This window comes from Candoia aspera, chromosome 16, assembly GCF_035149785.1.
Source record: "Candoia aspera isolate rCanAsp1 chromosome 16, rCanAsp1.hap2, whole genome shotgun sequence".
NCBI lineage: Eukaryota > Metazoa > Chordata > Lepidosauria > Squamata > Boidae > Candoia > Candoia aspera.
In genome coordinates, this window is record NC_086168.1 from 10314518 (window position 1) to 10426237 (window position 111720).

Sequence of the window (111720 nt, forward strand, 5' to 3'; positions counted from 1 at the left end):
ATACTTTTTTTTCCCCCCAGCTGTCTCAACCATCTGGGGATGGAATTCCAACACTTCCACAGATCGAGAAATGTGAAACCATCTCCTGCAACAGGAGGCCCACCCTGTGGCAAGAAAGAACAGCTTTCTGGGGTCCCGGAAAATAGCAGAATTGCTTCTACTACAAGAAGGCAAAAAAAAACAAAAAACCACCCACATTCCTGTAATACTTAATCTTTCCAGCACTTTCTCCACTCTCAGGGACATTTTTGCTGGTAAGAATAGAAAGACCAGGAAGCAATAACAGAGTCAAGGCCAATTAAGTGTTATTGCATTTCATGGCCACCGGCCAAGCCTACCTTTGTTGGTTAATGGTCCCAAATGTCTAGTTGGCGTCTTATCAGAAGAAAGCTCCCTGGGACAAGATGGTTTCCTGGCAGGCAGAGATTCAGATGCATGAGTCAGACCAACATGCGTGGCCAAGCTTGGAAGAGGTATCACCTCTTAAGCCAAGGTTTATGGTTTAGTGTATTGAATGAACCCTACTGATGATTTGATAAGCTATGAACAAGCTATGCAAACTACTGTTTGTGACTCAGCATAATGTGTAAGTCTCCCAATCGTGGCTAAGCAAGCCATGCCTTAATGTGTGGGAACTTGGTGATGGTTACTTTTCCATGTTAATCTGGGACTCCAAATGAAAACTGGCATTTATTGCCCAACTAGGTTTATATAGCTAGGCTGTTCATAAAAATGGGTAGAACCACTAAAATATCATGAGCTCAGCAGGGAAGCTGCTGCTCCATCGCCATTTTAGCTCCACCTGTATATTAACTAGGTTAATACTTATCCAACCTTTTTTCTAAACATGCCAATTTATCATGTAGACAGATGCATTTGGGATCACAGTTTCTGGGAACTTCAGACATCTCCATTTGATGTGTATCCTGAGAATTCCAAGTTCATTGGGTTCAGCAGATCTCCTGGCTTTTTTACAAGTCTGTTGATTTATAACGTCAGTCCTGTAGCCCAATTAATTATAAAAGAAAGTCTCCGAAGAAAAGAAAGATTTCTGATGAAAGCTGTTGAATAAATATGCATGAGAATAGAAGAATTTATAGTCCCAGTAAACTTTAAGACATGTATAATTGGTTGGTATAAACAGAAGGCAAGTCCAAAGGGGAAGTTAAGAAGACTGAATCACAAGAGATTTTCCATCCTGGTATTAGTTATTAGTTGGAAAAATGTGTTCCTTTTTCCACTGGGGAGAAGACTCTACAAAAGGGGTTTTATTTTATTAGACCCTCCCTAGTTCTCATAATTTTAAGCTTGTGGCAGCCAGAATATGTCCTTGCACTGCACCAAGCCAATGGGCTGGATGGCTTTTGGTTCATTTTGTTGTGTGAGCCCAGCCATCGTAGGTTGCAGGCCATGGTTTATGGCTTCCTGGGCTGTGCAGATGTGGCCAGTTGTGATTTTATTTGATAAACAATGACTAACACCCCATCACCACGGTAGTGCAGCATGATGGAAACGTATCCTGCCATCACATTTCCAATTTCAGAGAAGTGATGGGGAGAGGAAACAGCTGGGTGGGCCTCTGAAGAACAGCTGGTGGGCCACTGGAAAACAGGATGCTGGGCAATTTATTTTATTTTCAGTACCTTTTATCTTGCTGCTGAGACTTGCCCCAAACTCATGAAATGTTGATGAAAACGTGATTTTTCCCAACCTGACAGCCTTCCAGCTGTAAATCGCCCTCATTCTGACTCAGCAGCCTTCCCAACCATGGTGCACAGCAGATAGGTGTCATGCTAAATCCCATCATCCCCTACGCAAAGCCACCCTCCTTTCCTTGTAACCCTCTAGATTTTTTGGACTACAATTCCCATCATCCCAGCCCTCGGCACCTCCCACCCCACGCAGCTAGCCACCTTTGAATCCCCATCCCCGTGCCCTACGGATATGCTAAATCTATTCCCACGACGGCCGGGGACGATTGGCGTGGGAGTCCCAACCTTCCTGAGGGCGCCAGGTTGCAGAACGAGACAAGCCTTCCGCCTCCCCTTGTATAGTTTAAATTCCGTGCAGAGGGCGGGGCTCTTTTTTTCCCCCTTCCTTCGTGAGTGACGTCGCTCCTCCTCCAATGGCCGATCCTCCTTCCGCCGTCGTGGTCACGCAGAGCCAATGGAGACGCGAATGACTTCCCACCCCTTTTTTTTTTCCAATTCGAGGCTGCCCAATCGGTCTCGAGCGTCTGCGGCTTTGGCACCGCCCCTTGGAACCGCCGCGGGCTTTCTCCCCGCCCCCTTCTTCCCCCTTACGCGAGCGGCGTAGCGGGCGCAGTTGGCGTAGCGCTGGCAAGCCCAGCTAAGAGAGGAGGTCTGGAGCAGCCGCGGAGGTAGGAGAGACCCTCCCCAAGGATGGGGGGGGGCACTGCTTGCACCCCCATCATTAGGCGCATTGGAAGGGGGACAGGAGAGGAAGATGCGGTTAGGGGGGAAAATGCACCCTTCCTTTGGGTGGATTTGGGGAGGGGGCGCAATTAGGGCAGCTGAGACCCTAAAACGGGTCTGGGAGGGGGCCAGGGGAGGCTGCAAGGGGGGCAGTCCAGGGAGGGGGTTGGAGAGACTCCTCTGCACGCGCTCCTTGGGGAGGGGGCTGGGGGGGTCGCTTGCTCCCCAGGCCGAGGGGCGCCGAGCGTGCAAAATGCCCACGTGCGTCCCCGGCGGGTGCAAAAAGCGCCCCTCTCGGGGACGGGCGGGCTGGGCGCACCCGTGCAAAGTTTCGGGGCGGTGCGCCCGTGTTGCGTGCCCAGCTGGCGGTGCATGCACACGCACGCCCGGCGAGGACCCTTTCCGGCCCCGCGATCGCGCCGCGTCTCCGCCGTTCTCCTGGGATGGCAGCGGTGGGCGACGCCGTCCAGCGCAGGTATTGCTGAAGGAGGCTCGTGCAGTCACGCCTGGCGTACGCGTGTGTGCGCGCAGGGGCTCGCGGCGAAGCCAGAATTCATCCAAGCCGATTCTGGCTCGCTGCGATGAGTGAGCCCGGCCATTGTGGCTTACTCAACAAACCGCAGTTAAAACAAGCCACGACTTAGGGACCAACAGGCGTATCTTTCTGCTCTGTCTCAGAGCTAGGTTCACCTGCATGCAGGTGTCTCTAAACAAAAAAATTGCTACCTTTTGACATTAAAGGTGCCTCTTCTGCAGGAACCAGAGCGCGGCGTCGGATTGTGTGTTTAGAGTTCGTTGTTGCTAGTTCTGGTGTTTGCTGTTCAAGGTTAGTTGTGCAATGTTGTGTTTGGAAATCCATCCCACCAGCTTCAAGGAAACTTATTTCTTAGCACATTTAAGATTACAGTTTAAGGTTGCAATACGGCACACACTAATCCAGGAATGAGCCCACTGAATGCGGCAGGATTTATTTCTGTTGGGATCACAATGCAACCCAAATTGCTTCTCTGTGGATGCCTGTTTTAATAATTGCATTTCGGCCTGTAGTAAAAGTGGAGCAGAGCCCAGCTGCACGTGGACCTGGTTATAAATCAGAAGTTGTCCCTGGATATTAAGGTTTTTATCCTCTTTCTCAGGGTTTGCAAAAAGATTGAGCTCTCTTGAGTCTTATATGATCCACTTTAAAAAACCCTTAATCCAACCAACTTTAGAAAGCAAGAATAAATAACTAGGATGCCTTTCAGAGCTAAGTCATACTTGATCGGTTTTCACTTATTCTTCCTCTGCACTGATTGGTTACATGCACATCTGAGTTGGGAGACCCCCATGAGACCTCCCGTTATAACTATGGTTGGTGTGTGCATCGAACAGCTGGTCTAAATCCTGTGTGGTTTGAAAATTCTGCTAGAGCCTCTACTTCCCCTTAAAGTCACATTGGGTCAAATATTTAGTGTTTGCAGTGCACCGTAAACAGCATGTCCCTTTGGGAATTGACGAGGCTGAGACTTGTCATGCAATGACTCTCAGAATCCATCCTGTTAAGCCTTGGTCCTCTAAGATGGGATGGGTGGGCCTTGGAGCCTAGAAGGAAGTCACTCATCTTTTCTGTTACAGAATGGAGACCACGATGGGGATGTTGGATGGACTTAGATCCATGGGACTTGTGGATGGATGAGAACTTGGTGTATTTGAGGGTTGAGGGCAAGCTGAAGATGGTTTGGTTGGATGAGCAATGGAGAGACCTCAACCTTCCAGGTGGTGAAGGGCAGAAGAAGGCAGTTGTTGTCCATGGAGTAGAAGCTGGTATAGCACAAGGTTTGTGCTACCTGACCTGGACAGGTGGGGTATCTCAGGTCTGAGCAGCCAAGTCAGGCCACCCAGCGTTCTGCTGAAGATCACCTTGAACTTGAAACGCTGAACTTTAGAAGCATTCCTCAAGGGAGGAAGTGCGGGTAGGCGGAAAACCTCTTAGCAGCTTCTCGAGTTGCAGAATAGGGGAAAGTTCTTGAAATCAATAACTTCTCATCAGAAGGTACTTTGGCAGGGAACTGCTCGTATGCCATCCGCTACTGGCCTTTCATGCGCCACAGAACAACCTGGGTGACTAAATCCAGAAGCTTATGAGTTTTGACGGATAGCTGGTTGAAAAGTCTAAGGGAAGGCTGGAAAGTAAGTGTGTGTGTGTGTGTATCAAATTTATATATATATGCGTGAGTGTGTGTGTAGTTGTTGCTGATGAAGTGTCAGTTAGTGCAAAAGAAATGAGTGGGAGGAGAGAGAGGATTACACACGGTGGCCTGTGTGCATTAACCCCTGTGATTTTCCGGAGCTGTTTGCAAGAAAATGCCTTTGGATCACCCTACGTGGCACAGGAAAAAAATCAAGCAGGTTGCAGATAAAGGCACAGCTAATCATCGTAGAGGCAGCCTGTTTTTTTCCTCAGATGGGAAGGGAAGAAAGTTGGATCTCTCTATCATTAGGTGGGCAGTTGTGGGGGGGGAGAAACCGAGGGAGGAGCTGGGACTCACCACCTCCTCGTTCCTTTCCCTAGGCTGAAAGAAACCTGCAATTGATCGCGACGCACTTGCCCACGTGAAAGTTTTGCCCAAGGGGAGGAGACTTTGGCTGGCACTTGTTGAGGAGGAAGCCGGCCATGCCTTCGAGTGTGGTCTCCAGAGGAACCGGTTCTTGTCACCTCTGATCAGCGAGCTCCCGCAGGTCCGGGGCGTCTGATTCCCCCCCTCCTTCTGCTTTCCCCCCCTTGGAGATGAACCAAAGACTTGACTTCCTCTTTTCCCTACCTGGAATCCGCTTTCTTCCTTACCTGGGCTTGGCGTTGCCTGCTCCGATCGCCAGGTCAGACCACCAAAGAAAGGGGAGAAATTTCCATTTCAAGCCGGGCAGCCGCTCCGTCTGAGTTGAAGCCTCTGCCCTGTTCCTCCTCGTTGGGTCGGCAAAGCTGGGGAGAGATCTCTCTCGGGTGGCATCATCCCCTTTGCCACCCGCTTGGTATTTAGAGTGGGCCACTTTTCCTTTTTTTAAGAAAGAAGACCAGTTTCCAGATTTATTATTTTTTTTTAAAAGAGCGGTTCGTTTCACCTCGCTGCAATCTGCCCATGGCTTTCTTGATGAAGAAGAAGAAATTCAAGTTTCAGATCAATTTCACCTTGGAAGAGCTGACCGCGGTTCCTTTCGTGAACGGTGTGCTGTTCTGCAAAATCCGGCTGTTGGATGGGGGCGACTTCATCACATCATCCTCTAGGTCAGTAAGAACCGGGTTTTGGGGGGGGATACCCTTTTGCCCCTCTCACTTCCTTATTTGACCTCTGGAGGAGAGAACAAGAATGATAGTTGGTTGAAACAGCTCAAGGACTATTATTTTAGATCGATGATTTGTCAAGACTTGTGGGATTGATATCCATCTTCCTCCAGGAGGGGGTTGCAACAAATCACCCACATCCCATCTTAGTTGTGTGAACATAGCCAGTGTGTGCGGTCAGCCTTTCCCTGTCTTTTCTCTTCAAGCCAGCACCATCCCCAGTGACTGAGAATGACATGTGGACATAATGTGGTGTATGCCATCCCTACATGGGGCAGTGTTTGAATGTGCTCTTCCCAGGAATCTATAAATGAACACTAATAGACCTGGATACCTTTCCCTTCCTTTCCCCTGTTGTTCATTGATCCGCTGAGCCTGTATTTTGATATATAGTGGGGTGTTCAAGGCTTGGACGTTATTCTGCATTGTCTGTCCCTCCCTCCTTGGAGTTTTCTCCTTCCCGAGCTTTGCAGCGGGAAATCTTAAGTGGAATGATGTTTCTGTGCTGTGTGTTTTTCTCTCTGTCTGTCTTTCTCCCTGATGCCTTTAAATGCATTAATAGGCCCAAGGGCATCAGCCATGGATTGCACTGATATAATTCCAGAGGGTGTTCTGCTGGGGTGGGCTGTTCTTTGCCATAATTTGCAGGGTAGCTTGCCCTTCACAAACAGGGAACTGTCCTCTCTCGGTAACTGCTAATCAAATGTTGCTTTTGTTGTCGACTGTGTGCATGTTGATTATTGCCTAGCGCTGGGCACACACACAAATTCCAAAACAGCCCCAGACTTGCCTTTGCCATTCTTTTGGCAGAGAGGTTCCTATTTGTTTTTTAAATACCAAAGAAAGGTGGCTGTTGGGCAGGAACCGAAACTTTTTCCCTCGTTCTGTGCTCTTTTGCTCTTTGTATTCTCATACAGGCACCGGAGCAAATGCATTTTGCAAGGCCAAAGGTTCAGCGTGGACTGATACTTCTTGGCACGAACAAAAGACTTCTAGGCAGCCCAGGATCCTGTATTTTTTCTGCATCCTACGGCACCCTTTTAGTGCTTGACTACCTTGGTGCTTCTCAACTACCCTGACTTCCTTTTTCACTTGCCTCAGTTTGGATAAAGGCAATTTATCTAAGGAATGGGAACCCAGGAAGGACGGGATCCGCTGTGTACCCCAATTAACCAACCATTTGTTTGCAGTGCATTGATTTAGGGTACGGGATTGCCTAGATCACCAGCTATAGGCGACAGAAATCCAGGCAGCCATTAGGTGGTGGTCAAAGGTTGGTGCGTTCCGTATCTCTCGGCCACTGAGTTTTGCATGCCAGGTTTGGTCGCTCTAGCGCTTTGCTCCTGGGGCTGCTGACATCTGTAGCTGCTGCCTCTCGTCCCTCCTCCCCCGACGGAGGCTCAGCCATGCTTAACAGCAGTTTATTATTGCAGATTACAGATGTGCTCCAGCGAGGAAGCGGCCTCTAATTCAAGCCAAATGCATGCATGCGTTTTTCTCTCTTGGTTTTCTGTAAACAGGCAAACTGGCTGCTCACCCACCCATGGGTAGCCTGCTCCGAGTGAAAACATCTGGGGACATGCTCTCTCTCAGCTGAACTCTGCAGCGTGTGGTGGGTGGGATGTTCCCCTTTCCGTGGCCGAGGGACATCACGTTGGCTTCAGACATCATGTTGGGACCACTGGTGGGCCACCAGTCCCACTCTCTTTTTGTTGTCCTCTTGGGCCTGGAGTGGGCATAAATAGGAGCCGTGTTAAGGATTGAGGGGAGGCAATGAGACGGTGCATTCCTCCTCTGGCTGTCGCCTCTGGGGTGCAGATTTTTAAAAATGGAGCTGCTCGCCCCAACACCGTGAAGGGTTGGAAACTGTCAGGATTTTGCAACATCCTGGAAAAGGTTTTGGCCCCTCCGAGGACTTCCAGCAGTTTACGAATTCTCAAAAATGTGCTGCTTCGCATCCTGCTGGAAGTGTTGTCATCTGGATTTTTTCTCCGTTGTCAGATGTTTTCCTTCCCCTGCAGTCAGAGATGTTTCCTGCTTCCAGGAGGTGAGATCTGTGAGAGGTTTAACATTGTCCTGGGTTTGTTGCAGCCTGTTTTCTACGTGGGCTGCTTACAAGCAGTCCTCGCTTAACGACCCAGCATTTTGGTTGCTAAGCGAAACAGTCATTAAACAAATCCTACCTGATTTTATGACCTTTTTTGTGTTGGCTCTTAAGTGAACCAAGTGGTTGTTAAGCAAATCACACGGTTCTCCATTGATTTTGCTTGCCAGAAACCAGCTGGGAAGGTTGAAAATGGTGAGCATGTGACCATGGAATGCTGCATTGTTCATAAATGTGAACCAGTTGCCATGCACCCAACTCATAATCCCATGACTGTGGGGATGCTGCAACAGTTGTAAGTGTGAGGACTGGTCATAAGTCGGTTTTTCAACACCATTGTAAGTCCAAACCATCACTAAATGAATGGTTGTTAAGCGAGGGCTACCTTTATTGCTCTGTATCTGGTCTGAAAGGCTTTGTATTCAGGAAAGCAGCCCTTTTCACATGCTGACCAGTGGGTGATACCTTCATGGATACATTTGCTTCCATGTTTGCCCCCAGGATCTGCAGAATGTTGAAGCCGGAGCGCCATTGTGTTGTGCTCACAGCAAGCTTGGCTGTAATAAAATTATCCAAGAACATTACCTGGTTGTCATTCCAATAGCTCAGTGATCATTACCAAGCTTGGCCCAGTTGTGTTGATGGCTTCAGGGTTCCTTTCATTGAGAAATTTGCAGTCAATTTATGAGATTAAAATAAATATTACATTGGTTTAATTTAAATTTTAAGTTTTTGATTTGGACTGGTGGGGAAAAAAAATCTGGCTATTTTAGAAGAATGGAGGGTGTATTTTGATGTGTGTGTGTGTGTGTCACACACATACTCTGCCAGGTTAGGAGAACAATAAAGGCATCTGAGGAAGTCGGTTGTAGTCCGTTTATTAATTTCATTCGGCTAATAAAATGTGCTCAAACTGTTAGCTCTTGTTTATGAAGTTTGATAAGCTGCCTAACCTGCAGGTCAAGGTCAAACAATCCACAGTTCTGTGCGGTGTGTTAGCCAAAGCTAAGGCTATGCTGCTTAAACTGGAGGAAATTTGGGCATATCCCGGGGACAATGGAGCAATTTGTAACTGCTCGTTTGTGAGCTGAGGATCCAATTTGGGGCTGCTGCTGTCGAGATGCTTGTGTAAAACAACAGTTTGGTTTTTTTGTTGTTGTTGTTGGGGTCAAGACCTTTGAGACGGAAAAAGAGGTAATTGGGTCAAACGGCTTAAGAGTCACTGGTCTAAAGGCTCCTGCAGCTGTTTGTGCAGCGATTTCTTGCACCATTCTCCTGCAAGTCCTTCTGGTAGGACATGTCAATGTGCAAAAATCAGACAGGAAAGAAATGTCACAAGGGAAGTGAATAAGCTAAGTTAACCCCCTTTGATATAGAGAAGCATGAATTCGTGTGAAGGCCTTGGCCTGCTTAGGAAGGCAGAAAATACAGGCGAGTGCAGCGTCTCGGCCATCCTTATTTAGATACCAGGACTTCTCTTTTGGGGAGTGAGCAAGATATTTTTTCTCCGAAGGAAACCCCCTCTAGGCAGGACAATCCTGACCGTGCAAAGATAGCAGGCTGTTCCCCCTTGGTGTCTCTGGACGACTGGGGAAATAGAACGGTTTTAGTTCAGGAGAACAGAATAAAGCAGTTGATCACTAGGAATTTGTGTCACTTGACCCAGTATGATAAAGGCAACTGGCTGTATCCTTAATTACCTGTGTTCCAGTTGTGGCATGAATGAGTAGCCAAGTAGGCTGGAGTTAGCTTTCCCATAGTGGGTCGGGCCATACGATTCTCCTGCTCTGCCCTGGCTTTGTCTCCTGCCCCCTGATTCTCTTTGTCATCCCTGGGAATGCGTCCAGCTGGAGAAACATGGAGGAGGCCCACGCAGGCTGGGCCAAGCACCCTGTTTACAAGGACACCCTGGCATGTTCCCTGCCTAAAAACATTGTCGGATGGGCTTCTTCCCAATCCTCTGAAACCTAGAGTCTCTTCACACCAGAACATGATCTTTTTGGAAGACCCTGTGCCTAGGTTCACACAGGGAACTAATTCACATCTTGTAAACCGCAAGAGCTTGCTTCACCCAGTATGATAGGTAATCCCACAAGCCAAATGACATTGGGTTAGTGGTATGCGTGAATCCAGCTGAGAAACTGAAAAGTATTGCTATCTTTCTTCTTCCACTCTCCTTTCTTTCCTGTTTCTCACCACTATGGTGAAAAATACCCTCGTGCGCTGCTGAGGATAGAGGTGATTGTTGGGCATCTGCTTGTGGAATTGAGATCATGGCGCACTTCCGTTTTGGAAGCCTGCTGTTGGACGCGCAGCGTAGAACAAGCTTCGGCTGTTTCATAAAGGAACCACCATGTCCTGCTGAGATCATTCTGCAAAGTCTTTCTGAAGCTTTCTAAATACCTGAAGCCATAAACGCAGTTGGTAGAAGCTAGTTGGACCTTTTGTGGTCCATCACAAAGGAACCTGACCATAGAAGCATGATGGGAGCTGTGGATTTTATTTTTCTCCCAGTAACTCAGTTGATCCAAACGCCACCAGCTTCTGAGTGGGTCCAGCTCAACTGAAAGCTGGGTGTGGGGAAGGCACATGGCAATGTTCCACTTGAAGCTATGTGTGAATGGCTCCCACCGGTTCTTCGTTGCCATTTCATTCTGCTGCATCTTGAACTACGTTTCTATGGTCAGTGGAAACCCATGCCAGCTCTTCTGTTGCCTAGCTGCACGCTCCCAGGTATAGGAAGACGTGTTATTCCTCTTGTGAAAGGAAGGATAAATGCTTCCATCCAACGGAAGTCTGCATCCTGTTTTGTAAAGACAGCTTCGTTTAATCTTATTCCCCCCTTCTGTGTACAGTAGTTTTTTCAGGGGAAGACCAGCATAGTACGAAAGCGTGGTGGAAGGCCGTTTGCGTTACGGGCTGTAACTCAGAGCTGGATTTTGGATGCGGTTCTTTTTCAAGTAAACATCTTGGGTGACACATCAGTTCTGGCTGCTCCTGGGGTTGCAGGCTGGAAGCTGTGAGTCGTGCTTAGAGAAGGTTCACTGAAATCAGGGGCTTGGTTGGCCATGACTGAAGCCCCATTGGGTTCAGGAGGTCCCCTCCGAGCAGACGCGAGATAAAACAACGAATTTAACTACCTGTCCGTTCGAAGGACAAATACATTTTTCACAAAGCCCTTCTTGGCCGAAAGAAGATCCTCCTGTTTGAGCTTCCGAGCAATGAACTTCAGCCATCCTTGTCAGGAACCTGATCTCTATCCAGAGGGTGCATGGCTCAAACACTATTCCCACACGTATATTTGAGGCACGCCACGGACCCCATTCACACCACCTGCTCTTCGAAGCAGCCTTAGACACAGTGAGTGGTGTTCTCCCCTCGCCCCTTGGACTGCACTTAAGGCCACCAGCTTCTTTCCCCTGGTTGCACAACTGGCAGTTTTCAAAGTTTGGTTCCAGCTGTTAATCCCCAAATCAGGGAAGCTGGTTCTGCTTTCTGGAAGCGCCGCCTGCTCCTTATAACTCAGAGGAGCGAGCAAAAGTGTAAGCATTGTGGGCTAATATTTTAGCCCAGTGGGTGACTCCAATGTGTCTTGGTTCACCCAGGCTGCTGGGCCATTACACAGTTTTGGCTTAAAATGTGCAGCCCAGCACGGCGGGTTTCCAGACCATGGTTTAAGGTGATATGAAGCCTTCCACATGGTGGCATACGGGTAGTCCTTGCTTAACGACCACACTTGGGACCAGAATTTCGGTTGCTAAATGAAGTAGTCATTAAGCGAGCCCAACCCAACTTTATGACCTTTTTTGCAGTGTCATTAAGCAAATCACCACAAGCATTAGGCGAACCACGTGGTCGTTAAGCAAACCACAGAGTTCCCCATTGATTTTGCTTGCTGGAAGCCGGCCAGGAAGGTTGAAAATGGCAATCAGGTGCCCATGGGATGCTGTGATGGTCATAAATGCGAAATGGTTGCCAAGCGCCCCAATCATGATCATGTGGTGCGGGGGAGGACCGGTTGGAAGTCCGAACCGTCACGAAACAAATGGACTACCTGCTTTCAGCCAACTGAGCGTAAATGTATAAATGTAAGTGAAGATAATACCATCAGCCCTAGTCCTGATCTTAATTTTAGCCTTGAAGGCCTCCAAGATTGAAGCTGAGCCTTCTTTGCCCATGAACTCTCAAGAGGTGTGGCATAGATCACAGTGACTTCATCCTGAGCTAATCACGAGGCGGTACCATTCAGCAGCAGGCTGAAATTCATCCATGACTTGAAGAACAAGTCCCATCGGTCAGAAACAGTTACACTTATGTTTCCAGAATGAATAGTTGACAGTCTGTGCAAGCGAAGGGATGGAGCTGTTGTGAAGTTGTAGGGGGGGAAAAGCAATCTGTTGTGCCAATGCTGCTTTGCCCTTGGTTCCTCTGAGCTCTGCTTACGTCCCACCCATGCGGCTGTATTAAACACTGATGGATCATCACGCTTGGCAGAGGTTAACTGGAGTTCATTAAACTCTTAGAACGGCAAAGTTGAGAACGGAAACTCAGATAGGTTGCTGCGGAGAGATTTGAGACTTCATGTCCTTCTTCAAAAGGCGTCTTCGACTGTAGTTCCAATAATTCCCAGCCAGCATAGCCGAAAGTCTACAGGATTGGCTGGTGGATTATGGAAGCTGAAGTGAGATGTATCTAAAGGAGGTCAGTTGTCTGGAGGCTAAGACAAAATCAGTCTAGATCAAATATATTTTTATATATATGGAATTTGTTCTTTCAATCTCAGCTAGCAAGACTGCATTGTTGTCTTCTCTTTTACAAGAACTGAAGAAATAGTCTTTTCCCAAATCAAGGCTCTGGTTTCAGTTATATAGCCATTTATTGATTGTTTGCTGTGTTTGGGCTAATGGCCATCCTCAAGGACAGGTCTGCAAATCAGAGTCAGTAGTGGTTGCGATGGGATATAAGCCGATTCCATCATTATGAAATTAAGCACTGTCTGAGCTGTGTGGATCTCCATAGGCGAGGTGTAAATGCCTGCTTAATTCTTCCTCTTGAAGAATGCCCTTGTCACTTAGGATTCGTTCTTGAGTAAGTTGTGTGTGCAGAGCTTACCTAAACGGACAACCTAATTGCAGCCTTGAATGTGCCATTTCATAATCTATACAGAGGCAATAAAGTCGACTTAAGATCGGTGGACTTAAGGTTACTTAAGTAAAAGTGATTGTAAGAAAGCATAAGACTTGCACACACAAAAAATCAAATTTGTGGCTCAGAGCATATTCTATTGGCAAAAACATCGCTGCAAACAAAATAGTCCCAATTTTTAAAAGGGGGGGAAAGGAAATCCATGTCACTAGAACATAAAACAGCAGTTTCCCCTTGTTTATTTAAAGAAATAAGTTACTTTTGGCAAATGTCGGTTTGAGGATAAGCATGCTGCAAACAAAACAAGACTTATGTTTGTTTTCTCTGCTTAGTTTCTCTTTAAAGTATCCCAGAGTGATTTGGGTGAAAATGTATCTTATTTCAAGGATGCCTGTTTTTTCCTGAGGGCCAAATTTGGCTTCTGAGTGCTGTGCTAGCACCCTTCTGCAAAAAATAGCTGAGAAAAGAAGGTCAAAAACTGAATTTGGTTTAATTTGATTTACATTTCAGTTGAAATGTATATATTTCACCCGAATTAAATGTAGTTAGTATGATTCTTCTGCAATCTGGTATTTCATGTTTTCCTTTGGGCACATAAAAAAAAAATCACAAGTTGCTAACGATTTCTGGGTATGTTTCTAAGACCTTGGCTTTATCTCCCTCTGTGCTGCTGCGTATAAAGCTTGGGGTTCGGAATTATCACGGCGCTGTGCAGCGTCATCCCTCTTCAAAATTAGGAATGGAGGCAAATAATAACTCCTTCTACCCCAAAAGGAAATCAGTCAGATAGGAAAGACCAGAATTCCTTGCTAATACCTTGCATTTAGAGCTGGGCACTTTGAACTCCCAGAAGTCCCCAGCTGGCATGGCCATTGCTGAGAATTCTGGGAATTGAAGTCCACGCATCTGGTTCCGATTCGTGTTCTATGGCCTGTCCTGGCATCTTATGCTGTTGAAGAAGGTTGGAAATGCTGTTAAGACGCATGAGCAAGAACTGAGTCCTATGCAAGACACTTGTTTCCTTTCATGGTGCCAGTGTGATGGCTTGGCGGCGACCTGGTCTAGATCATCAGATGGCACAGGGCCAGAAGGGACATGCCCAAGCATGTTGGGGTGTCATCCTTGTCTTTATTTAGGTCTCTTAAGTGTTATGTAATTCAGGTTAGGCTGGCACTTCCTTCCTTGAGATGGTGATGACATGACAGCTGGAAAGTTCATTATAAGTATGAACGTCGCCGCCTTTTCACGCTGGGTTCTAATTCCTCTCCTTGTCCGCAGGGTGGATTTGGAACCATGAGAAATCAGCTCTTCTTTCAGCTTCCAAAAGCAGGTTCTTGCACCGTTTTAAAAAAGCCTCTTTGTTCCTCAGGATGACTCAGGACTTGCCGTAAGCAAGAACGACTAGATAAAAAATGGAGACCCGACCAATACGTTTACCCAAATCCGAATCATTTTAAGGGAGGGAAAGAAGTGGGTGGACAGCCTAGAAGAAGCTATCCTTGGCAGTAGCATTCTTTGAAAGGTAGACTCTCTTAAAAAAAAAAATGTTGGGGGTGGGGAGAACTTCTGCTTTCTTGGATCTGCAGCATTTGAGTAGGACAGCCAGTCATGCAAGTGAGTCACGGCTGAGTTGATGCAAATGGGGAAGCAGGCATTCTGAAGGCTGAAGGTTTCTAAGCCAAGGCTCCAGAAAAGTGACTTTGTGGTGAAAGAGCCAATTGGTGTAGTAATAGTTAAGGAGCTGGACCAGAATCTGGGAGACCAGATGTTCTAGTCCTCCCTTAGGCACGGAGGCTGCCTGGATGATTTTGGACCAGTCCCTCACGCTGTCTCAGCCCATACCGCCATCTCATTGTGGGGACGATAGGGGCATTATCTACGCCGCCGTGAATTGTACAAAATGAAGGTGGGATGGAAATCAAATAAATAAATTGAGCCTGTTGGGTTGGATAAGGAGTTTATTCTGCTTCGGTGCCCCTTCAGACACTCCTGGGAAGATGCAATTGGGAAATTAATTCCCAGATAATAAACTTTTGCAAGTCTTCCTTCCATTTAAGGCAGAATTAGATGTAATCCAAAGTTCTCTGTAATAACCAATAAATGAATGGATACGTGCATGCATGTAGACATTCATGCCTTCACATATATATTAATGCGCATATTTATATGTAGCCAATATATCAATGAACTGATATATCAATAATCAATCCGTTTTCCTTCTGTACTTTTAGTTCTCTTCACTCATGGGGTAAACTGTAGCTGTTACTTTGTATTTTTCAAGAATGCCCCTTAATACCAAACCCCAGTTTTAGAGGGGGAAATCTAACCAAGGAACTGCAGAGCTTTCACCGAAAGGTATTGAAACATCTGATCTTTCTCCTTATGCCATTATTGCAGATCCCCATGATCAGGACTGGCCTAATTTTGTTTGCATTCTGAAATGGGGTAGAAATTCCTTACTGCTTGTGGGTGTGATTAAGACAGAAGACATGAGGATATAGGACTTCACCTGTGTTTGCAATAGTATGGGAGGGTCCCAGGGGACAGTCCAGAATAGTAAAATGAGGTCTTGCATCAACACACTTACTCTTTGGTCTTTTTGTTGTGACAACCCTTACAAAAAAAGGCAGTTTCTTATCTTCTAGGCTGCCTAATCAATTCTCCTTAACTAATCTTGTGCTAGCCGCTTTTAAGTACTTATGACCTTATTTTAAGAAAAGAATTTGAAATCAGTCCATCAGTCACCTATTACAATCCAATTAAAAGCACAGTAGCTTTTACTGGGGTAAGAACCTTACCTTTGTCTTCGGTTACCCAAAGTCAAAACAAATTATATTTTAAAGAGCAGTTATCAAGATGTCTGGTGTCTGGGCCTTGATGTCTGGGAGGGGGCTGCTAACGACATGGGACAGCTTCCAGAGCTACCTTTTTGGGTATCCAACTCCTTTGTAAATTGCTAGTTAGCTTGCCAAGTCAAGAAGGCATTGCATAGAATTCACGGTCGTCTAGATAATACTAGGTTTGGATTTTAAAGCATGAGAATCTGAGTTTTTATGCCCAGAAAAACTTTTTGTAGCCACAGCAAAGAGAACATCCTGGTGTTCCATATTCTGTTCTCACTGAACTTTGCTCTGTAATACTCAGTACTCCACAGATGAAGAAAGAAATGTGCTTCAGGGTCCCAGTTTCTTGTGCCTTCTTTGTACGCACACATTTTCATGGCTGTGCACTTGAAACCAACCACTCCTTTCTCCACAGGACTGAATTGCAGCAAGAGCGCTGATTCCCGGCGGATCACGGTTTTCGCGTAAATGCCATTCGAATGTGACATCCCCAAAAAACAAAATGGGAAGGGAACATTCATAACTAGGTGGTTACCCATAAAATTCAACTACGGCTAGTAAGGAGTGGAGAAGGTAGATCTAGAGTTGAGGAACAAGCTTTGGAAGGCCCCATTCTGCTCCTCTCGGTTAGGCGAGGACCACTTACCAGGGACCAAGCATGTTGGGTTTTTTTCCATAAGCCAGAAATAGTTCAAAATCTTTTGTGAGATCAGCGGACTAGAAGCTTGGATTTATTTGTGGAGCTGCAGCGAGCATAGCCATGAGCCACAGAATTCCAAAGGCTTGTAGTTAACTTCTGCTGAAGCTCCTCTACCCTGGTTGCAGCATGAGCTCCCTTAATGACCCTTGAGATACTTCTCTGGCAGACAGCCTTGGCTCCCAACCAAAAGTGATCCATGTTCTTCTCTGTTTATGCGGCAGCAAAAGCTTAGGTTGAACTGCCCTGTCATCTTGCACCCTAGTTCTCTGGTCAGAAGTTCTTCAGAGTCCTAATCTCTTAATACTGCTACGGTCTTACCCCAGCCCTATGATCTTCTCCGACTATTTTTCTCCTTTGGCTGCATGACTCCAACTGTCATTAACCTCTTTTCCAGTAATAATTGCAGAGTTGAAGCCATGAACCTTACGTATGGCAGGGACTTGGAGTTCAGCAGCGGACTGTAATCCTGCCAAGGCGGTCTAAAAACACTGCAAAGACCACTTCCCATTGTGCTTTATCTGTGTGACCTGCCAAAGAGTCATCCAAGCCTTAACATTCAGTGCTGCTTCATAATAGAGTACAGGAACGATGGATATTTGCTGCATTTCAAACATAACCCATAACGTTTCCCTTACCTACCTGCCAAGTATCTGGTAGGCCTAGCTAATAATGTTATCTTCTCAACAGCGATAGCCTGGTCATAAATATTACATCAAGCTTCCGAATAAAATTGGGCTCATAAACTGGTTTGCCCATGGCAGTGTTGGGCTTCATCATAGTTTAGTCCTGTGTCTGAATGCTGGCTTTGTGACAAACTGCAAGTACCCAAGTTCAGGTGGGTTCTTACTAATACGAGTCACAACCCTGCTTAAGTCTCACAGCCGCTTCATGCATCGTGCTTAGCGTGTGCTGTGAATTCACACACCGCTTTATGACTTGATCTACTCAACCAACTGTGATTTAGTATGACACGTGAACCCAGCCTTGGTTTCTTCATAGATGTCCCATTTGTCCCCATGTGCATTATATGCAGTTTTTCCAACTTTTCTGCCCCAATCCAGTAGAAAGTATTCTGAAAACTCTCTGAATTTGCCCCAAGGTGGAAGCGTTTGCTGATATTACTGTAGGCTTATAATAAACTTCTAGCTGTACTGCAAGAAGCTAAGTGGGCCTTTTAGACCATTGTCACCCAGGGACTGGGTTGTCAGAAACATAGAGGGAAGGGGGGCAGAGGCCATTCAGACCCTGGGGTGTTTTGGAAAGGATGAGTGTAGTTTTGTGGGCAGAAGGAGGAGGTTGGTCATCTAAATGACCTTCAGTGCTGAGACACCATTGGGCTCAAACAGAGCCTGGTAATAAAGTTTATATCATTTCAGCCCATTATAGTGATGACTTGGCTTAGTGAATTACTGCCCTGTTTTGGGAAAGAAATGGTGTGTGGAGGACAAAGCAGTTGGACACTCATCTGTGGAGTTTGGCTGTTTTGTCTTGGATGACGTGAGCAAAGTCACGAAGGAATGACTTCTCGCCATGACTGGTTGTGTTGTGAGGGCGTTTTACAGGAAGACAAACTGCGTTTGATCCCAAGCCTTCCTACTAGGTTTGAGGAATTTGCTGGCTCATAAGGGTCTGTGCCCAACGCTTTAGGGCCTCCAGAATCTCAGCTCTGAAAGTGTGCTGGAACCAGCTACATAACTTCACCCTAACACGGAATTAGCAGCTGGTTTCTGCAAAACAAGGGAAGTGTGTTAAAATACATAGGATACTACCTTAGAACAGATAATTTCTTTCTTTAACCAGTCTCTTGTACCCTAAGAATGGTTGTGGAAGGCATAGACAGGAGTAGCTTGTTCCCTTCATCCGATCCTTTTATTTCATCTTCGGTGGTTTAAAACTTCTTCCCATCTCTAGGATCTGATATCACATTTCCTTAGAAGGCTGGTTGCTCACACCTAAGAGTAAAATCCTGCATAAAGAATATGCCATTCTAGATTTGGGGTGTATATCATGAGCTTTTAAAAGCTTTTTCCTACAGACACACCACTCCTTTGCAGATCTTACAGCCACGGGTCAAGACACAGCGGAGTCGAATGGCATTGCAAGGGCTGGCAAATAAAAGGGGATGTTCTGAAATGTTTGTGTCTCTCTGACACAATTATTCTGGAATTAACAATTGGCTAAGAGTGACCTCTACGAAGCGAGAGCAAAAATGAAAAACAGCTGGTTTGACTCCCATTAAGCCATTTTGTTTTATAGCTTGGAGAGAAACTACATTCCAGAATGGTTATGTCAAAGATGTAGAGTTGGCAGTCAAGGTGAGAGCCCCTAACATCATAGTCCAATGAAGTGCTGTGGTTTGAACAAGGGACAGGCTGCGCTCTGGATCAAAAGCAGAAAAAGTGCTTCAGCGTGAGCATGAACACATTCTGTGTGAGAGAGCCCCTCCTAATGAGGTCCATCTTTAGCATGGTCTGGTGTTATCAACATGGTGTTATCAACATGGTCTGAAGAAAATACATGTCTGAGTTACAGAGACACCAACAGGTTCTACCAAGGTGTTTGAAGCAGGCATGGGCTCACTTTCACCACCTACCTAACCGAAATGTCTATTTTTCCAGGATCATGTGGGACAGCATTGGGTTCTTTATGGAGGTCTGTGAGCCTCACCCACTCCAAAACACCTTTTTCAGCTTTGGGTCCAAGCACAGCACTATCCTGGTCTGACCTATCCTTGGAAAATTCCTTCTCAGTGGCGGTGATGAAACCTGCCTCTTAGTCAGCATGTATGTCATGCCACCTTGACCAACTGGTTGGGAAAGCTGCAGTAGATAAACTGGAAAAGTCCTCCTCCTTGGCTTTTCAACTCTTCCTCTTTGGATTTCAAGAAAGGAGTTCCTCTTCCTCAATTTTTTGAGGTGGTGGCCCAGATTTAAAAAGGGAGGTGGGCTCTCTGTACCCTCGGGGACATTTGCATGTTGCCTAAAACGGCACCTCCATTTGAGAACTTCTTTAAGGTACGGGTCCATGTGTAAAACAAAAGTTGGCTAGACTGAGCTTTGAGTTTCAGCGTTGTTGCAGGAGAATTCTGATCAATCACGTGTCGCCAGATGCATCTGAGACCTTATCTCCCATCCCCAACTTTCCATGTGAGAGGAATGGTCCTCGGTGTGCATCTGGCTAGCGTGTGGTGGAGCAAGCGAGAAACCACACAAATTGCTGATCTTCTAGTTTTGTTGCTCACCTCTGCTCGCTGGTTATCTCTTCCGCCCCTCCCTCCTCCATTTCCTTCCTCTGCATCCGGATTCTTCTGTAACAGCCAAATCTGCCTTCTTTCCGCTCATGGCTGGGTTTCAAACCATTGCCTTGTACCTCCTGAGATCTCCGTCCTGTGAACAACTCTCCTTTATTTTTGATGGTGCAGCACTTCCAACAGTGTGTTGGGAAGTCAAATCAAACGGGACTCTTGATGATTTGAGGGGGACACGTCCATGGTTTCATGAAACCATATCAAAATGGCTTTCGTTGCCTGCTTCCCAGATGTTTCCTCATAGACGTATCCACGGCACTTGCTTGGCATGGTATAGAAATGGCTTGGCATTAAGAATTACCTGCTAGGATGTTTTTCTGACTTCCTGGTCAGTCCTGCAGCCGAGGCTTTTCATCCAGATACTAACTAGGTTTTAACTATCTTGTTTTGAGATAGCCAAGTTCGTTTAGGTGCCGAACTGCATGTTCTTAAAAGGACTCCGTCAGGAAGATGGTCAGGAAGGGTTTTCGTTGTTGCAGAACAAGTTCAGAAATAATGGATGTAAGTTGCCGCTTCCTTGAGTTCTCCAAAATATAAGGAAAACTTCCTGATCTGTCCAACAGTGGAGCTGTTTACCCCGGAGGTTGTGATTCTCCATCTCTGGAGGCTTTAAGGAGAGGCTAGACAGTCACCTCCCGAGGATGGCCTAATTGGTATTCCTCTAGGGTTGGCCTAGGTGATCCTTGTGGTTCCTTCCAACTCCACAGTTTTATGATGCTGGGATTCTCTGGGGTTCCATTTGTTCGCAGCAAGACCTGAATTCCAGGTAACAGCACCTTTCTCAAGCTCCTCTTGCCCCAGTCGAGGGTGACATAGCAAATTCTGGCCCTGGCAGAGGGCACCGAGGGCAGAAGGACCTTTCCCACCCTCCAGAAATGTGAACTGCAGTTCCCAGAACTTGCCAGCCAGGTAAGCCGCTGCTGGAAATTCTGGCAGTTGGAGTACCGCTTGGCATGAGAGCTGCAATACACAGGATAGCCACTAGGTGGCTGCAGATGACTCTTGTGGCCTTCTAGTGGACATCTGTATATTTGCACCCTTTAAATCTCCTCCTCTGGAGATTAGGATGGGCTTCTCTGCAATGAAAACCTGGGCTGGTATCAGCACCCAGGGCCATTGTGAAAACATCCGCCATTGAGTAAGACGCTAGAAACCCTGCCTTTGAGACAACAGCTTTCCTGCAAAGCAGGAAGGTTGTGCAAAGCCACTGGCACTGGTTCGTTGTTTTCTTCCCTGACAAATAGGTTTCCTTGGCTTCTAATGGGTCCCTTTAAAAGGAATCAGGTAGAATCAGGGATTGGTGAAGTCACAGTAGCCAAGAAGCATGAGAGAAAGTGACTGTAGGATTCACATTAAGTAAGCCATGGCCTGCATAACCATAGTTTGTCCATTAAACCACAATTAATGTGTGGTGTGAAGCTAGGCCTTGTGGCTCCTAAGCTGATATTAACCTCTTAGTGCGTTGCACGGGCCTAGACCTCATGGACTGGTTGAATCCGTGAATCCTGGCTTACAAACAGCAGTGACTAGATTCATATGTTGCTTAGCTCTGGATTGTCACACACCACATGGTGATTTAGGGCAATGTAGGAAACCAACTGTAGTCTTCAGTGCAACCAACTGTAGTCTTCAGCTTCTCTACTCCAAGCTGGGCCATTTTCTCCTAGCCAGCGGCATCTTTTCCTTGGTGTGGGTGGTTGTCTTTTTCCACTTCTGTTCTTCAGCAATACTGAAATACTTTCAGTATTGCTGAAAGAAATACTTTCAGCAATACTCAAGGAAGGCCTTGTGCAAAATTAGCTGTTCCAGAGCGTGGATCAGCCTGAGCCTTCCAGGAAGAAAAATAGCCTTTAGTTTGAAGGACGTGCTCTCCCCTGGTAGCAGTAGATGAAAAAGAATGACTGTATTGGAGTTTATGGGGTAACTTGGGGTATTGCGTGAATCCAACTGACTGTGGGTTATTGTTGTTAAACCATGGTTCCCCATAAATAAGAGAACCCACATCTGCTCCAGAGCAAACCCCCTTTCGTATCCAGTCTGCCTTCTTTTGGGAATTTTCCATCCTTTTGGCACAGCTCTGAAGCTTGCTTATTCTTGGATTAGCCAAAGGTGGTACTTTGAAAAGCAAATTACCTTGCTGGGTTTCTGTCTTCCACCTTGGGAAGAAGACACGTGACTCCCTGTTTCTGTTTCTAGGGAGCGTAAAATCTGCACTGCAAAGCACTACCTCTTTCAGGCCCTCAACCAGTACAGAATTGGCATTCATTCCAAGTGGACCCTTGTATTTCTTCCCAAGGCCAAAAGGTTTGGTGGCGGGCTTTTGGAAGGAGCTGGATCCGATGTTGTATCTGTTGGTTTTTTTTCTCTGTAGGGAAGAAGTTCAAGAGAACTGTGTTCGTTGGAAAAAGAAATTTACCTTCATCTGTAAGATGAGTGCCAGTCCCACCACAGGGCTCCTGGACCCTTGCATCTGCCGAGTGTCAGTCCGCAAAGTGAGTCTCTTGGTTCACTTTTGGTTTCTGGCTTAGGGTGGGACCCTCGTTGATGGAACATCTGGGCTCCTCATAGCTGAAGTGAAAGCTGTATTGTTGTGTGTGGGATGCTTCTGAGTTAGAACCCTGAATCTAGCAGACAGCCCTCTTTTTGGAGCCTTATTCTGACCATCTGGATTAAATGTATCTCTCCATGTCCATTAGAGAGCCTTCTTCCAGCCGTCCAGATCAGCACGCTCTGCCACCTGGAAGCCCTTATTACTTAGAAGACCCTCCAAACCACCATTCTGTTTTCAGACTCCTCTCAGGCCAACTGAGGTCCCTATCCTAGAAAAAGCACATACGAACAGGGGTCCCAGCATGAACGCACACAACCATGTGCTTGCTTTCCAATTTGGCTAGCCTGGGGTCAGCAAGGTCTCATTTTCTTTCTGGAAAGATTGACCATCCTGTCTAAACTTCCAGCTAAGGCCATGATGGTTTCCATCCATGCACAGGAAGCAAAACAAATATCAAATAGCATCCACCTTGGGGTGGGACACTGAGATGGAGGAGAACGTCGTTTCTCTTAAGTCCTTCCTGGTAACCAACTTCCTCTTTTCTTTCCTTGTGGCAGGAACTGAAGGGGGGAAAAACCTATTCCAAGGTAAGAGGGCAACAAGCTACCCAAAGCAAAGCTATGGTAGATGATGATCATGTCTGAGTCTGCAAAGCACCTCGCATGCATTCTCTCAGCGATCTCTGAAACTTGGGGTGGATCTGTGTTACTCTTCCTAAGTCCAGGACGCTGGTTGTAAGAATGCAGAGCTGTTCTGTTTACAGCAGGGTTAAGCAAACCAGTTTTCCACAATGTCTCCTGCATTCTCTTTGGCCACCATTGCCAAAAACAGGAAGAAGGATTTTAACCGTTTTAAGTTGGGAATAATACCTGTAAATTGTGGTGTGAGTCTTAAATTACAGGCCTCGACTTACAACCATTTGTTTAGCAGCAGTTCGAAGTTACGACAGCACTGGGAAAACTGACTTGCGACCGGTCCTCTCACTTACAACCATTGCCGCATCCCTGCAGTCGTGTGAACAAAATTCAGGTGCTTGGCAACTGGCACGTATTTATGACGGTTGCAGCATCCTGGGATCACGTGACCGCCATTTGCGACCTTCCTAGCCGGTTTCCAACAAGCAAAGTCAATTGGGGAAGCCGATTCAGTTAATGACCACAATAATTCACTTTAAAGACCACAGCAGAAAAGGTTGTAAAATCGGGTGTGACTCACTTAACAACTGCCTTGCTTAGCGACAGAAGTTCCAGTCCCAATTGTGGTCGTAAATCGAGGACTACCTATAGTCTTAAGGTTTAGAGTTTAAAAAAAAAAAGAACTCTGTAAAGATGCACAAACTGTAAAACCCAGGAAAAAATAGCCAAGGTTCCTGAGCACCAGGGTGAGCTGTCCCCTTCCTGCTCAAGGCTGACCCCACCACCAACCAAAGGTTACCCAAGTATGTTATAGGGAGTCAGCCTCTTTCTTAACCAGAATTTAGGCACCCAGTGGTAGAAATCTCCTCAATTTGGCCTAGGCAGGCCGTGAAGAGACAAAGATGCTAATTTATGTGTAGAGCCATCCTTGTTTGATTAAATCAGTCACTTCCGAGGTGCAGATTTTGCTTTCCCGCGGTACCAAATGTCTCCAAGAAGTCTAGAACAGGGATGGGCTTTGCGACAGGACCAAAACTGGGTCTCTGCTGTGCAGCAAACCTGGCCTTCCTCTTTTGCCTAAGGCTATTTATAGCCTGCCCCTAAAAATAAGATAAAATGTAAAACCTGAGACGGCTCGACCCACGGTCCAAATCACCGCGTTATTCATTGCTCAGGACAAGTTTATTCAAAAGAGGGATGGACGTCGGTGGTTTGTCATGCGAGAACAACCTGTCCTTTGCACGTCGAAGCGTTCAGGTTGTTCTAACGTTACACACCAGTAGTTTATCTAGCTGTAAAATACTGTATATAGAGAAAGAGAGAGAGAGAATGTGCTTGAAACGTCAGTCACACTTCCCTGGGTGCTATTAACCGGCCTGTTGGATGCGAAGGAACGACTCACATCAGCGTCTCTGCCAGCTCTGTGGTGTATTTGTCAGCCCACCGCAGCGGGAGCATTTTCTGGAAAACGTGCAAAACCAGGTCTCCGTGCAACCCCTGGCTCTTTTCCGCTTGCACGAAGACGGCTGCCTTTGCTGGCTTCTGTGTCATGTCAGAGTCCGAACCCTCCTCTTTTGGGGCAAAGGAGCAAAACGAAGCAGAATCGAGGCGGTTGGCCCGTGGATGGAGGGAGAGGAACACGTTGACCTGGGTCAGAGCAACTCAGAGTTGTTGGGGTTTTTTTTCTTTTTTCTTTCTTAACTGTCCCATGTAAAACATCCCAATGGATAATTTGGCACATCTGGTAGAGCTCTGCGCTGAGAAACAGGAAGTGGGCTCTGCCGATCTTGCAGGAATTTTGTGTGTCATTCTGGGATGCCATTGCCAAATAGCTGTTGTGCTTCAGAGGACTGCATAAAGATCGGGTTAAGTGTCTGGGTTTTCAGAGCTGTGGGAAGAGAGGAAATTCCCCCCACCCCGGCTGCTTTCGTGGACCTCCCGCAAGACAACATCCTCCTGTAGAAAAATCTTCCTTCTTGCTAACTGGGTTCATCCCTCAAGCTAAGCCATATGGGGTTGGCTTATTTGGGGCTTAGCGCTGGGCACCGTCCCAGTTGATTGTAATTTGTAAACCATGGCTTAGTGCATTTTTGAACCTGGCTTGAGTCCCACGAGGGGATGTTCTTTTCATGGCTAGCTCAGCTTCCCTGAAACTCTGATGTTAAGCATTCACATCTCCTGGAGGAAAGAGCAGGGTGGGAGCTCACCACTGGGCAGTAGAAGTAGTCCTTGCTTAACAACCACAATTGGGACCGGAATTTTGGTTGCTAAGTGTAGTGGTCATTAAGTGAGTCTGCCCAGAATTTATGACCTTTTTTGCGGCAGTCAATAAGTAAATCACCATGGGCATTAAAGCAAACCATGCCGCCGTTAAACGAATCACGTGGTTCCCCATTGATTTTGCTTGTCAGAAGCCACTCGGGAAGGTAGAAAATGGCGATCACGTGACTGCAGGATGCTGGATGGTCATAAACGTTAACTGGTTGCCAAGCACCCAAATCGTGATCACATGGCCGTAGGGAAGCTGCGACGGTTGTGTGAGGACCAGTCGTAAGTCGGTTTTTCCAGCACCGTCGTAAGTCCAAACCATCACTAAACAAATGGTTGTTAAGCGAGGACTGCCTGTATTGCTGAGGAAGTTGTACCAAAAATTATATCTAAACCTCCTTTGTCAGAAGAATTAATCATCTTCTTGCAACTTTGGGATGTCTTGCTCTTGGGAATCCAGAAGAGTCCACCATCATGTCTTAGCCAAGAAGAGGTCACCCCTGGTGGTCAGACCAGCCTAGAAAACCCTTCTTGAAAAGCCACAAGTTGGGGTGGCTGGCTTTCATACCACGTTTCTTCATTGATCTGATGTTCAAGTGATGGACCAGGAGCTCCACGGCCAGAAGGAATGGCTGTGTCTAGGATAAAAGCTAAATTTGATTTTATTTCATTTGCATTGGAAATGAATCAAAAGCATTTAACGTAATCCCTTTCCAGTTGCACATTTCCTCATTTTCATTGTCTGTCACCTTCCAGAGGACAATTTGACAACTTAAGGAGATCCTGGGGGACATTTCAGACAGTCTTGGACTGTCGAGTTGTCCTCCTGTAGCCTAGGAGCATTGGTATATGAAGATACCATACATTTTAGCTTTCCTTGTAGCACAGCCGGAAGGCAGCTGCTGACTTAAATCCCCCCCCCCTTTTTTTAAATGTGCCTGAAGGTGCCACCCCTTCAACCTTGTCCCATAAGAAGAGCAGACTGCCTTCGTCTCCAACCCTAACCCTTCATCTCTCGCTGTGCCGGCTGTGTGCATTCTGGGACGAGCTGAGGACAAAGAGCGCCTTATTATATTTGTGTATGCGTGCATGGGAGTGAGCGTTTTCCACATCACTGACCTGGCATGTTCTGTGTCCTTGGTTATGCAATCTCTCTGGGCGGGTTAACGCTCTCCTTGCCAGAACGATAATCCCGTTCCTTCCCCCGTTTGGTAAGGTTTTCCCCAAAAGGTCAAGGTTAGGCAGGTGAAATTGTCCGTCCTGGAGCAGAAAAGAGATTGCCAGCTTTGGCTTCCCGACTCGCTTGGGGCTCGCTCATCCTGCTAATAAATCTCTTGGTTTCGCAGCTGGGCTTCACCGACCTGAATTTGGCCGAATTTGCAGGCTCCGGCCTCGCAATCCGATGCTGTTTGTTGGAAGGATATGACACCAAGAACACCAGGCAGGACAATTCCATCTTGAAAGTAAGTCGGGGGGGGGCAGTCCTGTGGACCTCAGGATGGACAAAAACATGGGGGCTGATGGTCAGTGTGGAAGTTGGGAGACGTGCTAGAGATGCCTTCACAACATGGCCGGGATGGGATGGGATGGGATGGGATGGAATGGGTGGTGGGCTAATAACGAAGGATAAGATGCCAACTTGCTTGTCCCAGCCAAGGGGGCATGTTTCTAAGGTAAGCTGCAGGTTGGCCCCGCCAGGCTGCGTGGCTGACATCGTGCCCAGGTGTCTGAGATGCGAGAGGCTTTGCTGCGTGCCAGCTTCTGGTTTAATTCGCAATGGACTGGTTGGCTGCAGAAATTGGCTGTCATCTTAATCAAGGGGACTGGTAGAATTTCAAGTTAAATGTGTGAATTGGAAAGATTCTTTGCTCCCCCGCTCAAGGGGACGTCTTGCCACGTTATACATCCTCGGCTGTCACTCTGCTGACAGTGAGGAGCTTTGGGGCAGAAAGCCAGACATCGGGAAGAAGGGTGTGGTAAAATTGCACGCACACACACACACACACACACACACACACACACACACAGGTAATTGCTTGGTCAGAGACTGTCCAACCCGTAAAATGTCTCAAGCTAGGAGAGGAGATCTGCTGGCAACTGATCTTTCTACACAGCCCCCCGTGTTTTTATTTATTTATTTTGTGTGCTTTTTTGCCTCTTGATTTCCATGAATTTTCTTTTTCCCCTCTGTGCTCATTTCCTGCAGGTGATGATTGGCATGTCCCTCTTATCCGGAGACCCTTGTTTCAAAACGTGAGTCATCTGGGAAGCTTAGAGGAGGGGTGGGGAGGTTTGAAGACCAGGATATCTCAGTAGCTGTTGATGCCCCTCCTGAAATGTCTAGCTGCTGGCACCTGCCAGCCCCTGGACTGCGGTCATTGGCGAGGAGAAAAACAGTAGAGCCTTTTTTTTAATGGTTGAGCAGGTGCCTGGTTGCTGACTGTACAAGGATGTGTTTGCTGATTAGTGAGCAGCAGCTCAGACATGCTTAGCAAGGGTGGGGCGTGCTGTGGGCAAAGGGCGGTGGCAGTACCCTGCTGGTAATTAAGCAGCAGTTGAGGAAGGAACCTGTTGCGTGCGTGTTTTCTGATTTGCAAGACCAAAGTGGGGAGAAGAAAAGGGGAAACGCCAGCACCTTTCAAGGTTGACAAATCAGTTCAGGATTCTGGGTCCCGCAGCGTGCGTGTTCCCTCCTTTTCCCAAGATTTCTGATTTTTGACGCATTTTCCACCCTCTGCCCAAGATTGCTGCTATGGTTGGTTATATTGCCCGCTCCCCTTACTTGGTATTGCAGGAGTTCTGCCCTCGTGGTTCAAATTTGGAGCTTCCCCAAAGGGCCATCCTTTTCCACCTTCTGTTGTTTACCCAGCCTTTTTACTTGACTCGTTCTTTTGTTGTCGAGGAAGACGGCAACGTCGATCGCCCCAGCTTTGTTCTTTCATATAAAGGCACGTTCTGGCTTTTTGCAGCCCGCCCTCCACAGCCAAATCCATCGCCATCCCAGGGCAAGACTCCACCCTTCAGCTCACCTGCAAAGGGGAGGGCACCAGCAAGACGGTGCCCCCCAGCGCCAACGCGGCGTCTTCGGTCGGTTCCGTCCGTCAGAACAAGCCCAGGGCCACCATCCTTGGATCAGGTACGGGCAACGCACTTTCCCTGCCGTGCGTCCATTTGGGGGAAAAGGTTCAGTTGTGAACGGGATTGAGGCACTCACATTGCCTCCCCCCCATGCAAAAACAGGGCCTACGTTTTGAGCCCCCCCCCCCAAAAAAAAACAACAGATCATTTTTGGCATCCCTCCTCATGAGAATCCTCTTCTGAGGCAGTGGCTGAGTTCATACCAAGCACCGAGCCCTCGTGGTTTTTCGCTACGGTCTGTCTGTCAAATAAGCCACAGTTTGCCCAACATGGTAAGCCAACAGCAGACTAGATGGCTGATGACTCAGGAGGACATGAGAACCTAGACAGTGTACTGAGGTCAATTATTTCAGAATTGGCCCTTTCGGGAACTGGCAGCCTTTTCCTGCAAGCCACGGGGATTTTTCTCGTGGTGAAAATGCGCTTGGCTCTCCGGCAACAGCAGAAACCACATTTTGATGGCATGACTTCCTTGTTTCACTCGATGGGATGAGATGCTAAACGGGTCAGTTGAGCTGGGTTCTGACCAACACGTTCAGTATTAATTTCCCATATTTCTTTTCTAAGTCCTCATCCCTAAAACCCAGTAGGAATCATTCTGGTTGCGTCATCGTATTACTCTGCAGCACCTTCTGCACCATTGTGTGGATTCGGACCCCAATTTTTCTTTTCTTTTTTGCTTTTTCACAAGTCCACCAGACATGGTTAAAAAGCCCCCTCTTCCTTTTCACGCTTCAACACTGGTTTGGTTGTTCCTGTATACCTGTCAGACAATTTAGCCTCCTTGTTTCACTTGGTGGGAAAAGATGGTAAACGGGGCAGCTGAATTCTGGCTTTTTTTTCCCCCCAGGCGTTCTGGAAGAGCCGGACCAGAACTTGTCGAGCCCGGAAGAAGTATTCCATTCGGGACATTCACGGAATTCGAGTTATGCCAGCCAGCAGTCTAAAATCTCTGGTCAGTGCTCATCCCAGGACAGACCTGGGCTTTCCTTCAGCTGCAGCGTGAGCAGGTCTTGCTCCCCCGTCCAGCAAGGATCAAACAAGGCAGTGCGTGGGATTCACGTTGGATATTCATGAGTATTGATACTCCTGTTGGATATTGATCCCTTCCGACTTAAAAAGCCACATGGGGGTCCGGGTGGGACTTTTCACTTGCCTGCCACACCAACACACACACACACACGCTGGCTAGGCTGCTGCACAACTCCACTTCTCCCTGGCTTGAGGTGACATTCTTGATGCCAACATTGTTTTATCTAACCGTGTCACTCTTCGACCCAGTGGAGTTATGTATAATCTCTCCTGCTTCGAGGCTGTGCAGGCCGTGAGAAGTACGCGAGAGATACGGGTTAATATTAACCATACCGTATTATGCAAGTCAGGGGAGGCAGAGGCTGGGTGTAGGAGTGTTTGCACTCTACATGTAACACTATGCACCCTACTCTTACAATTCCAGTTAGAAGCTCTTTTACTGCAAGTAGTCCTCGCTTAACAACCATTCGTGACGGTTCGGACTTATGACAGTACTGGAAAAAACCAACTTACAGGTGGTCCTCATGCTTATGACCATCTCAGCTTCCCGGGGTCAGGTGATCATGATTTGGGCACTTGGCAACCGGTTCACATTTATGATTGTCGCAGCCTCCTGTGGTCATGTGATCGCCATTTTCAACCTTCCTGGCTGGCTTCTTGCAAGCAAAATCAACAGGGAACCACGTGATTTGCTTAACGACCACGTGGTTCGTTTAATGCCCCGGTGATTCGCTTAACGACCATCTCAAAAAAGGTTGCAAAATCGGGTTGGATTTGCTTAATGACTGCTTAGCAACCGAAATTCTGGTTCCAATTGTGGTCATTAAGGGAGGATTACCTGTACACCCTAGTAGGAATGAAAGAATCTGTTTCTCTTAGCCCTGCTTCAGATTGTCTTTCCAGCACCATCGTGCACCGTTTGCAGCCTATTAAGTAAACGTTCAGGCCGAAGTGTCAGGATAAAATCTCTTCTCTGTGGCCTGCCAAGAACGTGCTAGAAAAGGGATTTAAAAGGTTTCAGAGAAGTGGGCCGTTGGCAGTACCCGGTACTTTGGAAGACTGAGGTGTTTTGGAGAACTCTTCCTGATTTTATGATGCAATCTTTATTTTTTATGGTTTTTACCTTGCTCTGCTATGCAGTTAGGTGGGGGGCATATGTCTCTCTTCCATGGATGTTGAAAAGGCAAGCTTTTATTCCTAGTTTTTGTTTCAGATTGTATTTTTTTAACGTTTCTACTTGGGAGTCGTTGGGCGGCATACAAGTTTAATAACAATTTTTTAAAATGATATTTTTCTATCCTAGCTAAGCTAGGGAGAAGCGTGGGGTTTTTTGTTTCTGATTGTACTTCTTTTTTTTTTTAACATTCGTACTTGGGGGTCGTCGGGCGTCAGGCGGCGTGCAAGTTTAATAGGATAAAAAAATGTTATATTTTTATAGCTAAGCCAGTGTTTTTTGTTTTTTTTTTTAAAAACAGGGTGGCAAGGTTTAATAAATAAATACGCAATACTTCTGTAAATTTGGGAAAGTCACAGCCCAAGGCATCGTGATGGGGTTGCCGTTAAAGGTGGGGGTGGCTAAATTCATGCAGGACGGGTGTATCAGACCCTGTCAGTCCTGAAGACCAGGGGCCAGCTCTCGGCTGGACGTAGCGGGTTTTCGAGTCCCAGGTACAGGGGAAGAGCGTAGAAGGGGTAGGTCTCAGGTGCCTCTGGTGGGCTGCTGGCAGGAACAGGATGCTGGATTCGGGGGGTCCCTGGCCTGACCAGCAAGGTCGTTCCGTGTGCAGGATACAGCATGGAGCATTCCAGATCCTCCAGCCTGTCGGACTTGACCCACCGCCGGAACACCTCCACCAGCAGCAGCGCCTCGGGGGGTCTCAGCATGACGGTGGAATACCCGGAGGGCGAACGGGAGCACCGGTCGGAGAAGCCCCCACGCCCCCCCAGGCCAAACCTGTTGCCGGACAGATCTTCCCGGTAGGTGTCCGTCCAAACCTACTGGGCTGGAGCCCGAGGTAGAAAGCATGGTCTGGGGAAAGTGGGTGTCAGTTCCACCCGATAAATGCAGCATGCAGTATTTTCCCCCCAGGGCGTTTCTATTTTCACGTCTTTCCCTGCAGAAGGAAAAAGGATTCCGTGGAAAGCCACCCCACCTGGGTGGACGACACCCGGATCGACGCAGTTGACATCGTGGAGAAGATCATGCAGAGCCAGGACTTCACGGACGTCAGCAACACTGAAGGTGGGGCGTCCTGCCTCCCAGAGAGACTTGTGCGGCCTTCCAGCATCATGGCTGGCTTTGCGGGTCTGCCGTTCGCAACCTGGTGCCTGCGCTGAACTTCACCTCCCAGAGTTCCTAGGCCCTGGCTGGGGGATTCTGGGAATGAGAGTCCAAGACCTCTGGCAGGCATCCATTTGCGAAGGGCTGAAAAAAGTGCCTCCTGTAGATCTCGGTGTCTCAGTCCTGTTCGTTTTTGTCTTCCAGATAGCAATCTCAGGCTGTTTGTGAGCAGAGATGGCACGACAACGCTAAGTGGGATTCAGCTAGCAAACAGGTACAAACAGGAGCAGGTGCTTTTGAAAGACTGGGCTTCAGCCTCGTTCCCAGGAGGAATGCAGGATTTTCTAAGCGTGCCTTTGTACCCTTGGAGCCCCAAACCACGTAGTGGAAAGCTTTTTCTCTTGTTTTTTAAAACAGCACATTCTACCGACACTTCTGGGCCTGTGCCTAATGCCTTTCTTCTCCCTTTCTCTCACACAGAGTCTCCTCTGGAGTTTACGAGCCAGTGGTAATCGAAACCCATTAAATGTGAACAAGATGGGGTACACCTGCTGGAAACCCGTCTCTGCAGTTTGGGTGTGGCTTTTCCTCCACACCCCTCCTTCCTTCCTTCCTTCCTCCCTCCCTCCCTTCCTCCCTTCCTCCCTCCCTCCCTCACTGCACATAACATTCCGGGCAGGACTCCCAAATTCCCCGACTTAAGCACTCCTCATCTGCCCAGAGGTACTCTGAAACAGGCACTTTATGTGGGATCTGGGAAGATGCGCGGATCCTATTTGGAAGGATGCGACCCACCATCCTGCCACTCGCAAGGGCCCCCTTGGAGGGAGAGCAACTCAGGACTCTCGTTCAGAGCATCGTGGCTCGGTAAGCGTGGTTCGACCAGGCCTTCCTCCTTCCACCGCCGAGTTGCACCGCTGTGAATGCTCCTTTCTCGCTCTCCTGCCCAGGAAAGGCTCAATGTGGGAAGGGAAGAACCGCTGCAAATCGTACGCAGAAGCGCGACGGCCACAGGGACTCGGTTGCCAAAGCGCCTGGCTCATCCGCAGCTCCTCTCTTGCAGGCCACAAGAAATTATCGCTCTCTGATAACCAAGGAACGAAGGCCCCTCGCTATGTCACTAGCTTCCCTTTGAACTGAAAGTCCCCCCAAGCTCTGTCTTTCATAGGAAACGGCTTGTCTCTTTTCGGTCCCCTCGGAAAGTCTGTTTCAAGCATCCGTAAGCCACAGACACAGGCGGTTTTGCAGACGCTGAGCGCCAGTCAAGGTTCCGGTTCAACGTCCCCCTTCTCCTGCAGGACAAGGAAGGGGGCTGACCTCGGCCAGCTGCCATTCAAGGGGACGCTTGAAGAACCCCAAACAAGCCCAGGAAGAAGCGTTGGAATGCCGGTTTTCAGTGGTGGGAACTGCGGCTGACTTTTTCATATTTTTAAAAAAACGGTTATTTCGGGCAACACACGGTCCCTGCTGCCAGGTGATGGGGGGAGAGCCCCAAGCTATTTGGGGCTCTGCCTTTGCGTGGAGATGCAGTAGAAAAATACTCCACGTTAGCCCCGGCATCATGGCCTTCTCGATGCAAAACACACTGGGTGAGAATTCTGTTGCTTTGGGACAGGAGCACTCCTGCATTGAGAAGGTGCCAGGGCCTCCTGTCCCGCTGTCCAAGCCACGGTGGAGAGGTCTGGATTCCAGCCCACCCAAGATGTCTCCAGTCACTTGCTTTCCCACGGAGCACATGGCGTCCGAGCTGAATCGAGGTCCATAAGCAGTGAAACGAGGAGGGTGGAATTCTGAGGTCATCGGTCAACTGTATGTCTTCAGCTAGGTTCTACCCGCTTTGCAGGGTGCGGGTGGGGGGAAATTCCTGGGATTGTCCTTCAGTTGGATCGATGCTTCCTTGCCCTCTCCACCCAAATACTGAGATTTGGGTAGGAAGAAAGGTAGTTGTACAGGAACAGTGAAGCTGTGAGCTGGATTTCCCCATCTTGCATCCTAATTTATTTCTTCTGGCAGCTAGATCTGGAAGCCTGGAGCAAAGGGCCGTTCCTGTGCAGTTTCATCCTACGCATTGGCTCCTCCCGCCCTTCACTTGTTGCTTTTTTGGGTGCGGCAGGGAGGACTCAGCTTTTCCCCATTGCAAGGCAGTAGCTAAGAGCCCTGCTGTCCTTAAACAGTGTTTGGCCTTGGTGCATGCATCAGTACGAGCCCGCGCGCACACGCATTTGACATGGTTCTGCAAAGTGAGAGGGGCTGGCCTGGGGCTGCCACCTCCCCCAGACTCCCTTTAGATAGCAACTGTGCTCCGAAGCGAGAGAGCACAAATGGAATTTAAGAGCAGGATCAGGCATTGGGGAGTGGGGCACCTGAGCATCTCTTCCAGGCCAGGCCTGTGGTTCCTTGAGTGGTAGCAAGGCGGTCAGCGGGTGAGGGCTTGCCAAAAGTTGGGTCCCCCCCCACCATTCGCCAGAACATTCCCATCTCAGCTGAGCTAGCCAAAGGTTGTGTGAGCTGAACTCCAACCCAGCTGGAAGGCACCGTGTTGGGCAGGCCAGAGAGCTGCAGTCTCTCCCTGAACACCAGAGATCCTCACCCTGATCTTCATGGCATGTATGGAATAAGGAGAAACTGGGGATGGTTAGAATCTCCAGGACAGACCTGGAGAAATCCATTGGGAAGTTAGTGGCCATCTGAAACCCTTGCACCACCATGACAGAAGATGCCCTCTAGCAAGCAGGGCCCTTTCAAGTGTGGCAACCACGGTCCTCATGCCTGTTTGCTAAGAAGGGCCTGGTGAATTGGAAAAAACTAACTCTTCCTAACCCTAACTGGAGATATGTTGGTTGGTCTCAGTGGCTGGTCCCACCTTGATCGGGTGAGGCGATAAAGCTTGATTTTTTTTTTCCTCATTGGCTAATTCTGCTGTTTAAGACATTGGTCACACGTGGCAAAGCACTATCTGGGATAATTAACTTAAGAGATGCCATTTGGAGAATGGTTGGTTTTAAAATTGACATTCTTACACCACCACTGTTTCCCTCCCCCCTGCCCTTTTGATTTTGAAATGTATTGATTTTTTGTTTATCGACCCAGCAGGCTGGTGTGTGTGTGTGTGCTGCGAATTTTGGAGGGGGGGTTGAAATCACTGTTTCATTGCTATGTTATCTGTTGGGCTGTGGTGGTTGGGTGCTTCTTGTTTTAATGATTATGTCTAACTTGAGCAGGGAGGGCGAGAGGAACCCAGGTCTTGATTTCTCTCATTGCTTGCACGCTGCATTCCTTCACCCACCCAGCGTGGATCAGATAGCCTTTGATTCGGTGAAATGTCAGATGGTGCTGATGCCCGAGCTGTGATCGTGGCCGGGAGGGAGCAGAACTGGATTCTGCTCTCCTTCCACACACGGTGCCAAATTCGGAGGCTTGATGGTTCTGCAGCAGAAAACTTTTTGGCGTTTCGATAAAAGGTTTCTGGAGATGGGGTTGAACTGTTCCTGGAGCGTGGGCACCCTTCAGCTGTAAGAGCCCTCCCCATTTTGCCAAGGTGGTGATGAGACCACGATGGTGGTGATCATTTCGGGTCAGCGACCGGATGAAAAACTTTGCAAAGCTGGCGTGGACAAGAAGTCCTTCCGGTGTGGTGCAGAATGGCACGCTTTTCAGTTCCCCCAATGCCCCCCTCCAGTCTCTCCAGAGAATTTATTTCCTATTCCTTTGGTTAACACGAAGTTTCTTTTCTTTTTTAAAGTAGCTTGTCTGCAGTGACACGCTCCCAAATGGCTTCCTTTTTTTCCCCCTTCCTTTTAATTATGCTTCATTCTGCAGTTAATCTTCCCCTTTGGAAAAAAATTTAAAAAGAAAAAAAAACTTGATGGATGCAGCTGGACTGCACCCGTGTTGTGAACCTCTGGAAGGTTGCTCACCCCCCACCATCCCGACCCACCAGGTACAGATCAAGATGCCCCTCCTGGAGAGGGGACGCAATGGGGAGCAGATCTCTCCTTTGCACGATCTCAGGAGCTGCTAGAAGAACATTTCATCTTCCTGCTCTATCTGCCACCCTCAAGGTTGGCTATTATTGTTTCTTAAGCCCTGTAGACGGGGCTGGTCTCTTAGAGGCACAATCCCCAACCTCTAGAACTGGTAGCAAAATTTTGTGGCTGTCCAGTTCTTCCCTATCCAAATACCTTATTCCCCCCTCTAGCCAACTTCAAAGCTGTAACCCAGTTTCTCAGCCTTGGCCACTTTAAGATGTGTGGACTTCAGCTCCCAGAATTCCCCAGCCAGCCATGTGATGTTAGCCAGCCCATGCTGGCTGGGGAATGCTGGGAGTTGAAGTCCACACATCTTTAAAGTGGTCAAGGCTGAGGAACTCAGCTCTAACCTTACGTCTTCCCTGCCCTACTTCCGAGGACAAAGATCCTTCCCCTTCACTCCTCCCAAAATAAACTTGGAATGTAAAAGAATAAGCTCTGATTCTTGACCTTACTTTAAGAAGTAACGTTTCCTAGTTTTTCGTTGCTTTTTAAGCCCATATTTTTCAGGGGGTTGAAAAAAGAAATTGCATTTATTTTCTTGGAAAGTGAATGAAAAGAGATTCAAAAGGCACGCTCGATTTATATTCAGATATTTCTATAGCAGGAAAGATATTTTTGGAAGGGAGAAAGCAGAAGAAAAAAATAAACAGGACTATGCAAAATTTAAGATAAAGAATTGCCAGAAGAGATAGTTTTAATGTGTTCTGAACTTTGAAATCTAAAAGCGGATTAAAGCTGAAATGTGCTGCCATCCATAAAAGCATTTATAGAAAAGATAACTAGGGTTTATTTTTCCCCATCCCACCCCTGCTGCTCCATTTTCAGATATATTTTTTGAAAAGTTTTGGGCCTGGAGAAGAATCAGTTTTAGGTCTGCATATTCCCCCACCCAGTTTTAACTTGATCTTCTAGTATTTATCATTTTTGTATTGAATGCTGTGCTGTCTCAACCAGTCTTGTTTGTATTTTCTGTTAGCTGGTTCCTGATGTAGAGAAGCCACAGTTATTAAAGAAAAAAAAAAATCACTATAAAATCAAATGTCATAATGGTTTGGGGGCAAAAAAATAAAGGTTGGGTTTCCTTTGGTACATCATGTTGAGCGTCTGTGCTGTTTTTTTCAGTGGGGGCCATTTCTCACTGCCAAAATCTTTACATGCACAAAGTTGCTCTTGACTCCTGGAGATTATGCGAATGCAACCTACAACCAGGTTTTCTTGAAGATAAAGTGGTCTGCCATTGCTGTCTTCCAGTATGTTTTGTTTCCATCCTATCGTGGCCTCTCCTGGTGGTGTCCCATCCAAGAATTGATCACATCTACCTCCACAGTACATTCAGACATTTCTTCATTTGTTTTGGCTAATTGACTTGGATAATACCTCCGTTCTTAGCCAAAAAGTTTCACAGGCCCATTTACTCAAACAACAGTCAGGTTCTGACTTTACACTTACAAAGGTGTAGCAGGTGAGGAAGTGGGGTGGGGAGGGAAGAGGAAACTTCAGTTGCAGATCTGCCCACTACTAGGTTAGGAAAGGCTGTCCACACCTCTTCTGAGAATTGCAGGCAAATAACCCAATCACCAGGATGTTTTTAGTCTTTCTCAAGGGGAGACTCTCAGTGTGTTGCTAGAAATCCTGGCCAGAGCTGTGATGTATCTTTTCTGAACTTTCAAATATTACTACTGTAGGGGTTTCAGCTGGTAAATGATAACATATTTTGCATTCGGTGGTTTAAACGCCCAGTCTCCAATTTTTTGAGACAGCAATGTTATCTGTAATGCGCTAATTAGGAGAAACGGGTTTCTCGTCAAAATTCTGCAAAATGTAAGTTAGGAAAGGTGGACTTTTCCTGAATTCAGGTTCAATTATGTATTCCATTATTATTTTTTCTTTTTATCTGAGATACATGCACTGTATACATTCATGCATGCTTTTTTATTATTAAATGTGGAGAAGATACATAAGCAATACAGATTTTAAAAACAGTATAAAAATAAAGTGCAAAAAGAAAGCAAGGGATTAAAAAAATAAACATTTTTTAATTCCCTGGTTACTTTTTGTGCCTATTTATAATTTTCCAGTAACAATTAAAACACAGTTACAATTTTCCAATATGCTGCTGATGAATTGTGAACAGTTGAATATATTGCTTTAAAAAACTAAGAATCTGCACCAAGCAGGGATAAATATTGAGATATGCAGTCAACACACTGAATTACCAGGTCAAAATTGAAAACTTTACTTAAATATCCCATGAATATAGACTACAATGAAAAACCCAAATTTTGGGCATGCCAGAAGTCCATACATTGATACTTATATGCTGGCTGGGGAATTCTGGGAGTTAAAAGTCCACACATCTTCAAATTGCCAAGGTTGAGAAACAGTAGTGTAGACACTTGCAGAGGGCAAAGGAAATCAGATTTTTATGAGTATTACACAAAACTGAACTTCACCACAGAAAAGGAAAAGTGACTGCCACTGTTAAAAATTGCAATCGTTGGAAGTTTCCCAAAATGTGCTACCTTTGCACTTTACAATGAAAGGGAAGGGTGCAGCGAATTTGACACACAAATGCACTCCTGTGCACACCTACAGCCCCCATAGAATAAAGCCAGATAGGAAATTGTCTAGTGCTTTTAAAAAAAATGAAATCTTTAGGTTGGAAAGTGTGGGTGGCAAGAGGAAGAGCGAACCTCTGCATCCTGGATTTTAAAAAATGCCATGTGCGAGATGAGAAAATGGTGCCATGCAAGAATATCTGAACGCACTCCCAAAATTTCAGTACAGCCTCCACCGGGCCAAGGGAGGGAAAAAAGCAAAGGCAGGAAAAAAAGGGCAAATCTAGAATCCATACTAAAACAGCAATTGACCCACTCCGAAGGTTTTCACCACACCTTTTCATTAAGAGCGCGTGCACATAACTTCTATAAACAACAACCCTGTGAGGTAGACGGCGCAAAGAAATTGTGTCCTGCCCCAAGTAACCTCTGAATATCCAGACGGTTGGAAAAGCTGTAGTGCATTCCCTCGTGGCTTTCCTTGAGCAGCTCTATCCCCCAAATAAAGCAGTTTTTATGAACACCCGGAACCATGCCCTGTAGGTTCAGTCTTCACTATTGAATAAGTCTATGATTCCCCGGGGAGTTCTCAACGTTTGCGGAAGTCCATGGGTGCCCCTCTAGGAGTTTTCTCCGGCCTGAACTCCACTAGCCGTGGGACTTTCGCTCGCCCCCTTTCGGTCTCTCCGGTTCTGATTGGCCAGCGTGGCCGGAAGTAGGTCGTTCCTGGGAGGATTGCAGAGCAAACGCTCAGAAGGGTCGGATTGGCAGATTGCAATGGTGAGGCTTGATTTTTTTTGCAAGGGCGGGGAGTTTTCTTTAGGGTCCGATTTCGCAAGAGGCGGGGTGGGGGTCACTTGTTTTGCTTGCACTGGGCCCGGGAAAGGAGGAGAAAGTGAAAAAGCGCAGTGTAGTGTGCTTGTGTGTGTTTTTGTGTTTGTGTGTTTTTAATTGAGTCTCCTGGTTCGCTTTTGCTACACTGTCTCCAATGGTGTTTGCTTGAGCAACTTCAAAGCGCCAAAGGTTTACAAAACCCCAGCAGGATCGAGGGGGACGGAGAATTGCAAGGTTTATTTTGTGCATTTATTTATGTAGCGGGGGGGGGGGTGTTTAACACTGACCTGTTAAACACTGTTTAACACCTTCTGTTTCAGCAGGGTTTTTTTTTCCATTTACCAAAAATGGCACAGGACAATAATTTGGAGGAAGTGGTGGGGAATTCAGTCCAGTGTGCAAAATTCGGGCTGAAGTCAGTTGCCCGCCTCCTCCTCCTCCCCAAAAAAGTCCCTGGTTTTCCAGATGTTTTGAGCCACAGTTCCTATGATGCTCAACCGTCATGTATTCTTATTAATTCAATATGCATGGTCACCCATCTTAACTAAGCCACTCTGGGCGGAAGAGGGGTAGGAAATGAAGCCCAAGAGAGAGGGGAAAGGCAGGTATTCTTTGAGGGCTCCGGACCACGGGCTCAGACCTAGCAAAGGTCACACAACCTGTGACCCATTGGGTCATCGTTTCAGAGATATTTCCTTGCCAGATTCCTCGATGCCTTCAACAACGGCAGAGCTTTTAATGTCCTGCCTTCCCTGGAAAAGTTCTTAAAAATTCAGGGAGATATTCAGAGATGCATCTGCCTTGAAAATAGCCACGTCGTATAGCCCCGGCAAACTTCAGGAGCTGGCCGCAGGGAATGTTTGATGACATTTTGCATTAATGTTGTGCAATATTTTATGATAACTTTTATGCCATAAAATGCTTTGTAACATTTGCCAAATTTCTATTCCATGGGAGTCATGGGTCCCGGATTTTGGACGCATTCTGTAGGCAAGCCCATTTAAGGTACCTTGGTCCAAAAATTGTTGGCCTCTGACGCACTGTTTCTCCCAGTTAAAGGTCGCAGACCGCGAGACGAGGGGTTTAGTAATACACAGATTTCTGAAATGCCGAAACGAGTGTGATGCCCATTCCCTTCCAAGGACCCAGCGGTTCTGCATCTCTTTTCCCCTTAAAAGGCAAATAGTTTCCAATTCTCGCCTCCAGTTTAAGCATCTCAAGATTCTTATGGTAGAACAAGCTGGTAGTTTAAGGCAATGGCTGTAACTGTATGCCACTGTTTGCTTACCCCTTTTTAAAATGAGTCATGCTTATTTAAGAGGGATAGCCAAGATCTGGGTATACTCTCAGCTTTCCTTTCTAGTTTGGCAGTGGTGGGAGTGAAACATACATTTCTTCTGCTTTTTTCGGTTTTCAGGCCACGGTGGGTGACCAACTCGTTGGGTATGGCTTGGTAAGCTTCAGTCTTGTTCTCTTCTCCTATTATACCGTCTGGATTATCATACTGGTACGTCCTGAGTTTTTTTGAGCTCTTGATGGATTGGTTATGTGCCCACAAGTCGCTTTTTACTCCTAGTGACCACATAGATAGATTTTCTCTGTGACCATCAACCCTAACCTGGTCTTTCAGGTCGCCCAGCGGTGGCGCCCATCACTGCTGTAACTCGCTGCTGGTTGTGCCCTTCTTCTCTTTCCTTCCACCTTTCCCAGCATTAGACCCTTTCCCAGAGAACTTGAACATGGACTGCATGTATATTTTTCCTTTCCGCTTAAACACCGATGAACAATCTGATTCCCCTTCACACGTTTGGGACGAGAACACCCAGCAGTTCCACAACTCAGCCTGACCAGGGGTTGAAGTTTATGGGATTGGTAGTCCAAAAAGTCTGGAGGTCAGCCAGTTAAGGAGGGATTTGACCCGGACTCCTAATCTGTTGCTCTTAATCCCCATTAAACAGGTGTCTTTTGAATGCATGGTGTTTGCAAGCAAAGGGTGCAGTCTTAGAAAGAATTTGGGTGCCTGAATATCCTGGAAGTTGGAAGCCCCCAGCAAATATCTTGAGATGTGACTCTATCTAGCCTTTCTCATGCAGCAATATCTTCTCAACCATCTTACCTCTGTTTTCAGGTGCAAGAATCAACTACAGGTAGTCCTCATTTAATGACCACAGTTGGGGCCAGAATTTTGGTTGCTAAGTGAAGCAGTCATTAAGCAAATCTAACCTGATTTTAGGGCCTTTTTTGTGGCGATTGTTAAGCGAATCACCACAGGTATTAAGCAAACCATGTGGATCACACGGTTCCCCATTGATTCTGCTTGCCAGAAGCCGGCCAGGAAGGTCACAAATGGCAATCGCATGACGCTGCGACGGTCATAAATGTGAACTGGTTGCCAAGTGCCCAAATTGTGGTCACATGACCACAGAGACACTGCGACAGCCGTAAGTGTGAGGACCAGTCATCAGTCGGCTTTTTCAGCACCGTCGTATGTCTGAACCATCACTAAACAAATGGTTGTTAAGTGAGGACTACCTGTAGGTAGCTAAGCACAAACTAATTTAAGTAGGGCAGTGTGTGGTTTTAAAGTATGATAAACAGCTTTGTATCCTGTGTAAATCCACCCAACGGGGGTCTTTTCAAGAAGGCACAAGTGTGCAAACCCTGTTATCTGCAGAAGGCACTTTAAGGAAAGTCACTGTCCTTCGGGGACCCGCAGAAGGGGTCTCCTCTGCTCCCCGCTGACGCTTTGTCTCTTCCTCCGCAGCCCTTCATTGAGAGTGACCACCTGATTCACAGGTACTTCCTGCCACGAGAATATTCGGTGATCATTCCCGTGGTGGCCGGGCTGGTGCTGCTGTTCTTCATTGGTGAGTTTCATCACAGCGTAGGGGCCGCTGACAAACCCGGGGCTTGGAAGAGGGCAGGAAGCCCCTGGAAATGCTCCACGGCCTGGCTGGACCCTCTCCCTGGCTGGCTTCAGTCGCATTTCCCTGACTGAAGCATCAACTTCCAATATGTCATTTATTCGTTTATTTTTGTTTACTAATTCTATTAAAGGTTACATTATACAAACAGAACTAATCCTTTTGGTTACTCCTCCTTTTTGGGGGAGACGGGCGGCGATAGAAGTTTGAAAAATAAATAAATGCAATCTGCATAGTATAAACATATATAAAAAGGGGGGGGATTAAAAAGTGCAGAGAAAGGGGAAAAAAGGAGAAACCTCCCCCCGCAGTCATGTGATCAAAATTTGGGCATTTGGCTCCCGGCATGTATTTACAATGGTTGCAGTGTCCCAGGATCACGTGATCACCATTTGTGACCTTCCTAGCCAGCTTCCAACAAGCAAAATCAATGGGAAACGGTGTGATGCGCTTAACAACCTTGCGAGTCATTTAACAACCACAGTGATTTGCTTAATGGCCGTGGCCAAAAAAGGTGGTAAAATCGGGCGCAACTCACTTAACAGCCGCCTCATTTAGTGACAGAAGTTCCGGTCCCAATTGTGGTCATAAGTCGAGGACTGTCGGGTGACGTTTTGCTCAGTAAAGTGGGCAAGATGATAGTAACTAGGATGGAAAAATGTGTTTCTTCTCCTTCAGCATGGAGGCTGTGGGTCCCCATCTCTAGAGATTTTCTCTTGGGGATAGTTGCGTTCGTTTTCCTGCACTTTCCAGAGGGTTGGGCTAGATGATCTTCAAGTCCTGGAAAAACCAGAGTTGCGTGATTCAGTATCCAGACTGGAAATGCTGCTGCAGATTACAGCTTTCTTGCAACCCCCTCTGTTCTCCCTTGCCTTGGCCAGGCTGTTAAATATTTGCCCTTTTCTCTTTGTGTATCTGTAGGAACTTTTATAGCCGTGGTGATGTGGAAGAATCAGAAATCGGCAAAAAAGTCTGCCTGAAAAGAGGAGAAGGGGAAGAGGATGGATGAGAAGCGCACAGGCCCAGTTTGGGGGAACCGTTCAGCCATTAGCAGACCCTGGAAAGAGGTTTCGGAAGCTAAGCATCCCATCAACCCACCCCAGATCTTGGACCACGTTTCCAGATTGTGAACCAAAAAGATCAATGCTGTTTCTCCTGGAGGGATCTCAAATACATGCGCTCCCGAATCTGAAACCACAGGACTACGGTTTCCCCTGATCTCCTTTTTGGGTCCAAATTTAGCCTGGAAATTCTGCGAGGACTGGATTTTACCAGCCCAGTTGTACCTGTCTGTTGAATCCCACTTTTCTGCTGCATATCTCTTCTGGCTTTGTGCTTTGAGTTTCTGGACTTCCTATGAGTACCGGTCAAACTTGTAATTCGCCCGCGAGGGAGGGTAGAGATGGCTGTCATCTTTGCAGGATTGCCCTGCTATTTTCCAGCTTGGGGGGAGACAAATACTCTTGTCTCAGCTTAATATTCATTTATTTGATTTAGACCCTGCCTCTTGACCCAGGTGACAATGGAGATGATTTGTGCCCAGATTTTTAAAAAAATCTACACTGCAAGTGAAGACTGGAAACTTCAAATGACAACGTGAAAATGTGATTAAAAATACGGTCCAACTCCTTTCCCCTAAAACGATTTTTTAAAAAAAGTTCAAAAGACTTGTTCAAAAGTTTCTTTTTGGCTCACAAGCATCCCCTGCTGGTGTCCTGGATAAATCTCAGCTCAGGGAAGAAAATTGTCTTCTTTCTGGAGGAATGCGGTGCAATGTTGCATTATGGTCCCTCTCTCCCATAATTTTTTTAGTTCGCTGCCCCAAAAAGAAAAGTAAGGTGGATTAACATTTGTGTACTTGTGTTAATAGTTCAGGCAGATTCTGAAATGCAGAAGTGTGCATAGGGCCACAAAAGGGGGGCCTCTGTTCAAATGTTCTCCAATTCCTTGAACTTGCATTCTGCAATATGGATACAGATTTCATTCCTCAGTATTCAAACCTCAGCTTTCTCCCTTCTGGGCCTGGTTAGACTAAGAAGTCTGATAATAAAATGTCTACTTGTGTTGATTTGTTTTTCTGCTTGTTGTGCTTCTATGTGCCTCTTTTTTTTGAGAATGGAAGGGGTAAGGGGGGGGTATAGGTTTGGGTGCGATGCTTCAGGTCTCCTTCAATTGCCCATTTTTATTTTACCAAATAAGTTTCTGGTCCTCATTAAGGAGAACACCAAGCAGCCAGAATTCTGCCCTATGCTTAATTAAGAATGAAAGTGACTCCTAAAGAAACAGAACCTGATTCTGCAAAGCAAAGCAGGAAGGAAACAATGAAAAACAAAAAACTGGGTTATAAAAATGATCTTAAAGGTGGTTCAGGAGAATGCAGTTACAGTTTTGCTAGTAAAGCCCTGCTATGCTACACAATTAAATGGATTTCAACCAAGCATCCTCTCTACAGAGAAGCGCTTGAATTTTCTCGCTGGAATTTATCCAAACCGTCGCTAAACTAATGGTTGTCAAGCGAGGACTACCTGTAATAACAGAATCATGAAAGGCTGCAGAGTTTCTGCTCCCTTTTACACCAAACGGGATCACGGTGGGGTTATTTCAAGTCTCTTTCTCACGCTCCCTCTCTTCCCAGGACCGAGCTGTTACTTGCTTTCTCCTTCACTACCCCTTAACACTTCTGCTGACGGCTCTTGCATTCGTCACCAACATCTGCTTCACCGCCCTCTACGGCTGTCCATGTTTCCCTGCAACTGATATTTGCTGCCGTCTCCCATCCGGAAGTAGTTTGGGGTCTTCAAAACCGAGTGCCCTTAATGGGCCTGTCCTCCACGAGTGCCCTTTGAGGCTAAGGGCCACCATCTCCTCCTGCAGCGATGTGTTCCCCAGGTTAACTCCTCCTTTAGAGGGGAGCTGAAAGCTTGAAACCAGGCTACCGTGTTGGATCTGCAAACCATTCCTGGAGTTCTGGTGATGGAATCCCAGCAGGATCATTGACTGACAGTTAAACACCCACTGAGCTGTCCCACTAGGAATCCCCAAAGGGTTCCATAGTTTCCAGGGAGACGAGAACCATCAAGAGATCACTGGCTGATTTCTCCCCTGGCCCGCTGGCGTCATGACTTCAACACTGCAAGTGAAGGTATCTCTAAGAATCTTCCTTTTCAATCCTCTTCCCCTGCACCGTTGCCTGTCCAAAGGGTGAGCGCGCCTTCCCCTTGAGCCCCAGCCTCTCTGCCCGGCTAACCTTTCCTTCCTTCCGCCCTGCAGCCTAATGTCTCCTACCAAAGGAGAACTCGCTGGAGGGCTCGGCCAGCCATCCAGCGGATGCTCTTGCGAATCCGCCAGCAATGGACGATGCTGGGCTTCTTTGAAATCAATGAGCAACATGAGTTTTTTGCACTGACCTGTATGCTCAAACAAGGGCTGAGGGCCTCCATTCAGATCACAATTGACAACCCTGTAAGCATGGTGAGTTCCAGGAGGGACGTGGGGTTTATTTTCCCACCCTTCCGTATAAGAGACTTTCCCAGGAAGCCCATAGCAGGGGATCCCTAAAAACATTGGGTTTCGTGATTGTTCAGATAGAAATGGATGCTCTTCCAAGCCCGTGGCTTCCTCTCTTTTCTCTAGGAGTGCCATAATCAGTCCGATTTTACCAGTGTGCTTAAGCAGAGCCACGAGGTAGGCGCAGCCAAATTTCCATCCCTTCTTCTCCTATGAATGCCAGAAGCCGAATGAGGCGGGCACCTACCCAAGCGATGCTTGAAACCAAGCGTCTAGATGACTTGGCAAGGTTCGCGTTGGGAACTGGTTCTCCAACCTGGGGAGGGAACCGAAGCCCAGGCCTCTCCTGGTGATCTTCTCCCACACTTCTCTGTCTGTCTCTTGACGTGATCCCCAGCTCCGTTCTTCTGCAGGGTTACGAGATGCGCACCTACGCGGCTCCGGTCTTCGCCCGTTTCCGGCATTACCTTGGCATGTCGGACACCGACTTCCAAAGGTCCTTGTCGTGCGAGAGCGCCTACCTGCAATTCATTAGTAACTCAAAAAGCAGCGCTGACTTCTTCCTCACGTAAGGCATTTGCCGGGGGTGAGGGGCGGGAGCGGGGAGGAAGTCACAAGCAGGGATGGGATGCCCTTTCCAAATCTCGTGAACCGGAGGGAGCCGGCGATCAAGCGCGCTGGCAATTCTTTCCGTTAATTTTCTTTCATTCTTTTCAAAGGCTAATCATTTTGAAACTTCAATTCGTTTCCTGCTTTATTTTGGTTAGCAATCTGCATCACCGTAGAAGCCGAGAAGGGATTCTTAAGCGCATCCTTCCCAAACAAGGGGATTCTACTTCCTAGCTTATTTTTATTATTTTGTCTGATTTGGGGGTGGGGGGAGGAGGGTGGTGGTTTTAATGGGGGGTGTCCCCCTGAGAGCTTTTGCTATAGGATGCACAAATTCTGTTGATTCCAGGACTCCGGTGTGTCAAAGGCTGAACGCTGAAAATGGCCAGGCCCGAGACCCACCCTAGGAAGCAAATTTAAAGCTTTAACAGGGTGCTTTAAGCATCTGTACAGCTTAAGGCATCCATATTACTTCTTAAACCTCCCCATTTCCCTCTAAAAAATGAAAAAGGAGGACCCAGAATTTTACAGTCATCCCCAAAAGGATGCTGGGGGTTTACACATTGCTTTTGACTGCACTTCCTTGCACCCCCTAAAAAGCCATTGGAAATCCTTTTAAAATGCAGACATTCATATCTAAGAGCTGGGTTTTAGGTCTGCTGAACAACCAGCTGGTTCAATGATTAATTTATTCCTTTATTGTTTTATCTCTAACCCACCCAGGAACCACTGTTCTCTGGGCAACTGCGAACGTACTAAGACACCAATGCAGGAAAAGTAATAAACCAATATGTTATTGAATTGCCCAGGAAGAATGTTATTAATTACTTGAATAAATAAATAAAAGCAGAGTACTCTGAGCCTTAACGTAAATGCAAAGATAAGAACAGCAGATAAGAAGTTTCTCGGGCACAGCTCAACTCCGAGGGACTCTGCAGATTTATGGAACTTCCTTGGCAGCCATACAGCAGAGGTTTTCCACAGCCACCTTCCAGGGTGGATTTTTTTTCCCCCCCATTTCCCAATCTGATCCGAGTGCTAACTACCGACCGGGCGTAGCTGCCAAATCCAGACAGGATTGCCCAGGTGCCTCGCCTTCCCAAGACCGCCAGTGTAAATGTTAGAAAGTTGTTTAAAAAACAAACGCTTTAGTTTTTTCCCCCTTTTCTTCCCTTTGTTTATTTATTTAAAACAAAGTTATCATTCTAGGAGAGAGAATATCGATAGATCAAGAAAGAAAATAAGAAATTTTCCTTCTCCACCTATTGATATTATCTCTTCTAGAACTATATCCAGTTATGGATATAGTTTTTCTATATCTAGTTATAGATATCTACATTATTCAATTAATGCTCAATATATCATTAATAAAAGGTAACCCTACCAAAGTACATTGAGTTATTTTTGTTCTATCATCTATCTATCTATCTATCTATCTATCTATCTATCTAATCTATTTATTTAAAAAATCATCTCTATCATCTCTATCTTTCTATCATCTATGTCTCCATCATCTATTATTTCTATTATTTTTTCTGTTGTTTTTGTTCTATCATCTATCTATCTAATCTATCTATTTATTTAAAATATCATCTCTATCATCTCTATCTTTCTATCATCTGTCTCCATCATCTATTATTTCTATTATTATTTCTATTGTTTTTGTTCTATCATCTATCTATCTATCTAATCCATCATCTTTCTATCATCTCTATCTCTATCTCTATCTATCTATTATTTCTATTATCTCTACCATCTCTTCTACCATCATTGTCATCATCATCTTAGCGTCAACTCCCCACTGTACTATTGTTTATAAATACTAAAAAAAAGAGGAAAAAGAAAAGAAAGGGGAAAAAGCTACTAACAATAATGTAGATACGTATTTAATTTTTGACTCCCCCTTCCTTCTCTGTGCTCCAGCCAACATACAGTATTGATTAACATCAACTTTAGAAACCACCCGCTAAATGAGAGTGTCCCTTGTTGTTTTTGAAAAGAAAAGCAGGGGTCCTTCTGGGAAAGAGGGGGAAATGGGAACCCCTTGCTGGCCTCCCACCCCGATCTACCTTGCCGTAGCCATCTCTTCTCTCCTTGACAGGTTTGATAAGCGGTATTTCCTGAAGTCGCAACGGAAGCGCGAGATCCGGTTCCTTCTCGCTAAATTGCCCAAGTACCTTGACCACATGGAGAGATACCCACACTCCATCCTTGTGAAGTTCCTGGGTAAGGCTGTGCCACCCACTGACCAACTCACCGGGGAGTGGAAGAGAAACAAAAATAGCGGGTTTCAGAGGAAACGGCTAAACCCTCTTCTTCAACAGAGTTTTCCCCCTTTTGCTCTGCCCCACAGGTGTGTACAGCATCATTGCACCCCAGGAGAAGAAGGTAGGCATTATTGAAACCCCAGCCCAAATTGGCAGCATATTATCAGACTCTGTGAACGCATAATGCGGCTCAGCCGTGCCCAGCCCACTCTCAAAACCTCATCCCCCACTTTCACCTCCTGTTTTTTTCCATTTAAAAAAAAGAGAATTTTCACTGGGGGCTGACTTTCCTCTTTTGTCTCCCCCCCCCCCCCACCCACCCAATCAACATTGGCTTTGGACCCTCCAATTTTCCTCTTGAGATGATGGCGATTGGGACGAGCCGATCAGAAAAACCTACCCAAGCCTTTTTTTTTTTTACCTTCTCTTGCCCTCCAAACATCTTGGAGTTCCCATCTGGGAGGCCTTGCTGAGGATGATGGGGCTTGTAGTGCAACTCCAGAAAGCACCCAGTAAGGAAGAGGCTAGTTTAAGTAATCAGGCGGTCACTCAACAGATCACTAACACGGGTCATAAAACCCCCACTAGGACTGAATGAGAATCTAGACAGCCTGTTTAATTAAGAATTTTTAAAATGTTCTTTAAATGTTTCATGCTTCTTTGAAGTAATGTAATTTAATTGATTAGATTTGTTATGGCTGCCCGTCCAGAAGAGTCTGGTGGTGGTGAATTCATGATTCCTTGGTCATTAGCCATTTTTAGTGAGCTGAATAACAACAACAACTTTTATCTTGTCTTTAGGAAACTTTATAAACAATTACATCAAATGAAAACTTTTATGAATAGGGGAGAACTTTTAAAAGTGGCTTCAGGCGATTGTTTTTTTTGTCAAGGAAACAAGGGTTGTTGTTTTTGTCAAGGAAAAGGGTTGTTGTTTTTTGCCATTCTATATGAAGAAATAGGAAATCTGGTGTTTTAGTAATGAGATGTGTTTAATTGCATTGGTGCCATTTACATACTGTTAACTGTATGGCTCAGGTGACTCCATCTTACACTTCTCAAGGAAAACGGCCGTATGTGCATTGACCATTCTTGAACAATTAATCCCTTAATTGTTCTCCTAGATAAAGGTATAGAAATGTACCAGAGGGTGAATACAGACAACCTAAACACAGCCATTTTTTTTTCTGGGGGGATATTTCTGGATTTATTCCATCTCCCCCATTCTGCAGTCTTCATCAGATATCCCTGCTTTGGTTTAAATGAAGAGGTAAAGCTGGGATGAGGGGAAGTCACATTTCAGAGCTTTGGGCTGGAGTCTAGAGGAAAAAAAAGTCCACCGTACCTGCTCCATCCCGTTCAACCTGCTCACCTGTTCATCCTTTCTGTTTCTCCACGTAGAAATATTTTATCATCATGCAAAGTATCTTCTACCCTCACGAGAAGATCACCGAACGGTGAGTTCTCTGCACGGGTTCTGAGGGATAGAAGATGGCTGGGCTGGGCTGAAGATGAGCGAGAGAGGTCCATGGGCCTGTCCTTGGACACCTATCCACACTCACCTAAGAAGACACCAGCATTACATTATTTAGGATTGGATTCCTAGCAGAGATATTCCATATGAAGGTTCTGCTTTTGGATCTCTTTGGGATAAGATGTAGAACCTCTTTACCCTCAGGTAGCATTGCTCAACCTGAGCAACTTGCAGAGGGGTGGACTTCAACTCCCAGAATTCCCCTGCCGCCATAGCCACTGCTGAGAATTCTGGGAATTGGGATCCACCCATCCAGAAGTTGCCTGGGCTGAGGAACACCCCCCTAAGAAGTGAGATTTCTTCCTTAAAAGCTATCCTTACTACAAAATGGATGGACGGGGATTTATGCAGCCAATTGTTTTTGCTTTCTGCAGCTACGACATCAAAGGGTGCCAAGTCGGACGCTGGACAGACCCCGCCCCAGAGGGCAGTGAGATCATTGTGGTTTTTAAGGACTGCAACTTTGATAACAAGCTGATCTGCCTTGGTAAGGTTCTGTACGCCTACGCCACTATCCGTGTTACCTGAAGCCTTGGATCAGCCGGGGTGGTCAAAATAAAACCATAAAACTGAAATCACACGAGGTATTTTGATCTGGCTAAGAACGCTCGGTGCTGAAATTAAGAAGTTTGGGTATCCTGCCAAGACAAACACCAAATGTGGTTTTATTTTGACTTAATTCAAGGTAAATAAAGCAGCACGCAGAGTTCAGACGGGGACTTTCCAGATGTGGCATGTAGTGTGCTCAGAACTGGAAACATTTCAAGTTTGAAACAGCTGTTTTGAGCATGTTGAGTTTGGCACTAAAACTGGTCCCTGTTAGACCTCAGAGCATTTCCAATATGACTAGAAAAGCTTGAGAGTACTTCTGGAAAGGTCAGAGCAACCTGATTTGGACATTTCAAGCTGAGAATGTTCAGTATCCCTCGGTTTAAAGAGGACCAGTGGTGCCAACATTTATTTTATTTATTTTATTTATTTATCTAATTTATCCCCGCCCATCTCCTCCCGTCGGAGGGATGCAAGGGCACCTGAGCTTCCCGGGGGAGTGTGGGGGGGGTGATCCAGCTCAGGAACCGTGAGGAGGGGATATCCATGCTTTCTGGTCCTCCACTCCAGACAGCGTCCAACCTCTCCCCTTCTCTCCTCCACCCAGATCAAGGCCAGACTTGGTTGGTGCAACAAGTGAAGTTAGACACCCAGTTCCTCAAAGCTTTGGATGTGATTGACTACAGTCTCCTGGTGGGGCTGCAACCCCTGCATGATGATGAACGGTTCCTGAACAAGACGCTGGCAGATATCATAGCCAGGACGAGACTGTGAGAGTTTTGGTCAGGAGGAGGGGGGGGGGGTGGAGGAGCCCCACACGCTAAACTCTGAACCTTGGCTTGCAAACCGTAATCAAAACCAAGTCAATCCCTTTAGCCTCCACATCATCAGAAGTTTGCAAGATCAGATGGCATGAATATAAGTGCTGAAGTTTGTTTGTTGATTCATTGGTTCATTGGTTCATTGGTTCATTGATTCATTGGTTCATTGATTCTCTATCCTCCAACAGCTCCTCAGAATTACTTAATGCCTTAACACAGTGTTTCTTAACCTTGACAACTTTAAGATGGGTGGATGGGGAATTCTGGGAGTTGAAGCCCACCCATCTTAAAGTTGACAAGGTTGAGAACCACTGCCTTAACTTCCCCTGGTTCTAAATCTCGTAGGCCTTCACAATAGAGCAATTCAAATCCAATGCTACAAGCGGTAAGTTGGAACAAGACATATATATAAAAAGAGAGATCCTTTAAAATGAAGTGGGAGGGAAAGTGAATCAGAAGCATTCATCCAAACTTTAGGGGCTCCCTAGGCCAAACACCTAGGGGGCACCCTACTAATTTCTGGCAGTGAAAGAGGCACACGCACACCAATGGGCAAAATCAGTGGCACGTGTCTGACCTTCCTTTTCCCTGCTACCAGGTCAGTCAGCTGTGACTACCCCCGCCGGAGCATCGTCTCGGCGACGTTTGACTATGGAGGGCCTTCCAACTCATCTATCATCACCATGTCCAGCTTGGAGCAGATGTACAAACTGTCTCCAGATTTTCTGTCTCCCTACCGGAAACCCAGCACTGACCCCTCCCCAGAGCAGTTGATCAGAAGCGAGGGCTTCATGTGGGACGTGCTAAGGCCGTACTTGTTGCAAAACAGCTGGGATGACACAGGCTGCATGTTGGGTGCCCCCTTGCTCTCTTCGAGCCTCTCGAATTCTTCCTCTGATTCGTTCATCACGCAGCATCGCCGGATCCTGCCCGCTTCCAAAAACCCTTTACACACGATCGACGGTCCGGAGTACCGCTATTTTGTGGGTATCATCGACTTCTTCACAGTCTATGGCTTCCGCAAGAAGCTGGAGTACCTGTGGAAGAGCATCCGGTACCGGGGCCAGCAATTCTCCACGGTTGAACCTTCCTGTTATGCCCAGAGATTTTGTCAGTGGGTGGAAGACCACACGGTGTGAACTGGAGAGGAGGGGCTGAGGCAGTTCCAGCTGGAATTGGAAAACTTCCTCCACCCTTTCTCCAAAGTTTCCCCGGTCCCTGCAGAAATATGGAATGAGGACTCAAGTTCCAACACAACAAGTAACCTCTTGAGCTTGTGCTGGTGACCTCTTGGCTACCAGGAGATGGCCTCCGCCCGTGAATTTCCCTGCCATATGCCACTTGGCAGAAAGGGTGGGGGACACATTTCCACTAAGCATGGAAGTTCCTTGGGGACAATCTAGGCTGCAAAGCCACGACTTTGCAGACATTGGGTTGACACCTCAACCCCCTGGACGTTGCAATCGGTGGCATTCTATCTCTCAGACGCAGGGAGACTTACCCAGGGAGCCAGCATCCGTCCTCTCCGCAACCACCAGTGTCCTCCTGCAACCGTGACTTTCCAGATCAGTCGATGGAAGTCATTGTCCCAGCATTTCCGAAAGGCAGCCGTGGGCAGCATCCATCTTGATGCTCGGAAGGCCAGCCCAATCCAGACACTGAGAAGCAGCAATGTGGGGCAATCAAGGCTCCCTCCTCAAACGATTAGGCCGCCAGCCCATTAATGGCAAACAAGGGAGGAGACATGCTTGGATTTGGAAGAATAAAGCCTCTCCAGAGACAGGACTGGACTTGTTCTTTAACACCCAGAAAAGGCCACCTTGGAAGTTCTTCAGAGATGGGTCCGGCCCTTCGGAGACTGCTTCCCCAATGAACTCACTGCCCCAGGGTATCCATCTGTCTCAGAAGGGGCCCATGAGTGGTCTTGATGCTGAATGATGGGGTGTCTTTGCCGAGGTGACTTTGGGGGAGGTCCTTGGCCATTCCCCCAATTTTACATCATGTCTTGATTCTTCTCCAAGGGTCACTCTGCTCTCTTAGCCCCCCAAAAGGTGATGGGCAGTTGTCTCGCCTTTCCGTTCCTCTCCAGTCCCAGAGGGCCCAAGTGAACAGGTAGCACAGCCCCTTGGCCAGCTCCTGTATCTTGGCAGTTGCCCAGGGAGCCTGATGCCAGCCAGCATCAGCCCGGCTCATAGCTTGGAATCCGGCCCGAAGCTTGGAGCAGGGCCCACACAGTTGCGTCAGGAAAAGGAGGAGATCGGAACATCAAGAGAGATTGGCTCGGAGAACCAAGCCGGGAAGAAGCGAGCCTATTAGCACAGGCAGGGAACCTTCTTCTGCAGGTCTCCCATGTGGCAGCGACCGGAAACACATCATACCTGGGCTGTGCCGCTGTCCCTTCCTGTTTAGAAAGCCCAGGGCTAGATTGGCCTACAAAGAGGAAGCAGAAGAGTTGACGGAGTGCTGTCCCTTCTGAAAAGCAGCCACTTTCTTTATTTTTGTTTATTTATTAAAGGGGTGGAAGCACCCCAGACCCAAAGCTTTCTGGACAGTTTGCAATAAAACATTGCGGGATGTGCATGGCGGGGAAAGGGCATTTTCAGACAGGCACGCAGGTGAAGAGTTACCCACACCAACCTGGGGATTAAGTGTCCAGAGAATCAGCCCGCAGCTGCCCTTTTAGAAGCGAAGGGGACTGACCCACGTTCGCTTTAACAGGGCGGAGGGGAAGGAAGGGAGACCGGTAGGAAATTGCGCTGCGCTGACGCAAAGCCGGGCGCTTCTGTTTTTGCCCTATGGAGAGCAGCTGCTCCGTTTCCAAAAGTATAATGAATTAGATAGGGGGTAACAACTAGTTCTGTAACCTTATCCGTACACGCGGGACTGATTCATCTGGGACCTGTGACAAATAGGGCAATCTACCCAGCTCCTGATCAAGGCTACCTATCTATCGGTAGTCCTCATTTAACGACCACAATCGGGACCGGAATTTTGGCTGCTAAGCAAAGTGGTCATTAAGTGAATCCGGCCCGATTTTACAACCTTTTTTGCGGCAGTTATTAAGCAAACCATTGCAGGCATGAAGCAAATCATGTGGGTCCCCATTGAGTTTGCTTGCCAGAAGCTGGCTGGGAAGGTCGAAAGTGGCAATCATGTGACCAGGACGCTGCGACAGTCATCCGTGTGAACCGGATGCCAAGCGCCCAAATCGTGATCGTGTGACCACAGGAACGCTGTGACAGTTCTAAGTGTGAGGACCAGTCATAAGCTTTTTCAGCTCTGTCGTAAGTCCGAACCATCACTAAATGAATGGTTGTTAAGCGAGGACTACCTATACCTGCCTGGCTGCCTGCCAGCCAGCCAGGCAAACCTGCCCCTTTCCCAGTTACTCTGTTCCCTTCTGCATTTCTTTCACCACGTTTTGCCCTCTGCCACCGGGGATGCTCAGCATTTCTCTCTGCCTCCCTGGGAGCTGCAGATCTCATCAAAGGCTTTATTGGCTGCCTTGAAGCTGCCAACTTTTTTTCCTGATTTTTGTCCTTTTTGAGAGTTCCAGCATCCTCGCTTCCCTGGGACAGGCATGGAGACAGGTTGCTTGGCTCTCTCCCGAGGCCTGATTAAGTGTGGAAGAGTATACTAGGGAAAGGTGGCAGCTGAAACCACCTGCTTTCTCAGGTTGTGAGAGAAGGAATCAAATGCGTGAAGGATTCTTGGGTGTTGTGGCTGATGGGTGGCCCGTGGAGGTAGGGGATAAATGCACTGCCCCTGAAAAGATATTTTACATAGAATGAAGGTGTCAATGTGCACAAAGCCCAAGCATGAAAGGAAGAGAAGTTTGAAGAAATCTCCAAGAGAAAACAAGTCACTAGGGTCCTGTTTTCACAGTAGCTGCTCTCTGGAATGACAGCTAGGGATCCTTTTAGGTTCAGCCTAACCAAGGCCTGCTTGTGGGGTAAACACAGCCCATGTGGCACCTAAACCGGGCAACCAATATGGTGCCCACCAATGCCTTGGACTTTGATGGCCATCGCTGCCAAATGACCCACCTAGGACACAGGATTTGGGGAGCCATAGTCCAAGGCCCCTGAAAGTCTAGGGCCAGTTTTAGGTGCAAACCCCCAGAGGCCACTGGAGGGCAGCAAAGCAACATGGGAAACCATCTCTTTGGTGCCCTCCCCTGGTCGTCTCCAGTTTTGCTGCCCTTGGAAAGATAGGCTTTCCTTGGTGGGCATAAGCAGAAAACTTAGGAGCTCCACTGCACGGGGTGAAAGAAAGCATGCAATCTGGACTTGCACCACACCCTGAACCACGAGCGAGCCAACCCCGCCCCAGCTTAGCGCCTCGTGTGAACTGGGCCCACCGATTCAGCAGCAGGAAGCGCGCCGAGCGAACTTTCCTCCTTTCTCTGCTTCAATGCGCGGAATGCTGGTGGTTGCCCAAATTACGGTGCTGCCCCCTGCCCCCTTGCCACTCTACCCTGGCACCCCACCCCCGTCGTAAAAGGGGGGGAAAGGGCCTGCGGGACGCGGCGTGGAGAGGGCGCATCGCGGAGCCAGCAGGCGATTGCCCGCGGCGCCCTCCTGCCGCGGCGCTCTGCGGCGCTCCGTGCCACCTTGCCTGCGGAGGCCGAAGTTTGGAGCCGCTGCCCGACAGGCAGGGGCGCGCCAGCGGCGGGAGGCGGGGCTGGGCGGAGCCTCCGCTGCTTTGCAGTGCTCTTAAAGGGCTCGTGGCTCCGCCAGCCCGGGACTAGCGGGCCGCCGCCGCTGGGCGCGCGTGCAGAGGCGGACGGGCGATGCTGCGGGTCCCCTTGGCCGAGGCTGGTAGGTGCCTGCTGGCGAGCGCTCCCCGGGGGCCCTCCGGGAGGGCGGAGAGGCGGCCTCTGCCTCCCTCTTGCGCGTCTTGGCGCTTCCCAGGGCGCGCCCTTGGCACGTTCGGGTCCCGCTGGGGCGCGCATGGCAGGCAAGAGGCTGCCCGCCGCCGCTGCAGCCGCCGCCTCCCTCTCCTCCCCGGAGCTCCTTTGCGCGTCCCCCTGGCGCCCCCCTTCCCTTGGCACAGCCTGCCCAGCCCGGCGTGCGCCAACAGCAGCTTGCTAGGAAGCAGTGGAGCAGATTTGGGGGTGGGGGGTGTCTCCCTTTCCTCCTCCCATCCTGCGAGAGTCTCAGGGTGGTCTTATTCGGAGGGGAGTCTCTCCCCCTCCCCCCGGCGTAGATCGGAGGAGGCTCCGAGGTATGTGCAGAGCGTCCTTCCTCGCCCATCTTCCCGCCCGCCCCTGAGCCATCCGCATGTCGGCGTGGATCCCAAGTGGTTAAGTGGTGGGCCGTTCCTGGCTAGGTCGATTCCTTGCGGAGTTTTGACGGGGGTGGGGTGGGGGAGCAATTATTCCCATCGACTTGAATGGAGGTGCAAATCGATGGCCGGTTTCTTAAGGCAGCGTTGTTATCCCGCACGTTGACTCCAGATGTCGATGAATTAACAATTCTCAGCTTCCTCTGCTGGGAGTTATGGTTTAACCACAGCACAGAACCATGGCTGGTTCCCTAGCCCCGAATGGGCCAAATTCGGGTGCAGAGTTGAAGTGAAATTAGGAACCCCCGTCTTTATTTGGCAACTGAATTCCACTGAATTCATTAATCACCAGTTACGTTCACCTAACGTGGGTTGCCAGGGGCTGAAAAATAGCGATGGAAGTTAGCTTCCTATTTCTCTCGTGGTGACTTAGTTGCAACAGAGCTAATGAGGTTGTGACGACATCGACAAGTTTCGGAATGAGGCGCAACGGCTGCAAAAGCAAAACCAAGCCTTTTTCTGTCTTGCTAATTGCTGAACTGTGTTTACGTTATGACTTCACTGCAGATGGTAGATTCCCAGGCTAAAATCAGTCCGTTCTTCTATTGCCTAAAAGCTCATGGAAAACTAGCCTCTGGAATGACCCCTTGGTCTGTCTCTTGCCGGGCGGTGGTCCCAGAAGTCCAAGACAAATACATGGCTGAAAACTTAAACGATGCAGGTGCTTGTAAGTATCCAATGACTCTGCAATCACCAGAGATCCCCAGAAGTTGTGCCCCTCTTATAATTTTGAATGTGACCAAAGGGATTAAGGACCAAGTGGGGCAGTTACCCACGACAGCGTGTGATTCCTCCCACCGTCTTCAGTCCCTCTGAGTTTCTTGGCCATCTGGGGCAGGTCAAGCCAAGGGGATATAAACCAGTTAGGGCATTGTAGACATACTCAGTAACTTGGGATGGGAATCAAGCAGATGGCATGAACGCTTCGCATTTTGGGCCAAGAGATCCCTTACACTAATGTAAAGTTGGCACATTGGGTAACATGTATGCATGCACATGTATGTCTTTCTGCTTTTCCACTTGCAAAGTGGGCAAAATTCAACTCTTTTGCTAAAAGTTAGGTCAGATATTCTCCAAATTCTCCATTGGATCTAGGTTTGTTTGGACTAGCTAGGATTTATTTATTTTTGTCCTAACAGTCAGGAATCACGCTGAGACGAGGAGTAGGTCTCTAGTGTTTATTACTGCTACATAAGACAGAAAATCCTAACAAACTGAAGAAGCGTGGGAAAACCCAGACAGATAAACCCCAAAAGTCAAGGCGGGTCTGATCTGTGTCTCTTTGAATGGCTGCTTAATTCCTCACTACTACGCATGCGTTTTCCCCCCTGGATAAAGGCCCCCTCCTGCTCGCCATCAGTACTCATGACAATTTTATTTGTTTATATTTCAAATTTAGTCACCGCCCATCTCCCTCAAAGAGCGACTCTGGGCGGTGTGGTTGGGTTAAAATTGGACCTGAAAAACGGTGGACCCTTTGCAGCATCAGAAAAAGGAGTTGCATTTTTTTTGCTTCCTGGAACATACTAAGTGTAGAATTCCCTTCTTTGGGAAACTGGTCACACCTCACACTGGGGAATTTGGGGGAAATGATGTAAGACGGTTTCCAGTAAAAGCTTTATCTTAAAAAAAACACCCTTCTCCGTAATTTCTAATACATATGCTTGGCCACGTCTCAAAGTGGCATATTGGCTGTGAGAGGCTGTGGAAGGGATGTTAGATAATGGATCCAGAGATAGGAAGGGAATCTGCTGGTGGCTTAGCTCGAGAACAGCAACTCAACTCCCGTGGCTAGAAAGCTAGGAAGAAAGGGCTCCAAACATTCCAAGTTTTCTCCATAAACGAGGCTTAGAAATTCCTGTTGCAGTTTCCAAGATTTTGGACTTACCGCTAACATTAGTATTAAGATCTCCTTACTGAATTCTGGCTGCCATGATCTTTCCCAGCTAGGTGGGGCTTGATGCTCCAACAAATCTGAGTTTTTTCTCATGTAACGACAGGCTGCCTTCCTGGAATAGGGTGGAAAGTTAGGAAGATGACCTTGATGGAGATACGCTGGCACCCTTCTCTTGGCAAAAGGGGTAAAATGTTTTTTAAGCCAAGAACAGTGAGATAATGCTTGGAAGCAGCTCAGGCAGATACCTTCCTATTTCACATGAGTATAAGAAGGGGGACGAAGACCAGCACTATCCGATTCTGTTACTAGAGCAAATCTCAGTATAGTTTTGGCTTCCCTGTGGAGCTGATTTCCTGGCCTGGCCTACCTAGTGGGGACTGAAAAACCTAGACCTTCTCTTATTCAGTTGAGTCATGCCTGCCTCTGAGAATCTGTCTGGTTATCCACACGTTTTTCTCTGTTTTCCAGTCCCGCCTGTTCTTCACTCTAATTCTGCTGTGTGCCTGCTGCATCCTTTACTTCCTGCTATGTCCACAACTTTGTGTTTCCCTGTGTTGGCTCAGCTGCCAGCCTCAAGAAGAAAAGGAGGGCAAGCTGGCACAGAGCTTTGGAGCTGCCCAGTTTGAGGGTTACATCAGCGTTCCTGATGGAAAGGTGAGTCCGACCTCAAGATTAGGAAGGGTGGCAGTTGGGATGTGATGGTGGCCAGGGAGCCCCTGCACCTAATCTTGGACTGGTACCCCAAAGAAATAAATTCTGAATGGTCCCTGCAATGCTAATTTTCTACCTGCAAGGTAGGAGAGGTATATAAGAGTGCTTAAAATGTAAGAATGGCAGATATATGCATAACAAAAGCTTTTTAATAATACAGGTAGCTCTTATCTAGGTAATAATGCAACTGAATAGCTCAGAAGAAAGGGATGGCAAAAAGGGCTGCGTTAAAAGGGTCAGCCAGTCCCGATAGAGCCTCTTTTGGCAAGACCCAGCCAGAGCGCATTTGAAGATCGATGGTTATAGCGGTGTTTCTCAACCTTGGCAACTTTAAGATGTCTGGACTACAGCTCCCAGAATTCCCCAGCCAGAGTTGAAGTCCCGACATCTTAAAGTTGCCATGGCTGAGAAACACTGGGTTATAGCATTAGTTCGCCATTCAGAGTTGACTATGTCTTAAAGCCAGTTCAGAGTGAAGGCAAGAAACATTTCTCCAAGCTGAATGGATGGATGAGTTTCCCTCTCGGTGCTACATTCTCCCTTTGGGATATGCATAAAATGAAACGTCCTGGGGGAAACCTCATTGCAGAAAAATCCCCCTCCCCAATTTTAGCCTGGAGGGCAATGCAGTGGGCTGTTCTCCGAGCTGCTTCTACTTTTTCCCCTTCTGGTTAGCCACTGGTTCGAGTGCCATGCCGCCAATGTGCCGTGGTGTCCAGTTCCGGACAGATGCTGGGCTCCCGTTCGGGGAAAGCAATCGACGCAAAGGAGTGCGTCCTGCGCATGAACCAGGCCCCGACCCAGGGATTCGAGGAAGATGTGGGCAGCAGAAGCACCCTTCGCGTGGTCTCCCACACCAGCATCCCCTTGCTCCTACGCAACCAGAGCTATTTCTTCAAGCAATCCTGCAACACCACCTACATCATTTGGGGACCTCCCCGGCTGATGAGCCGGGAGAAGGTCGGCTTAGTCTATCGGACACTTCTGAAAGTCAAGGAGATGTACCCGGCCTTGTATCTCTACACCCTCACCGAGCAAATGATGGCCCACTGTGACGAACTCTTCCAACTGGAGACGGGAAAGAATAGGTGAGAAGGAGCTGCTCGCACCAGGCGCAGCAGTAAAACTTGTGTTCCCTATGTTGACGTTCCCAGGTTCCATTCCTGGTGGCCCTGGTTGAAAGCTCGGAGTAAGTCGAGTGGCTGGTGAAGGCCAGATAACAAGCGAGGGCAAAGGCACTCGTATAGTTGCGCTACGGAGACAGCTGGAGGTCGGCTGTTGCAAAACGATACAGGTAGTCCTCGCTTAACGGCCATTCGTATAGCCACCATTTGAAGTTACAGCGGCACTGAACGAATAGTGATTACGACCAGTCCTCGCTTTTATGACTGTTGCAGCTTCCCCGTGGTCACGTGGTCCAAATTCAGGCGCTTGGCAACCGGCATATATTTATGACGGTTGCAGTGTCCTGGGGTCACGTGATCACCATTTGCAACCTTCCCAGCCAGCTCCCGGCAAGGAAAATCAATGGGGAACCACGTGATTCACTTAACGACCATGTGGTTCATTTAACAACCTTGGTGAGTCACTTAATGACCGCCACAAAAAATGTCGTAAAATTGGGTTCGGTCATGTGATCCCTCGCTTAACGATGAATTTTCTGGTCCCTATTGTGGGCGTTAATGGAGGACTACCTATAAGTCTTTCTGAGCAAAAGATGCACTTCTTGGTCATTTCATAGTTGTTGGATCCTGCCCCAATTTCTCCAGTCAAATGCCCAGTGAGACCACCAGCAGTCCGAGTATCCCCACAGCGCTGAGTTCACGCCCTGCCCTGCACCGTGCATGGCTAGCTTGCGTAAACCCGCTTGTCACGCTTTGCAAACCCCATGCCATGTCTCCACAGTCACATCTTCATTTGCCCAGGCAACAGCAGACCATGATTAAACAAACCAGGGCTTAGCCCCATGAGCCAAGCCAGCCAAGGGCAGGCAAGGCCTTTCTTCGTTCCTCCTGGATCGAATCACAGCACCTTCTCTCTCCAACCCGCAGGATGAAATCCGGGTCCTTTCTCAGCACCGGCTGGTTCACCATGGTGTTGGCGATGGAGCTGTGCGAGCAGATTTTTGTCTTTGGCATGGTTAGCAAGAACTACTGCAAGTACGTAACTTGGAGGCACTCTTCTGGGGCCGGAAAGCGAGTGGCGCTTTGGGGGGTACTCTTAATTTGGGGGGCGTTCTCCAGAAACAAGGCCACGGCTGAGCCCCAAAACACCCATTCCCCAGAAGGCAAACAGATGGGGCTAACATATCGAAAGGGTGCCCACTTCCCCAGATCCAGATAAGAAAGGAAACCCTTTCTTCCTGTGGCCTGGATCGCTCTTTTTAGTTTTATAAAGGCCAGCTATTTCAGGCCGCCTTTTCTACTGCTGCACGCCGGCTCTTAACAGGCCGGGTTATATATAGTTGTTTAAACGTGGCTCCTTCGATTGGCAGAGACAAGAACCAGCCTCCTGTTCCTTACCACTATTTTGAGAAGGGGCGACTGGACGAATGCAGGATGTACCTGGTGCATGAACGAGCTGCCCGGGGCGGGCACCGCTTTATCACCGAGAAGTCCGTCTTTTCGCACTGGGCAAAGAAAAGGAACATTATCTTCACCCACCCGTCGTGGGCCGATGGGTAGAAGGGGCTGGCCGCGGCTGGCCTGTTGAACCTTTGCCACTTGGTGGGAGCTGCAGAAATCCAGCTGCTGCAGAAGGTTGGGAAATTTGCCCTAAGAGATGCCTCTGTGAGCAGATACGTCTGTCCGTCCCCTTCTGTTGGCCACCTATTTTTAACTTCTGCTGAGAGACCACAACTTCTCTCTCTTTTAATTTCCTGTGTGTCTGGTGGTGTATTATTATCCTTGCACAGGAAAAGGAATGTTTTCTGCCAAAGCTGAGGCCCAGGGGTTTGTGCTGTGAAGCCAGTTTCCCCTATTGTGCATATTCTGGATTGTTGAATTCAGAAGAGAGTGAAGCAAAGCCTTCTGATATTTCACGTGGCCAACATTTGCTGAAACTTCCAGGCACAGGTATGGGTTGGAAGGAACCTTGAAGGTCATCTAGTCCAAACTTCTGCCAGGACAGAAATCTGGTACCTCAAAGTTGTAAATGGACTTTGATGGTGCAGCGCTTTAACTAAACAGCTTACAATGGCGTGTTTACACCTTAGGCGGACCTGATGTGTTTATATCTGTTTATATCCATGTGTAGATGTCTCCTTACCCCTCTCCTGAGCCCAGAGGGTGAGCACCTGGATGGAATCCCTCTTAATCACCTGAACTGGGAACGCTCATTTTAATTCCTGGCTTGGGTGAAATGGGAATGCTTTTCAAATCTGCAGATGACCCTGAACTGGGTAGCTAAAACTCAGAAATGATATGGACAAAGGCTCTTGACCTGTTGAAGACCTGGGCAGAAAAATAACTCCATGAAACTTTGCAGAGGTGACTGCAAAAAATCCTTCCTTAGGAAAACAAATAAAAAGCTGGGGAAAAGGGGGATATAACTACCTTGGTTCCAGTCGTATCCCAAAGGCACCACATTCCCCTTCCTGCTTTCAAAGTTGTCATTAGCACCAGAGAGATGTCCCTCTGAAGGGTCATTCCTGAGATTCAGCTCCCCCCCAAAATGGATGATAGCCTGTGCAGCGATTTGGATTGGGGCAGGGGCGGGGTGCACCACCTTCCGTGAAATCAGACATGTCTTTTCCTGCAACTGCACAACGGCAGTCGCAGGATCTCGGGGCCAGACCTGGGGGGTCTCTTTAAGGAACGGGGACATGGATCCACATTGCTGCCTGTCCCTGTTTGATCCCCTCTTGGCAAACAGCCTGACAGCAACAGCAAAAACTGAGTGGGGTAAGAAGAGCAGGAGAGTCTGGGGGGTCAGGGCAGAATCCTAGAGTAAGAACATTCCAGGAGGGGTTCAACTGTGGCTTAGAAATAGATTTTTGATCAATTTGGTTTATTCTTCTGCCCTTCACCTGCTTCCCTCCCTCCCTCCCTTTCTTTCTTTCTTTCTTTCTTTCTCTTTCCCTCCTTCCTCCTTCCCTCCCCTTCCCTTCCCCTCTCCCCTACCCCTCCAATTCTTTTTCCTTCATTCCTTCATGTTCCCTTCCCTCCCCACAAAATGGATTTCTCAATGTGTGTAGGGGGGGGGGTTCCTCACTGTATGCATGTGTATATTTACACACACCCCATGTGCCTTGTCCACTCGCTGTTCTCTCAGTATCCCTCCTACCATTCTTGGCTGGAATCAGTCGTTAATACCGTTGGATCAGTGCCAAACCAATAAACTCTTTCACCAAAGTTTTGCAGGGGTGTTTGTGCAATTCTGGAAAATCCGTTTGTACCCAGTTGTTTTGGACAGTTCCTGGGGCAGCGGTAAACATGGCTTTCCAGCTTATTTGTTTGTTGAACTGTAGCTGGTTTGTTTGCAGCGATTTCAGATTGGAAATGCTTTTTTAACTAGGAACAGAAAGGGGGGCAAGATATTCCTTAGAAACTGGCGCTGATAGGCATGAACCTCTTGTGAATAATTAGCTCTCTGGAGATGAAAACTAAATAAAAAGCAGAGCTCCAACTCAGCTCACATGATCTGGATAAGTCGGGCAAGGGAATTAAAGAGAGATTTGAGGGGGCCAAGACCGCCAAGTCTTTTGCTTGGACACCCCCATCTCAGCTTGATGGCAATTTTTTCTGCCTGTCTAGTCAGTGGAGGCAAATCTGATCTGATTAGCCTTTAATATGCAGGATTGTTGGCTTTAGACAATTCCCATTTCCTGTCAAGCAGAGAGAAAAGTACAAATAGCTGTCAATAAAAACAGAGTGTCAGAATTTAAAATTCAGGAAGCTCCAAGTCCAGTTAAGCATATAAATGTTACGATGGAGGACTGGGGTGGAAATGTTATAATTCCTTCTGAAAAAGGAAAAGCCTTGGGCTTTCAAGGGTTGTGGGAAGAGGTGATGCTGGTCAGATATTTGATGGGGTAAGGGACCTATAGCCCTCTGGATTACACCTCCCGTTATCCTTGACTACAGGCTGTACTTTTGGGAATTATAGTCCCCACCATGGGCTCTCCAAACTTCTTTGTAGCTATTTTCAGGGGTGTGATGGTGAGGAGGTTAAAGGGTTTTTTTTCTCCCCAAGCAGGAAATTATGAAACTGGTTCACTCACTCACTCACTTCTGGTTAAAGAAAGAATGAAATCAAAATGCTGGGCCCTGCTTTGGGTTCTGCTAAGTCAGTGGGATAGGAATAAACCACCTTTTGTCGGAGGTTAAGGATGGGCAGCGCCAGGGCCGCGACTAGGGTCTGTGTCACCCAGGGCAAACATGGATTCCGCGCCCATTTGGCGCCCCCCAGCACTCGTTTTGGCGCACATGCCCCAGTTGCAGCCCTGGGCAACACAATGCATTTCTTTCACATCTGAAATGTGGAATTTGCAGGGAATTTGGATCGTGCCGTTTGGTCAACCCAAGTAAGGAAAAATTTGCTATTCTGTGCCTTCCCAACAACGGCCCCCGGATCTCTCCAGCTTTGGCTTTCTGGACCAAGACAATTTTCTAAACAATACTGTTTGTGCGTGCATGTTTCAAAGTGTGGGCTACAAATGCCGTTGCTTTTTTTTTTTTTTAAATCCCAGTGTTATCCCTTTGTAAGCCTATTTTAACCGGTGCAGAGATCTACAAGAAGTGATGTAGGGTTGCTGTGGCAACTGAATTTGGAGAGCAAGGGGGGTGGGTATACCAAATACTCTTCCAACAGAACTTGAGCCTTCCAGCTCCAGCATCATCTAGCAATTTTAGTAGCCCAGAATAGTCACATTTTGCTGTTTCTGGAGATTAGGCACCCACCCACACACCGGTCTCTCAAAATCCAGTTCTCCTGCTTGGGGGCGTTAATCCAACACTTTTCCTGGACGTTCTGGAGATCTTCGTCACCTGCAGGCTGCTTTCCATTTTTGTGGAAGGAGAGGAACAGCTGCAAATCCCTCGTGCTGCCCTAGAGACTTACATGTGAGAATTGGCAAGAAGACCAAGAAGAGATTTTCCTTCACCCATTGAACCATCATCCTGCACTTCCTTCTGTTTGGGCTTTGTGAGTTCTCCAAGCCTTGCCTTTAGTTTATAAACCATGGCTTTTTGGCTCAGAGTGTGATGTGAAGCTAGCTTCCTGTCTTTTATTCGGCCAACCATGGTTAAAACATAGCTTGGCACAAGATGCAAGTTCTGCCAAGGGATTTCAGCATCGTAGCCAACAGCTTCCAGCAAGCAGGGGAAGTCCGCCATGCATGCAGTCGGCATGCTTGATAGTCCAGCTCGAATTAGCCCTTTTTTATGAGCCATGAGGACTAGAGTATTACTTAATCAGTTTGGGGTGAAAGATAATAGTTCAGTTATTGCATGCAGAAAGTCCTTGGGTGGGTGGTTATCTCTCTACAGGGAGATTTGACCATTCAGGGCAAATGGACCCAGAATCTTGACTCAGTCCAAGGCTCTGGAGCTTTGTTCACACAACACATTAGCCAGATTAGTTCAGTAAGTGGGAGCTGCGTTGCACAGGATGCTAAGTTTGTTTAGTGTTAGCAAAGTGGGGTATGTGCTGTTTTTTTCCGCCCTCCCTCGCGTTTCGCATGCTGAGCAACCCATCCCGTTTGCACGATGTACGGCTGAACCCAGAAAAAGGGTGAATTCAGGAGCTGGCTCTGGCATGCTGGGTGAAGCCCACGCGGTGTATTGTGACTTCAGAGATCAGCGCTGGATCTGCCTGCTTGGAGTGGCTCAGTATTAATTCACCCCCTGCTGCATCAGCCGCCGGGAGGATCCTTTGCTCGAGGCTGGGAAGACACGGCCCCCTCTTCCTGGCACGTCTCCGTCGGCTGGCCTCCCTCCGAAGGCCTGTCTTTTGCCTTTCCCTTTTTAAAGCAGCTAAAATTGGATCAGGCCCCAGCAGGAGGGAGAGGAGGGAAGCAGGAGGGGGGAGGCGGAGGGAAAAAGACACACACTAGGACCCAGGACCTTCTGCTTTCCAGATTTTCTCGCGCCTGCTGGATTCCAGCGGTTCTACAGCCTCTGAGATGCACTGCCCTTAAAGCGGGGACCAGCCTTTGGAGGAATATCCCGGAGGACCCAGCCACCCCTCGCAGCCGGCTTGGAGACTTGGCGTCTCTCCCGGAGAACCCGCGCAGCCCGACAACCCCAAAATGCAGTCTTATTAGCCTTCGCCCTTTCGTTCCTCCGCTCCCTGGAACCGGGCTGTCGGACAAGCGGGTGAGTTGACCGGACACAGGCCTGGCGAAGAAAGCTGGATTTTGGTGGGGCAGGAAGGGGGGAGGGACACCTCTGGGGGAGGTCTGCTCCCCAACAGATCCCCGATCTCATTCTCCTAGTTTCTGGAAGCGTCCGAACAATTTATCCCTCAGTTTTCTAAGCAGGAGAGTGGGGAAAGGCCAAGTGGTGGAAAGGAGTAGGGGGGGGGGGGGGCTGCCTGGAGTAAGGGGCGACCTTTCCGGCTGAAGAAGCCTTTAAAAAAAGAAAAGAAAATCCTCCAATGCATAGCGATTCAGAGGTAAAAAAGGGGGCACAGATTTGCCAACGCAAGAGAGGGAGGCTGGGTTGGATGGGATGCCTGAAACAGTTTGGGAGGGGGTCTTAACTACTCCAATTTATAGGGATGTAAACGGGGGGGGAGGCATGTCTGAATTATTGGGGGTCTCTTTCTGCAGGCGGAAGCCCCCCCCCCCTTGCCCAAATCTGTCTCTTTCAGTTTGGATATAACCCTTTTGGGTATGCCTGGCATTTCGATGGCATCTCTGAAAACAGAGCTGCCTTGGCATTGATTGACAGGCTTAAGTAAGGGCCAGCTGCCCTCCCCACCAGAGAAAAGTAGCTGCTTTGTCCGAGCAAGGGAGGAGGGGGGATATTTTAAAGCTCGGCCTTGGGCTTCCTCGGGTGTTTCGCTCCCCTTGAGCCAAATTCAGCATTACCCTCTTCAAGTGGTCAACTGACCCCCCCCCAGACAATGAGGGTCTTGTCCAGTTAGTCCAGCACACCGGGGAGAAGAGTCTGCCCGTGAATATATTGCTGTTTTTATGATCCCACTGATGGGCATGATGGTTATTCAACAGTCCGACTGCAGCTGGCAAATTCCCTCTCTCGACCCCAGCAGGAATGTGAGGACAGAAAAACCCGCACACATGGAAGACCGGTCCGGAAGTCAGAAATGGCACCGTCTGATGACTCACCAGGAAGGAAAAGGCCCTCCCCACTCTGCCCCCACTTTCATTCAAAAGAGACATCCTACCATGGTAAAAGGGCTTCCTCCAGATCCTTTGCTTTTCCTTTCCACTGTTGCAATCGGGCAAGGGGGGAGGGGGGCTTATACAGATGTTCCAGTGGTTCCTTCTAAGAGCAAACTGTCTGGGGTCTCCGTGGGGTGGGGCCCCAAAAGTCGAGATGGCACCCCAACAGTGCGATGAATGCGCTGCCGGTCTAAGCGATGTGTGTAAACAAGGTCAGGGTTTTGATCTCATGGTTGAGCCCCCCATCTTGACAAAAAGTTGGGGTCAACCCCTCCCTGCAGATTCCCCTGCCCTCATCCCAACATTTGGGGGGTCATTCTAGATGACCTCCAATTCTCCTTTGGCTTCCATCCCGTTGCAAGGAAACAGAACAATACCGAGTTCCAGGACGCGACTAAAATATTAAATCTTAACCCAGATGCCTTCTGGAGACATACATCCGCCAGAACTGAGATTTTCCCACACCCGCTTATCAAAACGTGTTTTTTTAGAGAGTGGGAGTCAAACACACTGCGGTTGTGGTGAAGCGCTTCAACCCTGGCACTTGAAGTCACACCGGAAAGACTCAATAGATGTGATGGTTTCTTTCAAAGAATGAAAAATATTCCAAGCCCCTGCAATTAATACCCAGTTTGGCCTTTGTAGAAAAATGGGTAAATACGCCTGCTTGTCCCCTTTGTGGCTTAAATCTAGGGCGAAGGGCTTATCTCTTTTATTTTATTTTTACTTATTTATAAAATGGCATTTTTCTTTTTTGTTCAACACAAATCGCTTAAAGAAACTGAGTCAACCTACGTAGCTCATTCTGTCCGTTGGACCTTCCCCTCCCTATCAGCCCTGTGTTTCTTGCCACACTTCCTTCTTTCAGGGCAAATTAGTGTATTTTTCCAATTGCTGCTGGGGAGAGGTTCTCCTACAGGCTTGGAATGAAAACTCGGGTCTGGAATGCCAAAATCCAGAAGGATCCCAGCCTCTGCTTGGGTCTCAGGAAGTGAGGAGGAAGACGCTGTTTCTGAGCAGAACTGCAAATCTTCTAGGTACTTTTTGATAAGGTATTTGGGATTTTCCTGAGATTAAAACCATAACTCGGTATCCTGCTCTGAAACAATGCTTCGTGATGTTAGTCCTGGCTGACCGAAGAGTCGCTAATTCTTGTTCTGTCATTTTCAAGCTGAGGGTCACAATGTCCAAGAAATAATCCTCATTAGAGTGGGGCGCTCTACCAATAGGCTAGGATTACATAATCTGGGGCTGAAAAACAAAGGGTTAGCTTGTTTGCTCGTTTCTTTGACTTTTATACAGGTGCTCAGATTACAGTGACTGAGTTTCCCACCTGAACCTTGGATACCACAATGAAAAATCACAAGGTAGGACCTGGGGACCAGGGCACTCCCTGGCTTGCACGCTTTTGTGAGAACATACGCAGATCCTCCACCACACCCAAAGGCTCGCGTTCCTGGGTGTGTGGCTCAAATGGGAAAGGTGGTGTGAACTGGGGTAAACCTTTCCCTCGCCAGGTTCTGCAAAAGGCATCTGAATGAAGGATTTTCAGAATGGGTGGAAGGGAAAGGACGCTGTGCACGTGAATAAGTGGAGAAGCAATAGGCAAGGCCACGCGGCCACCCCAGCCACTCCCACGGGGCGTTAAATCATTGCTGCACATGATCCACGGGAGCACCAAGGTTATTCAAACCTAGTTTATATGCAAAATGGTTGCCTGATTGATTACCCTGGGTTACGCACGCAGTCTAGCTATTGTGCAAGTTCCTTTGCTCAATTATCTGGAGGCGCATTGTTCTAAATAATTAACTTGATGTGCGGGCAGCATTGAAAATGAAACATATGAACCGTTTTCTCTAGGTCAGCCGTTCTTTGGATTGCTAGCATAATGGCAGGAGGACTGAGAGGACATTTTTGAGAAGTAAGGGAAGATTTGGCACAGCTTTCTCCAGCCCGTTTAGTTTTGTGCCGTGGAATCAGACTGGCGTTTGAAAAGAGTTGGCGTAGCTTTTTTTGAAAAAGTCGAGACATGTGACTAACCCCCAAAGAGGCAGAGAAAGAATCCAATGGGGGGGACAGTTTTCAGCAGGGACCACAGCCTGTTTTCTTACCACATCTTAACCTCAGAGTTTTGTGACACCACGACACACAACATTTACAAAAAACCCCTTATAAACCAATATTTGTCTTAGCCTTGGGAACAAGAACAGAAAAGTTTCCAGGCCAAGCGGGAATGATTTCTGCATGTATTTTAGATTTTTAGGCTTTATTTAGAAAAGGGGGACTGGGGAATTCTTGCTATTGGGCAGATTAGAAATGGAATGAAGGGAGTAAAAACTTCCAGCCAACAAGGTCTGTTGATCCCTAAAACAAAAGCCCAGCGTTTATGATTCTTCACCATCGTTTGGGCTAAGTCCTGGGTCTCCAAGGACCATTTTTCAGAGAAGCAAGTGGTCGCCTCAAAGCAGGAGAAGAAGAAAAGAAATTCCCCAGGCATGTTTTATCCATCTTATTTTGCAGCCACGAGCTTGAAAGCTCCCCGGCAGGGAATGCAGAAATGGTGGAAGGAGAAGAAAAGAAGAATTCCCTTTTTGTTTGTTTGTTTGTTTGTTTTTGCCCTGAATCAGGCCAAGAAGTTTCGTGATAAGCAAACCAGCCCCCCAGCCCTGCTGGCTGGGGATGATGGGGCTTGGAGTCCAGCTCCTTCTGGAGAAGGAAAGGAGGACAGGGGAGGGACAGAGAAGGGGGAGGAGAGGGCAGGAGCCGCAGCAAAGGAGGAAATGCAGATGAATGAAAAAGGGAGAATAGCCATGAACTGGAAGTGCCTCGGTGGGGTCAGAAGGGTGCAAAGACCCCTAGCTCCCATCAGCTTTTCTTGGAAGGTGAGATTTTTAAAGTGGCCCAAGAAGGGGGAATTTCCACCTGCCCAGGGCAAAATGGGTCCATTTCCTTGCAAAATTTAAACCACCCACTGCATGCATTTTCTTTTTCTTTTTTTCCTTTCGCGCCATTGCAAAGGTTCCAGGCCTGATCCGGCCTGTAGGGCAGGGAAGGGGGGGCGTTCTGGCATGTATGGGCCTTGGAGTCCAGCAAGGCGGAGGGGGTTGGCGGGGGTGGGGGCGGGGGAAGGCCCCTTCTTGTAGTTTTTGCAATGCTACCAAGCTTTTGGTGAAAGGCCCAGTCCGTTATTGGTGAATTTCGGCCTGCTCCGTTACCCCCTTTGCAAGAAAAACAGGGCGAAGGTGGAGCCTTGGTCCTGCTTTTAAAATGGCAAATAAACTGATTTATAAATAGAGGGAGGCTCGGCTGCAGCCTCGACCGCCTTTACTTATAAGCCAGAAGGGAGTTTGCAAACTTAAACCAAGAGGAAGTGGAAAGGCCAGGGAGGTTCGGCCGGTTTGCCCCAAGCGGGGCGCTTTGCGGCCCTTGCTGAGCTCTCGGGCAGCTGGTTCCCGTCTTTTTGCTGCGTGTCTGCCCCAGCAGAGCCCACACGCCGTGGTCCTGGTGGTCCTCTTTGCCGTGGTCACGGTGCTCATCATCTACAGCTCCAACAGCCGGTACGAAGCCTTCCACTACGCCGCGTCCCACACCAAGCCTCAACTGCCATCCAACCTCAGGAAGTGGGGAGTGAAGAACGAATACCTCCCCGTCTCCGGAAGGAAGGTAGGGGTAGGGGCAGCAGCCGGGCGGGCGGGCGGGCAGGGGGCTGTCCTCTCGGGGCCAGGGAGTTCCACCGTTGACCCTGGGCCCCGGGAGAGGGACCTTCTGCTCCTCCTCCGGGCCGAATCTTCTCCTCCTGGTCAACTTTAGGGAACCCGACTCCTGGGTTCTGGCAAGATCAGAGAGATGCTCTCCACAGGGTATCTAAACGTGAGCACCTGAATTAATTCGCGGATGTTCTGGGTTTCGACAGGCAAGGGTTGTGGCTTTCTAACACAGGGTAGCATTGAGAAATGCGCTTCCAAAATCTGTGTTTTGAAGCGGTTGAAGTGGCAAAAGGGCCAAATCACTTTCTCCTTCTTCTTCTCCTTCTCCTTCTCCTTCTCCTTCTCCTTCTTCTTCTTCTTCTCCTTCTCCTTCTCCTTCTCTTCCTCCTCCTCCTCCTTCTCCTCCTCCTTCTCCCTCTTCACCTTCACCTTCTTCTTTTTCTCCTTCTCTTTCTCCTCCTCCTCCTCCTCCTCCTCCTTCTCCTGGATTGTCTAAGCCAAAGTCCAGCCGCAGTCAGACAGAACTTAATTCAAGAAGTTAAGAACGATGGTCGTTCTTTGCAGCTTTTCTGCTTACCACCCTTCAGCCGAAATAGTTCCCAGGACAGTGAGTGAGCTAAAAGTTGGTAAGAATTCCCACAAAACCAAACAGCCGAATTAGAGCCTTATTTAATTCATATATTTCTGAGCCTGAGTATTGTACATGTGGTTCCCTTGGTGTTCTAACCCGGTTCCTTTCTCCCCCAGACACTGGATCATCACTGCAACCAGTGCGTGCTTATCAGCAGCTCAAGCCACCTTCTCGGGAGCAAACTGGGCCAAACCATTGACCAGTCAGAATGCACCATTCGCATGAACGACGCTCCCACCACGGGGTACTCTGAGGATGTGGGGAACAAGACCACCTTCCGCGTCGTGGCTCATTCCAGCGCCTTTCGAGTCCTGAGGAGGCCTCAGGAATACGTCAACAAGACCCCGGAGACCATCCTCATTTTCTGGGGTCCACCCGCCAAGATGCAGAAGAGTGTGATCAAAATCATAGAGCGGGTCAGCATGGGCTTCCCCAGCATGACAGCCTTCGTGGCTTCTCCTAAGCGCATGAAACAGTTTGACGACCTGTTCCGAAAAGAGACGGGGATGGACAGGTGAGCCTGCAGGCCGGAGGGAAGGCAGATCTGTTGCTTTCTTAACCGAGAACTTACAGAATTCACTGTCCTAGAGAGCTAAGCTTTGGCAGGGTTCAAAAACTCCAGCCGCAATCAGACAAAACTTAATTCGAGAAGTTAAGAACAGTGTTCGTTCTTTGCAACGCTTCTGTCCACCACCCTTCAGCCGAAATAGTTCCTAGGACAGTGAGCGAGAGAAAAGTTGGCAAGAATTCCTACAAAATCAAATAGCCGAATTAGAGCCACCTTTAATTCATATGTTTCTGAGCCTGGGTATTGTGAATTTGGTCTGAGTGCCTTGGATACACTTTTGTGTTGGGGCTGTGACCCAGAGAGAGGGTCTTTACCAATCGAAGCGAATATTAAATATTAAATCTTTTCAGAATTAAAGAGGGTCTTTAATTCTGAAAAGATGGGATGCCACTGCCTGCGTCGAGTAAAATTCTTTGGGGGCAGAAATTTGCTGACAGCAGAAAAGGAGTAAACTGTGATTAAGAAGAGGATGCAGGAATCCAGGAAGTCTTCTCTCAATCATAAAAGCTCCCCAGGTGACTTTGGACCAATCACTCGATCCCAGCCCAACCTACCTCACAGGGCTGTTGTGGGGGGAGAGAATGCAGCCAGCAGCCTTGATCTCCAAAGGGAAAGACTGGCTCTGCATTGCATAGATACTTTGAAGTGAAGACAGACGGAGAAATACTCAAAAATATGTAGACACTGTAGGAAGGAAACTGCGTTAGTCCAGGGCAGTGTTTTTCAGCCGTGGCAACGTCAAGATGGGTGAACTTCAAGTTGAAGTCCACCCATCTTAGAGCGGCCAAGGTTGAAAAACAGCAGCCTAGAGAAGCAGAGGGGGAAAAAAACCAGCAGGATCTGATTTTTTAAATCTTATCGAAAGGCATATTCCCTTTTGTGGGCTGCAGTTCACTTCATCCAATGCCAAAGTAGCTGGACAAATGCATTTAAGTCCCCCGTCGGTCCGGCCACTGCAGGCATCGGACGACGTGAGCCGGCTTATGACAGCATCCACCTCTTCCTACACCCGCATTTCACGATCAAAACGGGAACTTCAAAACCTCTTCCCGTTTTCTCCCCTTTGCCCTCCCAAGGCTGACCTCCCGGTCGTGGCTGAGCACCGGATGGTTTACCATGGTCATCGCCGTTGAGCTGTGCGACAGGCTTCACGTTTATGGGATGGTGCCTCCCAGCTACTGCACGTGAGTCCCAGCAGCTTCACCCTGGTTGGCGTCCGAGGGTGCGGGTCCCGCGTCCTCAGTCTCACCCGGCGTCTCTGCCCCCCACAGCAGGAAGCCTCCCCCCCGAAGGCTGCCCTATCACTACTACGAGCCGAAGGGGCCGGACGAGTGCACCACCTACGTACACAACGAGCGCAGCCACAAAGGGAACCACCACCGCTTCATCACTGAGAAACGGGTCTTTGCCCGGTGGGCCAACCTCTACAACATCACTTTCTCCCACCCGGAGTGGGATTAATGGGGGGGGCTGAGAGCCCGTAGAAGTGCCAAACTGGGAGGGAGCCTGCTGCCACCCAGCCCTGATCAGATCCAGAGCCCGTCTCCAGCAAGACTTCACACGCCGCCGTGTGAAATTTCCCATAATGCTCCGGGGCGGCGCCTTGGGGCATTGTGGGGAATCCAAAGCCCGATAAAGCTGCCGCTGATGGGTCTGAAGCGCCTCTTGAGCCCCCGCAAGGTTGCTTCTACTTGGATGCGCCAAGGGTTGGGTCAGCCCACCGGTAAGTTCTTTAAGATAGATTTTCCCTTCCCTCTGGTTCTTCTTCACTGCCTTGTTCCACTTTTGAAGCAGCCTGAGACTCTATCCTGGAAGGGTGGCCCTCCCGAGAGCTACGAACTACAACTCCCATTTGCCCTAGCCAGCTCGCTTATGACCAGGGAAGTTGGGAGCTGTGGTCCCTCATTGCCTGGTTCGCCACTCCTGTTCAACCTCCTTGTTAAGCGTTGAGCCCTTCCAAAGGCGTTTATTTTATCTTTCGTGGGGGGCGGCTGGGCAAAACCTGCCTCAGGGCTTGCCCCATGGCTGGGGATGATGGGAGCTGTAATCCGGGGGCATCAGGGAGAGGAAGGCTGGCATTGGGGGGGTGGGGGTGCTATCTTTCCTTCCTCCACAAAAGACTCAGGGAAGAAAGGAGACAGCTCTCTTGAGTTCATCCAGTCTATCTGTGCTCAGGAATTGAACTTCACGGAGTTTCTGAAGAATTTTGTAGCCGCTGAAAATCGTGCAGCTGAATTAGCCTGGTAGCCCAGTCCTGGTCTCAGAGTTGCCAGCTCCCCAAATTTCACCATGGTTCCCACCATCGGCATTTGCAAAATTCAACAAAAAAAACCATTCCTTCCACATCAAGCCCTGTCTGCTTCTCCTGTGCAAAACCTGGCCCTTGGTTCATCTTTCCCCACCCTGTGCCTTCCGCTTACCAGTTGGATTACAATGCCTACCATCCCCAGCCACACGGCCGGGTTAAAAGAACCCCCTCCTCCCTTTCTTGAGCCCCTTCCTCAAAATTTGGTACCAAAGCGATGGCGATGAGGATGTCTTCGTTCAATTCTGCACTGTTGCCTTTTCTTTCATTCCGAAACGGTTGATCCAACCCGTTTACCGGCCTGTGATGTTATTACTGTTAAGGTTGCATTTATTGTGTCTGATGAATCAACTTTAAAAACAAAAACAAAACTTTTAATAAACATTGACTTGACTAAGAAGGTCTCCTTTTTTTAATATCATTTTTTATTAAGAATGTTGAATACAGTAGTAAGAACTAATACAGACTAAACTTAGAGAAAGAGAAAGAGAATAGAAAAAAGAATTAAAAGTGCAGGAAAAAAGAAAAAGAAAATATATAATATAATATGTAATATATAATATATAATATAATAATAAAAGAAAAAGAAAAATATATGAAGAAATTACTTCCAACCTTCATCACAACAAGTATTAATGAATTTAGTAACTCTTCGCTACCTAGAAGGTTCCAAACAGATATCTCTTCATCACATATCCCGTCCCTTATCTTATAAGCAAATCCACAGAACATCAACTTTTCAATCCTGGTGTCAGCAAAAAATCCATAAAGCGTTGCCAGAACTTTGGGGTAAAAAAATCTCTTATTTTAACCTTGATCAAATAAACCAACTTTATATTCCCTCCTTTTATTTCTAATAATCTAAAACTTTAATTTGATTAAATATTGTCATAGGATTTGATTTCAATTCTTCTTTATCCCATCACACAGGAAGGAAGGAAGGAAGGAAGGCAGGCAGGCAGGCAGGCAGGCAGGCAGGCAGGCAGGCGTTGGAGAAGGAAGGATTATTTTCAGTACAGAAGAAGATATAAAGACCATTTTTGGTCCTTAAGTGAACTACCTAAGCATCCACCACCTGTCTTTGGGATCGAGATGATTTCTCCTCTTGTGATCCAAGAACGATTGAAGTCCTACCAAAGCCTGGGACGAAAATCCCACCTTTTCTTGCACCTGTTTTTAAGGGGCATCATTTGGGCATTAAATCACCAGGGAGCAAGCAGGACCCCCTGAAATATTTGCAGCCTTTTCCTGTCAGGTTCAGAATATTAACTTGACCCCTTTTTCCTTGTTGCACCTTTTTTTTCTCTTGTTTTTTTCTTCCAGACCGCTTGGAAGAGAGCAGAACCCCCCAACCGCTTTGGCCTCAGTATTGACCATCATTGATCCATGCCCCCAGTTGCACCCTACTTGGGCATGGGCTGGGCCATTGCCTCCATAGCTCTCCCCCCTCCCGGCCCATTAGTCTCTGTTAGGACTACAACTCCCACCATCCTTGCCAGGCTGGCTGGGGAGGATAGGAATGGGAGTGCAAGCGGAGCTGACGGGTGAGCCGAAGGCTCGGTTAATGTCTAATCCATCAGCGTTATAAACCATCCCAAGCACGGCCTTGCCACCTTGGGTCTGCTCAGGTCCACTTACCCTGCAATAAAGCCAGTGTGTAAAGTCCCAGTTGCCATGGTAGCATTTCTCTATGCCCGGCTATGCTTTCCTGGCCCTTATGGTGGGTGGTTGAGCCATGAAGTTGATTCCCTAGCTTGCACGCAAAGCCCTTATGGGGCAGGTGGGGGGAAGAGAACCAAGGTGGGGGAATCTCTGAATTCAAATTCTGGAGAAGAAAATAAGGGGGCTGGATGGCAGCTCGCCAGCCACCAACTTTGGGTTTGCCCAAATGATGCCCCTTAAGGGTCTTCTAAAAACAGGTGCAAGAAAAGGTGGGATTTTCATCCCAGGCTTTGGTAGGACTTCAATCGTTCTTAGATCACAAGAGGAGAAATCATCTCGATCCCTAAGACGGGGTGGGTGCTTATTTGCAGCACATTCCACATCTCATCCACCACCCTGGTTAACCAGTTACAGGGTTGAATGTTGTTTCTAAAACTTGCACGGGTTAATCATTTCTCCCCCAGCAGGCAACACCTCTCAAGATGCCCGCAAGGGTACTTGCATATGTAACTTGGGGGGGCGGGGAATAAAGCATACTTGTTGCATAGAAAAATCATTAAGCAAAACTTGCTGGCAAATCTTTGCAAAGAAACTAATCAGTTCGTTCTGCAGCCATGCGGTGGCCCACAAGCCACTGGATTTATAGCTCACCTTTTCTCTCAGCGAAATGTATAATGCTCCTTCCTTCCATGTTTTCCCACAACAACCCTGTGAGGTGGCTTGGGCACAGGGGGCACAGATAGCCCAGAGCCATCCAGTGAGTTGAGGGTAGACTTGAAGCTGGGTTTCCCCAGGGCCCATTTTAACTGCTGGCTCTCCCTGGGTGGCTGAAAAGGACAATTTTCTAGGGCAGCAGATTCATTATAAATCAAGGAGACTCACAATTCTTGGAGCACACACAGCTGCAGAGAGAGATTTTCCTTCCGGTCTTCTTACTTAGCTGGTCCCCTTTGCTATGGTCTCTTGGCCAGCAAACCAGGGCCCAGCTTGGAGACCTCCCTTAAGGGCCTCCATTGAGGCCCAGATAATCCAAGCCTGGGCTCTTGGGCCATCAATTCCCACAGGGCATAAAGCTGTAGGTGTTTCTGGTTTCCTCTGCTTAACCAAACAACAGCTATACAAAAGCAGGGGAAAGCCCACAGCAGATACTTTGAATGGAACACATTGCCACACCAGGTACCCTGTGATGCTTAGTAACACATTGCCAGGCACGTGATTGAGCTGGCCATGATTGAGCTGGCAGATGTGACCTCCTGCTTCTGCCTTCCCCTTGGATTCACACATTCATGCCCCAGGAGAAAAGCATCACCACCACCCCACCTCAACGCAGCAGCCATTACCTTCTAGATAGGACCGATTTGCACATTTTAAAAAAAGGATCAAATTGTTGCCCACTTGGGGGCAGATCAGGGTGGAGAAAATCTATCTGTGTGGTTGCTAAGAGTGAGTAACACTCGATGGATCATCACCATCATCACACTTCTGTCTTGACCTGTTAAATGCCATGTGTGAACAGAGGGATAGCTATCTTATCCTTTGGATTTACTTCATTACATTCCATTTTTTCCATCCACTGCCAATAAAACAATGCACGGCATTGAATCTCCCGATTTCTTTCATCCGACCTTCAATATTTTTTCAGAGAAATAGCTTGCTTGGCCTGGCCAATGCTCTTCAGCCATAAAGGAACTAACTGAGATTAAAACTAATTGCATTTCGTTTCCTGTGCTGTGTGAATGCAACTGTAGAGATGCTGGGGGTGTGGGGGAGAGAATTGTCCATTTGACCCCTTTCTTTAAGGCTTATATGACTGTCTTTTCCTCTAGGACCCACCAGAACAAGTGAATTTCTGAACCATTCTGGGTAGAGGCCGGCCATGCACCCAGGCTGCACGTTTCCCATAGATGCAGTGGGAAGCTGCAGTCCTTGCTTCACTGGCCCTTCTTGCTTTCCACAACATGACTCTGTTTCCACCAACAGAACCTGGAAAAAATTCAAAATTAAGGAAAAGAGGAAGAGGCGAGAGAGCAGGGAGCTGGCCAGGAGTCAGGTTTCCACAGCAAGCTTTTCAGCAGCACCAACGAGGACCCATCCGCATCCTAGTTCAGTCGTGGCTAAATCCCACAGGAGGAAGCAGGGGTGGGGGGGTTGTTCTGGGGGTCTGTCCAGGCTTCGTGTGGGCAAAAGAGCCTTAAAAAAAGAGCTAGTTTGATGTAGTGGTGAAAACACCATTTATGCATAAAGCCAGCTGGGGGACCCTGGGCCAGTCGCGCTCTCTCGGCCCCGGGAAGGAGGCAATGGCAAACCACGTCCCAAAAATCTGGCCAAGAAAACGGCAGGGACCCGCGCAGGCCGCCTCCGAGAATCGGACACGATTGAACGGATAAAAAAATGAGAGGACGGATCCTGCAGGAGAGCCTTTCGAGGTGTAGGTTGGGAGGAAGAGCCTCTGGCTGGGGATGATGGGAGCTATTATCAGACAAGACAGAGGTGGAGACTGGCGGGCAGGCTGTAGCTCGCACACGCACTCACACACGCAGCTGAAAGGAGGCAGCTTTAAAGAGCCTTAAAAACAACCCCGCCTCTTGCCTGCGAGCCCGGTTGCCGCCAGCCTTGGGCGCCCCTCTCTGCACAGGCTCAGAGACGCTCTTTCCACCCAGCCACCCACCCGCGCGCGCCACGGGCAGTCCTCTGCTCGACCTCCCGCCTCCGCTCCCCGCCCCGAGCCGAGGAACGGCCGCCAGAGCCGGACTGGGCGAGGAAGGGAAGGGAAGGGAAGGGCCGAGCGTCCCGACAGGGCCATGAGCGACCCAGCCGACACCGGCGACTACGCTTCCCGCCGGGAGATCCCGCGGCTCTTCGAGGTAGGTCCTGGGGCGGTTTCTCCGCCGGATCAAGCCCAGTCCCGGGTGCCAGGCTCTCCTCCGAGCATGCACAAAGCGCGCCGGGCGCCGCGTCCATCGGCCCAGAGCGCAAAGGTGCTCGGGGTGGGTGCCCAAAGTTTGCCCAGGACGCCAAGCGGGTCGCGAGGGGCTCGCCCGGGGGCTGCTGTCTCGCCGGGGGAGCGGGGAGGGGCCGTCCCGGAAAAGAGTCCCCAGGAAAGGAGGGAGAGGGTTTCTGAGCATAAGCAGAGCGCGCTCTGGGGATGGGAAGGCTGCAACTAAATTCGTGGGCGTCTGATACGAACCCCTGATCCGTGAACTGGCGGCGGGTAGCCTGCTGGAAAGGGAGGGGGGAATGAGCATCATTACCCCCCCACCCCACCCCACCCCACCCCACCCCAACGCTTAGAGGCTGTGGAAAGTTGTTTTCCCACAGTTGGAGGGCGCGACGCGGCGCTTCCTCCGGACCGACCCCAGCCTTGGGGAGAAAATCTGGAGTTCCCCCCTTGCGTTAAGGCATCCCTGGTCCTGTTTGGGGTGGGGTTGCCCCCACGATGAATGGCTTGGTGCCATGCAAGAGATGAGTGCGCAGTGGGAGTCAAACCACCAGGAGGCATCTGAATAATTTGCACCCGGACATGTTGGAATGTGGGAGATGTGGGTGCCTGTTCATCCTGTGCCACTTCGTCCTGCCCACTCCCTTTCCATCTTTTTCTGGAGAAGCCCCAGCAGCTTCAAGTTGATATCTAAGGTTTCCTTGAGCCTTACACTCTTATTTCCTTGCTGAGTGGTGCCCAGGAATGGGGCAAGTGGTGGTGAGTTTGGGTGGATGGTGGAATGCATGGCTGGATCCTCATCCCCAAATCCCAAAATTCAGGATAGAATTCCTGCAGTAGCTCTTTGGCTTTAGGATAAGAGCCCTGCTGAATCAGGAATCCATCTGCTTGCTCCCCATCATAACTATATGGAAAGGTAGACTGCCTCTTCATCGGGATGTTCTATTTTTAAGAGGGATGGCTCTTTGCCTGGAGAAAAGAAAAGCCACTTTGTATCAGGCAAAAGGGGATGTTTTGTTTATTGCCGTGATTTTGTTTCCTTGTAGTATTTACCATCCCATCTTTCAACAGAGTCTCAGGATAGTTTATAAACAGTTCCAAAACAAAACACGAAAAAGTTACATTGCAGAAAAATGCAGTGAAAAAGGCCCACAGCAATTTATAATCCGGGCTTGAAAGCAGAATGGAATGGCCCTTCCCTTCTGATGCGTTAACAGTACCTTCTGCAGCGAACACTTACAGATATACTACTCCTACGTATGCAGGCTCTCTATTCAGCCACCCCAGCTTACAGCTTTTAATGGGTCCATCAGGTGCATCAACTCAGACCAATCTCAGAAGCCGTCAAAATTTGTACGCAATAATAGTGGGGCTATGGATTCCCCATAGCCAGACGTCATGAGAACCAGTGTGACGTTGTGTTAAAGTTGCCAGTGTAAGGCGAGGTTCAAGCCCACCTGACCACAGGAAGACTTTGGGACCTTTTGCATCCCAGCCTACCTCCCAGGATTGTTGTAGAGATAAAATGAGGGCAAACGCTGCCTTGAACTCCTGGGGCAGGGGGCGGGAAGCTGGAATCAAATGCAATAAATAGCAGTGGCAACCCATGAAGGGCGTAGGATGGCCAGAGACCCCCGACGGATTTTCCCATAATGCATCAGAGCGATGCTAACACCGCAGCATTCTGGGACATCAGAAAGGGACGCTAAATTCAGCTGCTAATGGCCTTGCACAGATCAGCAAAGTCTCTTTCTCCTCCAGTGATTTTGTGGAGAACTCTAAATAGTGAGGGTGTGATTGTACATAGCAGCATCACAACACAGCAGACATCTCCATGGCTAATTCCTGAGAGCTTTTTTACAAGCATGTCTCTCCAGCAGTTTAAAAAAAAAGGAGCTAGAGTAATGTTTCTCAGTTTGAGTGACATTAAGACCGGTGGATTTCAACTCCCAGCATGCTGGCTGGGGAATTCTGGGAGTTGAAGTCCACCGGTCTTAAAGTCACTCAAACTGAGAAGCACTGTGCTAGAACGTGCAAGTTAAACCCCAGTTAACCCATCCTTCCTTTCAGACATTAAGATATTCCCCAAATGCACAAGATCAGCATAGGCTCCCCTGAATGCAGCTGACACACTTCAAAATAAAACAGGCAGGAGCACCAAATTAAGCACCTTCAGAGGAAAGGAGTGCCTCTGAGAACGCACAGAGGGCTTGTTGGGTTTTGAGAGGGACGGGTGGAAAACGCACTTTCTAAGCAGGTTGGCGTAAAATGTCTCCTTGCCAGCAAACCCCAAAGTTTCTTCTGGCCCCACCATGCGGAAGTTTCCATCCAGTGAGAAACAAAATCATTGGGAAATTTACCAGCGCTTGATTTGGTTGGCGAGTTAAACTGTTACTCTTGGGAAAAGTCCAGGAGTTTAGCCTCAGGCTGGCAGTGAACGCTCCTCCCGCTGAGCTGCAGGTCTGTTTCCCAAGTCTTTCCTCCTGGAACAATATATATATTTTCCAGAGAAAGAGAGAGGAGAAAAATAACAAATACGTGGAATTTGTGTACCGAGCCCATCACTAATTTGATATCCCATTTAATCAGCAAAAGCTCCCTGAGCCCCTGAAAGGGCAAATGTTGGTTCACTTAACTTATTCTTCCCCAACCAGCTCTCCAAGGGGATAGGGCTAGGCTAGCTGGAGGGTGATGGGAGTTGTAGTCCATGACGTGTAGAAGGCACCAAGGCCAGAAAGAGAAGCGGTGGGCGGAATGAACACAGATAGAAATGTCATCCCTTAGCAACCCAATCAGTAGCTCTTCCTCACAGTGTTTTCAGATTCACTGAGGACTAGAATGCTGCTCAGGAAGAACCTCTTGGAGAATTGGGGAATAGTCAAAGCAGGTAGATTTTACTGATCTGTTACACACACACATGTGTGCACACCCTGGCTTAACCTCTGAAATCTTGACACCTCCTGGATTTTGTTTACTGCTTCTGCTTTACATAAATGGGACAATTGGCAGCTGATGGAAGGAGGCAGGAATAAATAGTAACTTGAACCGTGACTTTGATTTCCCTTGCTGGGTTCAGAACCAGAGCTGATGGAAAGAGGTGGGGAGAAGAGAGGGGCCCCTTTTGGATCTTAAAAGTTGTGTTTTGCATTTTGAAAAGAACTGTGAACAAATAAAAGTACAGGACCAAGTTGGATTCCCCCTCCTGCTTCTGAAGAAACGATCCTTTCCTTTGCGACTGATCCTTTGCCAGTATTTACACCTTTTGCTGCTACTGCAAACACGGAAGTTTGCACTCAGTTAGTGCTAGAAAGAAAGAATAGCTTGGAAGAGTCCCTGGTTGTTCCCCCTGGCTGGTCCAGGAAGGACAGAGTGGAGAAAACTGCCATTCAAATTGCACATAAATGTGCTGTGGATTTCCCCACCCTTAAAATTTGCTGCAGGGTCACAGTGCTCCTCCTTTGTTAGTTAATAGCCGTAGTATTATTTTCCTTCCATTTTTTTCTTTTCTTGATAGTATAGTTTTAGTAAATAACATTTTGTTGTTTATTCGTTCCGTTGCTTCCGACTCTTCGTGACTTCATGGACCAGCCCACGCCAGAGCTTCCTGTCGGTCGTCAACACCCCCAGCTCCCCCAGGGACGAGTCCATCACCTCTAGAATGTCATCCATCCATCTTGCCCTTGGTCAGCCCCTCTTCCTTTTGCCCTCCACTCTCCCCAGCATCAGCATCTTCTCCAGGGTGTCCTGTCTTCTCATTATGTGGCCAAAGTATTTCAGTTTTGCCTTTAATATCACTCCCTCAAGTGAGCAGTCTGGCTTTATTTCCTGGAGGATGAACTGGTTTGATCTTCTTGCAGTCCAAGGCACTCTCAGAATTTTCCTCCAACATCACAGTTCAAAAGCATCGATCTTCCTTCGCTCAGCCTTCCTTATGGTCCAGCTCTCACAGCCATATGTTACTACGGGGAACACCGTTGCTTTAACTATGTGGACCTTTGTTGTCAGTGTGATGTCTCTGCTCTTGACTATTTTATCGAGATTGGTCATTGCTCTTCTCCCAAGGATTAAGCGTCTTCTGATTTCCTGACTGCAGTCAGCATCTGCAGTAATCTTTGCACCTAGAAATACAAAGTCTTTCACTGCTTCTACATTTTCTCCCTCTATTTGCCAGTTATCAATCAAGCTGGTTGCCATAATCTTGGTTTTTTTGAGGTTTAGCTGCAAGCCAGCTTTTGCATTTTCTTCTTTCACCTTCATCATAAGGCTCCTCAGTTCCTCTTCGCTTTCAGCCATCAAAGTGGTATCATCTGCATATCTGAGATTGTTAATGTTTCTTCCAGAGATTTTAACTCCAGCCTTGGAGTCATCAAGCCCAGCCTGTCGCATGATGTGTTCTGCATACAAGTTGAATAGGCAGGGTGAGAGTATACAGCCCTGCCGTACTCCTTTCCCAATCTTAAACCAGTCTGTTGTTCCGTGGTCTGTTCTTACTGTTGCTACTTGGTCGTTATACAGATTCTTCAGGAGGCAGACAAGATGACTTGGTATCCCCATACCACTAAGAACTTGCCACAATTTGTTATGGTCCACACAGTCAAAGGCTTTAGAATAGTCAATAAAACAGAAATAGATGTTTTTCTGAAACTCCCTGGCCTTTTCCATTATCCATTGGATATTGGCAATTTGGTCCCTAGTTCCTCTGCCTTTTCTAAACCCAGCTTGTAAATCTGGCAATTCTCGCTCCATGAACTGCTGAAGTGTACCTTGCAGGATCTTGAGCATTACCTTACTGGCATGTGAAATGAGTGCCACTGTTCGATAGTTTGAACATTCTTTAGTGTTTCCCTTTTTTGGTATGGGGATATAAGTTGATTTTTTCCAGTCTGATGGCCATTCTTGCGTTTTCCAAATTTGCTGGCATGTAGTATGCATTACCTTGACAGCATCATCTCACAAGACTTTGAACAGTTCAGCTGGGATGCCGTCGTCTCCTGCTGCCTTGTTATTGGCAATGCTTCTTAAAGCCCATTCAACCTCACTCTTCAGGATGTCTGGCTCTAGCTCACTGACCACACCGTCAAAGCTATCCCCGATATTGTTATCCTTCCTATAAAGGTCTTCCGTATATTCTTGCCGCCTTTTCTTGATCTCTTCTTCTTCTGTTAGGTCCTTGCCATGTTTGTTTTTGATCATACCCATTTTTGCCTGGAATTTACCTCCGATGTTTCTAATTTTCTGGAAGAGTTCTCTTGTCCTTCCTATTCTCTTGTCTTCTTCCACTTCTGCGCATTGCTTGTTAAAAATAATTCCTTATCTCTTCTGGCTAACCTCTGGAATTTTGCATTGAATTGGGCATATCTCCCCCTATCACTGTTGCCTTTTGCTTTCCTTCTTTCTTGGGCTACTTCTAGTGTCTCAGCAGACAGCCATTTTGCCTTCTTGGTTTTCTCTTTCTTTGGGATGTATTTTGTTGCCGCCTCCTGAACAATGTGGCGAACTTCTGTCCATAGATCTTCTGGGACCCTATCTACTAAGTCCAGTCCCTTAAATCTATTCTTCACCTCCACTGCATATTTCTTAGGAATATTAGTGAGCTCATATCTAGCTGATCTGTGGGTCTTCCCTAATCTCTTGAGTCTGATCCTAAATTGTGCAAGAAGAAGTTCGTGATCTGAACTACAGTCAGCTCCAGGTCTTGTTTTTACCAACTGTATAGATGTCTGCCACCTTTGGCTGCAAAGGATGTAGTCAATCTGATTTCGGTGCTGTCCATCTGGGGAAGTCCATATATAAAGCCGTCTCTTAGGTTGCTGGAAGAGAGTGTTTGTTATGCAGAGTGAGTTGTCTTGGCAAAATTCTATCAGCCTATGTCCTGCTTCGTTTTGTTCTCCCAGGCCATGCTTACCTCTAATTCCAGGTGTCATTTGACTGCCCACCTTAGCATTCCAGTCTCCCGTGATGAAAATAACATCTCTTTTAGGCGTGTTGTCCAGTAGGTGCTGCAGATCCTCATAGAACTGCTGTACTTCAGCTTCTTCAGCATCTGTGGTTGGGGCATATATTTGGATCACTGTGATGTTAGATGGCTTGCCCTGAATTCGAATTGAGATCATTCTATCGTTTTTTGGATTGTATCCAAGCACTGCTTTAGCCACTTTACTATTAATTATGAAGGCTACTCCATTCCTTCTGTGGTCCTCTTATCCACAGTAGTAGATCTGGTGGTCATTTGATGTGAAGTGGCCCATTCCAGACCATTTCAGTTCACTGACGCCCAAAATGTCTATCTTTAAACTTGACATCTCACCAATAACCACATCCAATTTGCCCTGGCTCATAGATCTTACATTCCAGGTTCCAATGGTGTGTTGATCCTTAGAACATCGGATTCGCCATTCACCACCAGCACCATCGGCCGCTAGCCGTCCTTTCGGCTTTGAGCTAGCTGCGTCATCACGTCTGGGGCTAGTTGAGCTCATCCTGTGTTCCTGCCCAGTAGCATTTTGACCATCTTCCGACCTGGGGGTCTCACCTTCCGATGGTATACCGACATATCTCTGGTTGTACTGATCCATTTAGTTTTCACGGCAAGAATACTGGGGTGGGTTGCCATTACCTTCCCCAGGGATCGCCTTTAGTCTGACCTCTCTGTCATGACCTTCCCGTCTTGGGTGGCCCTTCACGGTTTAGCTCATGGCATCATTGAGGTGCTCAAGCTCCAGCACCACGACAAGGTAACAATCCTTTGCTGAAGAGTAAATAACGTTACTACTTTATTATTGTTTATTTTCTGATGGTATGTAGATATATTGCGAGCTCTTGCACCGAAGTCAAATTCCTTGTATGTCTAATCCATACTTGGCCAATGAAGTATTCTATTCTATTCTATTCTATTCTATTCTATTCTATTCTATTCTATTCTATTCTATTCTATTCTATTCTATTCTATTCTATTCTATTCTACTCTACTCTACTCTACTCTACTCTACTCTACTCTACTCTACTCTACTCTACTCTATGAGCCCAGCAGCATGTAAGGGCCTCTGCTTGCTCCCCAAAGCAAGATCACTGCCCTCCTTTCCCATGTGGACCCCTGACATCCTCTTGTGGCTTCCCCCCACCTCTTCCCATCCAGGTGGGTGGAAGCAAATTTGCTCCTAAAATTTCTTTTAAAGGAGAAAATGCCTTTGCAGACGTTGTCTTAAGAGGAGGGTGGCGTTCTTAAGTTATTTAGGAACAAGATCCTTAAAAAAAAAATCAGCTGTCTCTTTCTGCCTCTCCTCCTCCAGAGCATGTTGACAGGTCTGATGTATTACCGGCCTGAAGATCCCATCAGTTACCTTGAAGGCTGTTTGAAGAAAGTCCGGGAAATGGGCGGCCCAGAGATGTTGCAATGGGACACTTTCATCAGCCGGGAAGAGCTGGCTGTGCAACCTGCTGCTGGTGGGCTGAACAAGAAGCCCATCTTCCCCACAGGTGGATGTCCATTCTACAGGTGGTATGTTTTGGAGTTTGCCACTGGGTTCTGGCAGTCGTGGCAAAGTCTGTGCATTAACTCCACTGTGGTCCGAACCATGTCCCCCAAGCGCCCTTCCCTCTGAGAACCATGGGGGTCTCCAACTCAGAGATTAAATGTGGAAAGAGAAGACCACTTTTGGGCCCTGGGGACAGATGCTCCATTTTTATCAGAGAGTCTCACTTGCACAGCCCTTAACCTCCCATTATTTTATTCATTTATTTTATTTATTTCATATCCCGCCTTTACTAATTTTATAAAGTTATACAATTTTATAAAATTATCCCTGTGTCTCACACGTCCCCTCTCTGATGAGTTTCCACTCCTCAGCAAGGCTGTGACCACTTTTTTCTCTACTGCAGGGCCCATCACAGCCCCGTCTGGCGCATACCAGGACGTACCCCCCGTCAAGAGCCAGTTCTCCATTGAGAGTGACTCCGAACTGACTGAATCCACTGGGTTAATCCAAGAATACAATGTATTTGACCCCGAACATCCCCATCCAAAGATCATTTTTGTGATAGGTGAGAGTTTAAGTCGGAAGAAAGATTGGGGTGGGCGAGAATTGCAGTTCCTTGGAGGTGGGGAAGGCCCAATTCCCTACAATATTATCTGTGTTTCTCTCAGGACCATCAGAGCTTCACTGGGGGGTGGAGGGATGAAACCAACATCAGAGGAAGAAAATAGCATGTGGAGAAGGATCATTTACCTGTCCCTTCTCTCCACAGCCCCAGAAAGAATCTCCTTCTCAATCTAGTTTTCTTTGGGGCAAAAAGTTCCCACTGGTGCGAAAAGAGAGAAGTGCCCATGGATCTTCTTTCCCTGGTCTTTTTTGCAGTTAAAAATGAGATGTTGCAGGACTTTAGTACAAGAGAGAAGGATTAAATCTCCCCTTCCTGTCTTCCGGGTACCTTGTCTAGACCTAACTCCCCCATGGTTGACTAATTCTTCTCCCAAAGCTTTGATGCCACTTCAACCCTGCTTCACATCACACTGATCAGCACCTTTTTCCCTCACAGGGGGTCCCGGGAGCGGGAAGGGGACTCAGAGCCAGAGAATGGCCTCTCACTTTGGTTTCGTCTGCATTTCCATCGGGGAAATCCTGCGCAGTCAGATGATCCACCGTGCCACCAGCGACAAGAAATGGGAGTTGATTGCTGAGATCATTGCCAATGGCGAGTTGGCCCCACCAGTAAGCAAGCGGGCCTTAAAGCTGCTGTCGGCCCCCCTGGCTCATATGGTTTGGGCTTGTTCTTGGGCATTAAGAGATGTTGGGAAAAGAAATGAGGGCTAAACATGCAGGTCAAGAATATTCTGAAAATTGGGCACCAGTAGATGAATGAAGAACTGTTTGATCATGTATTGCCGCAACTGAAAGATAGTTTTATTTCAGCTGGTGTGCCGTGGGCTTGCTTCTAGTCTGCCATGAGATTTTGGCCTTATTTCCTAAATCCTTAGTGTGTAACTTAATAAAAACGCTACAACTTCCCCTCAAACCGTTTTTAAAAATACATCTATGAGATTAATGATTTTCTGTTGTGCCACAGAACGACTGCTGTGTTCAATATTGTGCCATGGATCCAAAAAGGTTGGCAACCATGGCTCTAGTTGAAAGAATATAGCGTAGACCGGGGTTATTCGGAGTTGTCGTTCTTCCAAAAAAGTTAGTGGAGAGAAAAAGGAAGATGAGTTGATGGAGGCAAAAGAGAGAGAAATCAAAGAGAAATAGGATTTGCATTCTTTTCTGCTTCAGATGCTAATCTGAGTCAGAGACATTTTGGGATTGCTCCAGCATTATCAGCCAGTGAGATCTGGTTATTTCCAAACCAGGATTATATCAAACTTGGCACCTTTCCCCCCCTTTTTTTAAAGGGCTCCTCCATCCTTCTTCTCATGGCCTTACTATGCAGGCCATAAACTGGGACTGATTAGGGGAGAATGCTCCTGCTCTGTTTGGGTCTACAAAACACCCCATGGCAACAGGTCCAAAGTTGGCTCCCTCTTGGGATGTCTGTGCTTTTCAGGAAACGACCATTGAGGAGTTGAAGCATCAGTTCATCAAGCAGCCAGACGCCAAAGGATTTGTGGTGGATGGATTTCCCCGAGACATCGGCCAGGCCTTCATGTTTGAGGAGCAGGTATGATGACGTGTCCCGTAGGGTCCCAACATTCAGCACCGAAAGATGGTAGGTCGGTGTCCTTCTTTGAGGCCTCAATTCATTTCTCCACCTGATTTTCCAGAATGTTTTCCCTGCGTCTTTCAGCTGAGGTAGAGAGACCAACCTGTGAGGCCATCCTGGATTGTGGAAGTGAATCAAAGAGGGGAAGATGTAGAGGGAAAGAGAAGGAAGTCCTTGGAATGGAAAGCAGGCAAAGCAGGATCAGACCAGTCCAGGATTCTCTTCCCATGAGTCTATCATCTATCCTTGTCTTTGTTAGGTTGGTTCTCCAGACGTCATTGTGTTCCTGGCTTGTTCAAGCCAACAGCTCCAGCAACGGTTAGAAGAACGGGCTCAGGAACAGGGCCGCTTGGATGATAACCCCCAGGCCATTAAGCGCAGGCTGGAGACCTTCAAGCAGAATGCTCAGCTGATCGTGAAGTACTACCAGGAGAAGGGAGCCGTGGTCCAGGTGAGGACAGTGAGGGTGGGAACCCAAGAAGATGTTTTGGGTTTGTTTTTCAATGCATCTCCCAGTGACACATCTCTTGGGAATTTCATTTGCATGGAAGATGGACCGGAAACAGCATCATGCAGCTGGTTTCCTGGGTGACCTCAGTTAGAGAAGTCACACTGCTGAGGTTACTAGAGAAGAATTGTCCTTCATCAGGGCAAAAAAGACACTTAGCTTGGCTCTAGAGCAGTGTTTCTCAACCTTAGCAACTTTAAGATATCTGGATTTCAACTCCCAGAATTCCCCAGCCAGCCATGCTGGCTGGGGAATTCTGGGAGTTGAAGTCCAGATATCTTAAAGTTGTTAAGGTTGAGAAACACCGCCTTAGAGTCATACATCACACTGAAGATGGTGGTCAATATCTTGCCACTGTTTTCCATTGTCACACACATCTCTTTGGATGTCAACCTTACGAACTAAAAGCACTTTTGGTATCTCAAGGAATTTGGTTGCTGTGTTATCAAATCAGTTTGGTCCAATTCAAGGTGACATCTGCTTTTAAATCTGCTTTTTTGATATTACTGGAGAACTGCTGTATATGATGTTTGAGTTTTGTATTTCTTTGGGCTTATAGGCATGCAAGAGCATGCACCTTTGCAAAATCAATAAATAGATATGGATACAAACGCCCACCATGACGTCTTCTCCGTCCCTTCTCTGAAGGGATGTTAGAAGGTGCCAAAGACACTTGCAAGGGAAATCCAAAAAGTATGAATATTTTTTCATACATAGTTGGGGGTGTAACAGAGCAGGGACTTGCCCCAGCCCAACATGGAGAAAAGATTGATAACGTATTTCTTCTCCTTTTCAGTTCGATGCAGACAGAGAAGAAGATGAAACATTTGCTGCCATCAGCTCCTGTGTTCAGCAACGGTTGCATCTAGATGGAAAAAGAACTCTAGGTGAGGGATGCATCCACCCACATCAAGGGACAAAAGGGATGAAAATAACAATGCCTCCCCTAGGAAAAAAACAGGGACCATTGTCCTCTGTTGAGGCTGGAGACCATCTTCTAGAGAACTTAGAGAAGGATGAGCCTCATTTATGATGGAGTTTTAAGGGTTAATAAAAGAATTCCAAGCAGCTAACAACAATCTTGCAGAGTAGAAGCGTGAACCAAAACTTGCACATTTAAGCTTAATTGCGTTCAGAAATAAATTCAGTCTTCGCACAGTAGTTAGATGAAGAAAAAAATAGAGATAGCTTACATTTATTCAGTAGATCTGGATACAAGTAGCTTCATAGTAGAAAGCACTTATTTATCACTGATTCTTTGTAGACATTTTCTATGGAAATAGAAATGTCTGCGTGCAAGTGAGAAGAAAGGACGAGAGCTGCATTCTGCAGCACCTCCCACTTGCAGGTGTGCCAAAAGGGTAATGGAGAGTGTTAATCCCCAAACCCAAGAAGAAGGAGGAAGTGGAAATCAGGTGACCCCCGCGACATCCCACAAGCACAAAAGAGATGTGTTTACTAGAGAAGTGCCCTTTTGTGCTTATGAGACAATGCTGAGTTGACCCCTGATGATTCCAACACTTTGCTCCTCAAGAATGGGTTGATAGCTCATGTCCAACCAGATGAAATATTTGCAGTGGTGGTTTCAGCCCTTTGAGGTTGTCCAGACAGGAAGCAAAAAACCATGAGGATTAACACTACTTTCCAGAGAACTTGAGAGGGTCCCATCTGAGACACCTTCTCTACCCCCATTCCTTCTGTGGGCTAAGATATCTCTTGTCCAATCTTTGCCCTGGCTGAGGCTCTTCCTCCTGTCTCCCAAGGTTATTCTGACAGCCCATTATAGGTTCACAGCTCAGCAAGTGTCCTCCATCACCAACTTCTGCCCAACTTCCTCTAGCTGCAAAATCCCTCCTTTCATGATGCACATCTGGGGGCAGAATAAGAGGGTTGTTGGTTATTTGCCCAAACATTTAGATTCAGTTTGTGGGGTTCTTTCATCTCCAGAAATCCCAAATAAGCGAACTTGTGCCTTTGGACTCTCCTTGGAATGCTGGCTGTGATTTTCCGACCAGCAGTGTGTTGTTTTCTCCTAAATCTCATCTAATTGTCCTGTTTTCTGGCTCTGGGGTCCAGATTTGGCACTGCCATCTCCACTGCACAGCTCCTTCAGCCCGAGCCAAGACTCTCCAAAGGAAGAGAAGAAAGAAGAGCAGGTGAGGTCAACACCATGATACAGACCAGACCTGGATCTTGGCACGGCTTCCAAATTGTTGTTTTCCTGAGCTTGGGTTGAATCAGAAGCCTGCTTCCTTTTCATCAGGCCAGAAGCCGAAATTGACTGGGTGGGAGTTCCTGGTGAGAAAGTGTCAGAGACAGTGCCAGGGGTCAAGGACTGACATTGATGGAGCACAGGCAATTAACTTGCCTGTTAAGGAAACAGGAATAGAAGGAAAATACTGGAGAACGCCAAGAGGCAGAAGAAACATGCTGCTGGTGGACAAGGTCAGAGCTACCAGTGAGTTCAGCCAGGGCCCAAAGTGGAGAGGACATCTCCTTGGTCGGCCCGCCTCCTTTTTCTCCCTCCCTCTTTTCATTCTTTCTTTCTCATACTCCTTTTCCACTTCGCTCTTCTCTTTCTGTTTCCCTTTTTCATCCCCAGCAAGTCAGTCCCACCAGAGGTCAAAAGGAAAGCCTTCACGTGGGTTCTGGAATTCAGCTGAGGACCACCTAAGACTCATCTCAGAGCCTTGGATTGCCCATCCTTGCAAGATGCTCAGATGGAATCTTCTGGATCCAAATCCCATGCAATCCAAAAATTCTGGTCTGTGGGGCAAAAACAGCCTTTCTCAACTGGGGTTCCATGAGAGATCATGACTGAAAAAAACACACGCTGTTTTTCATATATATAACGTCCTCTATCTATGTGGTCACTCGGAGTCCAAAATGACTTGATAGCACATAATCATTGTTCCATGCTCCGTAAGCTGTAGCTACCCTAATTTTTATCCTTGAGCCCTGAAAATTAATTCAAGGGTTCCTCTAGGATGTAAAGGTTGAGAAAGGCTGGGCTAAGAGTGGAAATTTGCTACTTGAAACTACTTTTAGAGGACACAGCAGGAACTGAAGTGGCACCTTCTACAAGAGGAATCCGTTTGGGGGCAGAGTCCCCAGGCGATTCTATCTGGGTTCATTTTCTTCTAACACTTATCTTGCTGGGACACCTGTCTGGGCTGAGCATTTATGCCTGCATATTTCCACTTACATCCATGCCCATCTTTACCGTAGGCAGTTTTGAAGTTCGCAAGTGATGTGTCCCCTGGAAGAAGATGCTTTCTGCCCACTTTCTTGCAGGTGCTTTGCCTTAGTGGACACATTTATGCATTTCTGTTGAGCTTCTTCATACCCTTCCCAAATGTGACTCTTTTGGCCTGCAGTCCTGGTTTCTTCAAAATCTTTGGCCCTTCCAAAATCGGTGTATTTGTCTGAACGTGCCGATGGTGGAATCCCTCATCTCTTGGCTCTGCTTCTGAGCAACAGCCAACTTGGACCTTGCCAATCCAGGGGGTCGCTGATCCGGGCGTCATAAGACACAAGAGGTCACCACCCTGATCCTGCTGCCCCACCAATCACAGGATCTGCTACTGGTAGGAACACTGGCTGGTGACAACAAAAAGTCTGTCGGTTTGTCACTTTGCAAAAAGACATGCTAAGAGATCCGTGTTCAGGCTTTTATCTGTTTACCTCTGAATGCCCTGAAGTCCATCCTGGAAAGATTTTAGCCTTTCTATGGATTTTCTCTTTTTCCTATCCTTCTGGCTTCTAGACTTCTCTCTTCTCTCCCATCCTCCTCATCATTGCTATTCAGCTCCCGTCTCTGGGCATCTGTGGCCTCCCCTGCCCCTCCTTTTTCCCGTCATGCCTTGAAGAGTCTCTATATAGGGTGGTAAAAATAACCATGCAGGGTGACCAGGGGTTGAGAAAACAGCCTGCTCCCTTTGTCTTCTTCCATTCCAGCACGGAGAGGTAAGGCTGAGCTGTTTTGCAGGATTTTTATTTTCCTAAATGCAGGACGTCCTTCAGGGCAGACGCGGGGAGATAACAGCTCGGTTGGCCGGTGGATGCATTCGTTTGCTACTTTTTCTCATTCAGCCCAAATCATCCGGAAAGAAGAGAACATTTCTCTGGCGGTTAGAGAACCAGCCCAAGGCTGGGCTTGTGGCCATTTCTTAAAGTTTTTACTGACATGCAGTATATTCTACCCCTGGCCAAATGTTGTGCTTTGACCCACAAACTATTTGCGTGTGGGTCTGGGTGTGTGTTCATCGGCTTGATCCTGCACCCACTTTGGGAAGGCACATAGTTGCAATAACCTTGGCTGACCTCTTGAATTTCTCTTTCTCTCTCTCCCCGTTGCTCCAAATCTGCTGGAGAGGGGTCTTTTAAGTCACTTTCTCAAGGGGGGCTGTCCCGGTCTTCCTCCTGCCCCAAGAAATGCAACGTTGGACTGCTCAGCAGCTGGAATTTTGCATGACTTTACTCTGCTTGGCTCCAGAGAGGCTGATTTTCCCTGCCACAGATTTGAAATCCTAATAGAACATGTCCTATTGGCTAACCATGAGAATAAATTGAAAAGTCCCCAGCAAGATTTGGAGGCAATAGAAAGGATAGTTGCTGTGCAGGGGGTGGAGAATTATAATAGATGGAGGACTTCTGGATGCTGATTTAACCAAGACAGAGAATGGTCCTGAGAATATACAGTTTTATTTTCTTTCAGCTTGTTTCTTTGTTTCTTGAAGTATATTCTCTCTTTCCAGCTGCAAAAGACAGCATGCATAGCAGTCTCTCCTGTCATTTTTCCCCACTCCACAACCCCGCTGTAGGGTAGGCTGGGTTGAGAGAGAATGAATGGCCGTCTGGAGACCCTTTGCAGCTAAGGGTAAACTTGAACCTGGGATGCGCACAAGGAAGCTAAGCTAAAATGCAGGGCGTCCACAATGGTTTTAACTGCGCTGCATGGGGGGAAATCTAAGCACCTTCCCCCCTTGTTCTTTGCAGTTAGAAAACTAGCACAGAGGTTCCCTCAGATGTCACATGCTAGATTTCTCTAGGGAGGAAGTCCTGGGTTTTTCTGTTGCCTTTAACAGCCAGTGTGTTTGCACACCCAGCCCACACACACCTGCTGTACACCTCTCATTAAGTGCTGCGTCATCTCATTATGATGATGGGGTAGCTCATCATAATGGTAATATAGCCTGGATGTTAGTGTTGAAGATGTAGTTCAAGAGCCAGGCCTGATGAACCATCACAATCCATTCTTCTTTTGGACCCTGGACGGCCTGTTCCGGAGGATGTCCGACATATTTTTCAACTGACTGGAGAGAACCTGGTATTTTGTAACCTCCTATTTATTTTTGGCATTTAGAGAACAACAGGCAGGCCCTCTGAACCATCTGGGGCGGGGGGGCTGCCCCATTTAAAAGGCAGGGGACGGAGGAAGAAGCAAAGTTGGCTGCTTCCTTACCCGGCTGGTTCCTTGCCTGCAGAAAGCTAGCTTCTCAGGGCAGTCTCCCCCACGCTGACTTAAACCAGCCTTCCCCGCAATCCCGTGATCTAGACAGCAATTCTAGGCAAACCTGTTGCCTTTTAGATGGGTTTTTTTCCCGTAAGCAGGGAATTCAAACTCCAGACATGCCTCAATCCAAGAAGGTCAGTACCATTTGCTTTCCTAGGCCCCCTGCTTTAAACTTTGGAAGAAGTTTAACGTTTTGCCCCGCCGCCCACCTCCCCTTCCCCCAGCAAAGGTGTGGATAGGCTCTCCAGCAGAGATTTACAGCCGCCGAGCCGCGCTTTGCAAAACCTGCAGGGAGTTCACCTTATTAGGTGCAAAGAAAACGATGTGTAACTGGACCTGGATCCTTCTCTTTCTCCAGTCAAATGGTGCCAGCAGTCTATTCCTGGAGTCCCTCCTCTGGACTTCTTCCTGAAATTACCTTCTCAATTTTATTTTTTGGGATGGAGCAACATTTGGAAGAACCCAAATTAAATGCCATCTGAAGGTGCTTCAGAAGTGCAACCCTGATTCAGTTGACACTTTGGAGAATGCCCCCAGGAGGTGGGCTTCAGTGGCTGACATTTTGCAGCTGAGAAACTGAGGCCCAAAGGGAGGGTTCCAGAATCAGAGGCAAGTTAGGAGTTGAAGCGGAAATGCCAGAATTTGTGGACGGCTCAGACCGGAGCAGAGACTTGGTCTGAATGAAAGAAAGCCATCTAGTCTGGTCAGTAGAGCAGCTGATCCCAAATCTGGCCCCTCTAAGAGAAATGGGGTGGATCTTGTGGCATTTGTTGGTGTTCTTTTCCCTGCCAACGGTGGAGATATGGCTCCTTTTCGCAGAATTGAAGTGAAATTGAATCACCTAAACAATCATAAACCGAATGGTTTGGGAAAACTTAGCAGGGTTTTTCTTGAGGCTGGCAACTGTACGTCCCGGTCTTCATTCTGGGTTGATGGATGGATTATATGCTATCAAGTCAACGTTGATTCTTAGATAGGTCCAGCCGACTGGTCCTTCAGCTCTTCCTGTGCTGTGTTCGTCCACCTTGCAGTGCTCATCTGCACTCCTGCAACCTCCCAAAGGGGAAAAAATTAGAAAGTGGGGTCCCCATCTTTTGTGACGTTCAATAATACAGAACAAGGGACAGGTTTGGCTGTTTGGATCATTTTTCAAGCGGGAGGGAGACGGATTCGAGGAGTGGTCCAGGTTTCCCCAGCCAGATGTTTGCAGCTTGTCCGCTCACGACACCCACCCTGCCTGGGGATGATGGGCATTTTAGTCCACCCTATCCACCCGAGGCCGACCTAGGCTGGAGAAGCAGCTGAGAAAAACAACTGCTTGATCCTAGAAATCAAATCCAGCAGAGGGCAGGGAGCAAAAGATGGATATGGAGAACTGAAGCATCCTTGCGTGGTCCTCCCATCTTCTGCTTTATCACCCAAAACTGCCCTGTCTGAGACACAGCAGGTGCCTGAGGACTTGTGGGGACTTTCAAAGCAGAAGTTGCTCTGATTTTCCCACGGGGACATCCTTCCTTGCCTCTGCCTAATTGGCGCGCAGGCTCACTCGCTGAGGGCTGCCTGTACATCCGCCGGAGGAAGCCAAAACAGGAAGCAGTCGCCATGGGAACGTCTTCCCAGGTGATGCATCAGAGGTATTTTTCTCTTCCTTCCACCATTCACGCAGCTGAGTCAGAAGCTGCTGCCTGTTTTGCAAACTAACAGCCATCCATGGGCTTTGCTTCCTCCCTTTCGCAGTTCGCAGGGTGAATCTACCGGGGAGGGTTGGAGAAACAGCTCAGTAGGATCTCCTCTGCATTCAAGGCTTAACCTTCTCCACCTCAGATCTCCCAGCTGGAAAAAAAAATCTAGCAGAGTTATTGTCTCCACTCCAGGATTGGCTGTGGGGTTCCAGAATAGATTGAGGTAATGCTATTTTATTTTATTTTTTTAACGTCATCCAATAACTGTAGGGATAATAGAAGCTTTTATTTGCCTCTGAATGGAGTTGGCAGTTAGGAACATCTGGAAATGGGAAGGATTTCAAGAACAGGCAATGTTGGGAGAAGGTGCAAGGACTTATTTTTGCCCACGGCCCTGAATTATTATTCTTTCTGAGTTTGGAAGAGGAGATTGGAGCAATCAAGGAGGTTCCTGAGCCTTTGGGGTGGCTCCCTTTACCAGTCTAATCAAATCTTCCATTTTCTTTCAGGTAGAGGCCTTTGTCACCCCAGAACCTCTCAGAATGGCGGCAGGTCAGTGAATTTCCCTCCCTCCCTCCCTCCCTTCCTTCCTCAATTTTGGTGGGTCTTGATTTGCCCTTCAGTTCATTCAAGGCAACTTGTCATCTGAGAAATCTCGGTTGAACCTCACCTGCCAACACCTCTTCCAACTTCTGGGTGCCCCATGATGCTCTATTCTTCTAGAGAACAACACCAAGCCACCTCAAATATGTTTGCTGCTGTTGGTCAGATGGTTTCTGAGTTGAGGCATTACACTGTGGTCCCCCTCAGCTCTGAACTGTGTGGCTGGAAACCCTTTGACCCAACATCACAAGTACATTTTTTTTTTGGCATATCAATCCAGAGCACTGAATATGTGGGTGAATTTTAGCCTGTGGTGGAACTTCTGAAGTCAGTTTACGAAGTTGACTTGCGAAGTTTGTAACACACCAGATTCTGTTTCATACCAAGCTATGTCCTCTGTCTGCAGAATTCGGTTTGGCCTGTTCTGGGTGGTGGCATCTCTCCATCATTGGTATCCAACTTATGATTGGGGCTCATATGTTGGCATTCAGAAGTTCAGCTCTACAGCTGAGTTACAGCTCCTACCGTCTACATCTCCCCAAAACTCCTTTAATTGGGTGCTAAAAGGAAGAAAACGATACAAAAACTCTAATTCAGGCATTTTGACTTGGCTCTCAAGATCTCACAACTTCCTTACTGGTCGTTTCCCCAGCTCTGCAAAGATGTAATTCTAGAAAGCTGTAATCAAAGGAGAATTCTCATTACATGAAACCTTAAACTGGTGGCCTTATTTTTAGCTCTCCAGCTTGGCAGTCCTTAGATTTCCACCCATCCCAGCCAGGTCTGGAAAAGTTTCCACGCTCTTGAGAAGCATCATTCAAAGAAACCGTAGCAGAATGCACCCCTCTATTTTGTGTTCCAACATTTGCAGCGCACAGAAATCAGGAAATGAAACTCACAGGGAGTAACTCCTGCAGTGCCTGAGACATTTATTGTGAAATAACTTTGTTAAGGAGTGTTGTATCAATTTATAGGGGGGGGGGGGAGGATTTGGCATTGCAAAACAAAAAAGGAATTTTAGCCCTTCTCTTACACTTAATTTGCTTTCTCGCTGTCCATCTTTTTTTTATTTTGAGAAGCAGTTACAAGAAGGAACGTGTGTGCTTTTAAAATTCCGCTTAGAGCATCAATTCCCTCCATACATTTATTTCTTGATCTGCTGTGTTTTATCTCATAAATGCATAAAAGTCCCATATAAAGCCATATGGCATCTGATTGTGGATCCGTGGACTCGGTAGGCTGAAGTCTGCTTGGGAGAGAAGCCCACCCTTTTGGGCTAATGGTCCTGAAACCATAACTGAAAACCCACCCCCCTGAAGATATGCCCCCTTTTCTTAAGGCAGCTAGAAATCCATCAGATGAAGTAGCACTTTCCTAAAGGTGTTGGCCTCTTGTACAATGTTCTGAATTTCTCAGGAAAAATGCCCTGTTGGGTTTGTAGTGCAGAAGAAAGTGGAAAGGGCAAGTCATGTGGTCCCAGAAAGGTGACCTCTCCCATCTCTTGAAGCTTGAGATGGTTCCCCGTTCCTCCAACAAAGCTTAGTCCCTCCAGATGTTTGGCATCTGCACCATAGCAACCATCTCCCCGGTAACCTATGTTGGCCACACGGCCCATAGCATAGCCAAGCCCTGCCCAGCCATGGAGGGCAGGTGGACAGAGGTTCATGGAGCAAAACAGTGCTGAAAAAGAAAGATAATCAGAGGCGTATTTTTTTAAAGGGGGGTGGAGTAGAGGACAGAAGAAGCTGGAGGGTGGGGCAAGATGGGCATCCAGTGTTCATATGTAGAAGTTGGTTCTGCAAGAGCTGGAAAAGGTAATGATCAAATGAACCTTTCCATCCTCAGATTTTTTTTTTTATTTTGGTGGGGAGAGATCCTTTTTAAAAATGGGTTTACAAACTGAGATGGGGGCCTTGGCTGAGCAACCAAGAAATGGCTTGTCCGCCAGAACGTCACAGATTTCTCTCCCTTTTTTCTCGCAGAAAAATTGAAAAACCACAAAATCATCTTTGTCGTGGGTAAGTCTTAAGCCATCTCAAAATTATTTCCTTCGGATCCCACGGGGCTTTTAAGGACTTTTCAGCAAAGATAAGGCGGGACTAAATTTCTCTCAAAAATTTTTGGTGAGAGTAGAACTCAACAGGGTCCTTGTTAGGCTGGGAAGAACATGCATAAAACATATTTTGGGTGCACAGAAAGGAAAGGAACTCTACAGATTTGGCTCTCCGTGCAAAGGTCTTTTAAGAATGTATGGCTTTGCTTTTCCATTTCAGAAAAAAATGTCCCAAGCAGAGTTCTGAGTTTGTATTTAGATGTTCCATAATTTTGTAGATTATGCTGAGAAAATGTCTCAACGGTCATCCAGCGGGGCATTCTCCAAATGCAGTGAGCACAGTGCCCGTCACTTACACCACCAGATGTGGCTTTGGGCAGTTGAAGACCCCAAAAAGGTTGGGTGGGCCTGCACTAAAAAGGGTCTCAGCTGCAGCTGTCTGGAAAGCCACCATCCAAGCCACATTTTTTTCTTCCCCCGTTCTGCGTCTGAATGCGCTGTGTCCTCTGCAGGGGGACCAGGTTCTGGGAAGGGGACTCAGTGTGAGAAGATTGTCCAAAAATATGGCTACACCCACTTGTCCACCGGTGACTTGCTGCGGGCGGAGGTCAGTTCTGGCTCCGAGAGGGGGAAGAAACTTTCGGCCATCATGGAAAAAGGAGAGTTAGTTCCACTGGTGAGTGCAGAGGAACCAGCTGATGTTTCTTGGCCTTGAAATCGTCAATGCCGCTCCATCTCCCAGCTCTTAAATCCCAACGCAATTGGCTCCATAAGTAAAACATACACCCTGCACCAAAGGGAATGTACCTGCACACCACACCACAGCAGCCAACACAGATTCCCAGGACCTGGAACTGTCTTGCATATTGCTCGGCCTTCCTTCTATTCCTTCCCCAAATCTCTGCTTTTCCCCAGAAGCCAAAAGATGGGCAACGTGCCTGAAGGCCAGGTTTGGCAGGGGAACTGAAGGTCCTCCCCTGTTCTTCCCTGTTCCTGGTCCTTCCCTTTCCCTGTTCTGTGAATCCACAGCTTTGGAATTCTCCTCAAAGTTGCAAAATGCCCCCTTTCTCCTCTCTTTGTCTGCAGGATACTGTCCTTGAGATGCTGAGGGACGCCATGGTGTCCAAAGCAGATAAATCCAAGGGCTACTTGATTGATGGTTATCCCCGGGAGGTGAATCAGGGCGTGGAATTTGAGAAGAAGGTAAGAATGAGGTGGAAGGGTGGACCATCTTGGGAGGTGCTTGGCTGGTTGATGAGGCTGGAAATGAAGAGCGGGAACCAATATTCAGGAATGTCTCTTTCCTCCTTTGCAAAATATTAATGTTTCCCTCCAAGCTTTCTCTTTTCTTCCTGGGGAAAACTATTACCTGGGTGTGGAGATGGATTTGCAAGGCATGTTCGAGCAGAGTGCCAAAGCATGTGGTTTGCATGATCAAAGTCCTGCGCTTGATTTCCAGCAATTCTGGCATGTTTCTCCATCTTTGCTTGAGATAATTAAGTCAGAAGTGGTCAGAGAAAACCAGGATGCTTGGCCAGCTGTGCAGAAGGCAGTTCTGGGGCTCACGGGCAAATGAGGGTGGGTGCAACCGTTCTTTTTTTTCTTTGCAAGGAAGTGCATTTGAACAGAAAAACGAAAAGTGGAGTTACAGGGTGTGTGCTGAAGGACTAAAAAGTGAATGGGGGAGGATACAATATTTGCATCTGGGTTTTTTCCCTTATCTCTCTCAGCATGCATTAATTAGTTCGCTTGCTTTGCTGTCGTGCACCATGTTTTGCTCAGTCTTAGGGAATGTGTGCAGTTGTGTGCTTTGTCTCATTGTAGGCTGCAATTGCAAACTTGTGGTCTACTTTTGGGGGCCCAGACCCCTGCTTTAAGAAATGTTTTATATTTCACACTTACACACCCAATTGCATAACCTGAAATATGTCCAGAAAGTTTTCAAACGGCTTTAAAATGAAAGGTTTGGGTGGACTTTTCACTTGAATTGTCCAAGATGCTGGAAGACGCTGCTGAAAATCCAGTGGAATGTAAATGTATCTGAATGCAGGGGAGCTTTTGACTTTGAACATGATAGGCGTAGTTATTATTGAATTATTATTAATATTATTGGAGGACCATTCTTCAATGTATGCTCCCCCCTGTAAGACCTTGATAAGCCACAAGATGGCAGTGCAACCTTTTCTTCCAATGCTCTGCTTGACCAAGAACATTGATTTATTTTAGCATCGAATTATGGTTGGCTGTTGTTTTAGCTAAATCTAGTAACCATTGATTGATTGATTGATTGATTGATTGATTGATTGATTGATTGATTGATTGATTGATTTTGCCATCCCGTCATTGTTGGTCCTTTAATAGGAGGTGCCAGGTGAAATTTGCAACATGGCAAGATGAGCTTAGAGGACTTGTGTAGATGACCAAGTCATTGCAAAACATTTGCCTGGTCTCCTCCTCCTCCTTCTCCTTTTTCTCCTTCTTTCTTCCTCCCCCTCCGTTCATCCCTTTCCCTGGGTGTCTTCTCGTCCCCACCCTGATCTCACTTTGACCCTCCCTGGACAGATCACTGCCCCCAGCCTGCTGCTGTACGTGGATGCCGGGAAGGACACCATGGTGAAACGGCTGCTGAAGCGGGGAGAAACCAGCGGGCGCGTGGACGACAACGAGGAGACCATCAAGAAGCGTTTGGAGACCTATTACAAGGCCACCGAGCCTGTCATCGCCTATTACGAGAAAAAGGGGATCGTGCGCAAGGTGGGTCAGGTCGGCAGCTTGAAGTCTCTCACAAACTCGCCCTTCCTCTGGTCTGGCGGTGCCATTTCGGGGAGCTGTATGTGGGGCTGGGGAGCGGGTTCATTTCAGCCACATTTTCTGGCATGAGAATTATTGGCTGAGCCCTCTGCTTTTCTCAGTGCTCTGGCTGTTGCTTCGTTGCTTTGAGAATGCCTGGGTTAGCGCATTGCTGAGGGCCACTGGGGGAGGTCCCCAGAATACCCCTGAAAATGGCCACTGCAGGTAACACTGGCCGAATGTCTGGCTAGTCTTCAGACGGGGAGGCTTGGATGAGGGAGGGAGGGAGGGAGGGAGGGGACAGGGATGGAAAATGAGAAATAACAGCTGTTCCCTATGGAAGTTTCTTTCTTTCTCTTCATCCTTTTTTCTTTCTTTCTTTCTTTCTCTTCATCCTTTCTTTCTTTCTCTTCATCCTTTTCTTTCTTTCTCTTCATTCTTTCTTCTCTTCATCCTTTGCCTGCCTTCCTTCCTTCCTTCCTTCCTTCCTCCCTTCCCTTCCCTTCCCTTCCCTTCCCTTCCCTTCCCTTCCCTTCCCTTCCCTTCCCTCTTGAATGGCATGTCAGGCTCCGTCTCTGCTGGGAATGATACCCAGAGTATTTTGAACTGGCCTTGCCCTGGCAGGCCACGAAAGGGCTCCAGTCCCCCTCCTGAGCTGTGAGGATGGGCTGGAGTCATTCATAATTCTCAGGAACTTCCATCCAGGTCTCATCCTGCCTGGCATAGCAAGGCACTGACTAACTGGCTGCCAGCGGAGGGAAGAGGCCAGCGCCAGCAGTGGGAGGATTTCAGAGAGGAGCGGAGGGGAAATAGCATTTGGGTGGGAAGACAGACGTGGAGGCTTGACCTAACCTGCTGCAGGAGCAGCGTCTGAGGATGGGTCCTCTCCGAGAAACAGAACGGCGGGCCTAACCTTCAGATGTAGATGAGGTGCATTTGGGTTTCCCTATCATGCTAAGCCATTCAGACATGGCTTATTGAATGAAGAGGTGTTGAGTGTGCTCAACAGCAAAGCCACAAAGCATGGTTTGAAGGCACCAAGCTTGGCTTCCCCTTGGTGCCCCCATGATGGCTTAGGGGGCTGTATGAACCAGGACCCAAAGGTGGCCAGGGAGAAGACCAGATCCCCCAGACTAGACCAGAGGGGTCTTCTTATAGTCCTCACCTTCCCTCAGCCCTCTCTCTTTGGAAGCCATCTAAGACAGTGGGCACCACCCCGAAGTTCAACCTGGCTGCCCTAGGATTCCTTTCAAGTAACGGTGATCCCTGCACTGGCAACCTGACCTCAAGGCTTATGGTGGGGCGGGGACAGGGGGGCAAGGATGCCTTGATATTGTCTCAGAGGGAGGGCAGCTCCAGAATTCCCCTGGTGAGCCCCCGCTGGGTCTCTCTCTTGTCTTCAGGTCAACGCCGAAGGCTCGGTGGACGAGGTCTTCAAGCACGTCTGCACTCATCTGGATGCCCTCAAGTAAACCACAGGAGAAGCCGCCTTGCTCTTTGTCATCCCCCCAGACCCGGCCCTGTGTAGACACGCCCCCGAGCGAGCGCCTCTCCTCCCCCCTCCCCGCCGGGCTGCCTCCCATTCCATCTCCAAAGGCCGCGAGGGAGGAAGTGGCTTCATCCTGTTTTCGTGGACAGAGCCCCATGGAGGAAATTTCAAGGACAATGCCTTTGGCTTCCTTAAAGCTTCTCTCGCAGAGGAATGCTCACTTTCGTGAGATGAGATGTTTTTATCCTTTTTTTTAATGAGTTTTTCACCCTCAGCCAGGGGTGGTGAGGGGGGAAGCTGTCTTTTCATTCCTCCGTCCAGGGGTGGATCAAGGGTAGAGAAGGTCCTGTGGATTCCACCCCAGACGAGGTGGAATGAGGACAATCTCTAACCACTCCAGAGCTCCTCGTTGGACAGCAGGCCCCATTCTCCCCAACATTATGCAGATGTGAAGGGATCCTTAATCCGGCAAGAGCTGGAGGGTGATGGGTGTGGAAGTCCAAAACCTCTGGAGCACCTCCTGCCCTTTGAACCTTGACATGAATAATTCAGAACAAGCTTTTGAGACTTTGAAACCTCCTTGAAACCTGCAAAATTCTTGAACAGGCTGATAATTTTCTTCCCATGAGGTGGAATAGAGTTGGCCCGTTGGCCTGCCAGCAGTTATGAACCTTTAGAACAGTGTTCCTCAACCTTGGCAGCTTGGAGATGTGTGGACTTCAAGTCCACACATCTTCAAGCTGCCAAGGTTGAGGAACACTGCTTGAGATGCAGCCTTTCTGCAGGCAAGGTCCACCTGGCCAATCTTGCTCTCCTTCCTTCCCAGGTGACAAATCCTTTAGGCCTTCCTGGGTTCCTGGTTACAGAATGACATGGCCCCAAAGTGGGCAGAGGTGCAAAAGCTGCTTTTTTTTCCCATTAAAGAAAGAGAAAGGTGGGTGTACCTCTTCCTATGCCAACGGAAGGCTCAGGTGATGGGCTTTGTTCCTCCACACACCCCACCCCATTCCCTCCAGCATGTCAGGGGGAGAGTCCCCACTCCTCTCAAACTAGATCTCTGTGGGCCAGTAGAGCTTAATTTTTATTTGGAAGGAAGAAATGGAAGATTTCTTCCAACATACAAACTCCAGCTGGTGCTATGAAGTAATTCAACCATCCTAAGAAGAATTCAAGCTTGCAACTTTAAAAATAGAAATCCAGTGAGCGTGCAAACTTTCTCCCTGGAGAGAGGAGAGGGAAGGGGGTGCAAGGATGCCCCCACCAGAAGATCAGGCTATTTTTTCAAGTCTTTCACCCCGCCACAACCCAAAGTCTTGGATCTGTGTATCCTTGTGTGCTGAATTTCCTTAGCAACTAAACATTGCCTTTTCCTTTGTCCCCGGGCGAATTTCCCTTTCTTCTTTTATTTGCTATCTCTAAAGTAGCTGCTCTGCTTTAGGGAGGGCGAGAAAAAGAGAAAGATGGGGGGAGAGGGTAGAAGGAACCAAAGAGGAGGATTTGGGGGGGGGGGTCGCTTCCTTAACAAACACAGTTGCCTCTTTTTCTGCCCGTCTTCTCAACAGCAGCTTCTCTCCAGATTTACAGTTAGGGTTTCAGCACATCCCAAAGGCTTTCTAAAGATTTCTCTGTTGCTTGTCGCCTCTTTTCTCTTCATTTGTACAGTGATCCCAAATATTTATTACAGATGGGGAGGGGAGGCTGCAACCCTCTCCCACCCACAGTCTTAAACTCCCAGAATGTATTGATCAGATTGTTATTAAAGAGCATTACAAAAAAAAGTCTCGCATTGGTATGTTATTTCAAAATTGGGGGAGGGGGCATTTTTCCCCTTCATTTTTTAAAATATTGGGGGAGCTAGCTTTGACACATGGAGTTTGTAATGACGCGTGCTGCTGTAATTACAAACAGCAATTGATCAACTGATCAATTTTATTGTAAACCACCCAGAGTCCCCCTCTTTGGGGGGAGAGGGGCAGTAATAGAAATTGGAATGAATGAATGAATGAATGAATGAATGAATGAATGAATGAATGAATAAATAAATAAATAAATAAATGATGCTTCTGTCTGCGATAACCAGCCAGCTACCGAATCAGCATCCAACTTTTCCAGCTGAAGCAAATGGATCTGGAAAACCTGCATTATTCCGATTCTGATTTGGGCTGATGAATTCTTTATTCTGGAATTGTTCTTCCTTCATGCGAGCACTCTGTCCTTTTGCCATACCATCTTTGGAACTGTCTGGGTAGCAATCGGACTCGCGCTCACAGGGATGACGGGGGTCCTGTGTGGGGGGTGCAAGTGGGCTGCCAAATGACCAGGGAATCTATCCAGCCTGTTCTCCCCCCCTAAGAAGAGGGCCACCACGTCGGACGCCGCCTCTAAGTGGTCAGCCGCAAGCCGGCGTTGCAGAGACGGCTACGGGGGAAGGAAACCGACTGTAAAAACATGCTCAGATGTCCAAGTCATCAAATAAATCCAAGGAGCCCGCAGTGATAAACAGGAACGGATGGGTAGTCTGTGACAAAAAGATTCCCTCCCCCCGCACCAGGCTCCTGGCCAGCCGACATCTGGAAAGTCACCATGGGACACGGCACGTGGCTGGAATGTCGGGGCAGGAGGAAGTGACCCCCCCTTCCTTACACGAGTGCATCCTTCAGCCCCCGGTCCTGCCCCATTCCATGAGGATGTCTCTGTCTGGGTCAGGCACCTCCTGGGTCAGCAGCCAGAGAAAAGGGCCAGTTTAAGATGCAGCAAAATTGGGAAGATGCATCTCCATCTTTTTCTCCGGCCTTCAAAGTCCCCCCAACACCAACTGCAACTTTCTTACCCATTAGAGCACTATTTCTCAACCTTGGCAGCTTGAAGATGTGTGGGCTTCAACTCCCAGAATTCCCCAGCCAGCAAGGCTGGCTGGGGAATTCTGGGAGTTGAAGCCCACACATCTTCAAGCTGCCAAGGTTGAGAAACACTGACTTGGAGGATCATCTCAAGCTGAACCAACTTTGGAGTCCTTAGAGCCTGGGGTACAAGAGCAGTCTATCTTTCTTCCAGCTTGCCCTCCTGGCATCGTTCAGCCTCAGCTCCTTCCTCCCTTCGTGCCTCTTTTCCCCTGTGCTGCCAGCTGGCTGAGCCAAGGAGGGAAGAGGGAGGAAATCTGAGTTTGCGAACACCATCACAGGCAAAGAGATCCCTGGAGTTCTCTTTGAGAACTTCAAACACCTTGAGGATTTTGGGATGTGTTTTTCTGGAAAAACCGAGAGCGTCTCCAGAAACTTCTGGCTGGGGCCAAGGCAAAAAGCAGGAGATGATTTTGATTTCAACGGATTGTTCATCAGTTACATCCCCAGTAAGACAGAAAAGGGGAGTAAAAGAAAGGCAATTTCCTGTTTGTTCCCTTGTTTTGAGCCCAAGTTCTCTCTTACGTCAGGAGGAGAGGTGGGGGAGCAGTTCCATATTCCTAGCATCGCTGGGTGGGAGTCCAGAGGTCATTTAGTCCAACCCTATGGAATTTACCAAACTGAGGCCAAAGGAATCTTTATTACAGGCTGAGGCCATTCCCTGCTTGAACAGCTCCAGCAAAGGAGAATATATTACTTCTGAGGGAGAAACTGTGGCCCAGCTGAACTGCCAGAAAGTTTCTCCTAATTTCCATCTCCACAATCCTGCTCATTTTAAAATTAAAATTAAAATACATTTTAAGTCCTGTTCATTTTAAAGAGCCATCTACAACATGTGGAGGTTTTTGTTTTTGTTTTTTTCCCTTAATCTCCCCTCTACCCTGAGCTGCTTCTCCCCTGGCTCAGCTTTTGAACAAAACAGGAGCCTGCTAGTGAATTAATACTGAAAGGGAAAACATCAGCAAAAAAAAAAAAAAAAGCTCTAGAACTTTCACACTGTAAAATAGTGGCTGACAGGAATGAAGTTACTAGACCTCATGAACTTCAGGATTGGAGATTGCAAGAATGGGGGCTGGAGGGGGATCCTTTTAGAGTAAGGAAGCATTTGGTGCTACGTTACTTCAGCTTTGACTTCTGTTAAAAGTGCAAAATTACTACCATCTTTTTAGTAGAGTTTCACATTAATTTTATGAACCAAAAGAGTAAGGAGAAGTTGCATGGTGGTGGTGGCAGGAACTTAAAAAAGAGAGAAAGCCTAAGGGTGCAAAATACTTGCATAAACCAGACCCCAGTGTTTCAGGTTTTATCCCATACTTTCCTGCCAAGAAGACCCCCAATAATGAGGTTTAAACACCCCAAAACAGGGTGAGTTGGACCCTAAAACTGGACCAAATGCCAAATCCCAGGGATCTTCAAAAGGAGAACTTTGGCTGTTTCTCTGCAGAAGAGGACGGCTTTTCCCCGCCGAAGATTTTTCACTGTCAGTGCGTGATCAGCAGCCCAGGAATTTTTCTCCTTTTTGGCATCCTTTGAAGCTGTGTTTAAAAAAAAAAGAAGCAAAAGAAAGGGGAAAAGAATTGCATTTCCTCTGGCCGCTTTGGCAGTAAACTTTTGGCAGCAGTTCCCAAAAGGGAGTTGATTTCCTGCTTCGGCGTATCATTAGCGCTGAGCCGAGCCGTGCCTGAACATTGAGGCAGCTGGAGCTCAGAGGCCAGAGAGCTGCTCCGTCTGGCAGTCCCCAACCTGTGGATCCCTGGCCTGGTTGCGTTGTGCCCTCGGCTGCTTGGCTCCATCACCCCCTGGTCTTCCTGAAAGGGACCAAGGCTGGATTGGAGAATAGCCGAACTGAGCCGCCTGCATCTTTCACGTCCCGCCGCAGAACGACGCAGCCCGGCAGAGATCAGCTTCCCTAGCCCCTTGCCTCTGGACACCGGCTAAAGGGGTCAGAGAGGAGCAGGGACTGACGGGGACCGTCTGGATAGCCTGGAGATGGCCCTGTGGCACCTCGCCATGCTGTTTCTGATCTCTGGCACTGCGGCCACAACAGCAAGTAAGTGCCATTGCTCGAGGAGGGAGGTTGGGGAAGGGAGATGCCGAACGTCCTCGCAGGGGTGGGCCCTCAGTTCCACAGGGCCTGCTCTGCTCTCCAAATCTGGGTGAGCAAATTTGGGGGGCTGAGTCGATAAAGGCCAATTGACGTTCAGTGCACAAAAAGCATTGTAGCCCAACTGGAACCAGTTTAGGGAAATACTTGGCAATCTTAAAGGTGAGAAGATGGAAGTGGCCTCCTGGATGGCTTAAAGAGGGGACGATGGACTTGAAATCTATGTCTTCTAAAGGTGGGGCAGGTTGATCTGGGCTTCTGGAGATCTTAACCGCAGTTCTGGAGTCTGTATTCAAGAGGGGTGGGATGCATTGCAAGGGGTAGAACAGTCCTCTTCAGATCCAGAAATGAGAAATATGGGAAGTTCTACCCTGCCTTCTGTTTCTTCAAGTCCTTCCCTACCTTCTCAGCCTCATGGATTTCATCAGCCTGGATGGTTTTGCTCTGGAGAGGGACTCAGTACGTTCCCCTACTTGGAAGCGTTGAGCCAGGGAAGATGGATGGTGGAAGACAACAAGGCAGGGAGTGTCATACAATTGCAACCTTGCTCTGAGTTGCAATTCATTGACGGTGAGGGTGTCCATCCCAGGCAATGCTCTGCTCCAGGTAGAGAAATTAGTTCTCTTCTGGCCTCTTTTACAGTTATTCAGTGATTCAAAACGGAGAGGAATGTTCTTAGCTAAGATGAGTGAACACACACAAACACATTATGTCCAGCCAGTTGGCTCTGTCACACTGAATGGCAAAGCCCTGGGCTTGCGTGGGGCCCAAATGCTCATTGGCAGAACAAATGCGCCCCTGGACCTTCCTTTTGCACACCCAAGAGGTGGGCGGCTGCTAAGAATTAAGCGGCAATTTTTGGTTGCAAAAAGTCCAACCGAATTGATCTGCTGAGAGTCCGCATTGCTTCCTTTCTCAAAGAACCAACAGTGAAATCAAAAACAAATGAAACCACATCGCTGGAATTGGACCTTTGCTCTGCAATTGCACAAAAGGGTGCCTTCTTTCAGCTAGGAGGGTAAGAAACTCTACACATGCTCTGAAGTGCTGTTGTCTTCGGGGTTTCTGCGCTGTTGGTATCAAACTATCCCTGCCTGGTTGGCCATTTGCTAAAGAAGAGGTGGTATTCATTCCACTGCTATTTATGTATTGATTCATTTACTCCATGTTTCACCTTCCTTTCTATTCAAGGTAGAAAAGCTTTAAAAATCCCCCCTATTAAAATAGATTAAAATGAATCCTAACATTTGTAATACTAAAGTTATTATTAACCTACAATATATGTGTCAGGAAGTCAGTTCTCAATGTGGATATTTAGACATAAGGTAAGTATAATGACTTATCAATACCTGATGATCACCTCCAGCTTTAAAGGCAGTCTACCTATAAATCCTTGCTCTAGTGTGGTGTGCAAATCCAATCTTGATCCAATCATCCTTCACTTGATTATCTGTTTTAATTGGTCTCTGAGCATACTAAATTATTCATTTATGTCTGGAAGGAAATATCAGAAATCCTTTTCATCCCAGATCATATTAAGGGATGAAGTTTGCGTTCCCATGATGCCAATGATTTCTTTGTGCTGGCTTAATGTGAGGCGAATAAAAAAAAAAGATTATTTTTAAGCAGCCATGCTGATTTCTTGTTGGTTTCCAATTGCAACTCTGGCTTAGTGTGAAATGGGACTTTAACGCGCCAGTTTTTCAAACAGAGAATGCCGTGAATTTGGGATATTCCTCTGTAAAATATGTTTTTTGTTTTTTTTAAAGCCAAACAATTTAGAAATATTTGTTATTGATGGTTGAAAAGTACTTTCAAACCACCTTTCTTTGTAAAGAACCCCAAAGTGGTTTGGGGGTCCTGTAAAACCAAATTGTTTAAAGCAGAATTTAAAACACACCTCGTGAAGAAAGTTCTTACAGGGAACTTAGCACTAGGAAACACCAGCAATAAAAGATGGGTTTTTAGAAGATGGATAAAACACGTCAGTGGATAAAATAGGAAAAGGGGACAAATTTGCACTGGGCTAATAAAGCCAAGAGCCGCTTGGTTGGGCTTCTGGAGATGGTGGGTGCTAAATTACATCTCTTATTGGGACCATCCAATCACTCTCAGTCCAGCTGGTATCTTCTTAGATAATTTTGGTTACTGGAAATTATGGTGGTAAGAGACCATTTAGGAAAGGCATTTCTAAAATGTATTTCTTCAGAAGGAAAATATTGGAGGGCGACTTGCTATGGAGAGCGAGGAAGAGTCTGGTAAACCTGGAAAATTTTAACTCCCCTTTCAGGTAGGACACACAGCTTTCCCCATATGATACATGGGTGGCTTGAGGCTGAGAAAATCTGAAAGGGGAACTTCTCTAGCTGACAGTTCAGTTAAGTGTTAAATGACTGTGCTAAATCTCTGTTTCTACCCACTCACCATTAAAAAAAAAAGGAAAAGGAATTGAAAATATGACTTTGGAGACTGTGATCAACTCAAGCTGTGGGCTTTGGTGAGTGCAAATGCAAGTTTGTCAGGGAGAATCAGAAAAGGAGAAAAATTGTTCTTATGGGAAATACCATTTAAAATGATTTAGAGGGAAGCAGAGAGACAGAGATGGCCTCGTGACGAAGGAGAAGGAGAAGGAGAAAGTTCAAAATTGCTGTTCTATTTCTTTCCCCCTTTGCTCACATTCTGTTCCCCAACAACTGGAGGAGAGGAAGAAAAAAAGTGGAACGAAGAGAAAGTTGCAAATATTTTTAAAACTGGGTGGAGGATTAACCATGCCTTGCAAAAATAAGACTAAATTCTTTCAGGAGGTTGAGTGGTAAAATCCAAGGAGCCATCCGTGTTTGCTTCCGTCCACAACAATGTCTTCATTTATGTCTTGG

General features: G+C 47.6%; 7 protein-coding genes across 11 annotated transcripts in view; all 7 read left to right on the forward strand.

Moving 5' to 3' along the window:
- The first annotated feature begins 5511 nt into the window (after positions 1–5511).
- Positions 5512–36883, forward strand: EEIG1 (estrogen-induced osteoclastogenesis regulator 1). The gene is made up of 11 exons (XM_063316298.1): positions 5512–5697; positions 22225–22345; positions 22962–22991; positions 26654–26770; positions 27514–27560; positions 28277–28443; positions 29296–29400; positions 31265–31454; positions 31598–31719; positions 31963–32032; positions 32239–36883. Exons 1-11 carry the CDS (start codon positions 5552–5554, stop codon positions 32282–32284), a joined length of 1161 nt encoding a protein of 386 aa, XP_063172368.1. The 5' UTR covers positions 5512–5551; the 3' UTR covers positions 32285–36883.
- Positions 36884–39011: 2128 nt separating this feature from the next.
- DPM2 (dolichyl-phosphate mannosyltransferase subunit 2, regulatory) lies at positions 39012–44179 on the forward strand. The gene is made up of 4 exons (XM_063315979.1): positions 39012–39127; positions 40599–40688; positions 41946–42048; positions 43027–44179. Exons 1-4 carry the CDS (start codon positions 39125–39127, stop codon positions 43083–43085), a joined length of 255 nt encoding a protein of 84 aa, XP_063172049.1. The 5' UTR covers positions 39012–39124; the 3' UTR covers positions 43086–44179.
- A 1044-nt stretch (positions 44180–45223) lies between these two features.
- Positions 45224–53407, forward strand: PIP5KL1 (phosphatidylinositol-4-phosphate 5-kinase like 1). Its single transcript, XM_063316466.1, has 10 exons — positions 45224–45247; positions 45376–45576; positions 45739–45789; positions 46026–46180; positions 48323–48447; positions 48575–48609; positions 49890–49945; positions 50397–50509; positions 51179–51341; positions 51919–53407. The coding sequence occupies exons 1-10, from the start codon at positions 45224–45226 to the stop codon at positions 52529–52531; spliced, it is 1536 nt and encodes a 511-aa protein (XP_063172536.1). The 3' UTR covers positions 52532–53407.
- A 3887-nt stretch (positions 53408–57294) lies between these two features.
- ST6GALNAC4 (ST6 N-acetylgalactosaminide alpha-2,6-sialyltransferase 4) lies at positions 57295–63384 on the forward strand. The gene is made up of 5 exons (XM_063316023.1): positions 57295–57405; positions 59104–59289; positions 60022–60434; positions 61398–61505; positions 61841–63384. Exons 1-5 carry the CDS (start codon positions 57394–57396, stop codon positions 62028–62030), a joined length of 909 nt encoding a protein of 302 aa, XP_063172093.1. The 5' UTR covers positions 57295–57393; the 3' UTR covers positions 62031–63384.
- Positions 63385–66398: 3014 nt separating this feature from the next.
- ST6GALNAC6 (ST6 N-acetylgalactosaminide alpha-2,6-sialyltransferase 6) lies at positions 66399–75304 on the forward strand. Of its 2 annotated transcripts, none has more exons than XM_063316140.1 (7): positions 66399–66662; positions 67520–67699; positions 68996–69060; positions 71177–71356; positions 72148–72545; positions 73676–73783; positions 73874–75304. In XM_063316140.1, the coding sequence occupies exons 3-7, from the start codon at positions 69046–69048 to the stop codon at positions 74058–74060; spliced, it is 888 nt and encodes a 295-aa protein (XP_063172210.1). In that variant the 5' UTR covers positions 66399–66662; positions 67520–67699; positions 68996–69045; the 3' UTR covers positions 74061–75304. The 2 variants fall into 2 exon arrangements, with proteins under 2 accessions (XP_063172210.1, XP_063172209.1); XM_063316139.1 differs by having other exon boundaries at positions 66402–66662; positions 73871–75304.
- Positions 75305–79320: 4016 nt separating this feature from the next.
- On the forward strand, positions 79321–105293 carry AK1 (adenylate kinase 1). 2 transcript variants are annotated; one of them, XM_063316135.1, is made up of 14 exons: positions 79321–79430; positions 86794–86980; positions 87383–87544; positions 88040–88212; positions 89045–89158; positions 89460–89651; positions 90505–90595; positions 91785–91864; positions 97415–97457; positions 99491–99526; positions 100074–100237; positions 100648–100764; positions 102124–102315; positions 103755–105293. In XM_063316135.1, exons 1-14 carry the CDS (start codon positions 79368–79370, stop codon positions 103821–103823), a joined length of 1683 nt encoding a protein of 560 aa, XP_063172205.1. In that variant the 5' UTR covers positions 79321–79367; the 3' UTR covers positions 103824–105293. The 2 variants fall into 2 exon arrangements, with proteins under 2 accessions (XP_063172205.1, XP_063172206.1); XM_063316136.1 differs by lacking the exons at positions 79321–79430; positions 86794–86980; positions 87383–87544; ... (3 more) ...; positions 90505–90595; positions 91785–91864 and adding an exon at positions 93579–93674.
- Positions 105294–108345: 3052 nt separating this feature from the next.
- ENG (endoglin) overlaps positions 108346–111720 on the forward strand; it is a 27193-nt gene continuing 23818 nt past the window's right edge. For 2 of the 3 annotated variants that reach the window (XM_063316273.1, XM_063316276.1), the window contains exon 1: positions 108346–108790. In XM_063316273.1, coding sequence (XP_063172343.1) covers positions 108730–108790 — 61 coding nt within the window. In that variant the 5' untranslated portion in view covers positions 108346–108729. Of the gene's footprint in view, positions 108817–111720 lie in introns of all 3 variants that reach the window. The other variant, XM_063316274.1, reaches the window with a different exon arrangement.

Bases quoted from the DNA above. Each gene is read 5' to 3' on its own strand.
- EEIG1 (XM_063316298.1), top strand. From the start codon at position 5,552: ATGGCTTTCTTGATGAAGAAGAAGAAATTCAAGTTTCAGATCAATTTC. The intron at 22,346-22,961 runs GTGAGTCTCTTG...TCCTTGTGGCAG, and splicing joins GCCGAGTGTCAGTCCGCAAA to GAACTGAAGGGGGGAAAAAC. The intron at 29,401-31,264 runs GTCAGTGCTCAT...TTCCGTGTGCAG, and splicing joins CCAGCAGTCTAAAATCTCTG to GATACAGCATGGAGCATTCC.
- DPM2 (XM_063315979.1), top strand. The intron at 40,689-41,945 runs GTACGTCCTGAG...CTTCCTCCGCAG, and splicing joins CCGTCTGGATTATCATACTG to CCCTTCATTGAGAGTGACCA. The intron at 42,049-43,026 runs GTGAGTTTCATC...GTGTATCTGTAG, and splicing joins GGTGCTGCTGTTCTTCATTG to GAACTTTTATAGCCGTGGTG.
- PIP5KL1 (XM_063316466.1), top strand. From the start codon at position 45,224: ATGACTTCAACACTGCAAGTGAAG. The intron at 45,790-46,025 runs GTAGGCGCAGCC...GTTCTTCTGCAG, and splicing joins TGCTTAAGCAGAGCCACGAG to GGTTACGAGATGCGCACCTA. The intron at 51,342-51,918 runs GTGAGAGTTTTG...AATTTCTGGCAG, and splicing joins ATCATAGCCAGGACGAGACT to TGAAAGAGGCACACGCACAC.
- ST6GALNAC4 (XM_063316023.1), top strand. The intron at 59,290-60,021 runs GTGAGTCCGACC...CCTTCTGGTTAG, and splicing joins TCAGCGTTCCTGATGGAAAG to CCACTGGTTCGAGTGCCATG. The intron at 60,435-61,397 runs GTGAGAAGGAGC...TCCAACCCGCAG, and splicing joins CTGGAGACGGGAAAGAATAG to GATGAAATCCGGGTCCTTTC.
- ST6GALNAC6 (XM_063316139.1), top strand. The intron at 71,357-72,147 runs GTAGGGGTAGGG...TTTCTCCCCCAG, and splicing joins TCCCCGTCTCCGGAAGGAAG to ACACTGGATCATCACTGCAA. The intron at 73,784-73,870 runs GTGAGTCCCAGC...TGCCCCCCACAG, and splicing joins GTGCCTCCCAGCTACTGCAC to CAGGAAGCCTCCCCCCCGAA.
- AK1 (XM_063316135.1), top strand. From the start codon at position 79,368: ATGAGCGACCCAGCCGACACCGGCGACTACGCTTCCCGCCGGGAGATC. The intron at 89,652-90,504 runs GTGAGGACAGTG...TCTCCTTTTCAG, and splicing joins AGAAGGGAGCCGTGGTCCAG to TTCGATGCAGACAGAGAAGA. The intron at 100,765-102,123 runs GTAAGAATGAGG...CTCCCTGGACAG, and splicing joins GCGTGGAATTTGAGAAGAAG to ATCACTGCCCCCAGCCTGCT.